The 144,179-nt window shown below is 45.3% G+C and overlaps 1 protein-coding gene across 3 annotated transcripts; it reads right to left on the bottom strand.

Annotated features, from left to right (window-relative positions):
• Positions 1 to 4,340: 4,340 nt before the first annotated feature.
• Col6a4 (collagen, type VI, alpha 4) lies at positions 4,341 to 121,054 on the bottom strand. Of its 3 annotated transcripts, NM_001412226.1 has the most exon segments (38): positions 4,347 to 4,721; positions 9,703 to 9,905; positions 10,889 to 10,985; positions 14,390 to 15,073; positions 18,163 to 18,253; positions 31,378 to 31,871; positions 31,957 to 31,968; positions 34,596 to 34,632; positions 36,036 to 36,071; positions 37,584 to 37,646; positions 39,588 to 39,650; positions 39,749 to 39,784; positions 41,986 to 42,036; positions 44,536 to 44,598; positions 45,633 to 45,695; positions 47,414 to 47,476; positions 50,693 to 50,755; positions 53,359 to 53,394; positions 53,512 to 53,565; positions 61,752 to 61,817; positions 62,280 to 62,342; positions 63,256 to 63,309; positions 66,416 to 66,460; positions 67,674 to 67,700; positions 69,730 to 69,801; positions 75,024 to 75,077; positions 77,979 to 78,071; positions 78,368 to 78,513; positions 81,478 to 81,556; positions 82,536 to 82,870; positions 88,148 to 88,705; positions 89,351 to 89,896; positions 93,238 to 93,942; positions 96,124 to 96,732; positions 98,169 to 98,756; positions 101,117 to 101,719; positions 104,903 to 104,990; positions 120,856 to 120,962. In NM_001412226.1, coding segments are annotated over 37 exon segments (6,984 nt in total). In that variant the 5' UTR covers positions 104,979 to 104,990; positions 120,856 to 120,962; the 3' UTR covers positions 4,347 to 4,665.
• Positions 121,055 to 144,179: the final 23,125 nt, after the last annotated feature.

Genomic DNA, 144,179 nt, shown 5'->3' on the forward strand with positions numbered 1-144,179 from the left:
TCCGTGGTTTAGAGCATTCACTGCTCTTACTGAGGACCTGAGTTAGATTCCAAGCACCCATCTTGTGAATCACGACCACCAGTAACTCCAGGTCCAGGGGACCTGACACCCTCTTCTGACGTCAGCACACACGAGACATGCGTGTGGCGCATGCGCGCGCACACACACACAGACAAAACGCTCGTGTGTATCAATAAGTCTAAAAACAGGCATTAAAGAATTCGGAGTCTATAAAATGGTCTTTCTAGGGCAAGAGATGTAGAAAGGAAGCCAATGTTAGGGGGTCTGGGGGACAACCCCTGATAGTCTTTGAAAACAGCTAAAATGGCTGAACTAAGTCAACTTGGAGGAGGAAAGCTAGTTGACTGAAGTCATGATCTTGAGGCTTCAGTCTGTGGTCCCTCAGCTCATTGCTTTGAGCCTGCAGCCAGGAGAGACAGTAGGATCGGAACTCGAAGCAGAGGAAGCTACCCACCTCATGGCATCTAGGGAGCAAACAGAATGAGACACAAAGACCTTTCAAGGGTATACCCCCAGGCTGGAGAGATGGTTCAGTGGTTAAGGGCACTGACTGTTCTGCCAGAGGTCCTGAGTTCAAATCCCAACAACCACGTGGTGGCTCACAACCATCTGTAATGGGACCTGATGCCCTCTTCTGGTGTGTCTGAAGACAGCTGCAGTGTATTTATATATAATAAATAATAAATCCTTTTTTTTTTTAAAAGGGACTTAACTTCCTTTCCCAGGGTCCTACCTCTTAAAGGTTCCACCACATTTCCCAAGAGCCACTGGTCCTCAGTCCATGGTCGAAGCCTGGAAACACTGGTTCTGACAGCAGGGAAAAAATCAGCAGCAGAGCAAAGTTAACTCAGCAAAGCCAACCGTGTCTTCCTCTGTACTCCCCGTCTTAGCGGGATGAGCTCTCTTACTAGCACTGGAGCTCCCTGGATGGCCTAACAGACCAGCCAGCAGGTACCCTGGATGCTCCTGACTCCGTCTCCCAGTGCTGGTGTTACAGGAACGTCCCATCGTGCCAGACTTTTTAGTGGGATCTGAAATCAGATGTTGATTCTTGTATAAAAACCCTTTGCTCACTGGGCCATCTCCCCAACCCCTAACTACTTTTCAAACAAATGAAATTAAGACATTTCCTGTAGAAATAGCAAGAGCTCGGATGGATGGAACATGACATTTGCAGGAAGTTACAGAGTTCTACGTGGTTCTGCTGAAGGGAAGGGTGGGAGGCACCCGTCAGGCTCAGAGGGGGGAACAGGCTCAGGCTTTGCATGCTGCGCAAACAGTGGTTGAGCCCTGCTGTATTCAGAGAGGTAGGGAAATCTGGAAATGGGAAGAAAAAGAACATTCCGAGTAGAGAGACTGACCAGCATCATGTCCCTCCCAGATACACCTTCAAGAAGGACCCATCGCCTGAGCTGCTGGGGGGCTCTGGGCAGAAAACCATCAGCAGGGTCTCTTTGAGGCTGCTATAGACACAGAGGGCCTGGACTGTAGGCATGATTCCCCAGCTGCCCACGTCCAGTGGTTGTGGAGGCAGGAAATACTGACCCAGCCAGCCCAGCCCACCCTGGGCAACCCTTTTTGCTCCAGATCTCTTTTGGGGTGGAGATAGCCGCCGTGGGGGTCGGCCTTCATGGCAGTTCAATCTCCGTCCATATTGTTCCAACTTCCCTGTAGGCCAGGACTACATAGGCAAGGTACAAAGCCACACCTGTGATCCTCCCCGCTCCACTCCTCTCGCGGGTGACAGTAGGAACAGGCGGAGGACAGTGGCAACAAGAACCCTAGCCTGCCCATGCAAGGGCTTCAAATCCGATGTTATCTTGTGTTTCCGTCAAACCAGTTCCCTTCCTGAGATGGTTTCCTCCACCATGAAATACAGACATTCACTAACACCTGAGGCGTAGTGGTGGGAGTGTGGAACTAGACAAGAGAATGCAGAAGGCCTGCGCGCTCAAACCACGTATACGGAATGGGGTGACTGTCACTGAGCCTCCGCAGCCCCGGAGACGCTAAATGGAAGCGCTGTGCTGCCACCTAGGAAACGCAAGGAGAACTGCAGCTAGACCAGCTGTCCCAAGGACGGGAACCGAGGCCGCTTGAAAAATCTTTGCCTGCGTGTCCTCAGTTCCTGGACTCAAGAAGGGCTGAACAGAGCAGGAGTCCGAGGTATAAATGTACCACGACTCAAATGCCACCCTCTGGACGGAGAGACATGCCCCTCTCTGCTCAGGCAGCTGGGACTGCGTCTAAAGAGAGACATTAACACCTGCACAGTCAGCAGCTCTGCTAATGAGCTGGAACAGCTGCTGTTTCATTCCTTCCATTAAAGACGCCGGATCCCAAATCAGAAACACACAGTGTGCTACCGCCGAAAACAGAGAAAGATGGGGCCTCCAGGTGTTGGGTAAAGCTAGGCGATGCGCAAATGGGTGGGAGAAAAGATTATAGGTCTACTGTCACAACGCTTTATGTGTCTTTGTCGCAGCGAACAGTTATCCCTCCTTGGTAAGGAAAAAGTAATCCCGCTGTAAAAGTAGAATATAGTTTTGTTTCTTTGCCCACACTGTGCAGAGCTGGTTCCCAGGGCTGGGGGAGATGGTTTAGTAGTTAAGAGCACTGGCTGCTCTTCCAGAGGACTTCAATTTCCAGCACCCACACCCACTTCCCAACCGTCTCCAGTCCCAACTCCAGTCACAGGGATCCTGATGCCCTCTTAAGCCTCTGCAGGCACCGGCCACACATGGTACACAGGCATAGGAACAGGCAACACAGCCACACAAGCGGAAAATATATAAGCAAAATGTAAGGTGGTTTTTTTTTTTTTAAGCGGATTCCCATCCCCTCCTAAATGTTCACCAGTGTCACCAGTGGGGGAACAAAACTGAATCTAAAAACCCCAGTTTCTGGTGCTGGAGAGATGGCTTGGGCAAGTGAAGGCCCTTGTAGCTCTTGTAGCCATGTTTGAAGCCCTGAATTGAAGCATGAATCTCGGCTCACAGGACAACTCCAGTTCCAGGGGATTTAATAGCCTCTTCTAACCTCCATGGGTACCAGACATGCACATGATACAGACATATATGCAGGCAACACATATAAAATAAATCTTTAAGGCAACTAAAATTTAAAACAAAAGTTTCTGGGTTAGGAACTTGCCAGAGAGCAAAGCCTGGGCTGGGTGGGTGGGTGTCATGAAACCATCAGCTGTTTGTTCTCCCCAAATTCATATGACAATTAATCTCAGATCTGACTGCATTTGCATATAGAGCCTTTTAACTAGATATACAGAAGGGTGGGGCCCTAATAAAATATGACACGCTGAGAAGATGCCAGAGGGTCTCTTTGCCACCTTCAATCCCTCCCTCCCTCCATGAGCATGTGGAAGGAAAGGCCCAATGAGGCTATACAAGGACACAAGAAAGTAGCCATCTGCCAGCCAGAAGAAATCCCTCACCAAGGAAACCGAGCAGGCTGGAGCACCGAGCTTGGAGTTCTGGGCAGAGCTTTGAGAAGTAGACTTCTGTTCCTTAGGGTACCCAATCTGTGATGTTTCCTTAGGGAGACCCAAGATGAATAATACATGATGTCACGAAGAACCAAGCCAGACGTCCTCAGTTTCCCAGAGTTCCCTTCCTTCCCAGTGCCTGGTAGAAACTAGGGATGAGCTCAGAATCCAGGAGGGGAGTTTTCTCTCTTCCTCCCTTCTTTCCTCCCTCCCTCCCTTCTTCCTTCCCTCCCTCCCCTCCTCACTCTGTCTGTCTGTCTGTCTGTCTGTATCTTTGTGTCTGCTGAATATCTGTATGTGACAAATCATCTGTCTGACTATATGTTTGTCTATCTAGATTATTCCCGCTTCTCTTCAGGTGTGTAGGTGTGTGTATCTGTCTGTCTGTCTGTGTATGTGTCTGTGTGTCTCTGCATATGTGTCTCTCTGTGCATGTGTTAAATCACTAACACAATTAATTTCTTTTTAAAAAAACTCAAATATTTGAGTATAGACATTGGAATCCTAAAGAATACGAAAGACTGAGCTGAAGAGCGCCCCAGAATGGAGAGGAAAGGCAGGCACAGCTACAGCCCAGCTGGGGAGGACTGGCTGTTGATACCGTCCTCTAGAGTTCCGAGTCAGTCTTGTTACAGTGTAGATCCTGGCAAGTCGGCCATGCTTCAGGGGAGGACCACACATATGGGCAGCACAAACTGGACTTGGGCTTTTTTAAAGATGGCACAAAGTTGGATTGGCGGGAGAGAGGGAGTGGACCTTGAAGAAGCTCGTGTGGGTGAGTATGACCAAAACACTTTGTACAAAGGTCCCCAAGAGCTCATTGTTAAATGAGAGAAAAACAGAATTTAATCCTTCTCAGTTACAAATGATCTAGCCTAAGCCTACACAGGCAGGAAACAGTGGAGGGAGTTACAATGTCCAGGGTTACAGAGCAGGCTTTGTCATCCATGAGCTGGGTAGCCTACCTCAGCAAGGCTAATGCCAGTCCCACTGTCTAACTGTTAAGGGAAGGGGAGAGCACCAGTTACAAGGCGTGGCCTACACCATGTCTCACGTTCTTCTCTGGTTTCAAACTGGTTGGCATTGCCCCCAGAGTCCCCAAACCAGTGGAGTTGGTGAGCCCACTCTTCATGGCTGCAGTACTACTTCGGGACATAAGTCAGGCACTCGTCTCCCTCAGGATACACAGAACAAGGACCTGCAAGCAAACAGAGGCAAGAGAGCTGGGCTCAGGCACGATGGGTCTGATCGTCTCAAACACTGAAGTCCCCTGCCTTACCACCAACTGGCTGTATGACCATGGGTAAGATAATGACCCTGTCTGATCCTCAACTTCCTCAACCATAAAGACAATACTTGTAAGCCTAATATCACAAACGTGGTACAATTAGTCATGTGTTACATTTACAATGTGCATACAGACATAATTATCATTTTAGATATGTATGGAATAAAGATACATTATATACAACATAGGCATGTGTGAATGAAGTTTTATGATACCAAGATCCCTCACGTGTTTCTTCCCCTTTTATAAAACACCTCAGTCCTTTACTTGACCACCGAGCCTCCTGATAACAAACACAAATCCAGCTTAATCACCATTTGTAGTATCCTGACATTTTTACTCAAAAACTTAAGGTAGCCACTTAAAAAAAAAAGGAAAGAACATGGTATGGTATGCCTTGAAAGATGGTTTTAATTAATGGCGTTGGGAGTCAGCTGATCAGAGCAGGGCAAGACTTGGGAAATTCCCAGATTGTCAGTCAGGGGCAGGTTTCCCAGATGTGTCACCCGCTCCTTCCGCATGGAGACACTTCAGATCATCTGTCTGACTGTATGTGTGTCTATCTAGATTATTATGTGCTTTCCCTGGGCCAACCCTGAAGCACAGAGTGCTGACCGGCATTCCCTCAGTAGTTCATGACGCATGGGCTGTGGCAGGAGCTTCCGACCAGCCACTCAGTACAACCAACACCCGCTGGCTTTCTGAGGTGCGCAGTACCCATGGTAACGGGAACACGCTTGATCCTAGGGGAACTGCTACTAGGATTGTGCTGAGCCTGGGGCAGGCACAGCTGGATGTGTCACTGTGTGGTTCTCTCCTAGGGGTGGGGTATCAGGGAAAAGGGCAAATGGCCAAAGCCTTGTGGGAGTCAACAGAGAAACACTGCAAAGTGAACGGCCAGTTGTTCCGTCTCGACCTGACCTAGAGACTCTGGGCTCAGCAACCAGAAGTCCTCACCTCTGCCAAAGCCGATCTACTTGGAACACACAAACCGAGGACTTGTCACACGAGCTTGAGCCCTCGTCCTTAGAAGCCCTACTTTGCCTGGTCGGGAAGAAGCTGCTTCTCCTGGTTGACATATGTGGAATGGTGTCGTGCAGCTGAACTTTCTGCAGTGACACAAACATCTGAATCGATGGGAAATCTGTCCTGATCGACACCCACCTTTGTGACTGCTGAGCCTCTGAAGTGAGTCTGGGCCGGCCAAGGAACCGAAACTTTAATTGTACTGATTTTTAAAATCCCTCAACTCAGACAGCCAAGGTGATAACCGATGCCTACCCTATTAGTCAGAACTATGGATGGGTGCTTAGCACTTGCAGCTAATCAGCCTAAGCTATTGCCTGAAGCCTAACACCTGGTACTCCTTACAGCCTTGAGCTTTCTTTATTGTATGACATGACGTCAGAAAATAGTAAGCTTTTACTCCTGCGATTATCGAGAACCCCTGACCTTGTACCAAGCACTGTTTCCCCACGGAATACTAGTTTGCCTTCCTGGCGGATGCTGCCACAGTAGCCAGGATTTCACTCAAGCCTGTGGAATCCAGGCCTGAAGGGGAACAGGGTGTGTGGGAAGGAGAGTGCTGGTGGGTGTAAAGAGCGGCTACAATGAGATTACAATTTCACTGAATTTGAGGCTTGTCCTATTGCCCGGGATAGATGTTTTACAATATATAACCCTACTTGGAAGGGGGAAAAAAAAACCTCTCAGTGCTTGGGAGATAATGCCAAAATTGAAATTGTGACAAGATCATCCTGGCTTGTGTGAAACGAGATAGCACTTGTCTAAAATCCTTCACAAGCAGGTGCGAGAGCAGGGTGCAGGCTTCGTGGCAGAACCCAGCTACAGTGTAAGGATACAAAGGAGGCCATGAGAATTTCATAAGGGCACAGAAAGGACGCTGAGGAGGGATAAGTTTGAGCCCAATACAGCAGATACAGTAGACAGAGACAGACAGGTGAGAGTGAGTTAGGCCACAGAGACTAGAAACAAGTAGCAGGACTCAAGAGCTAACTGTGACTCATAAACACACAGGAACAGGGCAGCCACCAAGGTTCTGGGTCTGGGTCAGCCTTAAGGGCCTGTGTTCCTCACAAAGGAAGGACACGTTATAAGAACTGACACGGCCCGATCTGCATTCTCACAGGGGTGCAGAATGGAACTGTACAAAGGAAGAGTCAAGAAAAAAATGTACCAGAGAACAAAGAAAGAGTAATAGAAAGATGGGCAGGGGTTGACTCTCTGGGCCTGGCTCAAGAATGGTTGCCTACCCCAATGCAGACTGCTGACCACAAAGCCAAGGGAAGAGGGACTCTGAAAAGGAAGGAGACAGTCATCAATGGCAGAGTCCCCAAGGCAATGGGCTCTGAAAGGGCAGTTTTGTCTTTCTCGGCAATTCAGAACACGATGGAGATGGCCAGCTCTTTTCTCCAATGGGAGAACATGGGGTGGGTGGGGCAAGAGAAAGGAAGCTGAAGGCTTGGCTGTTCACCTTTATTTCTTTTGAAAAATGCAAAAGGAGCAACAATGGGAAGGAAAACTGGAGGAAGGGGCTTTGAGGTTGTGATGAGAGTTAAGGATGCCCTTGGAGTGCAGGGGGAGAGAGAGTGGGACACAGCCGAGTAGCAGAGTGGCTGAGGAGTACTGGAGACCTACAGGCATCAGGTTTATGGGTAGGCCTGGATTAGAGAGCCAGGCAGCCGTCCTCTATCTTTTTGACCTTGGTGTTGTGATAAACGGTGCCTCAGAGCAGATGTTGTCATTGTTGACTGTACCGGAGAGTCACCTGTAAGTTCCCTACCCATAGACTTCTCAGAGGATAATGTCCCAAGATTCCCAGGTAATAAGCAGCAGTTGAATGCTGAGTCCTAGATAAGATGTTTACGCCACCTCCTCTATGGCTAAGAGAACGTCACTGAAGAAGGAGTGGAGAGAACGCAAGAGCTAGAAGACAAGAGAGAAGGGATCTGCCATCTTCTAGATTCAACATGGCTGCTGCAATCAGGAACTGCGGCTGCCTAAACTGAACCTGAGCAAGACTCACCCTGTCAACAGTAGGTCATAAAAGGAGAAGGGGCTCAGGAGGTCCTGCCCCTCCATGCTGAACTACCAGCAGCTGGAAGAGTCATTGTGTCCGGTTGCACACCCACAGCTCAGCCCGCCAGGTTCCAATGGACAGCTCCGAACCCATAGTTCACACAGATGGCCGTGGCTAAACGGTGGTGGGTCACAGCACGTGAAGAGGGGCTTTGTGGGATGGAGAGGACAGTTGATGGGAATAGAAGAGAAGGTGACAGAGAGTGGGGGCTGAGAGTAAACAGAATGCATTGTATACGTGTGCGAAACTGTCGAGGAACAGGCCTAGTTAGTAAGAAAGATTAGCAGCCGATTCTGACGTATATCCAGGACTAAAGCCATTACCTCAGGAAGGTTAGCTGAAGACACTCTGTCCTGAAGACACAGTCAGCAGGTGAGCTCTCCTGACGCTCGTTTTAACCTATGGAGGGGAAGTCACTGCTGCGAGCACCTACTCTTGGGCTGCCTAGTTCTGTTGTTCCTCTTGGACGTGCGTTGCTTTGGAATCTAACAGGTAACTAACCACTCATGGCATCCGCATCCTCACAGCTAAAAGTTCTGCGTGCATAGCAGGCGCTGAACACAAACTATCAAGCTTTATCCTCAGAACAACCCTAAGAAAAAAAGCACTCATCTAATTCAGAGCAGTGAGCCACGGGAAAGTTACATCGTTCCTAGCCAGCAGTCCTAAGTGTGTGAGCCATCTAGGTGTGTACAGCAAGTCTTCTTTTATCTAAATAGGAGTAGAGCCCCACGCACTAGAAATGCTTTCCACTTCCTCCTACGACTTTTGAAAATGTCCAGGTTGGGGTCTGCGGAAACAGCTCGGTGGTTAAGAGCACTGGTTGCCTTTCTAGGGGACCTGGGTTCAATTCCTATCGCCCACAGGGTGGGACACTATTGTCCCTGACCCCAGCTCCTGAGGATCTAATGCCCTCCTCTGGCCTCCAAGGGCACTGCACTTGTAGTGCACACATACATGCAGGCACTCTCTCACAGGAACAGAAAATAAAAATAAATAACCCTTCAGGAACCGTTACAGTCAAGTCCCTCACTAATATGTTTACTGTTCAGCTGATTCCACTGACCACACATAAGACATAACACTTCTCCATGTTGTGATCTAAAACCAACCTACCTCTGTTTTATAATGTTCCTTAAATGAGACGTGCCTCAGAGGTTAAGAGCACTGACTGCTCTTCCGGAGGTCTTGAGTTCAATTCCCAGCAGCCACCTGGTGGCTCACGACCATCTGTAATGGGGATCTGATGCCCTCTTCCAGCCTGCAGGCATACATGCAGGCAGGACACTGTATTCACGATAGATAGATAGATAGATAGATAGATAGATAGATAGATAGATAGATAGACAGACAGACAGACAGACAGATCTTTTTTAAAATGCTCCTTAAATGTGGTGAGGCTGCACCACAGTGAACATTCCTAGACCAAGAAGTCTACCAGGGAGGTCAGGTCAAGGTCAAGAGTGAATTCACCACATCTGGAGGAGGCAATCATTTGGCCGGCCAGTGGGTTGTTTGTTTGTAGCGGGCCCTTGAGTCTTTGCAATCTATCCACACTTCCTGGAGAGATGGTGACATAATAAGGCCCAAAATGGATACTAGGGAAGGATTCTAGGGAAGGCAAGTCAACCTCTTTTGGATGTCGTAAAGTACTTTCCACAGCTTAGTGAATAAATTTATAAACAAGACGTGCTAAAAAGTGCATGTTCACAAGGTACACAGAATTTTTTGTTTAAAGGTAAAGATTCTCAAAAGTGAATCCAACTTAGAGAACAAGGTTTGGTATCTCACCATGGGCAGCGCCCGAACGTCTTCCTTTCGCTGGTGTTTCTTCAGCATCTGCCCTGTCCCTTCCGAGGCTTCCCAGCGTTTCTTGCTGAGCTACGGACAGTGTCCTGATCTTCCTCTTCCCCCTCAGAAAGGAGTCTTGTGGCTTGGGTGCTCCTGAGTCATACCCAGTGGCAGCAGACGTGCCAAACCGGGGCTTGGACAGCCTGTAGGAAAGCAATCCTCGTCACACCTCGAGGCCAGGGATGTAGTTCAGCGGCCGGACACCTGCCTAAGTTCAGTCTCCAACATCACCAGAGACTCCCACAAGCCTTGAACTCTGAGCAAACTGAGCCGTTCCACCCTTGGTGGATATGGCTGCTGTGGCTCTGGGCTGAGGATTCACACCACTCTGGCTGGACCGGGTGGGCGGCAGCACTGGGCGCTTAGCATCATCAGCTCTTCCTCTGAAACTTGAGCTTGGAGGACAGTTGCTATGGTGGGAAGGGAGTTTTCATTTTGTGCTTTAATGCACTGTGTGTTCTTTTAATTTTTTTTATATCGGTCCAATATTGCTTTTTTATTGTCCTAATTTTATGCAGACGAATGCTTGCCTTGCATGTATTAGTGTGCACCATGTGCATGCCTTGTGCCCATGGAGGCCAGAGAGGGTGTTGCACCCCCTGGAACTGCAGTTACGGCTGTTTGAAAGCTGCACATGGATGCTGAGGACAAGTGTAGATGATGGCTCCTAACTGCCAGCCATCTCGCCAAGCCTAGTCTTGCTTCAAACACTAAAGAACAACAGACCTGCGCAGTAGTGGTTCACCCCATGACTCCCAGGACTCAGAAGGCAGAAGCAGGCAGATCGCTGTGAGTTCAAGGCCAGCCTGATCTACAGAGTGAACTCCAGGACAGCCAGGGCTACACAGAGAGACCCTGTCTTGAAACTGTTCCCCCAACCCCTCAGCTTTACCACTACCACCAAATAGTTAGAAAAGAGATCTGGGCCTGGGACCACGCCTGTAATCCCAGTGCTCAGGAAGCAAGAGAACCGTACGGTCAAAGCTGCCTGAGCCACACACGGAGACCCTTTCTCAAAAAAAAAAATTATAAACAAAATACTAAGCACCATGGAAGTTGTCAAACCCAGGTGCTTCCCAAATGGTCTGGGATTTCATACAGGGAGTCTACCCCACCCAGAGCTCACCTCTTGGCAGAAGTGAAGAATTGTAGCAAGGTGTCCCCACGGTTTGGGCCTCCACACTCTTCATTGAGCTCTGGGGGTGGATACTGGTTTATTCCACCTGAAAGTAAAGCATTTTTAAAAAATCAAATTAAACATAAAATCATGAAGAATGTAAAAATCATCAAAATGAAAACAGTGTCTGAGGTGTGCCCAGCACACACCGGACATCTAATCACCACCACTGGGAGCCCTGCAGTGCTTGGGGACCTTCAGGAAACAAGAGATGCCAAGACTATGGAAGCCGGGGGGTGGGGGGGATCAGTGCCGCAAAGCAATGTCTCCTGGACAGGGTAGAACCACTAAACTCACGAACTCACGGCAAGCGTGGTTGCTGGCCAGAAACCTGCGTGAGATAAGTCAGTCCACCCTAGCACCAAGGGGAAGGAGGCTCGCTAACCACACACCTATCTAAGGAGATATTGGCAGTTGGTACTGACCGAGACAAAACCAGCTTTAAGGGCATGGCCATTGTTAGTCAACCATGCTCCAGCGGATGCCCCGGTCTCTCTTGCACACATGTGCGAGTATGTGCGTGTGTGTTTGTGTGTGTGTGTTAAAAAAATAAAAAACAGCACAAAATAAAATGAGATACCACTAAAATCACCACCAAAAACACTGCATCAAACTCGAAAGTCATAAAATTAAAATTAAAGCAAACTCTAAGCTAAAATAAAATAAAATAAATGCGAAAAAAGGCAAATTGAACAGTAAGGATAGAAAAAAAAAAGTCCATGGTGTAAAATCAAAGACTCATAAAAGGCACTCGAACAAAGCATAAAACAAATGCAAAAATAAATGCAAATAAAGCAATAAAAAATCGAATCAAAAGCAAGCAAAGCAAAAGCATAAAGTGCAGTCTGTTAGATAAATAATATCCCAACATAAAAGAATACAACAAAATATAAAGCACAAATCTAATCAAAACCTCAAAAATCACATTAAACAGATGAGAGAAGCGATTGTTTTCGGCTTGCTTCTCCCTCAAAGAATCACTGAGCTACAAGCCGTTACTTTCTGCAAAGACCAGGCATCTGAGGCTCAGGGAAAGTAAGCCTATGGCTTCTCCTGTCACACAGCTCTCAAGTCACAAAGCTAGGACTAGAACTAGCTCACTGATGAAGCGTCTGTCGCAAGAGAAGGAACAAACGCCATGCCTTCTAAGATTTCCATCAGCATCCCTTCATCGCCTGAGCCATGAAGGAGCAGAGGTCCCTCGAGACCCACAGTGGGACGTCATACCCACTGAGGAACTCGCCTTCCAGCATGGAGGGGATGAGGGCATCGCCCAGACCTCACAGCATACCCTGAGCATGTTTTATTTTTAATTGCTCACTGCGATACAGACACCTGGAGTTGGCCAGGATAAAACCCCCCACTCCCGGGCTAAGTCACCACTATTATGTTGGGGGTACACTTTGGTCCTAGACACTCATGAATTAGGTTCATCTGGGAGTGATGGGAAGTGAGGCTGCTGGGGCAGGGATGTAGGGGAGAATTCCAGCCTGGGTGCACTGACACAGCTCCCACTCTTTAATCTTCGCCATTGGATTAACTGACTCAGCCTGAAGAGGGAGACCCCCAAGCTCTTGACCTGTCACCCTTGCTTCCTGGAAAGCCTCTGAGGACTTCTGGCCTCACGCTGCCAGTTCAACCTGTGCTTTAAAATAATAAGACAAAAACACTCACTGCTTGCTTCCTCTAATGTGCAGGGCTTAGGTCTTAAATGGTGAGTGTGTGTGTGTGTGTGTGTGTGTGTGTGTGTGTGTGTGTGTGTGTGTGTGTTCACATGCACTCACATGCACGTGCATTGGTGAGAACAGTATGACAGCACGTATGTATAAAAATGCCATAATTAGACCATGCTTTGAATGCTGAGTTAATAAGAAAACAGAAGAAAAATAAAGATCTCTACCCTTGTTATTTAAAATGTGCTTATGAATCTGAGACTCTGACACATATCTGCAATCCCAGTACTTGGGAGGGTGGAGCAGGAGGATTACAGCCAGTTCAAGGCCATCTTGAACTGTAAAGAAAGACTCTTGTCTCTAAAATCAAATAAAACCCGTGGTCCGTGGGCCAACAGCGTCATTCTGAAGCTGTTGAGAAATTGAGATCCTCAAACCAGACCTCAGAACTAGATCCAAACCTGACCAGGATGCCCAGAGAGAGCATGTGAGTTAAAATCTGAGAAGCATGGCTATCTATGGCTGGAAAAGAGCGGTTGGTGTGGTGGCAGCATCCACGCATGGGCACAGAGTCCCTCCATGAACATCTGGCCTTATGATCGGGGAACAGACATCCCAATATTCTCATTTTGATAACTGAAAAAATTTGAGAAACTGCATGGAAGCCTGGGGCCTCCAAGCCACTGAGTAGGGAGAACATGACAAGGGACTTGCAGCAGATTGCTGGAAACTGTATCTTGAAACACAGCCATATACAGGTAACAGCTGCTGAGGGAGGGACAGTCAGTTTTCCTTTGTGGTGTGCCCCATGGTAGGTTGCCCATGTTCCTAAAGCAAACGGCCCTGAACCCATGGCCAATTGACAGCACTGAATGAACTCAGTGGAAAAGAGGAGCGGGGGGGTGGGGGGTGGAGAAAAATGAGGAGGAAGGGGAGGAGGAGGAAGAGGAGGAAGGAGGAAATGATGAAGTTGGGAGGAGGATGTGGGAGAAGGTTCAGGAAGAGTTGAAACAGTAAGAGTGTTATGATCTAAATAGATTATTTTCCTGTATGAAATTACCAATGAATATAAAAGCTTTCAACTCTCAAGTAAAATAACATTGAAAAATAAAAGCTGTTTTAAAAAGCAAGCATCTAAGCAAAGAAGTGCAGGCCGACAGGAACCAGATGTAGATCTCCTGAGAGACACAGCCAGAATACAGCACATACATAGGCGAACGCCAGCAGCAAACCACTGAACTGAGAACGGGACCCCCGTTGAAGGAATCAGAAAGGACTGGAAGAGCTTGAAAGGGCTCGAGACCCCATATGAACAACAATGCCAAGCAACCAGAGCTTCCAGGGACTAAGTCACTACCCAATGACTATACATGGACTGACCCTGGGCTCCAACTGCATAGGTAGCAATGAATAGCCTAGTAAGGGCACCAGTGGAAGGGGAAGCCCTTGGTCCTGCTAAGACTGAACCCCCAGTGAACGTGATTGTTGGGGGGAGGGTGGTAATGGCGGGGAGGATGGGGAGAGGAACACCCATAGAGAAGGGGACGGGGAGGGGTTAGGGGGATGTTTGCCTGGAAACCAGGAAAGGTAATAAATGAACAAATGAATAACAAATGAAATGTAAATAAGAAATACCCAATTTAATAAAGATGGAGGGAAAAAAAAGCAAGCATCTGTAAGTTTCTGCCGCCAACACCACCTAGAATAACCCAGTCCCTACCCACCCCCCACACCTACACCCCCACCCACATCCATACCTACCCTCTTTGCCACTCACTTTTTAGAAGGTTCAGGAAGGCCTCCGTGAATCTGCTGGCATAGGCTACCTCTGCCTCTGAGACACCCTCCAGGCGTAACAGGTGCTGCTCTGAGGGTGCACTGGCCACATTGGCCAGCTCAGTCAGCTCCTGGGCTCCTACTCCTGGGCCCACAGCCAACACAAATAGTGTGATGCCCTTGCACTTGGCCTCCAGGGACAGAGCCCTTAGCGTCTCTCTGTCCCAGATGCTTGTCTCACTGGCCACAATGGCAAAGAGGACCTGTGACCTTCGAGGCAATATGGCTGCCAGAAGCACTTTTTCCAGCGTCCACTCCAGGGCGTGGCCCAGGGCAGGGGCTCCCTGTAGCAAACCACTTGCAGCCTCCTGAATCTGCCTTTGCATCTGTGTCCGGTGGCCGTGGGAGGTCAGGTGAAAGTACTCAAGCACAGGGTCTTGACCCACACCAGGCCAAAAGCCTGGGGTGGTGTGTGTCAACAGGGCCACGCGTGCCCCGTGCCAGGATGTGCCAGGCTGTGCAGCCACCTCCAGGTCCTTGAGCACTGAATCCACTAGCCTCAAAGCCCCAAGGTATATGTCCCTGCTGACACCCTGGGAGCTGTCCACCAGGAAGACCAAGTCCATGTCCAACTCCTGAGGCCTGGGAGATTCCACCCGGCACCCGGGGGCTGGTCGGCACTTGTCTAGCAAGGAAATAAGGAGGGGCGGGGGGAAAGTCAAGAGTTAAACCAGGCAACCTTTCTTTCCATGCAGAAAGCACTTCTTGCCTCATGGTGGACACCTGTCTTCAATGCTGCCCGGGAAGAAATGGGTTGAGACAGCAATCTGACAGTTTAAAAACAGGTGTCCATTTTTCAGAAGACAGTATTGAAGCTGACTGCACATTCTCAAATACTGCAGGGACGTCAAGACTATTGATATTGCAAACGCATATTGGGGTCTTCCAATGTGTCCGACCACCACTGTAGCTACCCCGGGATACATGGTGCCTGCTGGGCCAGGTTGGAGATGCCCGCTAGGTCTTCTGGATTCCTAGTTTCTCGTTTATTAGTATTGTTTCCTCTCCCTAAAAAAGAACTAGCGATGAGCTTTCAAGTAAGTTTACATGGACGTGCATACACTTGGGCAATCCTACCAGGGTTTCAGGAACCCATCCATGAGACAACCCTTCCATTTGAGAAAGCACACATTGACTGCTAGAGCTAACAGCAACTTAGCAACCAGGTAAGACTGGCATTTTGTGCTTATATTTTTATAAAAGCAATGTTGGTGGTTTTAAAGTGACTTCCTGGTCAGGAGGTCAGAGATCTCAAGCTGGTTTGGCCTTACAGGCATATGGAATCGCACCCCCCCCTCCATTTCCTTTTTTTTTTTTTTTTTTTTAATGTGGATTCTGGTTTGGTAAGGCTGAGACAGAGCTCGGAGTTTTGACATGGATGTACACTCAGCCTTTCTGCCAATATTTTAGGAACCCACCCACGAGATAAACCCTTTCATTAAGAACTGGTGGTCAGCTGGTGTTAAGTTGGAGCCACAGTCCTCCAAGAGATCTCTAGAGTATGCAGGGGCAGAGAGGGTGACAGCATTATTTTTATAACCTCTACCGAAATGAAAACTTACATTTCCTCCGGTTACACATAAAGGCAAAGAATCACGTATGATAGTTGGGGCACAGGTCAGTATTAAATGTATTCATCCTTGTAGTGAAGTTATCAGACGTCGACTAGAGCTTGTTGACACACCGATTTTAAGCTCATGATGTGTTGACTAACAAGTGTACTGCATAGATAGGATATTAAGCTTTAAAAAATAGGACGTTCTATCATTTTTGAGCAAAGTAAAAGGTCGCTATGCTAAGTGAACAAACATAACACCGGGAGAGAAAGCCACGCCACCCACATGACATCACCATTGTAAAGCACAATGTCCTGTGAGCAACAGGATCCTCGTTAAAGTGCTTTCAAGAGACCCTCAGACTGGGCCTGCTGACAGACTGACAACCCCTCATAAAGGGAAGGATAAGGAGGAGGGGCAGATCCTCCTCTGAGATCCCAGCCACTCCTTCCTGCTCCTCCCAGATTCTGTCTTAACCACATGTGGCCTCCTGGTCTCTGGGAGTACTAATGTATACAGAAGGTAGACGGCCAACTGATGGGGGAGGGACTACATCTGTGTCAGTGCCCCGTGCCGGGATGTGCCAGGCTGTGCCACCACCTCCAGGTTCTTGAGCACTGAACCCACTAGCCGCAAAGCCCCAAGGTATATGTCCCTGCTGACACTTTTTGATGAGACTTTTCAAAGGTGTGACAACTTTGGGGATACTCATACCCCTGGAAGCAACCCCTCTTCACCTACCCAACCTGGATGTTAATGGAAACACACAGTGGTGTGTCAATGGTGTCCTCTCTGGGGAAACAGGCATATGGGTTTCATCTTCCCAGAGAAACGGGTCAGGAGACACTCACTTCTGGTGTGAGATCTAAAATGAACCTGGCTGCGTGGTTCTATCCAGGTTCATCTCTTACTCAGCACGTGACCTTGAGCGAATGAACTTGTCTCTTCCAACCTCCATGCATCAGACATATGGGAGATAACAACACCCACCTCGTCAAGTGGCTTCCAGGCCAGCGGCAGGAGAAATGGCTCAGCGGTTAGGAGCCCACACCACCCTCGCGCCCGAGTCCTATTCCCAGTGCTCACAGGCAGCGGCTCACAACCACCTGCAACGCTAGCTCCAGGGAAAATCTGACACCACTGACCTCTAGGACACACATTCGCTTAATTTAAAAATATTAAAAATGCACTTGGCTTTGATGTTTACATTTTTTTTAAAAATTCGGGGGTTGGGGATTTAGCTCAGTGGTAGAGTGCTTGCCTAGGAAGCACAAGGCCCTGGGTTCGGTCCCCAGCTCCGAAAAAAAGAACCAAAAAAAAAAAAAAATGAGTTCATATGTGTAGTGCTCAGAACAAGCCTAATGCACAGTAAGGTCTCAAGGAACACTCATGAGGTTCTACAGAAGAGGAACTGGGGTTCAAGGAGAGACCATTGTGCCCCAGGAGACGGTGTGTGTGACTGTAGCTTCTTAGCCACAGCATGGTCCACACATAGCCGTTCCTGAACCTGCCTTCTCTCTCCCGCCAGTGACTGACCATCTCCTTGTGGGAGTTCAACCACTCTGGCCTGGGTTCTCAGTTAGCAAGGCTGGTTCACCTCAGTGGGCATGCATGAGGATGCCTCCCAGGTAAGCACGCATGCGTTTCTGCAGAGAGTGCTGGCTGACACAAGCTGGTGAGCAGCTGTGGAGCTAGAGGGCGGATCTCACGACCAACTGGAAGTAGATCCCTAATCTAGGATCCAGGACTCTACTCAGTGGGTTCAGTGACCACCCATCATACAAAGTAACACTAAAGGATGACGCTCACACTCACACATATACGGGAACTCTGAAGCACTGAACAGAATGTATCAGAGTATGCCAAAGGGGACAGGGAAGGGGGGCACTGTGGGGCACAACAATCACTTGACTCATGAGGAGTCACGTATCCTCTCTAGTCTGTGGTCACTCAGGAATGTAGTGTTTGTGTCTCTCAGAATAATGCCGACTTCCTAAGAAAAACTGAAAATCTGCATTTAATAAGAATTCCCAGATTCTAACACACTGTGCTTGCCAAGCTAATGAGTGTCCGAAGGGCAGGTCTAGCCTGTGGCTGGCAATTTACTCATCCAGTCTCAAGCCCTCGGTTGGATTAGAAGCGCTGTCCTAGCTCTTACCGTAGCAGAGAGTACAGCTGACCAGGCGTTCCACATCCTGCTGGTGCTCCGTCTCCCAGGTAAACAAGTGAAAGGTGTTGAGTCCATCCACCTAGTTCAAACATACGCACACAAATTCATGACCAGATGGCTCAAATTCCAAGTCAGTGTCTTTGTGGCTTTTAAGGAAATACCCAGTTACATAAATAAATATGTAGACATAGTTTGACATTGTGCAACACAATGTAGGGTCCTAGCTCTAAAGGGACACATACTGTGTACAAGGAGGAAGTTCTGTAATGTTCAGAGGGAAAGAGATAGACGCCGTAAAGGAAATACCTGTAGAATATTCCTGGTAATTGGGACTGGGGCATAATAACTAGCAGGTAAGAAGGAAGAGTCCGTCGGTGAATGGGGAGATCTGTTTATCTCTTTCATATACCTCTCTGATCATGATTAGTATAATAACTAACAACAAGGATTAAAGACAAAATATGAATAATAACAGCAAATACAACAAGGTCCCTAGAACACCTTCGAGGTGTCTTCTTCTTAAGAGGCACAACCAGACTACATTTCCCAGCCTCCTTTGCAATGAGTTCCTACCAATGACTGTGGCTTGGTTAATGGAATGTAGGTAAAAATGATTCACGTCACTCCAGGGCATGCATTGTATTCCCTTGCTCCCTCTCCTACCTTCGCCAGCCAGATTTAAAGGATGGAGAAGAAAGGGGCTTGATCCCCTAAAGTATAATGGGGCCACTGCTAGAAAAAGCCAGGGTCCTGAAGTGGCTATATACAGAAGAACATGCCCTGCCCCACCATCTTATGTAAGGACTACATTCACATCACAGCATTCAGGCTGGGTTCCACAGTTAGCCAGGCCTGACTAACACTGGTTCTGAGACTTCTACCTCATGATGAAAGCTAGAAATGCTCTCCAGTCCTTCCTCTCAAACACTGAGGTGGGGTCTGCAAATCTGCAGGGGTCTAAACTTATTCAGGTTCATCTTTTTACCCTCTCCCTATCAAAGCACAAAAGGTGGAGCCCCACTGAGGGTCTGCTCCTCCCCCTTCATGCTCCTGGCCAGAACAAGCCAACTCTTAGCACTCCTCTAGGTAGTGAGGTGGCCAGACCATGAAGATGTCCTGAGAGCTCTCAGGAAGACAGACCATCAAGGGTTACTCTGGAAAAGAACTTTCTGTGCCATAGACTCTTTACAGAGTTCATCGCTCTCTCTGTCACTGCCTTTCAAAGCCAACTCACTTGAAGGAAACATCTTAATGAGGAAAGAAATATGAAGAATTGACATCTGTTTATAGTAATGTAACACACAGACCAAAAACAAAAGGATGAAAATCTGAGAAAGGCAAAATCGCATCCTCTCTCATTCTTCACAGGGCAAGAACATCAAGTTGTAAGGAAGCTGACCAGTAGCTACTATCTAAAAGTCCTCCCCACAAGCCATATAGAGGACAGAAATGTGACAGGGCCATGCCTTCACTTGTGGAAAGACAGACAGAAGATCTGCAAGAATGAAAGGATTCTGATAGACGGATATGTTTTAGGAACTCAGGAAGAGGAGTGTCATTTCAAGGGAAGGTGTTGATGTAAGCAATGACATTTGTCACTTTTCAGAGCATAAGGAGGGCAATTTAACAGGCAAAGCAGTAGTGGTAGCCTTCTAGTGTGAGGGATAGCTTGTACCAAGACTCAGAGCTGGACAATGGCTTCCTAGCTGAACTCTACTCACTGGTCCATTTCTTGTGCACTACAGAATACCCACCTCCAATGTGCAGATGTTCCACATATCTGAGCCGTGGGGCTCCATGACACATGGGAGACACTAACACAGTCTTCTTGAGAACAGAGTTGCTAACACTCATCAATCAAATCTCTTCCAAATGGCCAACAGATCTAAGCACGGACTAGCCAAATGTACCCAATTTATCACTCCAGATTAAACCGTTGCAAACAGGAATGTGGCATGTTGTCGTCTTACTGGAAGTCACGGGAGGAGATTTTGAAGCTTTTGGGACCAGGATCCAGGGTAGCGGGCCAGGAGAAATGAGAAGCCGGGAGAACCCTAAGAGCATTACCGAAGCCTTGTAGGGATATGTTAAATTGGTATACAACTACTTTTAAATCACAGAAAGTATGGCTGAAGCTATATATAAAAGACAACCTTTAAATGAAGTTTTAAAGTAATGAAATACTTCAGACAAATGTAGACATTCACCCTACATCTGTACAAATCCATGCTCCTCCATTTTAGAGGTGGCTCCAGGGGAAAGTTCTAGGCCAAGCGTTTAGATCGTAGAGAATCTGGGTTATAATCTTTGATCTGCCCTTTATGGCAATGCAGCCGCAGAGAGATATCTGCCTTCAGTCTCCTTGGGGACAGTTTTAGGATAGAAGTAGGTACATCTGGGTTCTATGCCAGAACAGCCTGGTCCTAAGTTACTGTCATCTGTGTCCACATCTGTTCAGGACAATACATGAGGCCTTATGCTGTGAGCATCTCAGAGGCCAAATTCAATCAAAATTTGACTTAGATATACAAGCTTCACTTTTTAACTTTTCTTGGGAACAATAATTTCAGGATCCAACTTGACGCCTGCACTCTCCTTGCAAAATAATTGTGGTAACAAAGAACAAAATGCATCGGGAGTCCACAGGGAAGCTATGACTTGCCGCAGATACATCTGTATGGGGTTTTATTAATAACTTTCCAAAGCCATGGAACTCAAGCAGAAGCAGAGAGAGAATGTGTGATGGTCACCAGTGTGAAGAGAGAACACTAAGCCCATTGCTTCCTGCTGAGAATGTATCCACATCAAAGCAGGGGGACTGGAGGACCTCAAAGGCAAGCTGAAATCAACCATCACTAGAATCTGCACCTTTGAAGTCCTTACAACCCTAAACATCCAGTCATGTTTGCCCCAGTGGGGAGGCACAGTCAACAGAGCCAACAGCAGCCCCAGGAATGCAAGTCCCCCTTAGGGTTATGGTTAAAGTGGGATTCCTGACTCTGCCACAGAAAAGGATTTCAGGACAAGTTAGAATGATTAAGTATTTAGAGAGAATACAGGAAAGTGATAGAAATAGTCCCAAGGCCCCGGGTGTGGGGTTCCTGAGAGAGGGAACTGCTTTGGTATCTTTACCCTTAGAGAACTGTGTCCACTCCTCCAAGGATGTAATCTACAACAAGAATTAAAGGTTAAGCCATTGACCCTTTCTCAGACTTCTGGCTAAGACTGAGTGTAAACATTAAGCAAATCTTAAAATTTTAAATGAGATTTAAAGTCTGTTTAAGTTGGTGTACTTAGTTTTCTTACCTTGGAGAGTTTCCTAATGTGGGCTGGGAGACAGCTCAGTCACAGAGTGGTTTCTCTGTAAGCATGAGAGCAGAGTCTAATTCCCCAGAACCCACAGGGAAAAAGAAAAGAGCATAGTTGGCCCAGACTTATGATCCCAGCATTTGGAGGCAAGGACAAACTGATCCCTGGGGCTCAACAGCCAGCTAGGCTAGCTTACTAGGCAAATTCCAAGCTTATAAGATACCCTGCCTCACAAGAAAAGGTGAGTGACACCTAAGGATTGGCCAAGGTTATCCTCATACAGGCGAACCTGCATGTACACAACAGACACACACACACACACACACACACACACACACACAGGATTTCCTTCTGTGAATAAAATTATAAGGTGGTTTAATGTGGTGAAATGTACTGTTTAATATTTAAGAATAAGGGGCTAGGGGCTCCAGACCCCATATGAACAACAATGCCAACCAACCAGAGCTTCCAGGGACTAAGCCACTACCCAAAGACTATACATGGACTGACCCTGGACTCCGACCTCATAGGTAGCAATGAATAGCCTAGTAAGAGCACCAGTGGAAGGGGAAGCCCTTGGTCCTGCCAAGACTGAACCCCCAGTGAACGTGATTGTTGGGGGGAGGGCGGTAATGGGGGGGAGGAAGGGGAGGGGAACACCCATAGAGAAGGGGACGGGGAGGGGTTAGAGGGATGTTGGCCCGGAAACTGGGAAGGGGAATAACAATCGAAATGTAAATAAGAAATACTCAAGTTAATAAAGATGGGGAAAAAAAAGAATAAGGGGCTAGGAAGATGGCTCAATAGGTAAGAGTGCTTACCATGCAAGCATGAGAACCTGAGTTCAAATCCCCAAGAATCATGGGGAAAAAAAAAAAACAGAGTAGCCACACGACACACTCCTGTTCCCCCAGTGTCTCGATGAGCCAAAGGTAAGAGGATCTCTCAGGCTGGCTGCTTGTCAGCTACCTCCAGGTTCCAAGAGAGACCCTGTCTCAAAGGAATAAAGAAGAGAGTGACAGAGAAGGACACTCAATGTCTTCTTCTGACTGTGAGTGCTCTCACCCACATGGGCATAGGTAGTGAGAATTTTGGTTTCCTTAAAAACATAGAAATATTATAAGACCAGGTTCTAATTTTAATCCCAGGTATGGGATATTGGGTTGCTTCAGACTATCCACAGCAGCTGACTATGATTTGCCTCATGCTCTAGCAGGGGCATGACTTTACCAGCTGCACAGCTTCTGTGATTGTGTAATGTTTGAAATTCTGGGACCTCTTCAGAGGGAGATATAAATGCTAGGGCCCTGAGAGGTGTGGGTTGGTGGTTGGTTGCTGTTGGTTGTGGCTTATTAAGTAGTCATGTACAAAGAAGAAACAACAAGAAGAAATTAGAGCTCCTAATGTTGAAGTTCAAACTTGCCACAAGGAACTTGGCACCCCTAATGAGCAGGAAGTAGTTTAAGGATACTGATGCCCAATTCCTCTCTTTTTTTCTGTCCTATCTAGTGTTAGAGAGTTGAAAAGGTAGAAGAAAGAAGAAACCACAAAGTAGCCAAAGAAGTCTGGCTACAGGAATATACTACACAAACACACACACACACACACACACACAGAGAGAGAGAGAGAGAGAGAGAGAGAGAGAGAGAGAGAGAGAGAGAGAGAGAGAGATTTAGGGATAAGAGATAAATGCTGATAGAGTGAACTCAAATTTACAAACATCCTGACCCCAAATAGGCATAGTTTGCTCATTCATTGTAATGTTCTCATTTGAAATGTCTTGTTTTGGGGCTGGGGATTTAGCTCAGCGGTTAGAGCGCTTACCTAGGAAGCGCAAGGCCCTGGGTTCGGTCCCCAGCTCCGAAAAAAAGAACCAAAAAAAAAAAAAAAAAAAAAAAAAGAAATGTCTTGTTTTAAAGAAACAGAAATGATTTCTGTAGACACTTGCGGTTTGACCAGTTGTGTGGAAGTTTCCTGACGCTTACTCTGCGGGAAAGGCAAACTAGATCCCAGGCTGAGGGGCTCCCTTCCGTTTCACGTCACCTCTGATGTTTCCTATCTTTCCATCCCAACTTAGTGGTTAAGACAGGCAGAGACTACACATACCCATGGGTTTGCACAGACATTCTTTGCTGGCAGAACGTCTCAAGAACAACACTCAAACCTCATCCGCATCCTACCCACCCCATACTAAAGACCTTCCCATGAACCCTCGTCTTGGAGACTCCCAGGCTTTAACTTAAGGCTTCAGCTGTTGTGCTCAGCTGCCAGAGGCCAAAAGCGAATGTTCATTCCTGGGACTGAGATGGGGGAGGCTCTTGGCCTGAAAAAACAAAAACAGACTGGGAGGGTAGAAGCAAGTCCTAGGGAGGGAGGTTTACCTTGGAAAGGGTTGGAGCTGACTAGACTCTAAGGAGTTTACAAACTATCTGGCACTGAGCTGGGGTAAGGGCTCGGAAAAGAGGAAGAAACGGTGGGAGTGAGAACGTTAAGAGGCCAGAGGAAGAGAGAAAGGACACAGCCACCATCTACCCTGTGGCTGGCCTGAGGAGCTTGGATAGAGCTTTGGCTCCTCTAAACTATCATAGTGCCACCGAAGGCAACCAAGCAACCCACTCTCGCTGTACTCCCTAGAAACACTAGGAGTCAAAACTCGGATAAGATGTGATGGTTTGTATGTTGGGCCCAGGGAGTGGCACTATTTGGAGACGTGGCCTTGTTGGAGAAAGAGTGTTCTATGAATGTGGACTTGACCCTCTTCTCTTAGCAGTCTTTAAATGAAAATGTAGACATCTCTGCTCCTCCTGAACCATGTCTGCCTGGATGCTGCCATGTTCCTGCCTTGTTAATAATGGACTGAACCTCTGAGCCTGTAAGCCAGCCCTATTAAATGCTGTCCTTTATAAGAGTTGCTTTAGTCACAGTGTCTGTTCACAGCAGTAAAATCCTAACTAAGACAAGAAGTTGGTACTAGGGACTCAGGTGTTGCTGTAATAGGCCTGACCACACTTTTGTTTGGAAAAAAATGTGAATTTGAGGACTTTGGATTTGGAAAGAAGTGGAGTGCTTTAAGCGGAGCATAATGGGCCATCCTAGTAGGAATATGGAAGATTTCGTTGTGAGAGTGCTTTGAACTGTGGAAGCCTAGCTCTTAAGGCTTCAAAGGAGAAGAATTTTAATATGTGGCCACATTTTGGTGAAGAAAGTGGCTGCTTTTTGCCCTTTTGTGAAGAGTCTTCCTGAGGCTAAGATGAGGAGACTCAGATTAATTGCACTGACAAAGGAAGTCCCAGAAATGCCCATCATAGACTTTGTTCTCTGGTCAGGTCTCAGGAAGAGCATTTTAAACAAGCATAGAAAGCTGAGAGAGGAAAAATATAAACATACGGTTCGAGTATTAAAGGAGCACCAGGAAGTGGAATGGAGCTGAATCCTGTGTTCAAGGAGATAAACAGATTAAGGAAGTGGTGACTTTGTGGCAAGATCCCAACCGGCTAAGCTTATTATTTATGTGTTTGCCATTGAACAGGAAATAGTTATATTAGGCATTATTATTACTGAGTTATGGTTTTTACTTGAACTCTTCATCTGGAATAAACTACAATCCAGAAATGAAAGACAAGGCCTCTTGATCTGGATCTTGAGACATAGTGGCCATGAAAAGCTTAGGCTCTGGTAAAATGGTACACTCCTTTAATTCCAGGAGACAGAAGCAAGTAGATCTCTGAGTTCAAGGCCCGCCTGGTACACAGAAAGTTCTAAGTAAAACTTAAATCCAGTTGTAGTGGACCACATCTTTAATCCTAGCACTAAGGAGACAGGTCTGCAGATCTCTGAGTTCAAAGTCAATCTAAAGAGCAAGTTCTAGGACAGCCAAGCTTAGGCAGTGAAGGAGTTGGAAAACAGAAAGCTGGTGTTAGTGTTATAGAACAAGGGAGCCAGCCATGTTTCAGCTCAAGCAAGCAACAGAACTTGGTCATAAGGCTCTGGCTTTAGAGTCAAAAACAGAAGGGACTACTGGGACAATTGATGCTGGTTATCTGGAGCTAAGAAATTAGTGATGATATAATAGCATAAGTGAGGTGAAATCTGGGAAGTATTTTCTGAGAACACAAAGAAGCTGTGTTCCAGAGATAGCCCAGGTTTAACCACCTGCTGCAGCTGTACTTGGTAATGTGTAAGAGTCACCCAGATGGTACTGGTTTTAAAGGTGTGAAGAGGTCATGGAGAGCAGCTGAGGCTTGGCACTGTGAGAGGCCAGAGGCCATCAGTAAAGGTGCAGCCTCAGTTGCAGTTGATATCTCAGGACTGAAGGGGCCACGCAAAGGAGTTGAGGCTTGGCACCATGAAAAGAGCCTACGAGAGGCTATTGGTGAAGTCTAGTTGCTGTGGAAAACCCCAGTATACTGGAAATGCCAGTGTCATGGGATGATCAACAAGAATAGCAACAGCAGTGGAGTGGAGTCAGCCAGAGCCTAGAGTGCTACAGAGGGCAGGGCTGAAGATGTGACACAAATCTTTTAGAAGAGCCCAGATCATGTGTGGATCCCAGACATTGTGCAAGAAGCTATAAAGTTGAAGTTGCTTTGGAAACCCCAAGATGTTCAAGATGCCAGAGCCGTGGGATAGTTGCTGAGGAAAGCTACTAACAGGGAATGAAACCAGCCCAAGAGAAAGAACTTTGTTGCAGTCAACAAAGATGGGAAGGAGCTGGAGATCTGAAGACCTCTTTGACATCAGACATGGAGATGCAGAGTTTGGAGTTTGCCCAGCTGGTTTCCTAACTTGCTTTGGGGATTACAGTTAAGTGATTGATTGGATGGATATCAGAAGAGACTTTGAACTTTGGACTTTTAACATGGTTGGGACTGCTACAGACATTGAGGACTTTTGAAGTTGGACTAAATGTATTTTGCATTATGCTATGTTTGAACAGCTTATGGGGGCCAAGGAGTGCAATGTGATGGTTTGTATGTCTACTCCAGGGAATGGCACTATTAGGAGGTGTGGCCTTGTTGGAGTAGGTATGGCTTTGTTGGAGGAAGTGTGTCCTATGGGTGTGGGCTTGACCCTCTTCCTAGCTGCCTGGAAACCAGTCTTCTCCTAGCAGCCTTCAGATGAAGATGTAGAACTCTCAGCTCCTCCTGCACCAATCCTGCTGGGATGCTACCATGTTCCTGCCTTGATGATAATGGACTGAACCTCTGAACCTGTAAGCCAGCCCCAATTAAACGTAGTCCTCATAAGAGTTGCCTTGGTCATGGTGTCTCTTCACAGCAGTAAAACCCTAAGACACTACAGTGAGAAAGAGGGACTTGGGAACATGCCATCTCAGGATGCAAATTCCTGGACTATGTGGCTTAGAAGAAGGCATTTCTTCCTCTTGCCTTCGTTCGTTTCATCTGAGCAATGTAGGTTATCATTTGTAACTGGTAGGACAGTCGTGAGGGTTAGACGGCCCTTGTGATGGTTAGATATCAACCTTACATAAACTGTAATCACCTCAGAAGACGGTCTTAATACAGAATCATCTGCGCCGAGTTGGTCTGCAGGTATGTCCGTGGGGGAGCATCTTAACTAAGTTAATGGATATGGGAAGATTCAGCCTACTGTGGGCATGAGTGCCACCATTCCCTAGACAGGGAGTCCTCTATAAGAGTAAAGAATTTAAAAATGGTACCTAGAACTAGGGACATAGCTCAAGGCCACGCAAGCTTGGGGGTTTTTGATCCCCAGCTCCCATGTGAAAGGCTGGGCATGATGGTATGGGGTGAGTTTGTAATCCCAGAGCTAGAAAGAACAAGACAGATGGATCCCTCTGCCTCCCTAACCAGCCAGCTTAGCCCAAGAGAAGAGCTTCAGTTCCCAGTGTGAGACCACGTGGGCAAAACCAAGGTGGACAACTCTGGATGAACTACATCCATGGTTGACTGCTGGCCTCCACATACACAAAACGAATGTCTTTATATGACTTTCACAAATTCTAAAATTACATCAAAATTGAAGTCTCTCTCTCTCTCTCTACCTCTCTATCTCTCTCTACCTCTCTCACACATACACACACACACACACACACACACACACACACACACACACACACACACACACGACACAGTTTCTTCATCTTCTACAGCTGATGATGTATGAAGGGAGAGGACTTCTGTGACTGCGGACCTTCCAGTCTTTGGATTTGCTAAGGAGTAAAACTAGGACCCCTAATATTACTCTAGAGATAAAATACCCTAAAAGAGAGAAAGGACTGAGAACCTGGAAGGTCTCTGTTTAGTGTTTTTAACTTTTGACTTCAAAGCCTTGGGGCTCTCGAGAGCTCCAGACCTTGAACACTCACTTAACTGCTGTGTCTCGGTGTCACTGTCTGAAGAACAGGCTCATCATACTGCCTATCTCATTGGGTTCTGAGGATTAAGTGAATCAATAAAGGCTTGGAACGGTGGCTGGATCAATAAACATGAGCTATCTTCCTAGGCGACATTTCAAGGGAATCTGTGCAAGGCTTTTCAGAGAGAAAAATGAAATCCAGAGCCTTGCACTTTCTCTCTAACGCTCAGCTTCTTTGCTCTAAGAAGATAATCAGATGAAGACTTGCGTTTTGAGGCGTTAAGACCTCGATGACAATGGGATCGGGCACGGGGGTGGGTTCAGGCGCAATAACGCCATTTCATTTAGGACTGAAACAACTCCATGGATAAGGAGAAGAACTTTCCAATAGGCATGACACTCTCTAAGTGTGTTTAATGAACTAAGAAGTTAGCGTGCCTGTTTGTGTAATCCTTTCACCTTGAGCTACCATCATTCGCCCAGAGGTTGTATTGGGGATTGTTCTGAAAATTACAATAACTCAGAGGTGAAAGACAAAAAAGTCTTACACGCGTCAGCCAGCCTTTGGGCAACGCATTCAGAAGACGAATCACAAGATAAACCCCACTGCCATCAGTAGATTGCCCTCAAGTGAAGAATAAAGAGCGAGGGAGGGCTGCGGTGTACCCACTGGAGAAGAACAAGGGCTGAGGGGCCTTGAAGACGCCGTTGTCACTTTGACGATGTCTCTCCTTGCCAGTGTCACCAGCAGCAAGGTCATCTGTCACATCTGAACTGACAAGCACCGTTTAGCATCTTTTCTAAACCATTAAATTTTCACAATGCCGAGCTGTCTCCCTGCACGCAGCCTGGGGCAAGAGCATGTCCACGGGATGGAGAGGAGGGAGGCTAAAGAGACAGCATGGAGTGTCGAGTGTCTTCAAGCTGGCAACTTCACCCCACAGAGCATTTCCTGCTTTCACCCTGAAGCACGCCCACCGTGAAGAGGTGAGCAGGCCATGACTAAGGATGAACCTACCAACCAGAAGCAAACACTAGCTGTCCAGCAGCCTGTCAGAGAGCAGCACAGGGCTGCATTCAGGGGGAGGTGACTGCACACGGTGTCGCTTTCGAAATGTCAGGGGCTGAGGAATACATGTGTTGATAGTTATACCTGGATAGGAGCTTACTTAACACGGTAGCACAGTGCATACGTCTAAGAATCAACACATAAGCTTGTGATGGCTTGCAAACTGCCAGGAAGGATGGGCAGCCATCTCAGGTTGAGAAACAAAGAGAAAATGAAGAGATGGATGGAGTTCTTTCTTGTTCTTGCTGCATCCTTCTGGCCTGGGATATCTGGACAAGGCAGGCCGCTGGGGGAAGATCTCAGTAATTTTCAGAATGCTTTGATAAAGGCAGAGAATAAAGCTAACGATTTGAGCTACAGATGCCCCTCTCCATGCCTTTTGCGGTTCAGGTAGTTTGTTGTTTTAGTTTAGTTTGGTTTGGTTGTTTGGAGACAGTGTCTTCCATAGCCCAGGTTGGTCTTGAACTTGCTACGTAGCCAACAGTGACTATAAATTTCTGACCCCCCTGCCTCTACCTCCCAAGTGTTAGGATTACATACATGCGCGACTTTCCTCGGTTTATGCGGGGCTAGGATCAAATCCAGGACTTTACACATGCTAGGCAACTGCCCCAGTAACTGAGCTATGTCCTCGGACCCCAGTGTTGCATTTCGGAGCCAAGAAAAGTGAGACCCGGACCGTTCAACTGTTAGGAGAGCGCCTATAAGCACCTCGGCACCTATGAAAGTGAAAAAGCCATTGCATCTCTACCTCAAGTCATTAGCTCTATACTCTGCCTTTATCAAAGCATTCTGAAAGTCACTGAGAACTTCCCCCAGCGGCCTGCCCTGTCCAGACATCCCAGGCCAGAGGATGCAGCAAGAACAAGAAAGAACTCCGTATCTTCATTTTCTCTTTGTTCCTCCACCTGAGATGGCTGCCCATCCTTCCTGGCAGTTAGCAAGCCGTCACAAGCTTATGCGTTGATTCTTAGACACGCGCACTGCGTGTCAACCAAATTTCTCACCTAGCCGTTCTGCTGCACAACTCTATCTCAAGAGAAAATGAAGTGGTCTGGTGCAGCTGAATCCATTAGTTATGAAGGAGAGCCAGGTGACATATCCACTTCTCCAGGTCAGAAATGGTCAAGTGTCGGCAATGTCACGTGGCTAAACACACGGTGGAAGAAAATCAACCTTCAGTTTGATGAACTGTCCCAGAAATTCTGTGAGCAGGTATCGCATAGGTTTTAGTTAGAAAACTTTAGAGACTAGACATCGGGACAACTCCTACTTTCTACGCACATTGAAACACCACACTGACATAAGGGGCAACGTACCCATGCACACAATGCGGATGAGCAAGACTGGACATGTTGGCTGGAAGAAGTCAGATACGAAAGACTAGCTAAGGGGTGATTCCATTTATATCAAGACTCAGAATATGCAAGAGTTAACTGCTTGTGATCAAAGTCAGTGGGGTAGTTACCATGGGCTGTATGGCTTGGTAAGGAACAAGGAAAGAATTTACAAACACCAAAGGTGCTCTGAATCTTAAATCACATCCTGGTCATAGAGGAGTCAAATGGGTAAGAATCCATCTGGGCTTGCTCTGTCAGCAAAGTGTTTGCCGTGTAAGCACAAAGACCTGAGTTCTGATCCTCAGTAACTAGGTAAAAATCCAGATAATGGCACAAGCCTAAAATCCCAGCACTGCAGATATGGAGTCAGGAGAATAGTGGGGTTGGTTAGCCAGCCAGCCTAGCCTACTGAGCAAACTCCGGGACAGTGAGAGACCCTGTCTCACTGTCTCAAATCACAAGGTAATTAGCTTCTGAGGAATGACAGCCAAGGTCGAGCTCTGGCTTTTACATGTATGCCTATGTAGATACACGTGTGTGTGTGTCTGTCTGTGTGTGTGTGTGTGTGTGTGTGTGTGTGTGTGACACAATCCATTCATGTGTGTGCTTTAAAAGCAAAGCATTTTTCCATGTTGTTAAAAGGGCACATAAGGTTTTGTACAGGTAAGAGGAAGGAGGAGGAGGAGGAAGGATGCCAAAGTGGATAATCTCTGGTGTTAGTTTAGCATACTGTAATGCACAAGCTTAATGGCAGATTGTAGTCTGCTGCTAACTACAAAAATATCCTTACCTTCTCTAAGCCTTGATTTTCTTGCAGTGGAGAGCACCAAGGCCTAACTAATAGAGCTTTGAGGGCATTACATGCAACAACATCTGTGAGGCCCTTAACACAGTTCATGTGCTTCCTAAGAGCCTGTTAGGTCTCTAGTAGCTCTGTCAAGAGTGTCCATACTGAGACTCCCTCATCTCTCCCATATTCAGAAATTTCTGGAGAATTCTTCCCCTGAACCACTCTTACTATTCATGTGATCCCTGGTAGAGGAGTAAAAACCAGACTAACTCCAGGACCTCTTCCCATCAGCCCTTGCACCCCTTCCCATGAGGCCTTGCACCTCTTCCCATCAGCCCTCCCCACATCTCACATACCAGCAGGGCATCTGGGAGGTTGTGGTCCTCTGTGAAGGTCACTACTGCTGTGACAATGTTCGCTGCATGGAGCTCCAGCATGGCTGTGTTGACAGAGGTTGCGTCATAATTTCCACCCACCTGGAAGAACACGGCTACTTTCCTCACCAAAAACCCTGAGCGTACACGTTTGAATACATGTCTAGCCACAAACTTCATGGTGGCCCCAAGGTTTCGGAACCCAGATGACCTTTCCAGGGGGATTTTCCTGACAGCCTGTAGAAGGGTAGCTTTTCCCCGATGGTCTGACAAGCGCACTAGATAATCTGTCCTCATGTTGTAGGAAACAATGGCCACTCGAGCACCAGTGGGACAGTTGCTCTCACTCATTTCCAGCTTCATCAACAGAGATAATAAAATGTTTCTCATCCTCTCAAAGTCTGACTGGGAGACGTCGTTGGACATGTCCAAGGCAAAGACCACTTCCGTCGGGAATGCTGGGCATCTGGAAATACCTTGACACGGGGATATACAGACTTGAGATGTCTGGGGCAGCGGCTAGGCGGGTGAGGGCTTATGAAAACAGTGTGCGATATTTACCTATCGAACAAGCTGGAAGGGAAAAGACACTGTTAGTGTCTGTATATGGGCAATTTATATTTCAATATAAAATACACTTTTTTGGTTTGACAGCTTTCTCTGTGTCATTGAAGCTGACCTTGAGTGTAAAACCCTCTTGCCTCAGTCTCCCAAATATTTGGAGTTTCAAACCATATCCACTTTGAAAAATCCTCTCTTGAGAAATCCAAATGACCTTCTAGATACTCCTCTCTGGTATGGGAAAAACCCCAACTATTTGCCCATTTTCCCCCCATTATAATAGGACTGCAATTTCTGACTGGGTATGTGGCCGTCTGAAACAAAGGTCACGCTTCCACTGGGCTAGCTGGCTTACTGCATTCTGGATAACACAGACTAAGAAAAATGGTAAGACTTTGCAAAAGCATCTTTATATCCTAATGAAACCCATTATTTAGTAGCCTAAAAGGGAGAGGCAAGAGCACCCTTTGCCCTTTGCCCTTTGCCCTTTGCCCTTTGTCCCTTGCCCTCTGTCCCTCTCTCCCTTCCTTTCCAGGCTGGATGAAATGTAGATTCAATGACTGAAGCTTGATTAACTTCTCGCAGCATGAGATAATTTGGGAAATACAGCAACTAACACATGCACACACACACACACACACACACACACACACACACACACACACACAATGACACATAAGAAACTACAAGGAGACTTCATCCTGGAACCCTGGAATGCATACTCCAGGACTCTGCCACATCCCAGAATTTGACCCCAGCTTTGACCTGAGAGACACATTTCCCCATTGTCATTGAGGACTTTGGTTGCATTCAACTAAAATTAAATCCAACTAAAGCACCAAGCTATTCTGAAGCTGCATCTTACGTGTGTCTCATACATATTCATAAAATATAAATAATATATAATTATATGTATATCTTATGTGAAGTATGTGTGCGTATACATATATATGTGCATAACACATGCTCATTAAAAGTTAAGATTATCCTTAGTTCACCATCTATGTATCCAAACATAAAAATACTTTTATTTTGTAATACTTGGAGCTTAAAGTATATTTGACTCTGGATCTTGTTACCCTGGGTAGGACTGTTTTTATCGGTAAACGCCAAGTGCTGTCATATATTCTACTATGTAGCTGCCCTACGGTCTCTTCAGCCAGTGTCCCTCAGTGTGAGCACACACGTACAAGTATCTGTGCCTGTCTGTCCAACCACAGTCTGCCCGTCACAGTCTGCCCGTCACGTGACCATTCCAGTTGCTCTTTGGGCATTATTTTATAGTCCCACAAGTCACAGTCATACTCTCCTCAAATCAGTGGTAAGGATTATTTTGACTTTTCAAAAGTATTTCCAATTTGAAGCCTCGACCTGGTGGGGCAAGCCTGCATTCCTAGCTCTCGCGAGGTTGATGCAGGAGGATGGCAAGTCTGAAGCCACTGCAGTATACATAAAGAGTTTCAGACCAGATAGCTTAATTAGCAAGACCCTATCTCTAAAGACCAGAACTATATAAATAAATATGCACATATATGTATATTGTATGTATGTATGTATATGTAACAGGCTTTATATATTTCCAGTTTGAGGACCATAAAGAGCATATCATACTTTTAATTCATCTTCCATTTCTACTGAGGGTGAATATTCTCACAGGTGCATTGTTAATTTGTAATTTTTTTCTTCTCTGACTCTTTATGTCTCTTGCCTATTTTCAATTCAAAGGGTTTTTTTTAAACATTTAGATTTAGCTCTCTAAAAATTACTCCATGCTTATATATAAAAATGATTAGGCAGCAGCAACTTTAACCTTCACATGGCATAGCAAGGGCACTGAGCCCTTCCCCTGACTCTGCTGCTTCTATCTCCAATATTTTTTTTCTCGCTTTTCTATTTGCTTCTGACCCTGTGGTGCTCCTCGATGTAAGGGGTTTGACTTTCTACATGGTCAATTCCTCCTTGCTACTCAAGCTGATAGCATTACTCTATGTGACCCCTGTCAAAATGGATCCTGGACTCTCCTTCAACAGCAGCTGGATGGGGGTGGACAGAAGCCAGAAGGTTGAGCAAGAAGGCGAGTGGTTGTGGAGAAAGCCCAAACTTCTACACAAGAGCTTTCAACTCAGTGTTCTTTTGCTATCGCCAGCGAGGAGAGGTGTGTGCTCTCTGTGGGGGCGAGCGCCCACAATGTTTTTTAAAGAGAGCACGAAGTGTCAACCAGTTATGTGACAAAGCCAGACCTAAGACCTCATGGTTCAGAGTTCCATTTCTGCAATGGAAATGACAACCAAATAGGACAGGCTTCTTTTCAAAAGGTCATTGTGAATATTGTTGATTGAAATAAAAAGATCAGGGCTTCCCATGCTCTGTTTCACGCGGGTGCACGGGTATGTGTGTATGGTTACATTTGGGGGGTCCAACCTTGTTCACTATTGAGATGGTGTGCCTTTCAAACTATTTCATTTCATTTCACTTCAGAGCCCACCAAGGAAGAGATCTTAAAGGGAGATCGGGCACATTCTATAAGATCTTTTTACGATGGACAAATCACTTCCCAAGGCTCAGTCAAATCCTCAGGTGACTTAGGTCCTTAGTCCTTGATCCACACACACCCCACCGCCAGCTCCCAAACAACTTACGGCAGTTTCCTCGCACGAAATCAACAATTTCACAGGGCTGTAGAGAGATGGGGAGAGGCAGGGAGAGGAAATAAGCATTTAATGCAGAGCAGATGTCATTGTCCTGACTTGTAATGACGTGTACTAGCTGAAGCATTTAAATATGTAACAGAAAACCACAAACCTGTCAGAGCTGATCATACCACCTAACAATATTATTTCCAGATCCAGCCACTACTTTAAAACACTTAAAGGATGGGATACTGAGATAGGTAGGTAGGGCACACCATTTTACTTTGTAGTCTGCCTCGTAAATCAAGGGGATCAACTCTGATGCTGAAGGTTGAAATCTAGGAATCTCAGGAGAGAATACTGGGGACTGCTGTCAATTTATGCATTTTTATAGAAGTGTTTGCTAGACTTCTTTAGAATGACGACCAAGACAAATACCTCCATAGCCCGATCCCTGGAATTCTACCTCTTTAGTTTGTTTGTTTGTTTGTTTGTTTGTTTGTTTTTATCCCTTATAGGGATAATTTCTTGTGCGCTGTGTGGAAGCATCTTTTGCCAATAAACATCTAATGGCCAATAAACCGAGTCAGGATTCAAAGGTGGGACATCTGGCAAGAGCAGGGAATTCTGGGAAATAGTCAGGTAGGAGGATTCCCTACCAGAACTTAGAGGAAGCTGGACGCATGAAACCAAGGAGACATAGAATAGTATAAATGGTCTAATATAATTTACGAGCTAGTCAGGGAACAAGCCTTAGGCCTAGATATTTTATTAATAAGTAATGAACCCCAGAGTCACTTTTGGGGAACTAGGGAGCAGGTGGGAAAGTTAGAAACCCGTCCCTCCTTTGTTCTCCCCTCGACTTCAGACCCTGCCACTTCCTGTTCTTTGGTTGTTTCCACTTCCTGCAACCCCACCTAACAGTCTGTGCACTTGGGAGAAAAGTACTCCTTGTCATTGCCGATATTATTTCTGGAGTATCCCATAAGACATGAAAACCTGTGCTACTCGGTGAATTGGCATTATTAAAAATACATAGCTTGGGGTTGGGGATTTAGCTCAGTGGTAGAGCGCTTGCCTAGCAAGCGCAAGGCCCTGGGTTCGGTCCCCAGCTCCGAAAGAAAAGAAAAAAAAAAAAAGCAACTGTAAGTCAGCCCCAATTTAAAAAAAAATACATAGCTTTATAACCAGTGTTTTTAGCTTTACAAAAGAGCATTCTTCAGAAAGGAGGTAGGTCCCCAATATTTTCTTTTGTGTCACTTAATGGTTAAAATATTATTCTAATTTTATAGTGGCACTTCTGGGGAAACCTCCATAAACTTAAAGTGTTAACAAAATTTATAAAAGGAAAAATTAAGAAGCTTTAAGATTAACAAATCTAGCTCTGTAGATATAGAAAGATTTATGTTCTAAAATGAGTGAATTTTCAAATTAGGAGTCTTTACCTACCGTCCTATCTGCCAAGCCTTTTGGGCCCTTGATGCCCTGGATAGAATAGAAACATAGTTAGAACTGCAGAATTCTGGTTCCCAACACTTTTTTCTCTATAAGCAACTGGAGATGCTAAGTGCTCACCATGGCACATACGCTGCCCTCCTCTCCTGGTCCCTGAGTTCTGCTCAGCCCAGTAAGGAGGACAAAGTAACTGACTGGAACAGCCCAAACCTCAGAGTCCAGGGAGTCCAGGAGGATGGGACATAGACTCTTGGAAGACCAGGTAATTTTGAAACCATTCAAGAGCCCAGGTCCTAGCAGAAGCTATTCTAAAGTACGTCCCAGTATCTCCCCTGTTCCTGCTCTTCCAGGCCTCTCATCCCCACCCCATCTCTGCCCTCATAGTGAAGGAACCTCCCAGAAGTCTTCCGATTACCACTGTCTGGCTCCAGCCCCTCTGGGAGCCTCGACAGTTACTGTCTTTGTTTAAACTCTACAGGGTGGTGACTTGTAGCCTTGGGCAGGTCACTGTCCTGAAACCCACTGAGTCTGTGCTCCCTCACCAGATGACCATGAACTACCTCTGTGATGTCTGATTGGTTTTTTTTTTTTTTTTTTTACTTAGTTGATTCTCTCCAGTAAAAACCCTGAACTCCAGTGAGGGATATTCTGATGTCCCCTTCTGGCTGATGAATACGTTATGCCTCACAGAATGACAGACACACACTGGTTAGTTTTTATCAACTTAATGCAAACCCTTTGCATATCTCAGAAGGATGAATCTCAATTGAGGAATCACCTCAGCTTGGCCTATGAACGTGTCAGTGAGGCATTTTCTTCATTGCCAACAGACAAAGGAGGTCCCAGCCAAGTGTGGGTAGTATCACCCTTAAACAGATGGGTCTAGAATGTTACCATCCCAGGTGAGGGGAGCAAGCCAGTAAGCAGCATCCCTCTATGGTCTCTGCCTCAGTCCTGGCCATCAAGTTCCTTCTTGTCTTGAGTCCCTCCTCTGACTCCCCTCAATGACAGATTGTAACCTATAATCCAAATAAACCAATCCCTCCCCAACTTGCAGTGGGGGGATGTGGTTTCTCACAGGGAAGCAAACTATCCCACCCTGTCTCTAAAGCAGAGCATAGGGCAAAGCTTCCGAGACTTTCTATGTCTCATTGTATTCGAAAAAGCCCTCTGTCTTGTAGCAGCATCAGCTCAGTTAAGATAGCATGGATGGAATATTCAATGAGGATTTCCATCCGGCTTTACGTGTTGGTCATCGTGTTTGCATTGATAAGCTCATTCTCTGGTAAGTTTTATGTATTAATCTATGCGTTCAGGAAGACCCATAAACCTCTAGTCACTCCAAGATCACCTCTGGATTCAGAGAAAAACGACACCTAGAATACTGTGTAGGTTTGACATTAGTTTGCTAAGCTGTTTGCCAGGTCCCTTGAACCTGCTGAATGTCCCAGATGTTTGTTTCTTCTTCAGTGAGGCTTCTTATCAAGTTCTTACTCATCTTGGCACAAGGTTGGAAACAAGAAAGGAAAAGGTTCCCATTACCATTTTTCCTGGTGGGCCTTGGTCACCTGGAGTTCCAGCAAACCCAGGAAATCCAGAACTGCCCTACAATGAAGAAACCAAAGGAATAAGCTTCCCTGTTGGCTATGAGAACTGGTCTTCCCAAAACATCAAACTGTTTCATGCCTAAGGCCAATGAGTCTGCCCCTGTGAACTATGTATCCATGGAGAGGGGGTGAGGCTTTATGGGAACCAGATAACTCCCTTCTAGCCCACCTATCTATCTAACCCCAGCTTGTCCATGGGTTACACACACACACACACACACACACACACACACACACACTTCCACACAAAGCCATAAAAGACCACTTAACCCTCAAGGTTAAGTCTCAAGGGCATGTGATTAACAGAAAGCACAAGGTCTACACAGAGGGGCTGTGTAAAATTCCCATAGCACCTTTGGGCCTCAGTGTCTCAAGGATGGTTTTGGGTGGCCAGGGACTCACTGCTCGTGTTCTAGGTATTTGAAGTAAAACAGCACCAATCATCTGGGTTGGATCGATGCCTGTCTTTTTTATTTGAAAGTACAAGGAGACGTTAACTGATCAGAGTGACCGCAAGCAGCATGGAGCTGAGCAAGCACGAACCTGACTGTCTGCAGGACCTGCCAGCAGATAAAAAATTACAATTACAGAGTCAAGGAACACTCATGCTTTCTAACCCTCCTTCTCCTTCGCTCTGAACACCAGTTCATGTCCTGTCCCCAGAAGACTTTCCTTTAAACATTTTTAAATTATGTTTATTCGTGCGTACGTGCATGCGTGCGTGTGTTTGTCCATGTGTTCTAGAGAGAATGTCATGGTGCACATGTGGCGATCAGATGACAACTTATAGGAGTTGTTTCTCTCCTTTTCCCATCTGGGTCTGGGCTCGGTGGCAAGTGCCTTTATCTACGGGGCTAGTTAGTTCTTGTCAACTTAACACATGCTCTAGTCAGTGGGAAGAGGGAACCTTAGCCGAGAAGATGTCCCTATTAGGTTATCCCAGAAGCAAGTCTGTGGGGCATATTCCTGATTAATGATGGATGTGCTCATACCATCCCCGGGCAGGTGGTCCAGGGTTCTATAAGATAGCAAGCTGAGCAAGCTAGGAAGGGCAGGCCAGTAACAGCGTTCTTCCTTGGCTTCTGCTTCTGTTCCTGCCCTGACGTCCCTTAATGACGGCTGGAAGTATAAGCAGAACAAACCCTTTCCTCCCCTTTGCTTTTGGTCATGGTGTTTATCACAGTCACAGAGACTGGAGCACCGCCTGAACCATCTACCAGCCCAAAGCTCACTTTCTAATGATGTCCATCAGCTAAACACTAACCAGATCCTAGTCTTCAGAGTTACTCTTTTCAAAATGAGTTGACATTGACTGTGGCTCTTTGAGATCCAATCTTTATGGCAGGGCACAGTGGCACACTTAGAAAGTGCTGGAAGAAAGATCAGGGATCCAAGGCAGACCTTCCTTAACATAACAAGTTCAAGGCCAGCATGGGCTATCTGAGACTGTCTCAAAAACAAAAAAGAATTTAAAAAAAAAAATCATAATCTACAGAACCCGAAGGAACGAGTTCTTAACACGAGACTCAATCAAGCACACTAGATTCAAAGTCCACCAAGACAGGAGTTATGTTCTTGAGAATCTAGTTCCAAAGAATCTTGGGGAAGACTCAGACAAACCACACTTGCTTCTAAGGACTGTCTGTGACAATGTCCTTCCAAATTTTCCCTAGAGTCACCGAGACAGAGATGCCTTCAAATCGTCTTGAGTGGCTGGTAGTGCAAAGCTGAAACTCTAACCTGTGAGCTCCGTTGTTACCATTTGCTAAGCTGCATTTCAACCCTGAATGTAAATGAGAAGGGGTGGGTTGGGAGGATGCTGCGTGTGTGTGTGTGTGTGTGTGTGTGTGTGTGTGTGTGTGTGTGTGTACTGACTGGTCAAGGATAGTCTAGCCCTGTCAGCCTCTGTGATGACTGCAGATGACCCTTCGGTTCTTACCCTCTTCCCTCGGATTCCCTTGGCCCCCTTCTCTCCTCCACGGCCTGGATTACCATCTTCTCCCTTAAAGGCAAAAGCAGGGTTGTGAATGTGAAGAAAGAATTGCACACAGGTGACACACTTGCCTACCAGTTGCCAGGCCCACGGAGATCTCTTCTTACTTGCAAGCCAGGATAGCCAGGGAATCCAGGTTCACCCTAGGGTCAGAGACAATAAGATAATGTTCAGTGCCAGGTGATTAAGTCTTACCTCGACATTCCTCCGGGAAAGAAGAAACTGTTGTCAAGAGGCTGCATTTTAATTCCAGAGATCAACAATTTATAGTTTTTACAATCTTCAGCATCTCTGATGCAGAGTCTAATGAAACTTCCTTCTTGGGCATTTTTATTTCTCAGGGTAGAGCCCCCGAGATCTGCGCCAACAGAAAGCAAGGTAGGGGCATCAACCTGAGTGTTAGGAAGCAGCATCGACTTGTCAGAGCCATAGACATGCTTCAAAATGATCATGCATCCCACAGGCATTTATTTAGCTCTTGCTGTTTGCCAAGTGGTCCTGTAATCACTGGAGACTCAGCAGTACACAAAACCAAGACCCCCACCCCAGAATTTGCATTCCTGAAGAAGCAAGTGACCATAGAAGTAGACAGCATCTCAGAGATGGACCAAGAATCCAGAGAGAGGACCAGGAAATGAAAAAATGAGCTGGTGAGATGGTCCTGTGAGGGAAAGACGCTCACCACCAAGCTTGCCGACCCAAGTTCAATCCCTGAACCAAAGGTGGTAAAGAGAGAAAAGTAACCTAGCAAGCAGTCCTCCCTCCTATGCACACACATGGCACAGTGCTTGTGTGCACACACGAATAAATAAAGGTTATAGTGAGAGACCAAATCTTTTAGGTTCAAACTCCATTTTAGAAAACTTGAACTCAGATGAACTAACAGGCCAGTACCTAGCATTAGTTTCCAAATTACCCCACACCAAACCTGAGCCTAGCCAGTTTCTAGGCTAATCCCAACAGACCAGCGTTTCTAGGTTAGTTTCTCCCAACAATCCAGGGTTTTCAAGTTAATTGCCAACCAGCTCTGCCCCCTGCCTAACAACCACCAATGCAGAGGGAAGCAGAAGTTATGTTTATGGTTTTACCCCCCAGCACCAGCCAATTATACTGGAGATCACAGTAGCCACCTCATTAGATGCTTGCCAATCTAAAAACACCCCACCTCTGACTTGCTGCTTTCTATAAAACTTCACCACATAGATATTCGGGGCTCCACTCCACCAAAACCATCCTACCTATTGGCAGTGGGCTAAGGGCCCGAGATAAAGGCCCTGCTGTGATTTGCCTTGCATCCTGTCTATTGGGGGAGGCAGGGTGTTCACTAACACTTCCCTGGCACTACAACAGTGTGTGTTGAGAAGTGGCACAAGTCCCACCCCAGCTGAGGAATTATTAAGTTGCTGGCCACTAGAAGGAAAACAAGTTTTCTTTAGGAATACAGCTCTCTCTATATTGAACATGTTTCTATAACATTCAGTGCCAGGCGATTACGTTTTTCCTCAACATCCCTCTGGGAAAGAAGGTCACTAAGAGACCACATTTCAATACCAGGGGTCCTCAATTCCTAAATAGTTTTTACAATTACCACCACCACCACCTAGAAATTACAATTTCAGTAGAGGTCCCGTGCTCCAGTAGATGCTCCCACACACCTATGGGCCAGGATAAACAGACTTAGTAAGTTTTAAAGACTTGAAAGGAAAAGGAGACAGAGGTTGGAAGGAGATCTTCGAAGAGCTGGAGTGGGGAAATGGGAGGAGGGAATGAAACCAGAATATGAGATTCTTAAAGAAAAAGTTAAAATATTATGTATTTTTAAAAGAAATAAAGGATTACATCGCCCCTCAATATCTTCGGAAGGTTGGTTCCGGTTTCCTCCGGAGGTACTGAAATCTGAGCACAATCAACACCCTGATGTAATACGGTGCCACCCAGTACACACATGTGACATGTGCACACCCTCTGTTAGACTTCAGTCTCCAGGTGACACAATACCTACAACTACAGGTGCTATGGAACAGGCATCATCGTCTTGTGTTATTTAGGGGGATAACAAGAATTCATACATGTTCTATACACATGCAGATTTTCCCAGATGTCTTAACCTGCAGCTGGTTGGATCCATCACTGGGAGCTTGTAAGTGTAGAGCATGCATGTGAAGGGGTAAAGGCAGGAAAGTGAAGGATGAGACCAGCCCTTTACTTCTCAGGGAGAGAATTCTATCATGTTATGTGCGACATGTCATAAAAATCATCCCTGGCATACCTCTTCAAAAGTCACTATAGTCTAGTAGAACTCAAAGCGTGACCTGAGATTGGAATGCTCTTTGCAGGAACTCACCTTCTTGCCTTTTCTTCCAGGATGACCGTAGCCGTCTAGACCAAAGCGACCCTAAGAAAATAACACAAGATGAATTAACTCCAGATCCACCCAGACCAACTCATGGCTGATGACTGGATAAGCAAATGAAGTAAGAAAAGGAGTGGAGAGGGTGAAGACTTGGTGAAGCCTTCACAGGATAAACAGGACATCGGAGGGAATGGGGCTGCTGGGAAGAGTACTAAGAATGGGCACAGATGTGCTCACCATCTGGTGAATGTTGTTCATATTGTTTCTGGTTTTCAGAAAGCTGAAACAGGAGGGCTGAGAGTCTGAGCTAGCTTGGGTTCAGTGAGGTCAGTGAGACAGTGAGACCCTGTCTGAACACACACGTGCATACACAGACATGCATGTGCACACACGTGCATGCACCGGTACACTACAAGAGGTTCAAACACCTGTACATCCAAATCATAAATGCGTCACAAGGAGTGAATTCAGAACCTTGTAGTGGCTTGGGGAGTTGCGAGGGTGGTGACCAGAAACTGTTTCTAGATCAAATAGATGTCAGAAAGTGAGAATGACAAGTTGAAGGGCTAAAGACTGCCCCTGTGGCCTGGTTAGGAAACATTTAACATACAAAAGAAAGTGAAGTCAGGGAAGTGATGGGGAGGGGGAGCTGAATCCTGAGGGGAGGAAGGTGCCATTCACTAGCTGTCACTCTTGTCCTCTCCCTCCTGAAGACTCACAGAGCATCCATGCCTGCAGCTCCAGGGACAGACCAAGGCCTGGATCTGGAAACTTGTGAGAGTGCTGGGATTAAAGATGTGTACTACCATATCTGTCTCTACCTGAGTTCTAGAGACTCAAATTTAGGTCCTCGGGATTGTCCAGTCCTGAAATGCCACCTCTAAGAAGAATGTTCTTCCCAACTTTCAGGGGTGGGGGTGATAGGGAGGGTGAGAGAGAGAGAGAGAGAGAGAGAGAGAGAGAGAGAGAGAGAGAGAGAGAGGATAGATGGATAAATGATTGATAGATAAACAGACAGATACATACATAGATGATTGATTGATAGATACATAGATAGAGACAGATAGATAAATACATAGGTGATTGATAGACAGACAGATAGATAGGTGAGGGTGTTAAGGGGCATAAGCTCTATGCTATTTCAACCACAGAGAGCTGAATGAAATTGAACAAAATCTTAGTTTCACCATTTTACTATCTACCTTTTTGGAGGATGGGCACAGGGCACTGTATGCCTCGCAGTCTGTTTCACAGCCACCAAATTCTGCTCTCTCTCTCCTTGTACATTTTTATTTAAGCTTCCTGAGTCTGCTTCAGGTTTCTCTCCTTCCCAACAAATGCAATTTCTGTGCAGAATTAGGGGAGCACCTTTATAAGTCCTTCCTAACTGTTGGTGGAAGAGATCTCCAGAAGACAGCTCTGCTCTTATGAAAAGTGAAGTGCATAGAAAAATAGTCATATAAAATAATGAATGTCCCCCTGCATTCAGATCAGTGAATAAGGAAAAACGAAGACTGCTGCCTTCAAACGTTTCATCTGTAGGAAGAAATCATTCACAATTATTAGTCTCCAACATTATTCCTATACTCTGGATAATTAAACTCATACTCTGAAAAGCTAATGATTCTAGTTAAGTATTCTGATTTGGTATCTACAAAAATGGGTCTGTGTGCTGGGAGAGATGGCTCAGTCAGTAAAGTACCTGCCAAACAGCTGTGAGGACCTGGGTTTAAATCACTAGAACTCACTCATGTGAAGCCAGATGTGGTAGCACAATCTTCAGTCTCAGTGTTTCCAGAGGGAAGTGAAGCTCATGGCGCTCTGGGCTGCCTCACACAGATACAAAAAACAAGGAGATCCTGCCTCAAACAAGGCTGGGGGCTTGGAGGCTAAGAGCAGTGGCTGCTCCTGCAGAGAGGATCTGGATTCAATCCACAGTATTCACATGGAGGCTTACAGTCATCTAAACTCCAGGTCTGGGGGACCCCAACACTCTCTTCTGGTCCCCACAGGCACGAGGCAAACATGTGGTATATAGAAATACATACAGACAAAACACCTACACATATAAAATATATCTTACTATAAATGTCAAAAATTAGGACCACCACCCAAAGTTCACACACACACAAAGCACATGTACACACACACACATACAGAGAGAGAGAGAGAGAGAGAGAGAGAGGAGAGAGAGAGAGACTCACAAAGTTTTGTTTTGTTTTTAGTTTATCTGAGCATCTCATTGGTCCCAAAAGACTCGGATTCTTGAGAAACTTCCTCATCAAACAGAAGAGCCCCACAGACACTTCCCTCTCAATGAGGAAGCGAAAGAAATCCAACACATTTTTGGATTCTTTACTTATGTGGAACTTATGAAACTTTGGCTAAATCCTCAACAGCTCAAGCCATCTTGTCACACTACTAAGCCCAAGTATAAATCATATTATGTTTTACGTGCAACAAGAACACAACACCCTCCAAAAAAGAAAATGATAAGGTATTCATTCAATCAGGAATTCAAAACAGAGAAATGAGACTTACAGGCTGTCCTCTTGACCCTTGCTGACCCCGTGGACCTCTTTCTCCTGTGTGACCGAGTTCTCCCTTTTAATAGAGGGGAAAGATGAAATTAATTTTCTCCCAGGAGTTTCTGAATCTTTGTGCCATTCCCTTAGAGACTGTTTGGTTAGCCTTTTCGAAACCTGTTGCCCTCACCAGCCTTGTTAAGGCTTGTTCTAGAAATGGGGTAAAAATGCACAATGGAATTAGATACAGATGCAAAAAGAAATTAAATCACAATATTGCAGGGAAAATGGATGTAACCATAACTCATTATGTTACCAAATAATTAAGGGGGGGGAGCCACACGTACAAATACTAAATGTTGCTCTCAGACGCAGAAACTAGACTTAAAATTATGTGTATTTATATGTGTGTGCATTAAATAAATCTAATTATAGAAACACTAGCAGTCTTTGTACTGCTGAGTACACATTTACAGTGAACCCATGTTTGTTCTCTGTCAGTACACCTTTGCCTCCTGATATGTGAGCCACTTCTCCTGATATGTGAGCCACTTCTCCATAGAAGTTTTTATAATTTCCTTCTTTGTATGCATCTATCTAGCTATAAGCCAAAAGCTGGTCCATAACTTCATCAACAATATCAGGAACATGCTGGAAATGATCACATGGCAGGCAAATATTTGCCTAAGAAAGGCCAAAGGTCATAACCAAGAGTGACATACATAGAGTAACTGAGAGTAACATAACCAAGAGTAACACAGGTAGAGTAACCAAGAGTAACACACATAGAGTAACCAAAAGTAGCACAGGTAGAGTAACTAAGAGTAACACACATAGAGTAACCAAGAGTAACACAGGTAGAGTAACCAAGAGTAACACACATAGAATAACCAAGAGTAACACAGGTAGAGTAACCAAGAGTAACACACAAGTAACCAAGACTAAGACACCTAAGTATCCAAGAGTAACACGTGTAGAGTAACCAAGAATAACACAGAGTATCCAAGAGTAACATGCATAGAATAACCAGGAATAACACTCATAGAGTAACCAAGAGTAACACATGTAGAGTAACCAAGAGTAACATAACCAAGAGTGTTCCCTTTCACTCACCTTGAGTCCTCTGGGACCATCTGTTCCTCTTGAGCCATTTGGCCCTGGAGGCCCAGGATTCCCCTGCAATGATATCACAACCAAAATCATGACTCTCTTACTACAGATATGTAGTCATTTGACTAGTGATTTTTGTTTTGCTTTTTACATTATAATAGAAGAAAAAGCATAAGCATTCGGTAAAACCCATACTTCAAATTTTGAAATTTTGACCTTTTCATAGGCTAATCATACTTGTTACAGTATTGTCTTGTGAGAATAGGTACCAGCAATGATTCATCACTATGCAGCTACAGGGGTCAACAACTGATTTCCTACAGTGCTAAGGTATTTGCTAAGGTACAAGGTTGGTAGGTCAATCTGTTAAGTGAGTTTTTACTCCATGACATTCCCAGCTACTGATGGCTTCACTGGAATATCATCCCACTATTAGTCAAGATCAAAACAGTCTGGAATTATCAATGTGCTCATATCACCTAAAGATCCAAGTCAGAAGCCAGTCTGACCACTTTCTGGGTGGCAAGTCATTTATTTAATCTCCTGGAGCCTCTGTGATCTTATCTACAGGAACAGAACATTTTCTAGTATCTTCATGCAGAACAAGGGAATTGGCATAAAGATGGAAGGTGAGCTTTTAATGCTCCAGCCGGTTCATTTTATCTTCCAGCATGCAAAATGCAAAGCAGACACTGTTAAACTCTAGGCTGGAGGAGACTTGGAGGAAGAACAAAGTCTACTATGCAAGAATCAAATCTACTGAACCCTGAGAAAGAGGTGAAGGGACTTATCTATACACTCTCTGAGAGAAAGGGGTGAGGAGGGGAGGGTTATCTAGATAATCTCTGGGAAAGGTCCTGGTCAAAGGATCATGAAGACTAAAGCCTGGGCTCTTACCTGCTCTAAACTGGAAACATGTTCAAATGAGACTCACACTATCACAATAAGAATTTTTTTTAAGTAAGAGGTTAGCCAGGCTCTGTGGCATGCACATTTAATCGCAGCACTCAGGAGGCAGAGGCAGACAGATCTCTGTGGGCTCCAAGCCAGCTAGGATGATATAGTGAGATCCTGTCTCAGTAAACAAACAAACAAACAAATGTGCTTTAAAGTCTTTCAAAACAGCAAGCTAGCTTTTGTTACCCAGGGAAAAACTTAAGCTATAGTTCCGTCCTCAAAGCTACCGCTTTGAGTCTCTGGACAGAGACCACAGACCTGACTCAAGTCCTGTTGCTCTAGTGTCTTACGCTGTGGCAAATGCTCCTGACCTTAGGAAGCCGCCCTGACGCTATGGCTCAGTCTCTCTGACCTTTCCACTGACCACGGACATTAGATGGACAGTTGAACAGGCCCTGGGAAATTCAATTGAGACAGTTTGAAAATGCCCAAGTCAGAGGGCATTTGACTACTTACTATTTGACAAAACAGTCACTGGGTCTCCCTGAGCCTCTGTGCCCTTATCCACACAGTCAAGCATGCCCGTGTATCCTCATGAGGACTGGGCAATTTAAACTTTGCCTCCTCTGTGGCGCTCCCATTGTTCTTGCACTACGAGTAAACAGGAGCTGTGGCACATGTCTGTGAGGTTTGAAACCAGAATTTACTGCTCACTGTGTTTCCAGAATGAAGGGGGCTCATGGCTGATAGCAAGGCCAACTTGGTCAAACTAGATATCCTGGAAATCTAAGGTAGTCACAGACCCCAGAACAAGTGATTCGCCCTGTGATTCCTCGAGGCAAGAATCGGCCATTTCTATACTGTAGTCATTTGTCTTACAAACCTACCTGGGCACCCGCATCCCCTTTTTGACCGAATGATCCTGGAGGTCCTTGCCTTCCTCTGGGTCCCTGTTCCAAAAGAGACGTTGAAAGTCAATCGATTTTTATACATCCCTTTCATAGCCCATGTAAGTGTAAGGTCACCTGGACAAAGGTGCCCACACCCAGCACTGTGCCACCCACCCAACTGAATGAAGTGGTGTCTACACTCTGAAGCGCTCGTGTATATTCATTCCACCCTCAACCGTCTACAATGGAGGACACAGGTCCTCAACATCTATGTTCCACGCAACCTTTCCAGAAGGATCTGCTGAGCCCTGAAGTTCAAAAGAGCTGATTTCATAGCTTCAGTCACCCAACTGATTTGAAGTCAACCGAGTAGGCTGAGAGTAGCAGCTATGGTGTCCCTCTCACTAGAAAGGAACTTTTTTCTATAGCCAGATCTCATTTAAATGTTCCAATCTCTGTTGCTGTGGGATAGGAGACCCTTATTTTTCCCTCTGGTCTATTTTGCTTGACTGATTTTGACACTTTAATTTTTCTCTGGTTTTTCTGAGGGACGCTTTCCTAATAGAAGAAACATTGATCTTGGTTTCTACCCTCCCTGGTGAGGTATTGACAGTCTTTTTTTTTTTTTTAATAGACCATCACCCCACAACCCAGTGGGGAGGTGAGAACGGAGGACAGTTTTTCTATTGATTATCTCCCCTGTGGTTCTTGGCACGATGTTCATGCCTTTTAAAAAGCAAAATCTGGTGACTATAGAGGACAGAGCAGGGACAGGGCAGTAGTGCGGGTCTGAATTTAAAATAGACTAGCGATCAAAGAGAAAATGGGAAAAACAATATTGTTTCCTCGTTATCTCCGCCTGAAGCTGTTTTTTTTTTCCCATCATAAAGAAAACACTCTAATTACACTTTGATTACTCTTTTTTTCTCTCAAGGGCCAACTGACACTCACTGGATTTTTAATGGTGGGGAGAGGGCTTGATGTGAGTAAAGTTTCCTGTCAGTTTATAGTTGTCCCATTGCTGGGAGCTTGGAAACACTTTGCTTTATAAGAGGAAGAGTTTGAAGGACCGTACGATGGTAGGTTCAGTCTCTCCTTTGAGGATTCCAAAAGAGCTATTTTGAAATTTAAGTTTCCACTTGTCACTTGGGAGTTTACAAAGCCTCACTGGACTGAACCCATAGAGGTTAGACCCCTGTCTTGCTTGTCTAGGCACTGAGGTATATTAAGAGGGAGCCCCGTGCATAACAGAGACCAGCAAGCAGTTTGCTGATAAAACACAATTTTAATGAATTAAATTCTACTTAGGGACAACTGGAATCACAGCTCCAGAGGCACTCATTAAGAGCACTGACTTTTAAGTTTGAATTGTGGTTCTGTCACTCACTAGCCGTGTGACTTTGGACAATTTGCTTACCCTCTTCATCCTCCTCTCCATTTTGCCCCGTGAAATGGACTAATAAGCCCACTTAACACCCCAACTGTGGATTAAATGAATTAATGCTAACACATAGGCTAGTAGCCAGGAGTCTGATCAATACTGGTATTGTGGTTTGGCCTTCCCAAAAGAGGGGCTATGCAATTTGCTTTCATAAAGACCCAGGAAGCTTCCTTTATGACATTCTGATTCAGATTTCTGCCACACAGAGAAAAGGTTTCAAGCAAATACCCTTAGATTAAAACCCAGTTCTCCAAAACACTAATGGCTTATACTCTAAGATCAAGAATCGACAAATGGGACCTCATAAAACTGCAAAACTTTTGTAAAGCAAAAGACACTGTCATCAGGACAAAACGGCAACCAACAGATTGGGAAAAGATCTTTACCAATTCCACATCTGATAGAAGGCTAATATCCAAAATATACAAAGAACTCAAGAAGTTAGACTCCAGAGAATCAAATAACCCTATTAAAAAATGGGGTACAGAGCTAAACAAAACATTCTCAGCTGAGGATTATCGAATAGCCAAAAAGCACCTAAAGAAATGTTCAACATTCTTAGTCATCAGGGAAATGCAAATCAAAACAACCCTGAGATTCCACCTCACACCAGTCAGAATGGCTAAGATCAAAAACTCAGGGTGACAGGAGATGCTGGCGAGGATGTGGAGAAAGAGGAACATTCCTCCACTGTTGGTGGGATTGCAAACTGGTAAAACCACTCTGGAAATCAGTCTGGAGGTTCCTCAGAAAATTGGACATTATACTACCTGAGGACCCAGCCATACCTCTCTTGGACATATACCCAAAAGATGCTCCAACATACAACAAAGACACATGCTGCACTATGTTCATAGCAGCCTTATTTATAATAGCCAGAAGCTAGAAAGAACCCAGATGCCCTTCAAGAGAGGAATGGATTCAAAAAATGTGGTACATCTACACAATGGAGTACTACTCAGCTGTCAAAAACAATGACTTCATGAAATGCATAGGCAAATTGAATGAACTAGAAAATATCACCTGAGTGAGGTTACTCAATCACAGAAAAACACACTTGGTATGCACTCATTGATAAGTGGATATTAGCCAAAAAGCTCAAATTACCCAAGATGCAATCTACAGTCCACAGGAAGCTCAAGAAGAAAATGACCAAAATGCAGATGTTCCCACTCCTTCTTAAAAGGGGGAAAACTATCCATAGGAGGGGATATGGAAGCAAAGTTTAGAGCAGCGACTCAAGGAATGACCATTCAGAGCCTGACACACATGTGGCCCATATATATATATACAGCCACCAAAACTAGATAAGATTGATGAAGCTAAAAATTGCGTGTGGAAAGGGACTGGATATAGATCTCTCCTGAGAGACACACCCAGAGCATGTCCAAGACAGAGGTCAATGCTAGCAGCAAACCACCAAACTGAGAATAGGACCCCTTTTGGGGGAATTAGAGGAAGTACTGAAAAAGTTGAAGGAGCTTGCATAAAAACAACAATGCCAACCAACCAGAGCTCCCAGGGAATAAACCACTACCCAAAGACTATACATGGACTGACCCAGGGCTCCAACTGTATATGTAGCAGAGAACAGCCTTGTTAGGGCACCAGTGGAAGGAAAAGTCCTTGGTCTTGCCAAGGTTGGACCCCCAGTGCAGGAGAATATGGGAGAGGGCAATAAGGGGGATCTATAGGGGGAATACCCGTATGGGGGAGGGCGAGGGAAGGGAATGGGGGCTTATGGACAGGAAACTTGGAAGGGGAATAACCTTTGAAATGTAAATAAAGAAATAAATAATAAAAATTTTAATTAAAAAAACAGCTCTCGATACAACCTGTGGGCCTGGATACCCAGGTTCTCCTTGGTAGCCCAGCTCACCAGCCTCTCCAAGCACACCCTGCAGAAATGAAAACAGATAAACAAACAAACAAACAAAAAACCTGTGGTGAGCTCCCAGACCCAGCAGAGGTTCCTGCCCTGACTTCCCTCAGTGTTGGACTGTGCTATGTGAAACCGTAAGCCAAAATAAAGCTTCTCCTCCTTGTGTTAATTTGGTTGTGGCATTTATCATAGCAACAGACACTCTAAGACATCTCTCTAGTGTCAAGGACCTTTATCCTTCACAGGAAAACAGAACGGTGGTCACGTGTGGCAGTCATTTGATGTGGTCCTGCTCTGATGGCCAAGCTGTTCTTGAATTCCTGGATGGGTGACCCTTACACCTCACACTGCCCCCTGCTGTCTTATTCTCCTTTCTACATGTTATACTGTAGCATTATGTGCATTGGTTTTCATATGAATAGAATTATGTGCATTTCCATGTGTTATACTTTGTGTGCAGATGCATAGGACTCACATACTAGGGAGAATACCCAGGGTTTTTCTTTCTGAGACTATGTGACCTCACTCAATAGTATACATTCTAAGTCCCCCACTCCACCCCATTTTTCTACAAATTTTGTGATTTTATTTTTCTTTAGAGCTGAACTGCCTTCTGTTTATGCACCAATTTTTTTAATCAATTCATCTACGGTGGAGGAACTATTGATTGGAAACTTGAATAGGAGCACAAGCAAGCCATTTTAAGGGCTCATAATGATTATAATCTATGAAGAGGGAACATGTCCAATTTCACCCTATAGCTCGCACAAGTTCACTCCTGCTCCAGGATGAAAGGGCTCTACTGCAAAATCTGTCTCCACGGAACAGTACAGAAGCCAAAAGGGTGAAAGCTTGTCTTTTGGTAACGAGATGGAGGAATGAGGAGAAATGAGTGAAAGAAAAGAAAAGTAATCCTCACATGACCTACTATACTGGGGGCCTAACACTTCTATTAGGGAGCTGTGTAGTTAACAGGCTCAGAGAACATAGAGCAAATAGGAAAATGGGAGATTCTATCACAGAAAATGAAATTAGAAAGCTGTGGATGCTCAGTTAATTTAGCCAAGAGTGAACAAAATAAATGCATGACCAGGATGTGGCAGGGAGCAGAAGGATAGACCCAGTCGGTAGATGGGTAAGAAAGCAAAATCTTCATCTCTACTGTAAAGAGTCAATAGCACACTGAACACTGAACTAAGCTGGTCGCCCACCTCTAAAATACGTGAGCAGAACACTGCAGAGCTGAGTTCCAGAGGAGCCTACCAGAATTAAGCTGAATTTATACAGAATCTTCAAAGAGCATCCTAGTTGTTGATGCAGACATTAGATTTGAATCAGTCAGCTGTGGCATCTCCAGCAATTTCCTGCCCTTTACCAAGCTGGCCTGCTGGGCCGGAGACGTAAGGCAAAGCTATACCCAGGCCCCGTTTTATTTTTTCATTTTGAAACAGTGTCACACTATGTTGCCCAGGCTGGCCTTGAACTCATTCTGTAAAAGCTCAGATAAGCTTTAAAGTTATCATCCCTGCCAGGATGAGAAGACTGTAACATTCGTTACATTGGCAAACTAACGTGCACTGTTTGAACTCTTAGAGAAGCCCATGCTCCCATTTCAGACCTCAGCATGTTTGTCTGAAGGTGTCCTCTAAGGCCCCCTTGTCTGAGGATGGGCTGTGCACTCCCAACTCTGTGGGGAGGGAAGAGAAGAGCAACACACCCCAAGAGTAAAACATTGTATCTTAGAGAGGTTACCATTGTTTATCCCATGATACAAAACTGTCTGCAGGAGAGAACTGGGGAGTCCAAGGCTCAGCGATGGGAAGCTCATCCATGAAGAGGGAAGCTTGTTGAGGAACTCTAGGTTACCTCCTCAGCTTCCCCTGTCAGTGTCTGCCAGATACTGTGAAGGCTAGACATGACAACACCATCCCTATATGTTGCTATTTGTTTAGTGGACACCTCTCCTGAGGGGACACTCAGCTCTACCTGGAGATCTAGCTGGGTCCTGAAGGGGGCTTCCCCAGTTGATTTCTATTGGCTGTTCTGAGCAGCCAATCTGATGGTGGTCTGCCATCTGTGCGTCTTCTGCTGTTTATTCTTTGCTTTGCCCTGCTATGTACTTAGAAGGTGTTCATTTCAAACCACAAGCATGGCTATTGTAGACCATTCTCCTGACTATGTGGAACAGGATTATGGGAAGATTTCCATAAGATATAGACAAGCGTGTAGTGCACCATCTGGGAGCCAGATAGCAGCTTAGTAAAACAAGATTCCTCCCGGGATAGTCCCCAGCCCACTCTGAAAGCAGATGGGCTTCCTCGGGAGACGCCATGGACTCAGCCTTTTCGCCTTCATCTCCACAGCGTGCACTTCCCCACACACAAATAGGAAGCCCTGGCCTTCACTCGGAAATGTCATTTTATTTTATTTATTTTAAACCCAAATGAAATATAGTGGGGCATGGGAGTATCCTGAACATTCCTTTCTTCCACAGTAACTTCCCATCCAACCCCCATGCCCTCTTGACAGCCAGTCAGCAACCCTCCTTGACCTTTCATAGTGAGAACTAGGAAGGTAGCCTTACTCATGGAACGAAGAGAACTCTCCGGAAATACTGACCTTCAACCCTGGCAAGCCACGTCTTCCAAGTGACCCCTAAGAGCACAAAAGAAGGTAAGATCTCAGAAAACAAGTCAAGCCTGCGGCACCAAGCCCCCTCCTTGTGCAAGGCCAGCTCCCTCTTCAGCAAAAGGGAAGTAGTGTTACACCTACCCAAGGTCCCACACTGCCAGTTTCCCCCAGAAGTCCGTGGAAACCAGAACTTCCCTGGAATAAAAGAAAGATCTGTTTAAATACCACAAATTCCTGGTTTTATTCCCTCGGTTTGAGCTGTCCGATGCCAAAGCTGCTGGCAGTATGTGATGATTCAACTTATCTAAAATTCAATGAAATGAATGGTCAACCTGGCTACATCCCAAGGGTTCAACAAGCGGGTAGGGCTGGTGGCTGTAATATTGGGATGTGCAGAGATAGAATGTCTATAAGCACTGCTCGAGCACCAGTCTCCAGCTCAGTGGGTTAAGTGAGTACTGTGTGAGCATGAGGAACTGAGTTTGGACCCCCAGAGCCCACATAAAAGCAGAGCACAAGAGGTGTGTGCCTGTAATCCCAGCACTGGTGGGTAAAAGACAGGAGCTCACTGGCTGGATGGTTTAGCCGAAACTGTGAGTAGTGAGAAACCATCTCAAAAAAATCAGGTAGCAAGAACAATTGAGGAAGACACCCAACTTGGACTTCCGACCTACACACACACACACACACACACACACACACACACACACACACACGCATGAGCATGCACATGTGTACATACAGACATATGCGCACAGTTATGAGCATGCACACATGTACACACACATGCACATACTCAGTAGCATGCATGCAGACACAAATACACACTCATGCACACATGCACATACTCTCACATATACACACATGCACGCATGCATAAAGAAGTAAATGGCATCAATTTTCATGTTTCTAAACAGCAATAGATTATTGTTCCCTGCTGAGTGTCCCTTTGGTAATAGCACATCAAAGCTCATCATGATGTGACAGCAGTCAAATATGTTCTTCAACAAGCCATGCCTAGTGTCTAAACATACTGTCATTTTCCTCCATATAGGTGCCACGCAGGGTCCTGAGTGGCAGGTAGAGGAGAAGGTAGGAAGTTGTGTCTCTCTGAGCATGGAGGGACCAACACAAAGTGTATATATAGGTGGTGACAGGAAGAAAGATACCACAGCCACCATGAGAAGGCACTCTGTAGTCACCTCTGTGGTGTCAGAAGCTGGGAAGTGGGCAGAAATTCAGAGAAATGGAAGCCATAGAATGCCCTGAAGTGGAAATTTTAGTTGTTTGGAAAGTTAGTTATGTCAAATGATGTTTTGGCTGGGGCACACAGGTGAAAGGATGTCTTGCTAAAGCAAACACATGAAAGACTGTTTTCCTGAAGCAGACATGAGTGAAAGGATATTTTGATATAACAAGCACGTGAAAGGACTCTTGATGAAGGAAAACAAATATGACCCCACAGACAGTCGGAGATGAGCACTAAGCATTGGTTCGGTTTGCTCCGCCTCCTTACTCTCACTAATGACACACATGTACTGATCTGCCTTACATAGCGTTGTTGAGCCCAACTCGTGATAATGCCGCCATTGAGAGAAATTCGCCCAGGAACTGCTCCTGAGGTTCCTGCAGCAGCTTGCAGCTTCAGTGGCTTCGCCTTAGGCCATTTGGAGAGCCTGGTGGTTTCTTCAGGATTGCTGGTTCGTGTTTGGTGTCTGCCTGCCCAGAGAACTGCTCTGCAGCTGCTCAGTCCTATTTGGTGTTTGCTATGGGACTGAACTGCTGAGAAAGAGGATCAAGCTCGCCCCCAAAGAACTATTGCTGAACGGTCCACTTCTCCCACATCCTAATAACTTTTCTCTTCTACTACCTCTGCTGGGTGGTGGGCTAGAGGAGAGGTTGAACCCTCACTAAAAGTAGGTTGCAAAAGCCATATGCTTACAATCCCCAGCCAGAACACCATGGATAATCACTCAGTGAAGTCGCCTGCTACCTCAGAGGGGAGAAGGAGGGAAGCAAGTGTAACACTGAAGCAAAAACCGCATCTTGTTACTCTGTTACTTAGGAAGGAGTAAATTCTCAAACAATTTAGCCCACAATGCTAGTGGATTGAAAGTCAATCGTGGTACAAACATTTACCAAAATATGATGCCATGATTTTAAAATACTTATCAAAACACCAAGAAAGTGTGAAAAATTCAAGACCGAGCTGCACATGAGGGGCAGATATGTATTAGTAGAACCCCTATTGATGGTTTTGTTTAGATTCTGCGGTGGGTTCAAGAAAGCTTATATCTATGATAATTCTCTCTCTCTCTCTCTCTCTCTCTCTCTCTCTCTCTCTCTCTCTCTCTCTCTCTCTCTCTCTCTGGTTCTATTGTAGCTCAAGCTGACTTTAAACTCACTATGTAGCTAAGGGTGGCCTTGAACTCTACATCTTCCTGCCAACCACACACTGGATTGCTGGCATGTGCTGTCACACCTGGGTTTTGTTTTTATCTTTGGAGACAAAGACTTATGCAAGCCCAAACGAACATGGATCTCACAATCCCCCTGCCTCAGTCTCCCATGTGTTAAGATTACAGGTGTGAGCCACCATACCCAGATCATTATATCTCCTCAAGATAATGTTGTTATTATTAATATGAGGTGGCTTTGCACTCACGACCTCGCTGCAAATATGCTTACCCACACAAGATCAAGCCAGCAAAACCAGTCAACATTCCACTGGCTAGTCTCAGGGGGTTTCAAAAAAAATAAAAGAATGAAAAGTGGGAAGGGAACATGATGGGAAGGTTTTGGAGAGTTGGGAGTGGACATGATCAAGTCAAGATACAATACATACAAGTATAAAACAGTCAAAGGGGTTCTGTTGTTGTTTTTTATTTGTTTGTTTTTGTTTTATAAAATAGAAAGCAGTATATAGTATGGTTAAAGTATGCTTAATTGTATGAAAGAATAATTTCATTCCAAATAAGGAAAAATGACTGTCCCTCAGTTTTGAAAGGAAAAAAATATTATACTAGATGTCAGAACACAGTCGGAGAATGGAGCTGTGTGAGGAGAATTCTGAATGTTCTGAGATAGCTCTAAGAAAATGAGGCGATTCTTGTGACCTCTGCTACTGCTAAACACCGATTTGTTCTTGGAATACATTTTTGCCATCCCTCCAGGTATAGTAAATAGAGGTGGGTTTGCCTCAGAATACCAATTATGTTACCACTGTTACTTGGACACTCTTTCCAGGTAAGACCTGCCCTTGTGGACATATACAGCTTGAACTTTGCTCATATGACTCTGCTTAACTCTCAGAGTATAAATTGTCTGATGCTCTAAATAAAGTTGGCTATTGCCTGAGACTTTTGTCTACCTCATTTTTAGGCTCCACTCTCCCAGGTCCCACCGCCTTTATAGTGGTGACAATCAGGGACAGAGGACATGGATAGATGGGTAAAACACTTGTGAGCCAAGCATGAGGACCTGAAGTCAGGAGTCCAGAACCCACATAAAGGCAGAACCTCAGTGTGTGGAGAGAGAGACAAATGGATCTCCAGAGATCAGCCAGCTTAGCTGAGTCGGTGAGCTCTAGGGCCACAGAAGAGATTCTGTCCCAAAACCTAAGGTGGACTGCTGGCCAAATAGCTCAGCAGCTAAGGGCACTGACAACCTGAGTTCAGTTCTCAGAACACACATGGTGAATGGAAAGAACCAACTCCCACAAGTTGTTCACTGATTTCCACATGTGTACCATGGCACATGCATGTGCTCTTTCTCTGTCTCGCTATCTCTATCTCTTTGTCTCTTTGTCTCTCTGTCTGTCTCTGTCTCTCTGTCTGTCTCTGTCTCTCTCTGTCTCTGTTTCTGTCTCTGTCTCTGTCTCTCTCTCTCTCTCACACACACACACACACACACACACACATGTGCATACACACATGAACGCATGCCATATGCTACACACAAAAATATTTTTAACAAGCCCCTGGGATCTTCCTGACTTCCTCTAGGGTGTAATTGCTATCATATATTAGAAAAGTGGATATAGATGTGGGAGAAGGCTATAGATAAAGCCTCTCATAATAGATCTGTATATAATAAAGATCCTTTCCTAGAACATTTATTGTCTTCTCACCTCCACGACAGACAGCATTTTGCCGCCAGCAATAGTGACGTAATTACTGGGACAGATGCTGGGGCCACTGGGTAAAAGACTGTTGGAAAACAGAAAACTTACAGTCCTGAAGAAGTGTCATTCCTCAGATTACTTATTCATTAGAAAGAAGAGAAAATATAGTCATACTAAAGAGAGCTGGTGAGCAAGGTTCAGTAAAGTGCTCAAATCTAATATCACAAAAACAAGCCAAACTCCCAAATAGAATTACTAAATCATCTGTTTAAATAAAAAAGTGATTAGTCCATCTCTACCTATGGAGAAAGAATCAGGCAAGTGCTATGGGGTGGGGGGCAATGTTCAGCAAAAGAATTGGTCAGAAATGTCAATGTCATATAAACAAACGAACAATGGAGGACCCGCTCTAACTAAGAAAAAATAAAGAGACGAGATGCTCTGACAACAGCAACAACCAAGAGTCATAAAGAACATTTCAGGAGTGACAGAGTGGCCGTTCTAATATCGCCTTCGTGTCTGTCTTGCACCAATGAACACATCTTATTGGCAAGCTGATATTGCAGAATTCAGGGGTCAGTGCTATACCACTACCGATGGCCATTCTCCCCAGCGGTCTGCACAGGACATTCACTATGAAAGCCTGCCATCAATGTGCTCTCCCTAAAATGGACATGTTGAAATGTAATGCCCAGTGTGCAGGGATCAGGCATACAGCCTCTGCGAAGCGATCTGGGTCATAAGGAGGGAACTGGTGTGATGTGCCCCAGCCCTCTCTCTATGAGGTGGCAGCCAGGAAGGCAATGCATGAAGCCAGAACTAGGCCCTCATCACACACCAAGTCTTCCAAGACTCCGGAGCTGTGAAAACTAATTGTTGGGTCATACAACCTGTCAACTGTATTCTGTTACAGTAGCCCAGACTAAGACATGGGAAAAGCAGGAAAATGTGAGCATGGACTGGGTGTTAGAAACTAATATTATTTATATGTGGCACAAGCAACAGAAACGACTCAGCAGGTTGTACGTGTGTATTTGTGCAGACACATACGTATACATGTATTGTAACAACTAAATACCCTTGAAAGTGGGAGGAGGGTTGGAGGGTTGTGAGGGAGGATAGCTGGGAGAGGCTAGAGGGAAGGAAGGGATGGAGGAAGTGATGTAATTCTATTCCAACTTTTCAAAAATTTTTTAAAAGCAATATTATATAAATAAATATAGATATAAAATTTATATAAATAAATGCTGTTTCTTTAGTGTGATATAGAGTGGTTTCCTTTTTTCTTAAACTATGCCTGTTGGGTATGTCTGGTAATGCGTTATAATACCCTTAATTAATCTTCAGATGGCTCAAGAATACACATGCTCACACACATGCTCACACACATGCTCACACACATGCTCACACGCATGCTCACACATATGCTCACACAAGAGTACACACTCACACACATGGATAGAAAGCAGATATGGTGATGGTCACACTTTGTTCCTACAACTATATTTTTTTTCCTGTAGATCTAGAATTTTTCTAAACAAAAGGCGCTGTGAATTCTTCACGGGCCATGTCAGGAACTCAAAATGCAAAGGGAAAGAAAGCAACACATACATTCTGCATTATAGAAAGGGATTTTTCTCCCCATACAAATTTGGTCTCAGGTTGAATGCGCTCCTGTAAACCTCGGTTTTTTCCACTTACTACTACAGCAGGGATGTTTTCCATGTGGAGAAACAGTGGTCTGGCTGATGACCTTGCTTACCGGTAGAGTACTTGCCTGACATCAAGAGGTCCCAGTTTTAATTCCCAGCAGAAAGAAAAGGGTGTGGGGGAGAGGAAAGAAGGGAAGAAGGAAGGGGATGGAAAATGTGTAGAAAATCAAACATGGCGGCTCGTGCCTGTAATTCCAGAACTTAGAAGGCCAGGGCAAGAAGGGTAGGTGATGAGTTGGAGGCTAGCCTGGGCTACATAGTAAAACTGTATCAAAGCATCAACAGAAATAAATAGTTCTCCTTGATATGTTTCACTGCCCCACACTACTGCACCATGGGACAGTAAACGCGTCTAAGAGCCATCTTTGATTATTGGATGCTGACCCCTTTGGCCTTTACTGTTTTTGAGATGGGATCTTACACACACAGCCTGTGTGGCCTAGAACTCACCATGGAGCCGAGGATGGGCTTCAGCTTCCAGTCCTCCTGCCCATTGCCTCCAAAGGGCTGGGCTTACAGACGTGTACACCATGCCCAGTTTGTACACACTGGGGTTGTGCACTGCTAGCCAGGCACTCTAGCAGCTGAGTTGCATCCCCAGTCTAATTTTCAATTATTTCTAAAATATCTGCAATGATAATAATTGGAGCTAAGACTTTCTATTGTCCCATGATCAGCTTTAAGGAAGATACTCAGTGTCAACCCCCTGGTCTCCATATGCATGGGAATTTCTGTCTCTCTGTCTCTCTCTGTCTCTGTGAATGCATGTGTGTCTGTCTTTCTGTCTCTCTCCCTCTCTTCCTCTACCCCCTCCCTCTCCCTCTCTCTCCCTCCCCCCTTCTCCCTCCCTCTTTCCCCCTCCCCCTCCCTCCTCCCTCCCTCTCCCTCTCTCTCTCCCTCTTCCCCCCTCTCTGAGATTGCTTTTACACTCCTGACCTGCACAATCGGTTCTCCACTCCTTCCCACACTAGGTATGTAATACAATTTCTCTGCTTTGTTGAAAAAACTATTTCATGGAAGAATTTTCCAGACTTAACTGTGACACTGATCCCAAGGCCTCTCAGAAATAATAGCAAGGAAAGACTGCCCCTTAGAGGCCTGCCTTCTAATCGCAGGCAGACTCTAATCTCAGCAAGCATGGTTTATGTAAAAGAGTAATTTACTATCATCTAAGTCTATTCAAAGGATAGTCATTAGCACCCTTCTTTGAGCCCAGCACAGGAGGAGAAACCACAAGAAACACAAAATTCAATCAGACTTGGCATAATCTGACACAGTTACAATTTCTGTTCCACATACAAGAACGGAGTCAAGGTTAACAGGTTAAAGTCAAGGTTGGAGACCTTTGGAAGCTGTGGCCCTGAGGCTCTCACTACAGCTGTGGTACAAGTGGTGGCTGCCACACTGAACAGTGTGTTCAGAAGCCTGGATTCCTTCCTAGCAGCGGGCCATGAGCACTCTATGGCTATTCTAAGTTCATGACATTTCTTACTGTGACAACCAATGACTCACAGAAACCAGATAGTTAATCTACCCATCTTCCAGATAAGGATCCTGAGGCCTAGGAGTTAAGGGCTGATTGTTCTATGTGTGCTTAGCTCAATCCCGGGGAGCAGCCATTCACAGGGCCCTCTGATCTCAACTCACTGAGGGACACGACTCATTGTTGTTTGTACAATCCAGCCATAACTAATGACAGGGTGAAACAGGTTTCCCACACAGCAACATAAAAATGACCTCATCCCAAGCTGAATTCCTCTCAGGACCTGGACACACATAACATGGATTCTAGCTAGCCAGAATCTAAGGAGGAGAACCGAGGCCCTGTGGTTTTGTCAAAGACACCAAAACAGGAATTCGAAGTAAATCAAGGTTCCCCTCCAGTTACAGATATTTGCTCTGAGACCCCGTGACCAGCCATTGGGAAGGAGGAGATATGAGGACTGGGACTGTCACTTTCTCAGGCACCTTTCAGAATCGTGCATGCCCGAGACATAAAAATCTAAAACTGGCTTCTAAGACATTAGCATCTGTCAAGCTGACAAGTCTCTTTTCCCTCTCTGATGTCTTCCACTGTGATGGCTCCAGTCTTCAGAACTAGACAGACATCTCATCTTTACAACTGCCTACCACCCAGTTTGCACCAGTCAGCTCAGCCTACGAGGGAAAGCAAGCCAGCTGCATAGTGACTTTCAAATCAACACAGAGTCTCAGGAGCGGGGAAACTCATGACAGAGAAGAGTCTAGACCTCCCTGAGTTGAGGCTCTCATTTTAGGAAAGAACCTAAAGACTGAAGAGGCTTAAGGTCGCTTTTAAAACATTACTAGCATGGAGTCGGGGAGGGGACACTTCTGTAGGGAAAAGAGATGGTGAAGACAAGAACTCAAGGACTAGGAAGTAAGGGGAGGTTGGCAGTCAGGCCTCCTGTCTCCATGGAAGATGGGAGACCTGTGGCTTTGCCCATTTCTTATGGGATTCAGCCAAAATGTCCGAGCGTTCTGAAAGAGCATGTAGTCATCCCTGCATGAAACTACAACCATCTTACCTGACGTCCACGCCTTCCCTTTTCTCCCTTGGGGCCTTGAATGAAATTATCAATTCCAGGATCCCCCTGAGAAAACAAAAGTGACCTTCCTCAAATGGACAGTAAAAAGAAAAAAAAAAAAAGAAGGAAAAGGGAAAAGGTATGGACCAAAGGAAGAACAGTTTTGAGGGAAAGGAGGACGGGTTGGAGAGCCGGTTTAGAGGAGGAATAACCGCGTAGCATGTGCAAGGTTCTAGGTTCTATCTGGAGCACCAGATGAGAAGGGGGGGCAGGGCAGGGAGGAGGGAGATCAAGGAGGACCCTTACCGTTGTCCAGACCTTTTTACTCAATAATCCCAGAGGCCCAACCCAATTAAAATCCCAACTCTTCCCAGACCCAGATCTTCTGTGAGAAAAGACCCTCTAGCTCGCTTCAATGCAGTAAAGACAGACTGGACAGGTGCCTCATTCACCAGATCATTCTTAGCCTCTGCACGGCGCTTATGATGGAGGAATTAAAGCAGAAGAAAACCCACAGCCATCACTCACAGGATCTCCCCTCAGCCCAGGCTCCCCACGAGATCCAGCTGGTCCAGGCAGACCTGTCAAGCCCTTAAATTACAAAGAAAAAAATGAAAAATGAATCACATCATAAAATCACTCGATACCTAAAAGGAAATTATAAAAGGGGAGATGGGGGACACAGGTTTTAAGGGCAGTCCTTGAAGCTTAAAATATTTAAAGTCAAAATGGTATGGTTGAAAGGTAGACATTAAGTTATTGTTTCTGCAAATCCTCCCTCTGCCAGGCCCTGCAGGAATATCAGCACACTTGACTCTCACATGTCAGGAACTAATTCTTCTGCACACAGTAGGAACTTAGGAACTAATTCTTCTGCACACAGTAGGAACTTAGGAACTAATTCTTCTGCACACAGTAGGACCCAGGCCTCCCCACTGTCTCGGCCCTTGGTCTTTTAACCTCTCCCTGATGCCCCATAAAGGATCACATGGGGGTGGGGGATAGGAACAGGTCAAGGCAGGGAGAGGGGGACAACTTTCTCTACCATGCATTTTGGTAGGGTCAGCAGAGTCCACGGGTGGAGAGAAGAGGCATGATTGTTGATACATACCACAGTACTTAAGAGGGTAAGGCATGATCTTATAGGGCCACTTTAGAGGTTAAATAAGAAATTTAAATGTTCAATAAAGAGTTGGGTGTGGGGGAGGGAGGTTAAAGGGCCTGGTGGGAGACTATGTCATCAGTGACAGGGACCCATGATAAGCTTATGAGCCACAGAATGACCTGCTCACAGTGCAAAGCACAAGGGTTAAGTCCTACATTCATGCAACTCAGTTCACAATCCACACTTCAGGTCCCCAGCTTTCAAAGGATCATCTAACATGACTGCCTTTCACACCCAGTCTCAAACAAAACCACTAGATGATTCTTTCCCACCACATAAACTGCTGGTGTCTGATTATGCAGCAGAAAGATGACAGAGAAAAACACCCTCATATTTTACCTGACTGCCTCTGCTTCCTTTCTCTCCAGATGACCCCGCGGCCCCGCGATCGCCCTAGGAAAAGAAAAAAAAATAGACAAGGCATGTTTATGATATCAGTCACTCTAGAAGCTGTCTCCGTGTCGCTCTACAGTCTAGTCAAGAGTGGGGAGGTGCATTAGCACCTCTGACAAGAGGGCACATCAGGGGCACTGAGTAACTCTCACACCAACAACCTCAATTACCAGATTAGGTACGTTAGTAAAAGCGAGTAAAGTTGGAAATAGTAAATTAGAAACCAAAGCTAGAAAACGTAAACATCATTTTCTTCATGGTCTTAGGCAACCCCTGAGAAAAAGCTGTCCAACCCCTAAAGGGATTGCAACCAAGAAACAGGAAACAGGAAACAGGAAACAGATGCTATGCTTTGAGTCTCGCATGTCTCCCCTCTCTAAGTCGAAGTTTAAGTGCTGCTTCTTATCCCAGTGTGCTGGTGCTGGGAGACGCTGTGGACCTTTAAGGGGCGGGGCCTGGTAGGAGGTCCTCAGGCCACTAGACTGAGCCCTGGAAGGGAACCCTGGGACCCCAGTCCTTTCTTCTTTTTCTCCTTCTTCCCAACCATGAAGTGAGCAGATCTCTCCACCACACGCTCCCCACCATTGTCTTCTGTGACTCCCCTATCGAAGGCTGAAGAGAAATGGGTCTAGCCAAGCATGAACTTGAATTTTAAAATCATGAATGAAAGAAAATAAGCCTTTTCTCTCTATATGCAAATCACCTTGGGTGTTTCATTATTCCATGGGAAGCTGACGAATACAACACAAAAGCTAAAAACTTCAACAGGGTAATTTTCTACGGATTTTCTAAGATCCGTAGAAGGCATAAATAGACCCAAAGCTTCACAAGTCCCAAGCAGAATAAATAAAATGAAACCTACACCCGGAGACATCTCATTGAAACTGTCAAAACTAACAGCAATGGGGATTTTTTTTTTAACTCAACCTGATATATATTTTTGAAATGCTACTGCTGAGAAATAATTATTTTGACAGCTTCTTAGCAGTAATAATGAAAAATCTCAGGCAAAAGAAGACAGAAACTAAGAAGGCCCTTCTCAAAGTGCTGAGAAGGGACAACTCTCAAAACAGAATTGTTTACTGCTGAGCTATCATTTCTGAAGTAGAAAACATAAAATAAGGAGATCACAGAGAAACAAAAGCCAAGGGGTTTACAACTAGCGGAAAGTCTGCCAGTTGTTTCTTGTTTTGTTTGTTTCTATTTGTTTTTTAGGATAGCGCCTATTAAAAGGAAGGTATCCGTGATGCTTAATAAATGTGGGAGTAAAGCTAAGAGAAGGAAGGCCAGCCGTATAAAACAGTATGAACAACAAAACTGGGGCTGGCAAGATGGCTCAGGGGTGAAGTCCTCTTCCACAGGGCCCAGGTTTGGTCCCCAGGACCCACATGATCCTTTAACTCTAGTTACCGGGAATGCAACGCCTACTTCTGGCCTCCACGGGCACCTTCACACACCGGTATATGTTCAGGCATACACGCAAATACGAATCTTTTCTTTAATGTCTAATTGCTGGAACTTAACAAAATATAAGATGGGAATGAACTTCGGGGCCATGACTGGCAGCCTGGGAAGGGGCGGACTGTAAGGATCTTTGTATTGGGTGGATGACATCAGCTCAGTTAAACCCTACCAAGCTTGCACATTAAAAAGCACCAGTCAGGAAACGCTGTCCTCATTGTAACAGCATTGGCGCCAGACTAAGATGAGAGCAGATGAGAGAACTATTTGTGGTGGAGAAAGAGAAGGGGGGGTAAGAGAGGGGGTGAGTAAGAATAAAGGATACTGGCAAATATATACAAAGATGCATAATTCTACATACTAACTTGATTTCTTTAAAGAAGATTTATTTATTTTATATATATGAGTACACTGTAGCTGTCTTCAGACACACCAGAAGAGGGCATTAGATTCCATTACAGATGGTTGTGAGCCACCATGTGGTTGCTGGGAATTGAACTCAGGACCTCTGGAAGAGCAGTCAGGGCTCTTAACTGCTGAGCCATCTCTCCAGCCCCCTAACTTGAAATTTTTTTAAATGAATACTGTGAACTCTGTGAACTAAAGGATTCTTTTCTCACTCCAAGCCTCAGGGAACACTGTGAAAGAGGGGGTGGATAGAATATGAGAGGCAGAAGACAATGAGGAGCGCTGTAAAAAGCTGTCTTCCAGACCCAACAAGGCTGTTGTACCATGAACTCACGGCTACATGCACAAGACTGTTCTCAAACATCCCATCATGCATTGGAGAGACCACACCCTCCCACGAGAAGCCATATGGTTAATGTTGTGAGGTGAGAATCCCAGTCCTTATTGTAGCCACTGGAAAGCTGCCCTTGCTTGAATGAATAACCCCTACCCATGCTTATGCAGCCAACCCTGACTAAAAATAGTGGGCCACAAACAAAATGACATGAAAATAAGAAGGGGACTCAGGAAGAATCAGGGTTCAGTAGGGTGGTGGACATAAGAGAAGCTAATGGGGGTGTATGATCAAAGTACATTGTGTGTGTGTGTGTGTGTGTGTGTGTGTGTGTGTGTGTGTGTGTGTGTCTGCGCACGCGTGTGCGCTCCTGTGTATATGAAAAGTTCTTCAGTCTGGTCTGCCAATAAAAATAATTAAAGTTTTCCATTTTTTAAATAATCACTCTTGTGAAGTTTTATAATTAATTTTAAAGTATTGACATGAAATGTTTCTCAGAAAGGAGAGGGAAAGGTTTAATGAATTGAAAATGGTTGGTGAAAAGATCAGGAGCCAGACATGGTTAATCTCAGCACTCACGAGGCAGAGGTAGGCGGAGCTCTGAGCTCATGGACAGTTTGATCTACATAGCGAATTCCAGGACAGCCAGGACTACACAGTGAGACCCTGTCCTGATAGATTAGACAGACAGACAGACAGACAGACAGACAGACAGACAGACAGACAGACAGACAGACAAAAGGCAGGATGGTTTAGCAGGATTGTTGCCAATCCTGACTATCTGAATTCAATCCCCAGGACGGAAAAGATGAACAGACAGACGAATTCCTACAACCTGACCTCTAGCATGTATGCAGTGGCACACACACAGAAAATATAAACCAGTGTAGCGCCATTAGTTACCTGTTCTCCATCTAAGCCCTCAACACCTTCATCACCAGGGTTGCCCTGTGAAAAGGAAGGACAGAAGTTAGAAACAGGAAGTACCTGGCGGAGGTATGTTAATTTCCTTCCTAGTGTTTCTCTTTCAGCTGACAGAAGAGGACAGAGTTACTGAAACAATGTTAACACCATGTCCTATTATTGAAAAGTAACAATTTGGTCTTCTAAAACAGGAAGACATGTTAAAAAAAAAAAAGGTGGGGGGTGGTAAAAAAAAAAGGTAAGAAAGACTCTGGCAACTCTCGGCACTGCAGATGAGCAAGCCTTTTGCCAAACTGGATGAACTATTTCGAATGGATGTCACAATCTTATAGCTGGTCTGGGCCAAATCTGTAATCCCAGCTCTCAGGAATCTGAAGCAAGAGGATCAAGAGGTCAGCGAGCCTGGGCTACATAGTGAGACCCTGTCTTAGAACACACACACACACACACACACACACACACACACACACACACACACCACATCATCACCATCATCATCATCATCATCTCTTAAAGATAAACAATCAGAATTTTGTAAGTGAAATAAAAACTGTTTCGAACCTGGGAAAGAGTGGGCTCATCCCTGTTGTCCGCCCAAGTAAATCAAGCTTAAAGGAATCCTTTTTTAGACCCAAGTAAATTCAACCAGCACACAGTACCAAGCACATCAAGATCTTGAATTGGAATTGATGTGACGCGGTTTGCCAGAGGCTAAGGAAGTGATAGAAGGTTTCTGAACCCCTGAGTAAGATCAGCCCCACAGTCCTTGTCTGTCATATCCTATTGTAAACGCTCCACCACAGTAATGGAGAGGAACGGAGAGGGTGTGCAGTGTGTATTTCTGGAGCAAATAAATGAACAAATACATACTTTGATTCTGAATCAGGATTCAAAGTTCTTCGTTGACTGTGAGGACCACACTGCATCATTCCTCCTCCACATGTTGCATCCTGACCCCACTCCCCACCACACTTGGACGCAAGGCCAACTCTTTTTAGAGCATCATGTGATTCAAATGGCAGTTCAGTTACTATACAGCTCTCCAGGCTTAAAAATAATATATGTCACAATCTTTGAGCTTAAATATCTCTCTTCCAAATATCACACATCACCCAAGCTCTGCTTCCCTGCCTTAGAATCAGGTATTTCACTCAAGCCAGAGAACAGGGGATGGACTCGGTACTGTGTTTCCCAATGGAGCTGCCACCCAGGGCAAGGAAAGGGAAGATGGTCCTACCTTCTCTCCTGAAAATCCTCTTGCTCCCTAAAATTATGAAGAAAAAAATAATTAAGACCCAAAAGAGTGAAGTTACCACGGAAAAAAATTCAAAAACAAAAGACCTGCATGCTGCACTTACAACGGTCAAACTCACAATAGCCAAGCTAGGACGTCAACCTAGGTACCTATCAATGGAGGAACGGGCTTTGGTTTTTTTGTTATGTGTTTTGGTTTGGTTTGGTTTTCCTGTGATATAGATACACAATGAAATGTTATTTAACCATTTTAAAAGAAAGACGAAATATTCTATCACTTGGAACTGTAAGGCATTGTTAAATAAAATAAGCTAGACACAAAAAGACTAGGGGTTGGGGATTTAGCTCAGTGGTAGAGCGCTTGCCTAGCAAGCGCAAGGCCCTGGGTTCAGTCCCCAGCTCCGAAAAAAAAAAAAAAAAAGACTAGTAGTAGTACATCTATAGAAATTCTTAGGGGTTGGGGATTTGGCTCAGTGGTAGAGCACTTGCCTAGCAAGCGCAAGGCCCTGGGTTCGGTCCCCAGCTCCGAAAAAAAAAACAAAAAGAAATTCTTAAAAATAAAAATAAAAAATCAACCCAAATGTAGAATACTGATCACTGGAGGTAGGGAAGAGCAGAAAGCAGGGGGAGGGGCTTGGACTCAACTGGCTTTCCCTATATGCAGCTACTGAAATAAGACTTTATTCACAGATAAACTCCATGCATGTTAATCAAAACTAAGATAAAAAGAACTGAGGGCTGAGGATACAACTCAGTGGCAAAATGCTTGCTTAGTTCACGTGAGATCATGTGAGGTACAGTTCCAGATATGAGGGGGAGGGCTTCATGAGCTTTGTAAACCCTTGACTCATTTATAAAGTCAGGTCTCCTCACTTGAAGAAAATATACTGATTAGACAGAAATGAAGATCTCTCTCTGTTTGTCTGTCTCTGTCTGTCTCTGTCTGTGTGTGTGTGTCATCTCTCTGTCTCTCTGTCTGTCTGTCTCTCTCTCTCTCTCTCTCTCTCTCTCTCACTCTCTCTCTCTCTGCAGTGAATGTACTGGGAGATGCAGGGGAATGTTTTTGTGCACTGTGTATTCAAATGTTGATCTCAGCACCTGGAGATCTGGGTACAGTCAGGCTTTGGTGTATTGCCTTGTTCTGAAGCACCATCTCCTGACTCGGGATTTTGTAAGATATTGTTCTCCACCATCTTCTGATTGGTTAAAATGAAGGCCTGGACAGCCTATAGTTGGGCAGGAGAGGAAAAGGCAAGACTACTGTCCCCTGAGAGAGGGAGAAGGTCTCAAGTGGAATCCAGAGAGGCGCCATCTGGACACAAATGAAGAAGCAGGGTGAGACCAAGATGGCAGGTAATGGGTCACATGGCTGGGACATGGCTGGGACGTGGCTGGGAAGTAGGCCAAGCCAGCAGCAGTGTATTTCTTCTGAGCTTACTGAAGATGATCCTCCAATCCTGGAAGCTTCAGAACCATTTAATGCAACCATTTAAAAAAGAGGCATGCTGCTCATCTCTGCCTTAGCTGCTGAAATTCGCGATTCTCAAGCCTACCTTCCAACCATTAGCACCCTCAACTCTTGTCTTGATGGGATTTTTTTCCCTAGGACCAGCGCCTGCTCTCCCCAAATGTAGGTCAGGCTAAAGCTCTTGAGAATTAATTCCTCTTAGGACCAGCCCCCACTCTTTCCTGGTGGGATATGGAGTAGAGCCCAGCTCCCTCATGTCTGAGTGCATAAGGTTCGAGTTCAAGTTCAACACTGACCACCAGAGCTCCTGGGCACAGACTCGCTGCACCCACAGGCAAAATCTGATAGCTGTCTTTTTGGGTCCCTTTCCCCTGTATCTAACATCACTACTTCATTCTTGGGGTCTCCTGGGATCACCTCCCTGCAAACTCTTTGTAGGTTTTACTTCCAGGTAACCTTCAGTCTTGGGAGCTAAAATGGCATAGGTGTGATGAGAAATTATGATGTTTCCCCAACTCAAGGGATAAGAACAGGAAAGGCAAAGAAGCTCCAAGTTCAAGGTCACACTTACCTTAGGTCCTCTCACACCCGGACAACCTTCCTCACCTCGAAGTCCAGGAAGACCACGGGGGCCTCTTGGTCCCTGTGAAGAAAGACACGGGAAGATATTCGAGCAACTAACTCCATGCCCACTATGGTGGTTTGAGTACCCTTGGCTCATCATGGAGAGGGGACTATTAGAAGGCGTGGCCTTGTTGCAATGGGTGTGGGCTTTGACGGGTCCTAGTGCGCAGGCTCCACTCAGCGCAGAAAAAAAGCCTCTTCCTGGCTGCCTTCAGATCAAGATGTAGAACTCTCGGCTCCTTCTCCATCACCAAGTCTTCCTGATGACGCTATGCTTCCTTCCCATCGTGATGAGAATGGACTGAACCCTTGAAACTGTAAGCCAGCCCCAATTAAATGTTTTGTGTATAAGAGTTGCCTTGGTCCTGGTGTCTCTTCACAGCGTTGAGATCCTAAGACACCCACCAAAGCAATTCAAACCAGCAGTGATGCCCATCAAAGGGACCAGAACATAGTTTTATGCCTTCAGACACCTGACCAGATGTGACTGACCGACAAGGTCCTCAGATCATAAATTCATCAACTGGCCAAGCTGAAGCCCCAAATAAGAAGCAAAACGATATGCTTATCCCTACAAAACTTCAGAATTCAAACCTCAGATCTGTCTTAATAGTCCCTTCAGGCAGCTCAAACCGTGGTCTCACAGAGAACGAATTGTTTAACATTTTGTTGTCAGTGACACCCTTTCTGTCCCTAAGGTCCCTGTTTGTCACCTCACCTAAGCAGCTTATTTTGTTGAGATCACCTAGGCGTCCCCTTATCCTCACAGTGTTTGGGGAAATCTACTTTGCATATATCTTACTTAGGTTTGTTTGTGAGTAAGTGAGTAAGTGAGTGAGTGAGTGAGTGAGTGAGTGAGTGAGTGGGTGAGTGACAGAGTCTTGCTATGTAGCCCAGGCTAACACTGAACTTGTGATCCTCCTGCTCCCAAGTACTGAGATTATAAATGCATGACACCAAGACTGGTAAATGTTTTCTAATTTTTTTGAAGTTTATTATTATTGGGGTGTGTGTGTGTGGGGGGTGTGTGTGTGTGTGTACATATGCATGTATGTGCACAGGTGTAAGGTACTACAGCGAATGTGTGTAAGTCACAGGACACCTTGCAGGAGTTGGTTCTCTTTCCACTGTTGATTCTGGGGGTGAAACTCGGGTTGTGGGGGCTTACCCAGTGAGGCATCTCACTAGCCAACTTCCTTTTTTAATACATCAGAATCACCTGCTATGTTTTGAGTTTTACGTCAGTCTAGCATCTCAGCAGAGATGCCAGTCGCATGAAAGAAGATGCCACTCCTGAGGTGGCTCCTCCAACCTCAGTGTCTGGAGCCCCAAAAGGACTCAGCAGCCCAGCTGATACCCCAAACATGGAGAGACACCTGGCCTTTGAGCCCTTTTGGATTTTCTCACCCATGAGGTCAGTGAACATAACAAATCATTTTTCCTTTAATCCTGTACATGTTTCTGTGTCCATGTGTGTTCTGTGTGGGTGATGCACATCTGTCCCAAGGCCTGGTATGTAAGGAAGAAGACTATGTAAGGAAAAAGACAACTTTGCCTTCTGCCTCGTTTAACATGGAGTTTCTTGATCTTAGCTGCATATGAACCCCTGGGACCTCAGGTGTGCACACTACAATATCTAGCTTTGTATGAGTTCTGGGTTCCAGACTTAGGTTATCATGCCTGCACAGCAAGCACTTTACCCACTGGGCCATCTCCTCGGCCTCAGAACATTAGCTCACACCACTGAGTGGGAGAGCACATCTGAGAGAGGTATGGTAACTGGAAGAATAAACTGTCTGTTCCTAGACATGTTCAACTCGAACATACAAATGTATGTTCACACCTCTGACAGCATTCCACCCACAAAGTTATCTCTGGCATTGAGCAGGAAAACTGGAGTATTTTTAGAAAAACAATATTCAGAGCTGTTCAGAGGACAACACACAGTGAAGTCATCTTCTTGTGTAAGAAACTGCACTAAACACAAAAGAAAGTTGGAGAGATGACTCAGTGGGCAGAAAGACCCTGATGAGCAAACCTGATCTGAGTGCCAGTTTTTTGTTTCTTTCTGTTTGTTTGTTTGTTTGTTTTCTGTTTTTTCTTTTGGTTTTATTTTGGTTTTTGTTTTTCCATCTTCAGTTGTCTCTGATGCAGCTTATATGAAGATAATTGTTCTGTTAACAGAATACCACTGTGCAATTTCAAGAAAAAAATATTTGCAGTTGTTTTGTTGACATTCTGAATGCTTCTAAGTAAATACAATTTTTTTTATTAAAAAAAAAAGCCCAATGCTGTGGTGGGAATCTATGATCCCAGTACTCATGTAGTGAGACAAGAGGCAGAGACAGAATGTCTGGAGTCGTCCAAACCACTTGGCCTAGGTCTGCAATGCATAAGCAAAAGAGATCCTGCCTCAACAGCATGGACAAAGAACACATTCCTGAAAGTGACCTCCATGCAACACATGCACGAGAGCATGCACAAACACACACACGCACACGCACACACACACTGGCTAACACTGTTCTATCAACTACAATAGTCCCAGACACAGTGATAACCAAGTTCTTAAAAGATGTCTGCTCCAAAGAGAAATGTGCTGCACATGAAAATAGCAGATGTGGAAGACAAAGTATATTTAAAAGATACATTGTAGATTCATATGTTATATCTTATGAACTGTGGTGACGTTCAGGTATATTGAATGAACGAAATGCATTATCAAAACAGGCTCCATCTGTTGGATCTTCCTTAAAGTGCTACAATAAAACTTAAAACTCTAAATGCCCCTTATATTTCTAACTCTGTCACTGAAGTCGATAAAGCCATCTTGGCTATTATGATATTAGAAAAACTGAGAACAAACCTATTCCTACCCAACCAAGACTTGAGCAGTCATGGTCTGAGATCCAAGAGCCCTGAATGAGCTGGATGGACTTTGCGCATATCTAATGTGGGCCCAGTGCACTGGTCCACCCCACACCTATAAAAAATAACATTTAAAGGATATTTTAAATGTCTTCAAATATCAGGAGGTATATTTTTGCTAGTTCTAAATGAAATAGCGAAAACTCACTTCAGTGAGGCTGCACTTAATGAAGAAGGGGTGGGGATGGGCTGAGTGATTCTCCCAAAACTGCAGGGTAGATTGGTTTACACAAGTCTTGGCAGCTACGTGTTGCCTTTAATTTCTGCTTATCAGACAGTGTAGATGTTTAAAATAACAGGCAGAGGGGCAGGATGGATGGTTCGGCGGTTAGGATCACTGACTGTTCTTCCAGAGGACCTAGGTTCTGTTCCCAACGCCCACGTGGCAGCTACGACTGCCTGTAACTCCAGTACCAGAGGATCTGACAGTCTTTTCTGGCTTCTGTGGATACCAGGGACAGATGTAGTGTACAGATACATCTGCAGGCAAAATACTTTTACACAAATAAAAATTTTAAAAAACAGGTGAAGAAAGAAAATGTCTACATTTGTATGTACAAAGGGTATTTTTCCCAATTACACTCCAGTGTTATTTTCTCCCCCCCTCCTTCTTCCTCCCTCCTTCCCCTCACCCTTGGAGGAAACATCTTTATTTTAACTTATTTACTTTATACTACATCCCAATAACAGTGTCCCCTCCCTCCTTTCCTCCCAGTCCTTCCCTCGCTTGTTCCCCACATCCTCCTGTCCTGCCTTTCTCCTCATAGATACCAATACCTTGGCATATCAAGAAGAACTAAGCAACCCAGTTAAGGAAAAGACAGGCAACAGAGTCATAGAAAGCCCCTGGTCCAGCTGTTAGTCCCGCATGAAGACTAAGCTGCACATCTGTCACATGAGTGCCAAGAACATAGGTCCATCCCATGATCGCTCTATTTGGCAGTGCAGACTCTGTGAGCAGCTGTGGGCCTCCATTGTCATCTTCTATTTTAACTCTCATTTTTCCCCAGAGTGAGGTGGAAGGAAAAGCTCCACAGGAAGCAGTCCCAGGCAAGCCAAGAGGCAGAAGTGGCTACGCAAGCCCAGCGGCCTCCTAAAAGCCGTGTGTGTGTGTGTGTGTGTGTGTGTGTGTGTGTGTGTGTGTGTGTGTGTGTGAAACAGTGTGCTTTCCGCGCTGACACTTTTTGTTTTGTCAAATACGTTCAGATTTCATACAGTGAGGTATTGTGCATATTAACACTTAGTGGGGTTTTTGTCATTAAGAAATAAGTAAATAAAAAAAACTCTCAGTTTTAACTTGGAGTAGGTATCAGGAAAATAAAACCCAAAGCTGGGAAAAACTGAGGGATAGAGTAACTTGCCTATGAACAAGGTCCTAGGTTCAATCCCCAACACCACACACACACACACACACACACACGATATGTATATATATGTGTATATATATGTATATATATATATATATGATCCTCAGTTATTGTTAAGAACATAAAGACTGAAGGATGAGGAACTAGAGAGTCACAGACAAGAAGCTATAAACTCAATTTTGAGTGAGTATGTTCTGGGCTCTAATAGACAGCATGCCGGCCATAGTTAGCACACAGTACTAGCTGCTCAAAATTCTCTGAGGAGGCTGCTCCGAGGCTGCTCCGAAATGTTCGCACGGCACACCAGGAAAAGTGCTGACTGTCACGTGGCCAGCCTGCCAGTGGCCTCGACTGTATGTTGATCTCACAGCACACACCTATATGAAAACATCCAGCTTACACACCTCAGGGAACGCAGTTCTGTCTGTCAATTAAATCTCAAAGTAGGAGAGTGTCTTGAGACCAGAAAGCCTGACAACCAGGGCTGTGCCTGCAAATCCCGGGGCGAAGTTCTTTAAACCCATGGAATTCATGTGTCTTCCTGGTGCTGTTGCTGTTATGGGATGAAGATGGCCCACCACGTTCCGCCCCCCTGCCTTATGGTTCTCTCTCTAACATCCATTCTTGCCCACTGATAAACAAATGGTACATCTTTCTCTTGAAGCACATCTGGGGTTGGGGTGAGATAACCGGGGTTTTGTGCCAACCTTAGGTGGTTCACCGTAATTCCAGAACCTTTGATGCCACTCAAGAAAGAACTGACTGGCTGGGTTATATATTAAGGATGGACTTGGTCTCCCTTCAGCTCATCTTGCTGCTCAAGTCATAATCACGGAGGCTTGATAACAGTGACAAATCTCCTTGGTGGTTTAGCCAATGGTTAACAAGTAAGAGAGGGGACAAGAGAGGAAGAGAGGCTGAGAATAGGGAAAGATTCAGTACTCACATGGTCTCCGTCTTCACCAGGATGGCCGGGGAGCCCGTCCAAACCCCTCTCTCCCTGAGAAAACAGGAAACTGAAATAGGTAACTCGGACTCTAGACTCTTCATCATTTCTCAAGTCTATGCAAAATAATTGCTACTATTGTCTCCCTACGTCCACGTGTTATTAAAAAAAAATCTAGGAGCTACTGGAGGAAGTGCATGGAAATGGAGACCCTTGGCCTGTAGCACAGGGAGAATGGGAATACTTGTGTCTACTCATCAGATTACTGCCGTGCGCACACAATTATTTTTAAGCCGTTCTATGATGAAATCAAACTGAGACCAGTTCCTAGTTTAAATTTTACAGGAGAAAAAAGCCTCATTCCTAAACGGGTCTTTGACCTTACTTTTAAAACAATCTGCAGGGTCTGGAGAGACGGCTCACAGTTCCGGCAACCACATGGTGGTTCACAACCATCTATAATGGGATCTGATGCCCTCTTCTGTCTGGCATGCAGGTAGAGAACTCATATACATAAAATAAATAAATCTCAATAATAAAAAAAAAAACAAAACAATCTGCCAAGCTCAGGCTTTGGATTACTCGTGAGAGAGGGTTTATTTCTGACTCAACTGTTTAGTCTTTTTTTTTTTTCAGTTTTAAGCTTAAAACCTGTATCATCCTAAGGAATGTCGGCTTGCCATTTAAAAGGTAGGTTTGTTTATTTGGCCTAAAATTCACCAATGAAATCAGTGAGGCGTGTTTTATTTGTCAATACAACCAAGCGCTCGGTTCCAACCAAGAAGGAAAGTCAGCCTTTTCTAACCTTCCAGATGCTAGCATTGGAGACTTGGTGACTCAGTTGGTCTGATGTTAAAGAACGTGAAAGAGAACCTAACTTCAGTCTTCACAGGACTCAGGATGCAGCTCAGTTGGCAGGGCGCTTGCCTGACATGAATGAAACCCTGGGTTCAAGGCCCAGCACGGCACAGACCAAGCATGGTGATGCTGCCGCTAACCCTGGTACTTGGGAACTGAAGCCGAGAGAATCAAAACATCAAGGTCATATTCAGCTACTTAAGAAGGTCAAGACCTTAGCTCAAAAACAAAACAAAAATCAGTGTGTGTTCTGCACTGCTTCACATTGATCAGACTGCCCTACAAACCCGTTAAGAACTCATCCCGGCGGTTGAAGAGACGGCTCCCAGGTTAAGGGAGCAGACTGCCTTCGGTGACGATTCAAATTCCGTTCCCAACACCCACAACGGATGGGATGAGACCGTGTCTTGCAGCCTCTGCAGGCACCAGCTCTTGTCTGCACACACCCATACATAGGCTCCACACCTATACATAGACTCAGGGGCGTACATACAACTAATAAAAACGTTAAACCTTTAAAATTAAAAAAACAACCCTCCTTCCAGCCAGGGATAGTGGCGCACACCTGTGATTATCTTCAGCTCAAGGACACCTTAGCTGCCTGGAGAAGAGGGAACCTGGAGCCTGGCCAGCCCTGAATACCTGAGGAACATGTCCATGAGCTATTCTTCCTTCTGTGTGCTAGGGACTAACTTTCCTGACAGTCGGGTCAGAATTAACACAGATGAAAGTCAACCGCTGCCTGACAAAGTCAAATGCTGTGAAAAGAATGTTAGAAGAGGGAAAAGGAATTGACTGTGAAGGAAAGAAGGAAAGGGAGGGAAAGGAAGGGGAAGGAAGGGAAGGGAAGAGAAGGGAAGGGAAAGGGAAGGGAAGGGAAAGGGAAGGGAAGGGAAGGGAAGGGAAGGGAAGGGAAGGGAAGGGAAGGGAAGGGAAGGGAAGGGAAGGGAAGGGAAGGGAAGGAAAGGAAAGGAAAGGAAAGGAAAGGAAAGGAAAGGAAAGGAAAGGAAAGGAAAGGAAAGGAAAGGATGGGATGCTGGACAGATTAAATCATTGCAAAGAGGGTTAAGGTAGAGCACTTGCCTAGCAAGCGCAAGGCCTTGGGTTCAGTCCCCAGCTCCGGGAAAAAAAAAAAAACAAACTTTGCAAAGTGGAGACTCCTATGCCGAGGTGGGCTCTGTGACTGTATTTGTCAAATAAGCCTGAGGAGGGGCATGGCCCAGCAGGTGAAACAGTTGCCCTCAAGCTCGAGGCCCTGACCTTGAGTTTCAGCATCTGGGTTGCTGGGTGTACCAGCACATGCCTGCAATCTCTGCACGGGGTGGGGAGGTGGGGTGGCAGGGTGTAGCAGGGGGAGCGGGCAGGGGTGAAAAAGGAGATCTCCACAGCTCGCTGGCCAGTCAGCTGACCTAGCCAAATGGGAAAACACTGGGTTCAGAAAAAGACTTTCTCAACGGTTAAAAGTGAGTAAACTGATAACCTGGGCTGGACATAGTGCACATCTTTAAGCCCAGCACTTGGAAAAGAGAGGCAGGCAGATCTATGTGAGTTCAAGGCCAGCCTGGTACACAGAACAAGCTCTAGGCCAGACTACATAGTGAAACCCTTTCTCAAAAAAGAAAAGGAAGGAAGGAAAGGAAAAAGAAAAAGAAAAATGAAATAAAAAACAAAGTAAGAACATATGACCTGAATTTGGTCCCTAGACCCACATGGCAGAGAGACATGATTCAAAGATTGTCCTCCAACCTCCACATGAACACTGGAGCCTGCACGTGTGCACTTACACATGTGCACAAGTAAATAAATGTAGTAACAAATTAAATTTAGAAAATTAAGACAGAACTTCTTATGGCAGAAAGAACAGATGATGGTGAAGTAACACAGGAGTCCAGCTTCCAAACATCTTTTCGTACTGTACAGTTTGAGGAGAGCGTTGTCCACTCTCAGAACTTCAGGGTCACGTAAAATAACAAGGCCCTCAATGGTTTGCTAGGACTGTGGGACTAGAAAGAAGGCTGTAAGGACAGAAGAGTGGGTGTGCATTGGGTACTGAGTGTCACCTCTCTCCCTTCCCCATCCTCATCCAGGAATTCTTACCTCCTTCCCGAGACTCCCAGGGTCACCTCTGACCCCATCATCTCCATAACATTTGGCACACATGTAACAGCATGCCTTCTCCACAATTGTGTCCTGAAACACAGAACCTGTGTCACATATGGTGTTTCCTTCTGGGTCACATTACACACTAGACAGGCAACGTTCTCCCCCGACCCCCATCCCATCCTCTACAAGTTTTCAAAATCGTCGTCATCGTCGTCGTCATCGTCATCATCGTCATCATCATCATCGTCGTCATCGTCATCGTCATCATCGTTGTCATCGTCATCGTCATCATCGTTGTCATCGTCATCGTCATCATCGTCATCATCATCGTCGTCGTCGTCATCAGGACCAAGTGAAGAGCAAAACTTTGGAAGGGGACTCACAAGTTGCTTCAGTAAGACACTTGGGAGGGATGGCAGGCTGGAGCTCAGAGGCTGCCTGTACGCAAACCCTCTGCCAAACTCCAGCTCCTGCAGCTCTTCTAACTTGTGTACGCCTCCCAGGCCGATGACCAGGAGTCCGGAGAGCCCTTCAAAAAGTCAACAGTGAAGTTTACTACCCACCTTTAGAACCCATCTGTCTCTGTCTCTGCTCCAGTTGGTCACCCATGGTCCCACCACTGCCACATCCTCAGTCTGTCTCATCTCAAGCTGCATTTTTTGTTAAAATCAAAACAAGTTCCCAGACCAGGTAGGGTGGCTTACATGTGCAGCCCCACAACATGCGAGCTGAGGCAAGCAGATCAGGAGTTCGAGGCCTGCTTGGGCTGCAGGAACAGTTTGAGCTGCTGAGACTCAACAGTTTGAGCTATACAGTGAGACACTCACAGGAGAAGGATGAGGAAGGGAGAGGCAGGGAGGGGAAAGAAGAAAATACAATTAGCCTTCTTTTTCACCACTGTTGGTGTTGTTTGGTTTGATTCAGTTGGTTTGTTTCATAGAGATTCTACTTATGTAGCCCTGGCTGGCCCAATGTTTTTTCAAAATAGCCCAGGCTAACTTCAAACTATCAATGGTCATTCTGCCTTTCCTTCAAATGCCATTTTTTTGTTTGAGGTTTATTTATTTTTATTTTGTATGTATGAGTATCTGCCTGAATATATATGTACATGCACCACATATAGAACTCACGGAAGCCAGAGAAGGTGTCAGGACTCCCAGGACTGGGGTTACAGATGGTTGTAAGCTGTCATGTGAGTGCCTGAAATTGAATCTGAGCCCCCTAGAAGAACAGCCAGTGCTCTTTACCACGGAGCCAGCTCTCCAGGCCCTGCAGTGCCTTTCTTGCACAGTTACATCCTTCTAAACCCACCCCTGAAGGTGACTGGAAGTTTGCTTTTGGAAAATATGTCAAGGGTGACTGGTGAAATGGAAACCAAGTCACTTGTTGCCAAGTCTAACAACCTGAGTTCAATCCCCAGACCCACATGGTGAAAGAGAGCACTGATCCCCACATGGGGTCCTCTGACCTTTACACGTGTGCCATGTGTGTGTTTCCATGTACATACATGCACATACGTGAATGAAAATGAGGACACGACTGCTCCAGGGTATGACTGAAGAGAAGGAATTAACTGTGGATATGAAGGAGAGAACAGCCAGAGGCATCCGGGAGGGTCCAGAATGAACCAGACCATGAGGGGAGAGAGAGAAGGAGAGAGAAGGAGAGAGAGGAGAGGGCAAGACAGGAGCCAAGGACCAAGAGAGCACCAGAGGAACCAAGAACAGAACCAAGAAAGGGGAGGCCCAAACAGGCCGAGAATGGGTGGATTGTATAGGATTGTATAGGATTATATAAGATAGAATAAGAATTAGAAGCTGGAGAAGGGAAGCCCAGTGCTGGGCAGGAGAGGGTTAGGGTAGGGTTGGTGTGAGAATTGTTGGGAGAAGGCACAGGTACTGAGTGAGATTTGCCCCAAGCTTCTTGGGGACCTGACAGTGTGCACACACATGAATACATGCAAGTAAACAAAAGTTAAAATGAATAAATAATGTCTAGGGGTGTGGATGTAGCATGATGATAGGACACCTGCATAATATACACATGATCTCCTCAATAGATATAGATAGATAGATAGATAGATAGATAGATAGATAGATAGATAGATAGATAGATAGATAGATAGATTTGCAAAGGATTGTATAGGGCTGTATGTGTGTGTGTGTGTGTGTGTGTGTGAGAGAGAGAGAGAGAGAGAGAGAGATACATATGTGTGTGTGTGTGTGTGTGTGTGTGTGTGTGTGTGTGTGTGTGTGTGTGTGTGTATCCCTGGTAAAGAAAAAAGGGAAGGACAATTCTGGTAATCATATGATTGCTTATAAATTTTCTGATCCCCTTCTTGAGGTTGCATGGTAAGATTACAGTTCTAAGTTTTAGATTTTGTTTTAATTTTATATGCATGAGTACTTTGCCTACATATATGTCTGTATACCAAACACATGCCAGGTGCCCTCAGAGGTCAGAAGAGGGATTTCTAGGATCCCCTAGAACTGGAGTTACAGGCAGTCGTGAGCCACCATGTGGGTGCAGGGAGCCACGCCCAGATCCTCTGGGAAAGCAACAGTGCTCTTGACCACTCTTCCCAGACCTAGGACTTCACTTCTTGAGGAAAATTATAAGCTTCAGTGAGTCCGGATTCCTTACCTTGAAAGATGTGTTAAGTTCAAAGTGGTAGTGTTGCTCCAGCAAATAAGATGTGAACAGAAGTGACACATGTCACTCCCAGGAACAACTCTTAGGGACAGTGCACAATTCTGCCATTTCCCCAGACACACTGGTTAAAAAGTACCCAAGAGCCTGAGCAGTGAGCAGGGAGTGCATACTCTGACCACCTCGAGCCATGAGATTTGAGGGCTGTGTGCATTTGGACAGAACTTACCTATTAATGAAATAGACACTAAAAGAGCAGCAGAGTCTGCTCACACAAGACCGGATGGACAGAAGTGTTTAAGAAATCCCACCAGGACTCTCTTGCTCTTGCTCTAACTCTTTGCTCTCATGCCCTCTTCCTCTTCGTCCCTTCTCTTCCCACTCCCCTCCCCGCTTCCCTACACGTGCCCATAGCCGGCCTCCTTTGTTCCTCCCCTTTTCTACTCTTCTTCTCTCATTAAACCTCTCCACGTGGAAAAAAAAAAAAAGAAATCCCACCAGGAATTGCTGTGTTTGTTGAATGTCATGACAAGTATTACTGTGGATATTTTGATCAGTAAACGTCATCATATACACAGTTAGCTTTTTGCTATGAGCAAGCCACTGACAATCCTATACATACCACACTTATGCCTTAAATATACATTCTTGGTAATTGCTAGGAGTGGAAGATGCCTCCACATCCCCAACTCACACAAAGGACACTGGGCCTCATATCAGCCCTCTGGAACCGTGCTCCACCCACTAGGGCAGTTGGTGTCCTGGAGTCTATCCCCACCTGAGGCATAAGGGGTCTCAGCCTAGGTAGGAGGGGCCAGTCCATTCAGGGCATGGACCTACTTACCTCCACTGCGAAGGAGCTCCGAGGTTCTCCTCAGCCTCTCTAGGTCTTCATCAAGTCCGTCTGTAAACACTAAAAGGACCTGCGGGAGCAGAGGTGAGGTAGTGAGAAAGTAAGAGAGTGAAGCAAAGAGAGCAGGAAGAATGGAGGAAACAAAAGAAAGAAGAAAAGAGAATGAAGAAGCATATGCTATAAATTGCACAATTCTTTTTTATTTTTTACTTTATTTATATGAATATATATTATAAATATATTTTTATTGTTATTTATTTTATATTTTAATTTATATATAATTTCATATAAGTTATATATTTATATATAAACATATATAAGTATATATTATACATATATATATGTATATATATTGGTTTTTCACCAGAGGGGAGTGGGTTTTGAAACAGTCTAAACTATTCACCTAAAGCTACTTTACAAAAGTTGTCTCCTCCATCTCTTATCCATTCAAAACTACCGAAGTGCCATTAACCAGAGGAAAGAAGGCAGGTAGGGGACATCGTGAATGGAGAAAAAAAAACTGAGTGTAAGTCTGATTTATACTATTTAGGGGGCAGTGGGAAGACAGAGGAGGCTTCATGGGTGGGCTTGGGCTTGTTCAAGGTAATGATTAGAGAAATAAAAGTTTAGCTCTGAATAGCTGTGAGTGAACATAAGAAACTAGGGAGTCGTACAGCATCTTCTAAATGTCTTAAGAATGAATAGTGCAAGTAGGTCGTGGTGGTGGCCCACCCCTTTAATTCCAGCACTGGTAAGGCAGAGGCAAGTGGAGCTCTGTGAGTTCAAGGTCAGCCTGGGCTACATAAAGAGACCCTGACTCAAACAAACAAGCAAAAGAAGGAATTAAGCCATAGAAGGATTTGGATAATTAACCAGGAGGCAGCTGGAAGACAGGGCTTTACTCTTTGGTCCCTCTTTGTTTAGCACAGAGGCTTGATAAAGACATCCCCAATGAATGGAAATCAGCTCTTGTCAGTACTGTTGGCTTCAGTTACAAAAGCTTTTTTATCCTACCCTGTCCCATAGCCTGGGTCCTAGGCATGTAGTACCTTTACGTTAGCAGAAGACGAGTGGATGGCAGTCTCTCCCAGGGACTTCAGAAAGTCTACATTCAGTCGGTTGTTCGCAGAACCCTGTTGCACCAAGAACTTCTGGACCGTCTCATCGTTGTATTTCTCAAAGCCCGAGTCAAAGACAGGCCGACTGCTGGATCCTGGAACCACGTAGCGGAACCTCGGCTCCATCTGGCCAGGAGCCTCGCAGCTGATGTTAGAGAGCAAGGCCAGCTGTTGCAGCAGCCCGGGCAGAAACCTTCCAAGTTCCTGCTGAGCTCGCCCTGAAGAAGTTGAGGTATCAACTCCTACAGACAGATCCATGCTGCAGCCTTTGAAAATGGAAAAGCAAGATCAGTTGCCTACACCTGCAGAAGATGGTACCCAGGAAAGAATGCCCTACAGATAACTCCCAGAAGTCCAAACTTCAATAATGGTGGGTTAAGTTTGGGGAGTTATTTGTTACATAGTAGAAGCTAACTGATACAAAGTACACAGTACCATGCCTTTGTCCTTAGAGATCCTACTTCCTCTGCCTCAAGCCTCTTTCCCATGCAGCTGATTGACATATCCAAATCCTCACCCTCCTCCCAAGTGTTCCATTTTTAGCTGCACCTCCTCCTATCAAGCACTTAACATCCTGTGCATCTATTGAGGCTTTACTTAGTCTCCTCTTCTACTAAACAGGGGTTCCTTGAGAGTGGGAACCATGGCATCTACTCTCCCATGACCTAATCCATCACTGATGTCTGACAGGTATGGGGGCCTATAAATAAGTCTTGAGCCACCTTCGGCCCTGGGAATTTTCTTCCTCGTCTACCTGCCCATACATCAGCCATGTTTGGGTGTGGGGGACACTAATAGAAAAGGTCAGAACTGAATGGTATCCTCTGTTTTCTGTTTCTTCTGCCTGAAAAACTGTAAGGCCCTCTGGAGAAACTAAATCTAGAATCCGAAGTCCCACTGGTATTTCAGGCTATAATTAGTGTATAATAAGCCCATTTATGAAATTCCACCGAGAAAGCAAAATTGATGCTCACAGATAGCATCTAGTGTAGAATGTAGATGGATGAGTAACTCAGCAACCACAAAAGAGCTAGTACTATTAATTATTAATTATTCCAATGGGGCAGTACATAGTTAAAACTACTTCAGACAAGCTAGATTATAGGGTCATTTCTTCCTCAAATCTTCATACATGAGGCTAGCAGGATGGCGAAGCAGGTAAAGATGCTTGCTGTCAATCAAGCCAGAGGACCTGAGTTTCAGGCCCTCATGATGGAAGGAGAACAAACTGCTGTGAGTTATCCTCTGACTATACACACACACAAACACACACACACACACACACACACACTTACACACCCATACACCACACATACACACACACCACACATACACACACACCACACATACACACACCATACACAACATACACACACACTCGCATACATACAACATATACTCACACTCACCACACCACACACACACACAACCATACACACACATACACATACACTCACATACATACAACATACACACTCACACTCACCACACCACACACACACACTCACACATACAACCATACACACACATACACACACCACACACACACAACATACACACACACACGCACACTCACAAATACAACACATATGTACACACACATTCACACATATTCACACACATACTCACAATTCATACACACACCACATACACCACACACACTCACACACTCACACATACATACGCAACATACACATACACACACCACACACAACATACACACACACATACAACATACACACACACCACACCACACCACACACACTCACATACACACATACAACATACATACACAGTCACACACATACTCACAACACACATATACACACCACACACACACTCACACATACACACACATACACACAGACACATACATACAACATACACACTCACACTCACCACACCCCATACACACATTCATACACACTCACACACACACATACTCATACACTCACACACATTCACACACATACAACACACATACACCACACACACATTCACACATACACACACTCACACACACACACACTCATACACTCACATACATACTCACAACATATGTACACCACATACATTCACACATACATGCACACTCACACACACACACACACACACTCACTCACACACTCACACTAAATGTTATTATTTAATCTTCATTCATTGGAATACCTGACTCAATTAGAAAAATTAAAACTACAGATTAGGGGATTTAATTTGGGGAGGAATAAGTATATAGTTGGCCCTTCACCTATAAAATATTTCCCCAGAATCTGAGATCCAGGGCTGGGTGTGAGAGCATCCTCCAGTAGCCTTGGTCTGACGCTAACACAGTGAAGAGTGTCCTTCAAGTTCACAAAATGGCAGTTTCACAGATATAAATGCCATTTCTATGTTAGACCCAATTTTACACAAGAGAGCTTTTCCTTTGTCAGTATGGTTATTATTGTGTTTCTGATTTACATCCCCCTAGAACTTTCTCAGCCGGCTTCATTCCATAATTAACAAAGGCCGTTTTCTTTCTTGTTAATGGAGAGGGTTGGATCTTGGCAGGCAATCTCCATGGTCTTTTTCAGCTTTGTGACTCTAGATTTCTGTAATTAATTAGTTCCTGGCTGTTATTAAAGGGCCTGGTCCAATCTCATCAAAAAGTTAGAAGAAAACCTGGAAGGAGAAAGAATTCCAATCCAACTGAAAAAAAAAACACGGAAAGAAAAGGTGGGTGTTGTTCACCTGCAAAGAAAGAAAATACAGGACTTCCATACCTGAAGAATCTGAAATACAGTGTATGAGGCATCCCAGTATCCTTGCTTTTGTGTTCTGCTTTGCACTTTTGGGGTCTGTGTGGTTTGGTTTGGCCTGGTTTGTTCTGTTTGAGGCAAGCGTGCTCTACCCCCGAAATGCCCCTTAGCCTCCATCTTCGCAGTAACTGCCCCCATGTTTCTTGTAAATGACTTCCAAGTTCACTGGGCTACTGCAGTGATCATCTCGAAGCAGCATAAGCAAAAACACTAGTTTACTACTTCACAAAAAAAAAAAAAAAAAACAGATTCTTCAAGCTTTAATAGGATACATGGAGGGTTAGCTCCACCCACAGTTGCCAGGCAACAGCAAGATAGGCCTGGCTTACTATAAGGGAGCTGTCTGCCCCCTCCTCTCTCTCTTACTGTCCTAACCTCTCTGACTCTCTTCTCTTCCTGACTCCTTTCTCCCTCTCTCTCCTCCTCTCTCTCTTACTGTCCTAACCTCTCTGACTCTCTTCTCTTCCTGACTCCTTTCTCCCTCTCTCTCCTCCTCTCTCTCTTACTGTCCTAACCTCTCTGACTCTCTTCTCTTCCTGACTCCTTTCTCCCTCTCTCTCCTCCTCTCTCTCTTACTGTCCTAACCTCTCTGACTCTCTTCTCTTCCTGACTCCTTTCTCCCTCTCTCTCCTCCTCTCTCTCTTACTGTCCTAACCTCTCTGACTCTCTTCTCTTCCTGACTCCTTTCTCCCTCTCTCTCCTCCTCTCTCTCCTACTGTCCTAACCTCTCTGACTCTCTTCTCTTCCTGACTCCTTTCTCCCTCTCTCTCCTCCTCTCTCTCCTACTGTCCTAACCTCTCTGACTCTCTTCTCTTCCTGACTCCTTTCTCCCTCTCTCCCCTCTCCCGCTAAATTGAACTAAATGGGTCTCACACATGCATGCACACTTGCACACACATATACACATGCATACACACATGCTCACCCACACACATGTGCATTCAGGGATATTCGTTGGGAAGGAGAGTGGGTTCATCAGGAGTGGAGGGAGTGCAAGGGATGGTGGCATAAAAATGGGATGGTGGCATAAAAATGATTGATATGCATTAGATACATGGATAAAATCTTCAAAGAGTAATTAGTCAATTAATGTTTAAAATGAAGACCCCTATCCTGACTTCACAGTCTTCATTTTAACACTGTCCCAGATGATTCCAACATGTTTAAGTTTTTAAGACTTTGTCATGCTATATTATACTGCATCAAAAGGTACAACAGTGGCCCAGCAAGGTGGTACACACACCTTCAATCCCAGCACTCAAGAGGCAGAGGCAGGTGGATCTCTGGAGATCAAGGCCACCCTGGTCTACATAGCAAGTTCAGGGCCAGCCAGGGATGCATAAAGAAGCCCTGTCTCAAAAGATTAATAAAATAAAAGGCACCACACAGACTGTAGAACCATCTGCCTTGAGGATGAAGGTCACAGGTAGAGCATGTGCTTAGCATTCCCAAAGCATGGGGCATGGGGAAGGTAATCTGTGGACCTGGGTTCAATTCCCACCTCTCACAGTAGTCTGTAACTCCAGTCCTAGTGGGAATCCAATGCCCTCTTCTGACCTCCACAAGCACTGCATACTTGTGGTCCACAGACATACATGCAAGCAAAACATACTCCCAAAATAAAAATAAACATTTGAAAAAATGAAAAGTTAGCTATTCTGGGGATTTGAGATGGAATATAATGGCAGAACAGTTTACCTGGAATGCTGAAGCCCCTGGATTGAGTCCTCAAAGCTGCAGTGTAGGGGATATGAGTGTGAGTGTGTGCATGTGTGTGTGTGTGTGTGTTTGTATGTGCATGCGATGTGTGTGCATGTGTCTATGTGTGTCTGTGTGTGCTTGTGTATGTGTATCTGTGTGTGTGCATGTGTCTATGTGTGTCTGTGTGTGCTTGTGTGTGTGTATCTGTGTGTGTGCATGTGTCTATGTGTGTATGTTAGTGTATGTGTGTGCGTGTCTGTGTATGTATCTGTGTGTGTCTGTGTGTGCATGTGTCTGTGTATATGTGTATCTTTTTGTCTCTCTGTGTGTATTTGTATGTGTCTGTGTGTCTCTGTATGTGTATTTGTGTACGTGTGTCTGTGAGTGTATCTGTGTGTGTATCCATGTCTGTGTGTGTCCATGTGTATGTGTCTGTGTGTATATCTGCACCTACGCGTATTAGCTGCTGTGATGACGGAAGTGTTTGCAATGGCCTCATTTACTGTAGAGTCATCCATGGAGGTTGTTTTTCTATCTCTGTCACCTCCTGAAAGTCAAGTCTTAGGGAAAGAAGAGAAGAACAGGTCCAGGCTGTCAAGATGAGGTCAGACTGTCTTTGAACCTTGCCATCTCGGCAGGAGTTTTATTTAAAAAAAAAAAAAAAAAAGACAGTGTGCTCTGCTCCATGAGAGCCTGTCTCAGTGAGGTGGCTCTCTGCTTGTTCCCTGTCAATAGTCACAAACCTTCAGGAAGCTGTGTGCACACATTCCTATCTGGATTTGTCCATGCAACAAGGGGAGAGTGGTAAGAAATTGCAGTGACAGTTCTAAGAATGTTCAGGTCCCAGGTGACCGTGGCAGGGACAGCACGGGAATAATTAAGAGTTCCCAGGGAAACCTGAGCCAAGAGCTCCAAGCTGACAGATACCTTCCCATCCACCTCCTGCCTAGCTAGAAGGATCAGAGTTCTACATTATTAAGAGAGCAAACAAGGTCCCTGACATCTCAGATAGCTTACAGGCCGAATAACTTCTCTGTCACTCACCTTGGGTAGTACAGACCTCATAAAGAATTTCCTTTTCCAGGTTCTGCAGGGACTCAAAATTTTCTTCGTGGTATACTTTGTCCTGGTCATTAGTAATCGCCAAGAGCTGGGCTCTTTGAATTTTTCCCACCCCAATAGCAAAAATAATTATGTTTCTGTCCCTGAGGGCTTTGGCTGGGGAAACTATATCATCATGGGAGTCCCCGTCGGTGATCACAATCAAATACTGATGAACTCCGGGTCTCCCTCCTTGTGAAATGTCAAAAAAGGGCAGAGTGAAATTCAAGGCTTTCCCAGTCTCGGTACCACTATTTATCTGTGTAACATTCGAGATGGCTCTACACATCTCGTCCTTTGAGGAGTAATTGTTTTTAAGCGTGAATTCTTCCCGGGGAGTGGAGCTGAACTGCAGAAGGCCAATCTGAATTTTATCAGCCCCGATATTAGACTGATTCACCATCCTCTTCACGAAGTCCTTTATCTTTTCAAAGTCTTCAGAAGAGATGGATTCTGAGCCATCAATCAAGAAGATGATGTCAGCTTTCTGGCTCCTACAATCTGGGGGTAGGAGCAACACAAGAGAACATTTGATCAAACCTGGAGCCAGCGGATTACAAGTCCCCAGCGACCACCAACGGTAGTATATACACAGCACAAAAAGAATCTTAAAGGGAATGAGGAATAGTTGATAAGCTTTCTGCAAGTCAGCACAAACTAGTCTCAAAATAAGACACAGCTGTGGGATAGAGAATAAAATTTGACCAGCTTGGTTTAGGCAGGTCACTGTCACTCTGTGCTCAAAAGTCACTCACCAGCCAGTGAATTACATAAGAGAATAAAGACCATTCAAGTAATTAAAGATGCACTAAATAGATTTTTTTAAAAAAAATCATACTCTATCAGTGGTAGAGGTCATGGCAAGGTACCCATGCTCCCGTAAGTAACCTCTCACCCGTGTTCACATAGCAACTTTCATGAAATTCCCTGGGTTGCAAACAGGGGGAGAGTGGAAAAAAAGAAAAGGGGGTAGAAAAAACACAAAAATAGAAGGAGCAGTTAGAAAGAAAAGAGGGATCAGCAAAAAGAAGAAGGGGTAACAAGAGAGACTGATGGGGTGAGTATGGTCAAAATATATACATACACAGAATATAGTGAAACCCAATTACATGCATAATTAATATACAATCACGTCTTAATTCTTACTCTCGAAGGAGCAGATATCCCGAACGACTTCCTGGTGGATGCTTTTCAAGAAGTGAAAATCATCTGTGAAAAATACCCTGTTGTTCGCTATTTCCTCGAGCTCGGTGGTATTAGCATCTCTTACTCCAATGGCATAGATATTGATTCCAGTGTCCCTCAGTCCCTGCGCAGCATCAGCCACTGGGTCTGAAGACTGACCATCAGTGATGACGATGAGGTATTGGGCAACATTGGTTCTGGCAGTGTTTCTGAAGACCAGGGCCATTTTGCTTAAGGCCTCACCGGTGGTGGTACCACCTCCTCCCTGCTGGATGTTGCCAATGGCTGTCCCCAGCTTCTCCATGCTGGTGTATTGGGTGAGTAAAAACTGGCTTATAATTTTGTCTGAGTACTGAACGACTCCAAATCGTACCCCGTCGGGTCCAATGTGAAACATCTTGATCACGTCCTTCATGAACTCCTTCATCTCGGTGAAGTCCTTTGGACTGATGCTGCCAGACCCATCAATAAGGAAGTAAATATCTGCCTTCTCCACATGCGTGCAAACTGGCCAATGAGAAGAAGCCACAACCCATTAAAACAGAATGTCAGGAGGGGGGCATGTAGCCAACGCCACTGATCCTGACTACACTCTATTCCCTCAGCACCCATAAACCCCTGAGCCTGGAGCATCATACGCCTTGTCCTGGGCAGAACACAATGCCAGAGGGAGACCAGTCACGGCCACTAGCTAAAAGTGGGCAGAGTTGGTTAAATGCTCCAACTCTTAGCACGGTTTGGTGGTATGTCCTTTTAATCCCAGCACTCAGGAGGCAGAGGTATGTAGTTCAAGGTTAGCCTGGTATACATAGTAAGTTCAGGACCAGCCAGAACTATACACTGAGACCCTCTCTCAAAAAACAAACATATATGCATATCTAAATATATACATACATAGATAGATGATACATATATAAATATATACATAGATAGATAGATACATAGATACATACCCCAGCTCCCTCACTCTTGGGTAGGACAACTCTTAAGTGAGTTCCCCATATCTTCCCTGAAGCTCCAGCAGAACCAAGCCTGAATTTTCCTGCAGCCAAACCTTAGGTTACTTCTCATTCCCAACTCAGTCTATTCTCTTATACTCCCAAGTGTCTAATCCCCTCCAATGTGAGAACCAGGATCCAGGAAGGGATGAAGGTGGCAGAGTCAGAAACCCAGGAAACACTCCAGCATCAAGGTACATATCTACTGCACTGTACAGCAGCAAGAGTTTTTATACAGCCTTTGGAGCAATGGAGTATCAACAGTAACTCCAGAGTAGCCAGCTATCCCACTGTCATTATGGGAAGGTCAGCTGCCAGCACCTGAAGGGACTTCTGTAAAGAAGAATGAAGCAGCCACCTCCCTGCTCCAGGTCTATTCTGAGGTTTCACTAGTTTGCTAGGATCCTCTATTTTGTGTCACAAAGTATCCCAGCAGACATGGGCACTCAGACTATTGGGACTGTATTGAAGTCTTCGATACCATCCTCCTGGCCCTACCCAGGGACCACAGCACCCGCACCCTCCCAGCATCTGCTGAGGTCTGCCATGCAGACAAGCCATGATGTCCCAATGCTCCTCACCTCTAAGCCACCTCTTCAGACCTCAGGTTAAAACCTTTGGAATATATTAACTTGATGGACCACTAGGCTCTGGTAACCAAAAGCCTAAGTATGTCATCGGGTAGCATCTGCAACCCAAGGCAGAGATTTCCCCACATTGCTTCATCCCACCTACCTAAGGTTTCCACCATCGTATCTGGAAAAAGTGCTGTGACTTAGGACTCGCTTTGCTCTTCAGATTCTTACAATGTTGGAACACGGAGCTTGGGATGGCTTAAATCTGTGTTCCTGTGTGAGGTGGTTGGTTAGAGTAAGACCGGCCCCCATAGGCTCATATGTTTGAATGCCTGGTTGCCAGCCGAAGGACTATTGGAAAGGATTAGGAGGTGTGGTCTTACTGGAGTAGGCGTGGCACTGGGGTGAGCTTTAAGGTTCCAAAAAGCACACCCAATGTGTTCATCTGTCTGTCTGCCTATCTGTGTGTCTCTGTCTCTGTCTCTCTGTCTCTCTCTGTCAGTCTCTGTCTCTCTATCTCTCTCTGCCTCTCTCTCTGTCTCTCTGTCTCTCTCTGTCTTTGTCTCTCTGTCTCTGCCTCTCTGTCTCTCTCCTCTCTCTCTGTCTCTCTCTCTCTCTCTCTCTCTCTCTCTCTCTCTCTCTCTCTCTCTCTCTCTCTCTCTGCCAGCTGCATGTTGATCAGGATGGGAAAGCTCTCAATTATTGATCCAGCACCATGCATGGCTGTGTGTGACCATGCTCCCTGCCATGATGATCATGGGCTAAACCTTTGAAACTATAAGCCAGACCCCACACCAAACGCTTTTTTTAGTTTTATAAGAGTTGCCTTAGTCATGGTGCCTCCTCACAGCAATAGAACAATAACTAAGACATGGTGTCGTTCTTACTCATATTTGGCTCCAGAACAGAGTATCTCACCGCTAAAGTGAAAGTTGTATTTTTGTGTTGGCATGTGGTCTACAGGAGGAAGTCCGCCCCATGGGAGGTGACAGGCAGATCACTGTCTAGACACTGAGGGAAGGACCACTGTGCAGGAAGGAATATCTGCATGAAGTTCACACAGTAGCAGACAAACATGATAAGCCAGGCTCTTCCTCAGGTTCTAAGGAGCCCAGGGCCCTGGACACCTAGAGTCATACACTCTTGCTAATCTTGTCAAACTGAGATAGCTCTCAGGAAAAGGACAAGGGAGGACATTCCTCAGGCTTCTCCTGAGCACCAAGTGTTTAAAAGGCTCACACACATGTGCAAGCATGTGTGTGCACGTATGTGTGCATGCATGTGTGCCTGTGTGTTTGTGTGATATGTCTACATTAATCCATAACTGGTAGGTATTCTGATCAATATGATTATCCAGGAAGAATTCTGGTAAAATCACTGAAGCCTCTATTAATGTCTAAGATTCCTCCAAACTCTAGACTTTGGGATGATTTTTCTGACTCCAGACACCTTCTTAGCCTACTGCACAGCCTGGGACAGAAGTCAGCTCTCAGATTCCTCTAACCATTTACCAATTAGCTCTTTTCCTCCTCTTCTGCCTAATAGGAGATAAGCAGGGAATGAACCAGGAAATGAAAGCCTTCTTTAACAAATTTCTCATTACTAGAACAGAAAGGGGGACCAAAACACACAGATCAGTGGGAAAAGATGGAGACCCGTTTGCATAATTCATATTTCTAAACCCCGGGACAAGAAATCAAGAAAATGTAAAACTCATTTAGTACTTTTTAAAAATAGAACTGTAGTGATCCCCCCGCACCAAGATATAATCACACAGGCTTGAATTTTAAGTCAATTATCTGCCTTTCAGTGATTTGAATTTAGATCTATTCCTCTAAGTGGAGTCTAAGAAATGCCAGTAGGGCAGAGAAAAAGAGAGAAGCGACACAAAGGCCCTCATAACAGCCAAAGGGATCTAAATTTTACACATTTAAGCCAGGTGTGGTGATGGGAGGACTCCAGTCCCAGCACTTGAGAGGTAGAGGCAGGGGGATTTTATCAGGTGGTAGTAAATTGGAGGCAGGCCAGTCTGTTTTATGAGAGATCCTCTCAAAAAAAAAAAACAAAAACAAAAACAAAAACAAACAAAAAAAAAAAGCTCTTTACTAGAAACTTAACTTCCTCTGTAGTGTTTACAATCAGGACAAAGTTAAGATTTTCAAAGTCGAGGTTTCTGATGTTTTTTTTTTTTAACGAGTTGGCCCCGATTCTTTCCACGGCAGGGAAGAGGCAGGAAGGAGATACACACACCCCAAACGCAGACAATCCCGCATACCTTTTTGCATGCTCTGTGGAGTACAACCTGTCAGAGGAGGCATTTTGCCCCCAGGAGGCATTTCGGCCCCAGGAGGCATTTCGGCCCCAGGAGGCATGCTGCCCACAGGAGGCATTTTGCCCAAAGTCTCAGGACAGAGCTTCTTATTAAGTATTTTTCTCACAACATCGAGCTGCAGAAAGGACTCTAGGTGAATGGTGTGCTTCCCAGGAGGGTATGTGGCAATCTTCTCCAGGTCCTTACTCTCAGAGGCAGACTGGATGCCCACTGCATAGATGGTGACCCCGGTCCTGCGGAGGTGGGAAGCCGGTGTAGACACATTGTCTAGAGATGGACTTTCCATAATGATCACAGCTATCTGCTGTACACCCCAAATGGACCGGCTGCCCTTCTCCGGAAGAAAAACTTCTTTCCTCAGGAAATCCAAAGCAGCCCCTGCCTTCGTCCTTCCTCGTCTTGCTCTGAAGGTTAACTGGTCCAAACTGGTTAAGACCTGGGCAGCATTTTGAAATGTATTCAGAGAAAACTTCAGCTGTGGTTTCTCACTGTAAAAGACCAAGCTGACCCTCACGATATCAGGGTGGATGTTGAGAGAGTGGACAGTGGTCTTCAATAACTTGATGACTTGCTGAAAATTGGGTTGCCCGGCACTGGTAAATTCCTCAACGAGGAACACTAGGTCAGTTGGAATGGGAGCCAGACATTCTGAAAACCGAAAGACACAGAGGGTCTCAGCCTGAGAGTAGAGGAATAAGGAAACACTCGTATATAAAGCTTGGACGTCTGTCATAATAATGTGTCTAAGGTTTTAAGTTACAATATACTAACTTCTAATTGTGTGCTTTAGAATTTAGAGAAAGTCTTTTTTTTACATTGTAATCAAAATGCATCAAGAGGTACATGTATATCCCAAAAAATCTCACCAAAAAAAAAAGAAAGAAAGAAAGAGAGAAGGAAGGAAGGAAGGAAGGAAGGAAGGAAGGAAGGAAGGAAGGAAGGAAGAAAGAAAGAAAGGGAAAACCACTCAAGACCACCTTCCATTTTGTCTAACAACCTTAGAAGCTCGGGATATTGGCTGGCTTTTTCCTTCATTTTTCTACCTTCAAGAAGACTATGAGTCAAAATCCTCTCTATGGAGAGATGGCTCAGGGGTTAAGAACACTGACTGCTCTTCCAGAGGTCCTGAGTTCAATTCCCAGCAACCACATGGTGGCTCACAACCATCTGTAAAGGGATCTGATGCCCTCTTCTGGTGTGCCTGAAGATAGCTATAGTGTATTCATATGCAATTAAATAAATAAATCTTTAAAAAAAATCCTCTCTATGGGTCTGAAACACACTTTGTTTAATCACTTTTGCCCCCTTCATGAAGGTCTGCAAATTGTGCAAAAATCTTTCCCTGAACATCAGGTTAACTAGACAGACAGTGAGACATACCTATACTATAATCCCAGCCCTTGGAAGGCCAAGGCAGAGAATAACAAGTTCAAGGTCATCTTGGTCTATCTAGTGAGACTTCGTTGAGAGAGAGAGAGAGAGAGAGATTGACTAATTGACTGAGAGGCTGAAGACGTGGCTCAGTGCTTAAGAGTATTTCCTGCTCTTGAACTGAGCTCCGCTCAGTTCCAGGCATCTCCATGACAGCTCACAGCCACCTGGAACTCCAGATCCAGGGATTATCTGATGCTCTCTTCTGGCCTCTAGGGACTCCTTCATGTATGTGGTACGCACAAACTCACACAGGTACATACACATATGAATAAAAATAATAAACAAGAGGGAGGAGGGATGGCCCAGCAGTTGAAAGAATTCGCTACTCTTCCAAAGAATCTAAGTCCCAGAGCCCATGGGTGGCCCTCAGCTTTTTGCAACTCCATCCAATCCAACGCCCTCTGTTGGCCTCCACAAGCTCCAGGCACACACATGGTACACAGACACATATGCAGGCAAAACACCCATTCACGTAAACTAAAATGAAAGGTTGATGGTCTGTCTAAAAAACATATTGCTAGCATGGGTTATTATTCAGAAATATCCGCTCCGTGTTCCTCATGCCCGTGGAAAAAATATACTTTCTTCCTCCACAGATGATGACGGTCACGTGACTTGCTCTCACTAATAGCATGCCCGTAGGTGCTGGAGAGATATGAAAAGCACTTATACAGTTGGATTTTTCTCTGTGTCTCTGCAATTGCCACAGGAAGAATTTGCTCAGAGTAGCTGGATCACGTCAGAAGCAGAACCAACCCCAGCTGAGCCTCAGACCTGCTAATAGGCCCAGGTAAGACCAACAGATAGCACCACTGGACTTTACAGCTAACCGAGACATGTGAGGAGAAATCATTTCCAACCAGACTATTAGCAGCGTATTAGTGGTGACTGCGGGTACCTCAAGATATCTAACAGGCATTCCCGAGTCCTCTTTCTCCTCCCTGTCTACAGGGACGAGTCCCTCATACTGAGGGATTCAGAATGCTTCCCAACTATTTCCACCACCTCCTCCTCCTCCTCCTCCTCCTCCCCCTCCTCCTCCTCCTCTTCCTCCTCCTCCTCCTCCTCTTCCTCCTCCTCCTCCACTTCTTCCTCTACCTTTAGAAAAATAAAATAAATAACATGACTTCATGGAGAGAGGCTGACATCAAACACAGTAACTAACGAAGCTGACTTTGAACTTCAGATCCTCCTGTCTCTCTACACCTAGAGTGCTGAGGTTACAAGCATGCTTGGTTGTACCAGTTTATGTGTGGTACCAGGCACCACACCCAAGCCTTCATGCATGCTAGGCAAGCATTCTATCGATTGAACTACACCCCCAGACCCCTATGTTTTCTTCATGCCTTGTGACTTCCTGGTGACTCACATAGCCAAGGACTGAGGTTTACTTACCTTCTACAACTTCCTTCACAAACTTGACCAAAACCTGTGGAGGCTGTGAACTCCCCTGGATCGACATAATCACATCCTGTATTAGCTGACTGACTCCATCTTCTCCCTGCAGGTCAGACACCAGCACTACAGGCCCTATCCCCTCCATTTCTGCCTTGTCAAAGTCCTGCAAGCCCACGGACATGATGACCACGCCTCTGTTCCTCAGGATCTGTGCAGGCTCTCGGACCTCGTCCTCAGATTTGCCTGAGGTAACGACTACCACATACTGAGGGACACCCTGTAAGAACCGGCTTCCTGCTGCCTCCTGGAAGAAAGTCCGATGAAGAAACCGAAGGCCTTGACCTGTCTTCCTGGAGCCACCTTGGAGCACCAAGTGCTCATAGATGTGCGCGACCATCTCATTCTGGGTCTTGTGGGTATTGAACAAAAACTCAGTGTGACCTTGGTCGCTATACTGAGCCAGCCCAATCCGGTAGTTGTCCTTGCCAACCTCCAGCATGTCAATAATTCTAGCGATGAAATGCCGCATCCACCGGAAACTGGCCTGGGATGTCCCCTGGGATGAGTCAATAAGAAAGACCACGTCTGCGTAGGTCTCGGTAGGCTCTAAAGAAAAGGAAGGAGGTGGGAGGAGAAGACAGGAAAAGGTGAATCAACTTGAGTTCTTGTAAAGAAATGGAGTACAAGCATGGTTTGGTATGGGCTACAAGAGAGACGGGCAGTGTATTTATACAATAGTGTGCACCCAGGACTTGCCCCTCCTCTGCATAGAACTCCAACACAGGCATATTCTCTCTCTCTCTCTCTCTCTCTCTCTCTCTCTCTCTCTCTCTCTCTCCCTCCCTCCCTCCCTCCCTCCCTCCCTCCCTCTTCCTCTACACTTCCTCCTTCTCTACCTCCCTCTTCTCTTCCTCCTCCTCTTCTGGCCTGTTTCTTTACTACCTGCTTCTTTTTTTTTTTTTTAAATCTTCCCTCCAATGGAGAAGGCAAGAAACAAGCCCCTACTGCGTGGCTTCTGTGAGTCACGGCTCTTTATACACTTCGTCTCATCTGATCCTTATACGTGATTCTGCTACAACCATATCATCTCCATCATGCAGGTGAAGACACTGAGGTGAAGTGAAGCTACTTCAAGGTTCACATAACGACCAAAATGACCTGCTTTGTGGTGCGGCGGAGGGGAAGGGTTTTATTGGATATAAGAGAGAGAATATCTAGAGGCATCTGGAAGAATCCAGAGCAGAGGGAGAAAGAAGTAGACCGGACACGTCTGACAAGGCCAGGGCTATGGAAACAAGAGAGTGGGAGAGAATAGTGGAGATGGTGAGACCATGGAGCTGGGGGATAGATAGACAATAGAGTGCAAGACTAGCCACAGCAGAGTAGTAGGAATAGTTGATTCTAAGAAGGATGAGCACTGGGGAATGGAAGCCCATGAGCCAGAGAGAGTGTAGGGGAGAGGAGGGGTGACAAGGGCTGGGATACATGGACTTTGAAATGTGTAACAGGTGCTTGTGATACAGAGGGAGTCTGAAGGCCAGCATAAGCTCTGATACACTAATAGGCGCCACAAGTAGCCAGCCGTCTGTCCCTTCTGCCAGAGGTAAAGGAAATGACTCATTTTGGCAGATGGAGACCAGTTTCACAAGGTCCTGGAGAATGCTGGCTTTTATCTAACTGCCAGTGATCTTCCTACAGTCCCGGTTGAGCTCATTCTGGATATATGGAGGTGCCTTTTTGAGTCTGGGGAATTAGAGTTTCTTTTGGATCTGAGAGTAAATTGCATATGCAAGATTTTAAAAGTATGACTTGTGCACTCCAAAGCCCCGGCTGTTTCTTCTAAACAACACAACAACAAGTCTTCTCCCTTCTTTTCTACCTACGAGCTTCTCTACTCATCCTTCAAGGCCAACTCAGACTTCCTCTGCTCTAGGAAACATCCCCAGATGCTCCCATGATGGTAGACCTTCCTTCCCCTTCGGAAGGCCATTGCTACATTGTGGTTCAGTGGTAGAGTCAGTGGTAGATTGAACAGGGCTTACTTTTCATCTCTCTCTCCACTGTGGAACACACAGCCTGACTGAGGCTTCCTGAGAGCTCCTGCAAGATGTTGAAGTTTTCTGTGGTGAAGAGAAACTCCTCAAATGGCTCGCTGGCTATCTTTTGCAACTCTTGGACATCTTGAATATTGATCCCTACCACATACACAAAGACCCCGTCTCTTTTCAGCTGGTCAGCCGCATCCTGAACCTCATCATTGGACTCCCCATCTGTCACCAGAATAACTATCTGAGGAACCCCATCCTTGGCACGGCTGCCACTCATCTCGGTCAAGTAGTTGGCCCTGATGAACTCTAGGGCACTTCCGGTATTTGTACTCCCCATGTTATAGGGCAGATTCCGGATCTGTTCCAGGACCACGCTCTTTAGAGAGGACTGCTTCAGCTGAAAGGCTGGATAGATGTTGTCACTGTACTGGACCAGCCCCACTTGCACCTGATCACTTCTGACGTCAAGCCCCGAGACAATGGAGTGGAGGAAATTTTTTACTTTCTGGAAGTTCTGGAGTCCAATGCTAGTTGAGCTGTCTACTAAAAACACAATATCAGCCAGGAATGCTTCTGTGCAGGCTGCAAGAGAGGAGTAAACAGAAGGGAGTCTCAGAGGCTTCGTTCTAAATACCTAGAGGTGGTAAAGCACAATGCTGAGCCGGAGGAAGGGAGAAAGATGGTGTGCAGGAGTGTGTCCTCTCCTCCCCTCCCCTCTTCATCTTCAAAGGCTTCAGGCCCACCCTCCTGCTGCTGCTGCTGCTGCCAGCCTTAAAATCCCCCCAGACTCACATCAAGAAGGTAAGTCTTCTGCAATTTTAACAGCATACTGAAAGAGTTATGGTCTTATGTCCTGTCTCCCCTCTTGGGATGAACATCTCCTCTCCAGGCACATGCTGGCCCTGACAGGTCAAAGAGCTAGGACATGTCCCATTCTCTACAGTAAGTCTCATTGCCGGTCTAGCACTTAGCGGCCCTGTGATCTGTCACTCTTTGAGACTTTTCTTCTCCTGCCACCGAAATACCTCCCAACTCCTGGGTGGTTTGAAAACCATCTACTATATCAGACATCGCAACTCTGCCTGGGTCCTACTGACTCCTTCTGACCATTTCCAAGCATTGATCTTTGGAGGACTCCCCCCACACACACCCCTACTATCTTTTTCTCAATTTTACAAAAGCCATATTCTTGCTGGGTCTAGATTCAGGGTCAAGACAACCCCGAGACATAAAATCTGCTCTTAAGTTCCCACAAAACTTGTGCTGTTGAGTTCCCACAAAGGGTCAGGACAACACCGGCTTTGAGGACCTTTTGGCAGAGTTCACGCCATTCCTCCCTTCCTCTGCATCTCTAGCACAGCCTTATGGGAAATCACATTAAATTATGTCCTTCCAGCTTTTGCCATGGGCTCTGCTTCTGGAAACATTCTAACACACCTGCCCTAGACAAGAGGTCTAGCAGTTCTGGGAAACAACTCCTTAGCTGTACCACATACTTAAGAGTGCCAAAACCTCAGTTTCCGTATCTGAGAAACGCAAAAGTAGTCATACTAACCATCCTGCTTATTTAGAAATCGGAGACCACTGAACATCCTAATGAGAGATGTAAGTAAGGCTTGAAATAGAGCCATGGTTCTTAACCTGGGGGTCGCAACCCCTTCAAGGAGTCAAGCAACCCTCTCACTGGGGTCTAATAAGACCACTGAAAAACAGGGATATTTATACTACGACTTATAACAGTAGCAAAATTACAGTTATGTAGAAATGAAAATAATTTTGTGGTTGGGGGGGATCACCACAACATGAGGAAGTGTATTAAAAGGTTGTGGCCGGGGTTGGGGATTTAGCTCAGTGGTAGAGCGCTTGCCTAGCAACCATAAGGCCCTGGGTTGGGTCCCCAGCTCCGAAAAAAAGAAAAAAAAAAAAAAAAAGGTTGTGGCCTTAGGATGGTTAAGAACTACTGCTGTGCTCTACAAGCGGGTGGTAATTATGACTACATACATATGACATCTTTGTTAACCTTGAGGTGCTATTTTTAAAGTATATGATCTCTGTTCAATGCCACACATTGTCGGGCTTTAGCACACCTTCCGAGTCATATGCTTTTAAAAGGAAATATCAGAATAATGAGACAATGGGGAGGGGGCTGTCCTCTTGTGGAGTTCGACCGGGACCACACACAGTCATCTCTTTCTCAACTTGAAGTTTTATGCCTTAGGAAGTCTAAAATGAATCCGTCAAGAGAATTTTGAAAAACAAATAATTTCCAATAAGGCTGAGTAACCAACTTATGAACTATTTTCATCCATTTGGGTCCTATCAAGGGCAGAAGGAAGTGGAAGACAGGCATATGCTCTCACAGGCGCCAACAGGCAAAACACGTGGGTAACCCTAGTTGGGGAGCCATTGTGCCAAGCTTTGTAACTATGCAATCTTGTTTAATGCTTCTGACTCTCTGATCCAGGGGTTATCGTCCTAGGGAGAAATTTCAGATTCTGAGAGGTTAAATGGCTTGTCCAAGATGGCACCAGAAGTGAGAGACAGGATCTAAGCTGGGGTCTTTCTTCTCTCTAAAATGTGTCCTCTTAACCAGCATACTGACCATGAGGCAAGCAAAAGCCCTGGGGGCCTCCTGGTCCACTCACCTCCTGCCCCTTGGCCATGCGAGATGGGCAGGAAAACCCATGAATAATTATGCTATTCTAGGAACAGATAATCCTTCCTTCAAAACTGGGTTTACACTGGTTCCGTGTATGGCACCGCCACAGGCCCCCGGGATGTGAGAGTCGTGGCCAATGGTTGGGGAAACAGATACATCTTGATGCGTGAATTTGTAACCTCTGAGTTGAATTTACACACGTATAAACAAGAGCATAGTAAAGGGGTATGAGAAAGACAAAGTTTGGAGTTCTTTAATGTCCAGATGAGAAAGAAGAAGTTACCTGGAGATCCCTGCTCAGTATGTTGCACTACCTTTGCTAGTGTAGTGCAAAGCTCTGGCCGCAGCTTCTGGGCGAGGCCAGGCAAGCCAGAGAAGTTAGGAACAAAAAAGGTGAAGTTATCCTTGGGACTACTCGCAATCTCCCTGAGTTCGGCCTGAGCTGCGTCTTTGACTCCAATGGCGTATAGCAAGATTCCCTCTCTCTTGAGAGCTTCGGCAGGTTCACGAAAGTGGTCCTCAGCTACACCAGTGCTCATCACCAGGGCCACCTGAGGCACCCCTTGGCTTGCCCGGCTCCCGGCTCCTTCCCGGAAGTGATGCTCTAGGATGAACTGCAGGGACTGGCCCATCCTGTTGCCTCCGGGCTTAAACTGAAGTCCACGGATGTGCTTCAACACATCACCTTTGCGGGGATAGGCCGAAAGCAGGAACTCAGTGGTGGGTGTATCACCGTACAGGGCCAGACTCACACGGATGTTATCTCCGCCGACTTGTAAACTGTTTGCCAATATATACAAGAAGTTCCGCACACTCTGGGCATGCTGGGGGTCGATGTTGGTGTGGACCAGAAACACGATGTCTCCCACAGAGGCCTCCCTGCAGACTTCAAAAGAGAGTTGCCATGAGTTCAAAAGTACACGTTGACAACTATCAGCTGAGAGCCAGTTTCATCCATCGCAGGGCCCTCCTCCCCACAGGGGTGCTGGCGCAGCTGTCCTTTGCCCCCGATGCCTACGGTCTATCCTCGCTCACCCGCCACCTTCCCCTCCTCTCCTCACATGTGTAACCCCTTTAATTGGGTCCCACACCAGGTTCTCCAAACCTCCTGCCCACTTAATAAGAAACCCCAGCTTTTCGCCAGTAGTGGGCGCTGTTAGAAAACACGCAGACCTCCTTAATGTGGAGGTCTGACCCACCCAGAGGGCTTGACCCACATATCCCTCTAGCTGCCACAGTGACTGCAGTTAACTGCTCACATCTATGCCTGTAATAAGAAGAAAGGGAGAGGGAGAGAGAAGATAGCATTTACAAGGAAGGAGCTCTGCTATTGTTGGCAGCAGCAGCGGATTGTGTGTGCCACAGCATGTGTGTGGAGGTCAGAGGACAACTTCATAGAGTCACTTCTCCTCTTTCACCTTCACGTGCGTTCACCAGACTTGCCCCATTGGATGGTCAATGCCTTTACCCACTGAGCCATCTTGCTGGCCCAAGGATGGGACTCTTGAACAATCATGAAAACAAATGAAGAAATTAAAATTTTAGAACTAGACACTATTGTAACCAGTGCACTAGTGTAGCCACTAGTCCCATGTGATCAATTGAGCTCTAGGAAATTATTGTAGCCAGTACGCTAAATGGTGTAGCCACTAGTCACATGGGACCACTGAGAGCCAGGAACACAGCTACTGTGAAGGAAAAATGGGACTCTGACTTTTACCGCCTTTGTATACGTACATGATCAAATGGTCACAATAGACTATGAATAGACATCTCAAATAGTCACAGACAGCTAGTAGCCACTGTATAAGATATCTCATTCACTCAGAGGTGGCACCGCTCACTGTGGGATGGGCCCACCCACATCAGCCATCAATCGAGAAAATATACAATGAGCTTAGCTGATCTGGAGGTGACATTTCTCAACTGAGATTACCTCCTCTAAAATGACTGTAACCTGTGTCAAGCTGACATAAAACTGACCAGCAAAGCATCCCGCTGGCAATCCTCCAAAGAGCTACAGAGCCCGGCTTATCCAACATCCAAGCCATAAAAGTTAAATTATAAGCCCATACTGTAGAAAGTAAACACCCAAGGCAAGCAAAAACAGAGAACAGCTGTGGGGAACTCGGTAAAATCCAAGCACATCAAATCCCTGTGTCTCGAGTCCTGGGACAGACCTTGTAAAAGTTTGCCTGACTTTGGCCATAAAGCCAAGTGGAGTCAGGTTGTAGAAAGGACAGACAGGTAACATACCTTGGCCCTTCAGAACTGTTGCTCTTGGGTTCTCCCATCGGGAAGAGTTCAGTGACAAGTGCAGGAATGCCTAATCGGTTTCTGCCCTTGTGATGGCTAATCTTGGTTGTCAATCTGACGACATCTGGAATCAACTAAAACCAAGAAGCTGGGCATGCCCATGAGGGATTTTCTTGATTGAATAATTTGAGGTGGGAAGACCCACCCTAAATCTGGGCCACACCTTCTGATGGCAGCCCATGTAGAAGGATGTGGAAGAAGGAAGCTTTTGCCCTTTTTTTTGCCTGCTTGCTCTCACTCTCAATGGCAAGTTCATCTATCCTGCTGCTGCAACTCCAGCACCAGATCGGGGCTGCCGAGATATCCAGTTCGATGGTCTGAAAAAGCCCCATGTTCATGGGCTTGCCATCAGGAGACAGCATGGCTGGACTGCTGGGACCACAGCCTGCAAGCCACTCTCACGCATCCCGTTTTAATAGGTACACACTCACTCTACCACTGTTTTTCTAAAGAACACTGACCAATACACACCTCGTACAGGAGCAGACACAGTCATGAAGTTTCCCCTAGTCTTTCTACTTGAAGAAACCGCCTCTGGCTGGAGCCTAATTTTCCCAGCCAGTATTGGTTCTACCAGAAGAAGCCACCCTACATTTTCCTCATCCTGTCTCCACAGGTCTTTTTCAGCTTTAGAAGGTATTTGAAACATGACAAGGCTTGCTGTCACAGCTCAGTTCACCGGAAGGGGAGACAGAGCCAAGGGGAAAATGGAGAGAGCTTGGGAGTCTTCCACCAACTGACAGTGTGTGCGACGGCATTTGAGTATCCCAACACCTCAGTGGTGTCTCGGTGAGGCACTCAGTCGATGCTCCCTCGACAAGACGTTCATTTTGAAAACTCCACACAACCTATTAAAATGGCTGCCAAAAGGGCTGGGGGGATGCTGCTGAATCTTCTCTTCCCGATGGGAGAAACCAAGAACAACAGTTCTGAAGGGCCAAGGTATGTTACCTGTCTGTCCTTTCTACAGTCAGACTCCACTTGGCTTTATGGCCAAAGTCAGTAAAGCATTTGCAACCGTAAGGTCCTGAGTTCATATCCTCAGCACCTGGGTAGAAACGGGGTGCAGCAGTACACACCTAGAAACCCAGCCCGAGGGAGGCCGAGTTGATCCCCTGAGCCCACTGGCCAGACGGTCTACCGGAATCAAGCTCTGGTTTCGGTGACAGCTCCAGACTCAAACAATAATGTGGAATATGTGTTCGCATGCACATAGGTAGGTGTGCACAAGCACCCCCAAAGCACACATGAACGCACCTATATGCACACTGCGTGAACATTCCCACATGCACAGAAAGACTACGAGAAATCACAGAAGTGTCGCTAGCGTTGGGCAGAAGTACCCACCTCGTGATGACAGTCACCTCAGAACAGCTCTGTCCTGGAGACAAAGCAGAGCATGAAACTCTTCCAAAGCCCTGTACCACAGGCTTCTTGGAGCCTGGCAGTACAGTATGAAGCATGGTGCTCGTGAGGCGTCTACTTGTCTTACCATTTGGGGTTAAGTATTTTTTATATAAAATCAAGTACCTGCCCCTCACTTAGTGCTTCCGGGTCCCAAGGAAATTCTCCTTCAAGGAGTATATTCCCATCATCATCATCATCACCACCACCACCACCATCATCCTCCTCCTCCTCCTCCTCCTCGTCATCATCATCATCATCCTCTCATAGTATTTCCTCCTAAGATGGCCACTAGTACCAGGTCCCTAGCAAGCAAGCATTTGGACTTTTAAAGATTTTCATGTATTACCAGTCCTTTGTGACTTGATGAAGCCCAAACCAGCTGCAAAGGAGATGATCAACCACAATGTCTTCCAAGTCCCCATGTTGATGTGACCCTAGAGAGAGACAAGAAAAGAAAGAGACCTTGTAGTTTAAAAGCATGTCTTCATTTAAAATGAGTGTATCACGTTGTATGGAAATTAGATCTCAGTACTACTGAAAAAAAAAAAGATTTGGAAGACAGGATCTCACGTAGCCGGGTATGAGCATGTAGCCTGTAACCCCAACCTCTCCACAGAGGAGGGGAGGAAGAAAGAATGACGCTGGGGGCTCATGGCCCAGCCAGTCTAGCCAAAATGACAAGAGTCAGGTCTTTGAGAGACCTTGTCTCAAAAGATAAAAATAAAAAGTTGAAGGGCCAGCAAGAGAGCCCAGCTTCAGAGCTACTTGCTCTGAAGGCTGACAACCTGAGTTCAATCCTTGAAACCCACATTACAGAGGGAGAAAACCAACACTCGCAAGTTGTCCTCTGACAGCCACGGTTGTACCGTAGCACACGAGTGCACGCAACAAACAAACACATACACACTAAATAAGTAAGCTAATGTGGAAATGCGACTGAGGAAGATACCGTCACATCAACCTCTGTCCTCTATGCATGTGTATGAGGGCAAGTACACACGCACACACGCATGCACGCACGCATGCATGTAAGATGATGTTGATGGTGGTGGTGATGATAATGATGGTGATGATGGTAGTGGTGATGATGACGATGATGATGAGAAACCTCGCCACATTGCTTCAACTGTGCAAGAAAAATGCACCATTCGTCCGATCAGGAAGAATTCTGTAAACACTGAAGGGTACACCTCAGACTTGCTGTTGATAGCTGAGCAGATGTGTTTTGTGGACGGGGGAAGCCTATGGGCCTGGAGGGGTGCAGAACTCCCACTTTGCACACTGAATTCATTTGCTGGAGCATAAACATTTCTGGGTGACTTTACTTGTATTTTTATACAAGAGTTAGATGACCCGATAAACATCTGCAGCACCCAGACATCGTCTAATATCTTAGAGGACATCTGCCTGATTAAATCAGCTTAGCCGGAACATATTTTATATTCCCTGGAGAAACACAAAATAACCTCTTTCCCCTGAGTGTGGACCTATGTCCAATGGCAGTCATAAAAGCTATCAAGTTTCGAGCCTATTCTTTTTTGACCACACAGAATGTGAGGCTCCAAGCAGAAAAGGTGACATCTCACCTTAGGCTCTTAGCCATCAGTCCCACAACCATAGAACTCTGGAAGGTAAGTGTTTGAGTTTCAACTGCAAATCCACTAAATAGTTCATCTTGGGCAAACTGTATCACTTCTCTGTGCCTTAGTTTCCCCAATAGCACCTACTCATAGAGTTGTAATCAAGATTGAGTGCATCCGTCCTTGTAAAAACAAAACACGTTATCCATGAAAATGGCAAGGAAAGATGAGCCTGAATAAATTCATGTGTCACCCTCACGTTTGTAATAACATATGACATTTCATCCCTAACACCCAGGAAGTCAGAGCAAAGGAGCAGAGATATGGGCCAGCATGGGCTAACAGCAAACCCTCGTCTCAAAATAAGGAAATATTTAGCCACCCAAGAATTGTTAAGGCAGAAAAGTGATCATGAGTGAAGTCCAGGACACCCTGGGCTATTGAATGAGATCCTGTGGAAGGGAAGAAGGGAGAAAGGAAGGGAAGGGAGGGAGGGAGAGGGGGAGAGGGGGAGGGAAGGAGGGAGAGAGGAAGGAGAGAAAAGTTGTACTTCAATATTTTTAATTCTGGAGCTAATAAAGTTATATATAAAATAAAGCCTTCCAAAAAGGCATCAACATTTTCATATCCTGTTATGTCCTCCTTATTACAATTAATGCAATTAAACATAACAAAGATAAGCATTCTTAGATAATTGTAAATAAAATCCAGTTGGAAAGCCAACATTTATAAGCATCTGACAGCTGTGCATGTGTGTTGAGCATTTCACCTATACATTAATGCCTTTATTTATATTATATATACTATTTCAGGAAGCTGTTCAAGTCTTTGTTTGCATTTAAACATGCAGTGTCTATCATGGAAACAGGATATAAAACCAGTAAATGGGGCACCAATGGAAGGAGAGGACCTTGGTCCTGCCAAGGCTGGACCCTCCAGTGTAGGGAAATGTCAGGGCGGGGAGGTGGGAAGAGGGGGTGGTTGAGTAGGGGAAACACCCTTATAGAAGAAGGGGAGAGGGAGGGGATGGGGGCTCATGAATGGGAAACCAGAAAGGGAATAACATTTGAAAAGTAAATAAAAAAAATCCAATTTAAAAAAAAAAACAGGGGGCTGGGGATTTAGCTCAGTGGTAGAGCGCTTACCTAGGAAGCGCAAGGCCCTGGGTTCGATCCCCAGCTCCGAAAAAAAGAACCAAAAAAAAAAAAAAAAAAAAAACAGTAAATGAAGTGTGGTTGGTTTGGGAAAGCAAAAGAAATTAGAGTCCAATAACAACCAAGGTACTGCAGTGGAGACAGACCAGTCTCAAAGTGTGTTAAACAGTTGGACTCACATGAATTCACTGAAGTTCTGGTGACCTGGCCAAGACTGAGTCCCTCGGGAGCTGGAGAGATGACTCGGCATCCGAGAGATGGCTGCTGTTTCAGAGGACCCAGGTTCAATTCCCAGAATCCACATAGCAGCTCACAATCCTGTGTGACTCCAGTTCCCGGGGATCTGACAGCCTCTTCTGGTCCCCATGCTATCACACATAACATAGTGCACAGACATGCATGCAGGCCAAGCACCCATGGCACAGGAAAATAAGGAGTCTGAGTATGCCATTTGGGCTGGTAATGTACCCCCACAAATGCCACAGACTAACAAAACCCCAGTGTCATGCTTGAGAAATCTCCTCTACGTTGTTGGTCAGGGTATCCAAGGGGTTTCTAAAGCTATTAATATAGTCGTTTGCTGTTGACTGCAGTTGCTTCCCCAAGGGTAAATGTAGGTCTTATTACTAAAGCTACCACACGCTCTGAACACAGGACCCTGAACACAGGACGGAATCCTACCTGAAGGCCTGCGGTCTAGCTCCCGTAATACCAGAAGTTTCTGTGCAAGCTGCCAAGGGAGAGAAACAATAATAGTCCTGCACAATCGTGACGCCTATCAACCACGACAACGACATGGCTGGATATCCCTAAAGATACCATAGTGGCACTCATCTTACATTGGCAGTAACCAACAACCATCTAATTGGATGTAAGACCCACTTCACAGGAAGAAAACCATGTCTGAATCTAGAAGCCTACCCAACCAGCCGGGACCAGTGAGGTCATGGGTCTTAGACTCAGATGCCACTTTTCTAGACCAGCATAACTCCTAACTGCACCCTGAGACGTATCCTTATAGCCTCAGATAAATATGGCTTTCACCCCACATCAAAGAAGCTCCTCTTCACAGCAAATGTAGACAGACCATCACAGCGGCCATTACGGAAACCACATAATACAACGCCCAGCTGATCGTGGGATGCCAGCTACACATCTACGCTACAATTTCTGCTCCTAAGGTTCAGAGAGCATCGCAGAAGGAAGGGAAGGCGCATAAGACCCAGAGAAGGCTGGAGAGATGGCTCAGTGGTTAAGAACACTGACTGCTCTTTCGGAGGTCCTAAGTTCAATTCCCAGCAACCACATAAAGAAAATGAGTAAGTAAATATTTAAAAAGAATCAGAGAAATGCTGGTTCGCATCTGCACCTGGGAGCAGACCCTGTGCTATTTACTGCCCTATTCACTCCCAATCACACCCAGAGACAGCTTGACCCACCCCCCACCAAAGAGTTCTGACACACCCAGGCTTACAGGAAATGCAGGAACAACAAGTGGAGACTGAAGGAAAGGCCATCCAGAGACTGCCCCACTTAGGGATCCATCCCATCTGCAGACACCAAACCCAGACACTATTGCTGATGCCAAGAAGTGCTTGCTGACAGGAGCTTGGTGTAGCTGTCCCCTGAGAGGCTCTGCCAGAGCCTGACAAATACAGATGCAGATGTCACAGCCAACTATCATCAGGCTGAACATGGAGACCCCAATGGAAGAGTTAGGGGAAGGACTGAGGAGCTGAAGGGATTTGCAACCCCTTAGAAAGACCAACAATATCAACCAACCAGATCCCCAGAGCTCCCAGGGACTAAACCACCAACCGAAGAGTACACATGGAGGGACCCGTGACTATAGATGCATATGTAGCTGGGGATGGCCAGTATCAATGGGAGAGGAGGCTCTTAGTCCTATGGAGGCTCAATGCCCCAGCATAGGGGATGCTAGGGTGCTGAGGCAGGAGTAAGTGGTTGGTCCGGGAGCACCCTCACAGAGACAGGGGGCAAAGGGGATGGGAAAAGGGGTTTGTGGAGAGGAAACCAGGAAGGGGGACATTTGAAATGTAAATAAATAAAATAACCAATGAAAGAGAGATCCAGAGAAACAAGAAGCCTGCTGTAAGACTGTGTCTCCTAGAAATGACAGGGAAGCACCCATTACCTCAGTAATATGGCCACCTAAACAAGACTTGAACAAAGAACTGCAGGGAACTAGTGACTGTTCAAAGTAGAATTAGTTTCTGATTGGCTATTGAACACAAGGCGATCCCCCATTGGCTATCCAATACAAAGTGATCGACCCTGGAATCATATACACAAGCAACACTAAGCATACTTAGGAAGTCGTATTTATATACTTATGCGTGCATTTACGTGTGTGACAGTAATAAAGAGAAAGAGGCCATTAATTTGGAAGGGAGTAAGGGTGAACTTACAAGGGGTCAGAAGGAGGAAGGAGAAGAGGGAATATCATGTGATTACATTTTAATTAAAATTTTAACAAAAGTCCCTCAATATTTCACCGAGGGTGGGGAGAGGCTTATGAGGCCCCACCGCTCCCTGAAGGACTATTGGTGGTTAGTGGTTGCTGAGGAAGGGGGGGGTGTCATTTTCTTCGGTGGTGTAGCCACTGAAAAGCAGCCAGCAAAGAGCCTCCCACTTGTGCTCATGCAAGCGACCTTAATCAAACTCAGTGGGCCACACACCCCGTGAAACTAGGAGGGGCTTCTTAGGAAGAACGGTGGAAGGGGTGGGGTATGAGAAAGTGTAAGGGTAAAAATGACTGGCGTTCACTATATACATGTATGAAACTATCAAATAAATAAAACTTAGAAAGTTAAAGCAACATACTTGTTGCTGCTGCTGCTGCTGCTGTTGTTGTTGTTGTTGTTGTTGTTTTATGCTTGTTTTTTACCGTGCAGGGGGCTGAACCCCTTAGGTCAGTATTCTACCCTTGAGCTACACACCAACCTGGCAGCAACCACTCACTCTGTAGACCAGGGTGGCCTCCAACCCAGATCTGCTGCCTCTGCCTCTCAAGTGCTGAGATTAAACATAGGCACCACCACGTCCTGCTGGCAGCGACCCATCTTGAGAAAGGGGAAATTAAACCAACCGGATGAATAAAGCCAAACAAAATAAATTAAGTTACACAAAAGAAGATACTTCTTTATTGATGTATAAGCAAGTAACCAGCTCCCCTATCCACTGAGCTTCATCCTCAACCCAACAATCTACTTTTTAAGAATTAGTCAATCAAAAAATTACTTTGTTGGGCTCAGTGGTTAAGAGCACGCGCTGCTCTTGCAGAGAACCTGAGTTCAGTTCCTAGCACCCACACATCAGGGAACTCCACCTCTAGGGGATCCTATGCCTTTAGCAGTTTCCTGTACTCACGTGTACATACCTACACACACACACACACACACACACACACACACGCACACACGCACGCACGCACGCGCGCACATAATTAAATTTTTTTAATCGTTTTTCAACCACCACTAGAACAAATGATTCCACTGGACACATCAAAGGATGCTAAAACCATTGGACAAAGTTTTGTTGAAACACAAGGTGATAACTGTGGAGGTTTAAATGAGATGTCCCCACAAATCTTGGGCATTTGAATAGTTGGTCCCAGTTGGTGTCTGTATGGGAAGACTGATGGAGGAAGAGTGCCACTGGGTACAGGCTCTGAGGTGTCAAGAGACACCCGCCATTCCCAGTGTGCTCTCTCTGCCTATTCATGAATGTGCACGCTGAGCTCTCAGCTGTTCCTGCCACCATGCCTTTGCTCTGCCACCATGGACTCCAAGCCTCTAAAACCATAAGCCCAATTAAACACTTTCTTTTATAAGCTGCCTTGGTCATGGTGTTTTTTATCACAGTCATAGAAAACTAACAAGACAATATTGCAATCTCAAAGTATCTCTTTTTAAAAAGTTACAAAGGACAAAAGGAATAACCTTTTTAACGGAGAAGCCCAGCAGGCAGGCAATCAAATGGTAACAATTAACTTCAACTAAGCAGAATGAGGCAACATTGCCTCGTCCTAGAACTCACCTCTCCTTATACTTCACTCCTCCAAAGAATCTCATAGTGGGGAGATAATTACATAAACCACAACCTAAAGGCAATCTGAAAACTAATGACCTGTGTTCCTCAAAGATATTGATATGCTGAAAGACTGAAAATGTTCAATAGTCAAAGTGTGTGCATGTGTGTATGCATATGTGATTGCGTGTGCTCAGTGTGTACATATGCATGTGTGTGCATGTGAGAGAGAGAGAGAGAAAGAAGCTATAGTAGTTGGAATTCAGCTTCAAAATACTTGGACAACTATACAATGGAAATGTACACAATTAATTTAGCATCTTTTCCCATTTTCTTTCTATCTGGTTTGTATCCTCTGATAATGGCTCCTGCTCTCCTCACGCTCATGAGGTTAGCGTAAGCACTGGATCTGGAACTTTATTACCATGTGGACTAGCAGTGGTATACATCCGGACTGTGATCTCTGGAAAGCAAACAATTGGAAGCTGGGAGGAAGTTCATGTGCACACATCACATCAGAACCCAAATGGTATGTTTGGCCTTAAGAATGAACCTGAAGTTCACCCTACAATGATCACATAAACACTAACATTCACTTCCTGTGCCCATTCTCAAAGCTTGGCTTAGACATAAATACAACTTTGTTGTAAAATATTTGAGGAAAGCCGTGTCAAACATTTTGATGGCAATTAATGACTCCTTAGACTCCAAAAATCAACAAGAGGTAGCGTGTTCCACCAGCAAGCAGAGGGGAGAGGCCAGCACAGCTCTCTGTGGAGCAATGAGTACTCACTGATTCCCACTATGTGCCAACCACCCATGGTAATCCACAAACTACCACACAACTGGCGAAGAATTTAAACTCTTGGAATGGGATGGAACCTTGGCTGCAGGACCACATGCAACTGGCCTCGGTCTTCTCCCCATGCTGCCTTATCTAAGTCTTTGTGATGCCTGATTCAGACACCAGTTAGGCCATTCACTGAAGGTTGTATCATCATGATGGCCAACTAGAGGTGTCTCAGGCTCACCTCCACACGTAAAAATGACCATAACTTCAAATAAATACCTCCATTTTGATCCGAGTGACTAAGGTGTCATGCTGGGGTACAGCAGAAGTTCCACAACACAGAAATTCAAGACAGTCACTTAGAGGTGGCAGGGAGCACCTCGATTCTACACCCTGTTTTTCTAGTCAAAATCAACTTAAATGAGGACATACCCCATCCTATGGGAAAAAATAAGGAAGCCTACATGGCCCTAATCACTGCCCAGGCATCTGCAGTCTTTGTCACTGGAGAACACTACAGTCCACATGGGCCTTCGGCAGCTTGGGAAACAGCCTAGAGGTCACATAGCTATAACCACTCCAGTGAAGGTGCCTACATTGTATTCTGTCATCCGTCTGGGGCCCAAGCTGCTACTTACTGTCTGTTACCTTGAAGTTGATGCTACTGCTGGAACGTGGCCTGGCCCGTCACCAAATCTTTGTCATCACTGAGTCATGCTCACACACATGGTAATGTGTTGTCCCCACGCCAACATAACTATTACTCCGTGTTCCCTGAGGACAAGTTGCCGTCTCCTTCCCAACCATTTGGCCCAGGCCTGTAAGACGGACCTAACAGTACATACCTATTACCCCAGCACTTGGAGATAAAAGGCAAGGAGTTCAAGGCCAACCTGGGTTATATAACAAATTTGAGGCCAGCCTGTGCTACCTGAGATCAGAAAGGGGTGAAAGGGAAAAGGGAAAAAAAACCTAGGTGTAAAAGAGCAGTCATGTTTTCCCAGTGCCAGACCACCATAGTGCCCTGCTGCTGCTGCTGCTGCTGCTGCTGCTGCTGCTGCTGCTGCTGCTGCTGCTGCTGCTGCTGCTGCTGCCGCCACTACCGATGATGATGGTGGTGGTGGTGGTAGTGGTGGTGGTGATGATGATGGCGGTTGTAGTGGTGATAGTGATGATGATGGTGGTGGTGGTGGTAGTGGTGGTGGTGATGATGATGGCGGTTGTAGTGGTGATAGTGATGATGATGGTGGTGGTGGTGGTGTTGGTGGTGGTGGTGGTGATGGTGGTGGTGGTGGTGGTGATGATGATGGCGGTTGTAGTGGTGATAGTGATGATGATGGTGGTGATGGTGATGATGATGGTGGTGGTGGTGGTGATACTGGTGATGGTGGTGGTGGTGATAGTTGTGGTGGTGGTGATGATGATGGTGGTGATGATGATGATGACGACGACAATGATGATGCACACAGGCAAGAGAGCAGTGGAAATTCTAGGACCCAAGTTTTCTCCAGAAATGAAGGAAAGGTAAGTAAAAACTACCCTGAGCTAGCTGCAGCTTTTCATTCACGAGTCTGTCTTGCCGTATTCCCGTTTCACGGATCCCTGAACATCTCTGGAATGCTCTACACCTCAGGTTTGTCAGCCATCAAATTGGAGTGTAGTTCTTTGCCAGGACCACATGTCAGGGTCAGTGTGAGGACACTGGACCCTTGGAAGGGGACAGATTTGTCAAAAGCTGTGACATTAGACATGCCTATCACCTTCAAGTGACAATCTACAAAATAAAATGCCCCCAAACCGAGTCCTTTCTCACTGGTGGAACAAAACACCAGTATTTTTTACTCAAAGAGGATCACTTTCTTTATATCAAAGGACTGGCCACATCTTCCACTCGGTAAATCCAGGAAACAGCAGTGTTATGATGGACGGGAGATTTCAGATTCTCACAGACTTTCTATGGCAGTAGATGTAGGGAGAGCCTACCTACATCAAACTGATTCAGGTGTCAGGTGTGACACCATGCAGGAGACACCGTGGTCACCGGAGGGAAACAAGCAACTTAGCCCTAGCTGTCTGTGTCTTTTGCAATGACTTCTCTTTTTTATCTCAAGAATCTTGGCTTAGTGTAGCAAAGGATGCCTTGTTGGGCACCAATGGGAGGAGAAGTCCTTGGTCCTGCCAAGGCTGGACTCCCCTCCCCAGTGTAGGGGAATGTCAGGGTGGGGTGGATGGGTAAGGGAACACCCTCATAGAAGAAGGGGGAGGGGATAGGGGGCTTATGGATGGGAAACCAGGAAAGGGGATAACATTTGAAATGTAAGTAAAAAAAATCCATTAAAAATACATCTCAGGGGCTGGAGAGATGGCTCAGCGGTTAAGAGCACTGACTGCTCTTCCAGAGGTCCTGAGTTCAATTCCCAGCAACCACATGGTGGCTCACAACCATCTGTAATTAGATCTGATGCCCTCTTCTGGTGTGTCTGAAGACAGCTACAGTGTACTCATAATAAATAAATAAATCTTTAAAAAAAAAAAAAAAAGAAAAAATACATCTCAGCTTAGAGGAACTCGGTGACATTGAACTACTTTTGCATCATTTTTGATATCTTAAATAGCTTTCTAAAAATGGAATTGGAAAAACATTCAAAAGCACAACCTATCTGCCACTGAAAAAGAAGGAGAGATTTCATTTTCTGTCACAAGACTCACTGGGGGGAGAGGGTACCAACTCCGGGGAGGTGGTAATTACAAATGACACATTCACCAAGTGTGGGTTCAGGCATCCATAAAACACTGTGTACTCCTTCCCTCTCCTTAGAACACTCGGGTCTCCTTAACACACACTGGTGAACATGCACACACCTGACGGGCTCCTTCCTGTGAGCGTCCCAGAACCCAGCTCACCGGCTGCTTCCTCATCCACGCCTGGGGGTCACTCGCTCCCTATTGCACTTTGACTCCGAACCTTGTGCTTATTTCAGTGAAAAACTGAAAATTTTCAGGGTTTTTTTTTTCTTTCGATGTTTATAATACTCAATATTCACAATGGTTCGCTCCTGGACTTGTTTCCTTTTTTTTTTTTTTCTTTTTTTTTTTTTTCTTTTCTCCTTAACTACCTTCGTGACAACTAAAGTCTCTTTCTTGTATGGACCCAAAACCCTGGCCTTACTCACACACTCCTGCACACAGAGCAAATCCAGTTGACTCTGCCTTTAACGAGAGCTATCTGGAAATGGCCTAGCCATCACTGTTCCCATTGCAAACACCGTATCGTGAGACAACCTCATCTCCCGTGCCTGATGACTGCAACAATTTTCATGGGTCCCTGTTCGGCCCTTACCCCGAAATCTGTTCTCAACACTTTCGAGAGAGTACTGTGAAATGAAGCCACTTCTCCTCAAAACCTTCCCAAGGCTCCCTGGTCTACTGAGGAAAGGACGGGTTCGTGATCTGACCCTGAATTTTCTGATTTGTCTCACTGTGGTTTTTAATTAACATGGCGGGGGACAGGGCTCTGTGGTGAGAGCAAGTGCATGTGTGTGCACATGGGGGCCAGAGATCAAGAACCAGTGTCTCTCACTAGAACCTAGGGCTTGCCAATTAGGCTAAACTAAGCCACTAAGGCCCTGGATCCACCTGTCTCTCTCTGCCTCCCAGCACTGACATTATAAGCATACACTTCCATGCCCAATTTTTACTTGGGTTGTAGGAACTGAACTCGTGTCTTCATATTGTCCAGCAAGTGCTTCACCTACTGAGCCTTCATCCCATCCCTCACCTTCACTTTTTATACTCCTCACTTTCATGTGCTGTCCTTCAAATCAGTCAGATACTCTGAGGTGGTTACAGGCTCTGCATGTCCTATTTCCTCCCCTTGGAATATTTTCAGCATGTCCCCATGGCCAAGGCCCTCACCTCATGAACGTCTGTGCTCAAATGTCACCTTCAAGCCACTCTGTGTATAATTGCTACCCTGCCCTCCTTCCATGCCACACTCTGCCTTTGTCACAACCCCATCACTGTCTAATGTACTCTATGAGGCTCACTGTGGTCCTTTGTCATGACCCATCACTGTCTAACGTGTTCTATGAGGCTCACTGTGGTCCTTTGTCATGACCCATCACTGTCTAACATGTTCTATGAGGCTCACTGTGGTCCTTTGTCATGACCCATCACTGTCTAACGTGTTCTATGAGGCTCACTGTGGTCCTTTGTCATGACCCATCACTGTCTAACGTGTTCTATGAGGCTCACTGTGGTCCTTTGTCATGACCCATCACTGTCTAACGTGTTCTATGAGGCTCACTGTGGTCCTTTGTCATGACCCATCACTGTCTAACGTGTTCTATGAGGCTCACTGTGGTCTTTGTCATGACCCATCACTGTCTAACGTGTTCTATGAGGCTCACTGTGGTCCTTTGTCATGACCCATCACTGTCTAACGTGTTCTATGAGGCTCACTGTGGTCCTTTGTCATGACCCATCACTGTCTAACGTGTTCTATGACGCTCACTGTGGTCCTCAACTGTTTTCACATCCCCATCTCTCTCCACAGCATAGTGGAATCCTTCCCTTCCCATGCTATACTTCCAAATATGGCTGCATAAATGCATTGGCTTACCCGGAGAGGCTCGCTCTTGTTAAAATAGATTATTCCAAATCAACAATCGAACGGTATTTTGGGGACGTTTGGTGTGAGCTGCTCATCATCATTGAGTCCTCTTTGGCACTTTAGCTACAATTTTAAATAAGTCATTTGTATTAAAAACACAATCACACCATTGGTGGTGGTGGCTTTAATCCCAGCACTCAGGAGGCAGAAGCAGGTGGTTTTCTAAAATTTTTGAGACCAGCCTGGTCTACAGAGCGAATTCCAGGATAGCCAGGACTACACACACACACACACACACACACACACACACACACACACACTCTCACACACACCCTGTCTCAAAAATGTGGTGTGTGTGTGTGTGTGTGTGTGTGTGTGTGTGTGTGTGTGTGTGTGTCACAGCAGTCATGAACACAGAGGTAGGTGGATCTATGTAAGTTGAAGACCAGTCTGGCAAGTTTCAGGACACAGAGAGAGACTCCAGATATATATATATCCAAAACCAACAGCACATAACCAAATATTTAGCAGAACTTTGCAACTAACAGTGCAGAGTGTGGGCCTGGTTTGGTTTTGTTGTTTTGTTTTTTGTTTGTTTGTTTTGTTTTTCAAACCTGCATAGTATTTTAAGGGTGCTTACTTTAAGAGTCCAGTAAACAGTGAAGAGGAGTCAGTCTACCATTGCAACCTATGACCAAGGAGGACCAGGACTATGATGATGATGAGGAACCTCAAAACTCAGTAAGGTAATGAGCTGTTCCTCACACACAAGGCACAGGACGAACTAGGGATTAGGGCGAGACAGAAGAGTCAAGGCCAAAGCAGCCACAGACAACAGTCATTCCTTCATTTCCTCCTAACGAGGACATGCTGTGTTCGCTGCTGTGGTGGTGTGGACAGGGCTCCGCTCCTCTCGGCTAATGGCGAACTAAACATATCAAAAGTTCTTTCCTGGAAGCCCATTTCTGAAATTGGAAACTGCCTGACAGCAGTCCCTGAGAGCAAACTGCAAAGGCCACTGGGCTTCAGGGGTCAGAGACCAAAACAAACAAATAAATGACCATTCTGCATTTTGTAGCCCCTGGTTTTTTAGCATCTGAAAATAAATACAAAAATAAAGGAAGTTAAGAAGGAAGGAAGGAAAGGAGGGAGGAAAGAAGACAGGAAGGAGGGAAGGAAGGAGAAAGGGAGGAGAGAGAGGAAAAAAGGGAAGGAGGGGATAGGAAAGAAGGGAGGGAGGGAAGGAGGGAGGGAGGGAGGGGGATAGTATCTTGTTCTAATGCCAGGTTTTGATGCTTTCATCCCACTAAGTCAATGCTAACAGTCTCCACCATCTTGATGTTTATTCAGTGAACATAAACTGAATGACCCAGCTTGATGGCTCTGGTCACCAACCCCTGGTGACCCAAGTCCAATTCTCAGAACCCACAGGGTGGAAGGAAAGGCTCCACTCAACTCCTGTAAATTGTCCTCTGACCTCCATGCACGCACATGACACAAACGATACAAGAATAAATGTCAAGAAATATGTAAAGGGACTTCCCAAAAGCCATCTAAAAACCATACATAAAATCAAATTCTTATCAACTTTACATCTCCTTACAGTTCTTTATAAAAAGAATCAATCATCTTCTTCAACTCTGGCAAATGCTAGTATGTCTAGAACTAAGTGATTAGAATGAAGATCCCTACCATTTCGTTTTACATTTGTTAAAATAATAATAAGATGAACCAGACCTTATGGCACAGGCCTGTAACCCTGGCCATGTAGGATTGCTGGTGCAGGAGGATTGCAAGTTCAAGGCCAACCTGAGCAACTTATTGAGAACCTGCCTCACAGTAAAAGCTCACAGTATGGATGCAGCTTACTTGGCACAAGTCTGTCTCCAGTACAAGAAAGTTAAAATGGTGATAAACTATAAAATCTAGATTATGAATAGTCTCTGTACGCAAACTTTACTGTGCCTTGAAAATTTTATAAAAAAAGTGAAATTGTTTAACTTCCTTGTTCAAATTATGCATGGTAGCCAAGCACAAAGTTAAATGGTGGGGCTGGAGAGATGGCTCAGCAGTTAAGAGCACTGACTGCTCTTCCAGGGGTCCTGAGTTCAATTCCCAGCAACCACATGGTGGCTCACAACCATGTGTAATCAGATCCGAGCCTCTCTGGTGTGTCTGATGACAGCAACAGTGTACTCATATACATACATACATACATACATACATACATACATACATACAGAATTCTTTTTTTAAAAAAAAGAAAGTTAAAACGGTAGTCAGAATATATAACTTCTTAAGAGAGGGTAGCTGACAGAGCAATCAAAACCTATTATATACATGTAAGAAACTGTCACATGGGGCTGGTGAGACATTTCAGGGGTTAAAAGCATTGGCTGCTCTTCCAGAGGACCTGGGTTCAGTTCCCCGCACCTGTGTGACAGTGACTCACAACCACCGTCCAACCTCCTCAGGCACCAGGCACATAAACATGGTGCACAGACATACATGCAGAAAAACACTCATACACATAAAATAACAGTAAACCTTTTTTTAACATGTAGGTTTTAAGGGGGTGGCTGGAGAGACGATGCTGCAGTTAAGAAAATTAGCTGCTCTTCCAGAGGCCCTAGGCTCAATACCGAGCACCCACATGGCAGTGCGCACTGTCTAAAACTTCAGTTCCAGGGCGTCTGGTGGCCTCTTCTGCCCTCTGCAAGCAACAGGCATGCAAGTGATACACAGATATAAGGGCAGACAAAATGCTTATATGCATAAGATAAAAATACATTTAAAAAAAGAAACTGTCTCATAACAAAACTTACACACACACACACACACACACACACACACACACACACACACACACACACACACGAATCCTGACAAGCCAAACATAAGAAAATCACTCCAGTATCTCATTCGGAGCTGCCACCATTTTCCCCCAGCATGCTCTGCAAAGAACCATGGTCTTTCCCCTGAGTTTTATATTTTGACTCCACCTGTCAAAACCATATAAGTTATGTCCGTGCTTTCTTCTCCCCTTAGTTTTAACACCTAGCACCAATCTGCAATTTTTAAATCCCCAAAAGCTTGCATAATCCACAGAACGCACATGAGACCCATAGCTAAGATGGGTTCCCCTTTCCACATAGGAGGTAAATTCTGGATGCGCCCTATACCTACTTCATTTCTTCTTGCTCGATAAAAGTTCAAAGACTCGAAGGTTCCTTCTCACCACAGCTTTGCCCTTGAGTTACTTTCTCTCTTTCTCCAGCAAGTATTATTTCAGATTCTTCTTCTGTGCCTTTATCCTTGCCTCTCCCTCTCTCTGCCTCTTTGCTATCTGAGGTTACTCTCGTCTGTCCCCACATGCCCTTCTCTCTGCCTACGAAGGAAAGCAATACTTTTGTAGGCCAAGCATGGGCAGCAATGGTACCTGGCCTATACGCCCAGGACTTTGGAGGTTAAAGCAGAAGGAGCAGAAGGCGTTCAAGGCTGGCCTCTGTTACATAGCAAGTGTGAGACTGTCCTAGGCTGCACTGAGACTCTTTATCAAAAGGAAAAAAATCAAAATAAACAAACAATACAAAGAAAGCCAAAAGGAGGAGAGGAAGAGGAGAGAACATTTGTTAAAAAATAAATAAATAAATAAAAACAATTATAGCTACATCAACAATTGACCAGATGTCTGCTGAAATCTAGATCCAGAACAGCATCCAGTTAAAACTTCAGAATAGCTGCTTTCTTTTTTTTTTTTTTTTTTTTTTTTTGAGCTGGGGACTGAACCCAGGGCTTTGCGCTTCCTAGGTAAGCGCTCTACCACTGAGCTAAATCCCCAGCCCCAGAATAGCTGCTTTCAATAACTGTTCAATATTACAGTGGAGTTACAAGCAGTTACATTCAGTGTGTCAGGTAAAACATGAAATCGTGACAAAATTTGAAGATAAAATCATTACAGTCGTATTTGAAAACAGGACATCTGTGGATCTCACAAGCTACTGATTAGAGTTTTGTCTTGTGTAATTTATAATAAATATTTGGGGGGAGGCATAAAACAAAACGAAGTGATCCTCAACAAACCTACCCCCAGGAGAAAGGGCTGGCTCTTACCTGGAAAACCCTGGATGCTGGCTTCTTCAGTTTCTCCTTGTCCTCATCACTCCTCGGAGTTTGTTTGAGCCTAGAAATCCCCTAGAACACAGGAAGCCCGAAGGAGCAATGGTGTTCCCAGTGTTTAGTACTCTCCAGAGAGTGTGGAGAGCGGCTGTTTGTGCTGTGCTGCAGGCCCTGTACTCATGCATGCTTTACTGCCACTCACCAAAAATGGTCATTGGCCCTGTAAACACCGGCCTTGAAGATGAATACACAAAATACCAGGAAGAACGATCTCAAAAAAAATAAATAAATAACAATGAGGAACATAACGCAAATGAAACTGACTCTTTTTTTTTTCTCTTCTAATTAAACTCTGAAGAGAAAAAAAACTCTCAGCACAAGTATTCCTAATGTAATGGTTTTTACTTTCTAAGAAGTCTCTAAATTTTTTGTTTTCTGAAAGCATTCATTTTTGTGTCATCCACATACCTAATACCCTAGAGCAAAGAACCCTATGCATACTTGATCTCTACACAACGATATAATGGATGGATAAAGAAAAAGAATAGTAAATTGGACAAGGACAGACAGTGCCTGCATTTCTAATGCTGGCCTAGGGACTATCAGCATTCATCTTGAATGCGCTAAAAAGAAAACACATGGCAGTCAGATTAAGGGGCATAGTGAATCAAAAGAAATAAATTAGTGTGCACATGTATGTGTGCATGGGTTAGACTAGATTGTTCTAGTTTGAGTTTTGCTGCTGTGATAAAAAGCAACTTGGGGAGGAAAGGGTTAATTTCATCTTAGTGTTTATGCTTCACCAGGAAGGGAAGTCAGGGCAGGAACCGAGGAACCTGGAAGCAAGAGCTGAATTAGAGTCCATGGAGGAATACTACCTGCAAGCTTGCTAAGTTTGCTGTCTTATACAACCCAGAACCACCTGCCTAGGGATGCCACCACCCACAGTGGGCCTGGCTCTCCCATAACAATCTTCCATCAAGAAAATGCCCAACAGACTTGCCTATAGGCCAATCTGATGAAGGCATTTTCTCAGAGGAGGTTCCCTCCTCCCAGGTGGTACATTGCCAAAAATTAACCTGGCTTCAAGGAGAAAGATTTATTTCTTTCTCACATAGGTAGTGTCTTAGTTTGAATTTTTTTTTTATTAACTTGAGTATTTCTTATATACATTTCGAGTGTTATTCCCTTTCCCGGTTTCCGGGCAAACATCCCCCCTCCCCCTGCCCTCCTTTATGGGTGTTTCCCTCCCCATCCTCCCCCCATTGCCGCCCTCCCCCCAACAATCTAGTTCACTGGGGGTTCAGTCTTAGCAGGACCCAGGGCTTCCCCTTCCACTGGTGCTCTTACTAGGATATTCACTGCTACCTATGAGGTCAGAGTCCAGGGTCAGTCCATGTATAGTCTTTAGGTAGTGGCTTAGTCCCTGGAAGCTCTGGTTGCTTGGCATTGTTGTACATATGGGGTCTCGAGCCCCTTCAAGCTCTTCCAGTTCTTTCTCTGATTCCTTCAACGGGGGTCCTATTCTCAGTTCAGTGGTTTGCTGCTGGCACTCGCCTCTGTGTTTGCTGTATTCTGGCTGTGTCTCTCAGGAGCGATCTACATCTGGCTCCTGTCGGCCTGCACTTCTTTGCTTCATCCATCTTGTCTAATGGGATGGCTGTATATGTATGGGCCACATGTGGGGCAGGCTCTGAATGGGTGTTCCTTCTGTGTCTGTTTTAATCTTTGCCTCTCTCTTCCCTGCCAAGGGTATTCTTGTTCCCCTTTTAAAGAAGGAGTGAAGCATTCACATTTTGATCATCCGTCTTGAGTTTCGTTTGTTCTAGGCATCTAGGGTAATTCAAGCATTTGGGCTAATAGCCACCTATCAATGAGTGCATACCATGTGTGTTTTTCTGTGATTGGGTTTCCTCACTCAGGATGATATTTTCCAGTTCCAACCATTTGCCCACGAATTTCATAAAGTCATTGTTTTTGATAGCTGAGTAATATTCCATTGTGTAGATGTACCACATTTTCTGTATCCATTCCTCTGTTGAAGGGCATCTGGTTCTTTCCAGCTTCTGGCTATTATAAATAAGGCTGCGATGAACATAGTGGAGCACGTGTCTTTTTTATATGTTGGGGCATCTTTTGGGTATATGCCCAAGAGAGGTATAGCTGGATCCTCAGGCAGTTCAATGTCCAATTTTCTGAGGAACCTCCAGACTGATTTCCAGAATGGTTGTACCAGTCTGCAACCCCACCAACAATGGAGGAGTGTTCCTCTTTCTCCGCATCCTCGCCAGCATCTGCTGTCACCTGAGTTTTTGATCTTAGCCATTCTCACTGGTGTGAGGTGAAATCTCAGGGTTGTTTTGATTTGCATTTCCCTTATGACTAAAGATGTTGAACATTTCTTTAGGTGTTTCTCAGCCATTCGGCATTCCTCAGCTGTGAATTCTTTGTTTAGCTCTGAACCCCATTTTTTAATAGGGTTATTTGTCTCCCTGCGGTCTAACTTCTTGAGTTCTTTGTATATTTTGGATATAAGGCCTCTATCTGTTGTAGGATTGGTAAAGATCTTTTCCCAATCTGTCGGTTGCCATTTTGTCCTAACCACAGTGTCCTTTGCCTTACAGAAGCTTTGCAGTTTTATGAGATCCCATTTGTCGATTCTTGATCTTAGAGCATAAGCCATTGGTGTTTTGTTCAGGAAATTTTTTCCAGTGCCCATGTGTTCCAGATGCTTCCCTAGTTTTTCTTCTATTAGTTTGAGTGTATCTGGTTTGATGTGGAGGTCCTTGATCCACTTGGACTTAAGCTTTGTACAGGGTGATAAGCATGGATCGATCTGCATTCTTCTACATGTTGACCTCCAGTTGAACCAGCACCATTTGCTGAAAATGCTATCTTTTTTCCATTGGATGGTTTTGGCTCCTTTGTCAAAAATCAAGTGACCATAGGTGTGTGGGTTCATTTCTGGGTCTTCAATTCTATTCCATTGGTCCATCTGTCTGTCTCTGTACCAATACCATGCAGTTTTTATCACTATTGCTCTGTAATACTGCTTGAGTTCAGGGATAGTGATTCCCCCTGAAGTCCTTTTATTGTTGAGGATAGCTTTAGCTATCCTGGGTTTTTTGTTATTCCAGATGAATTTGCAAATTGTTCTGTCTAACTCTTTGAAGAATTGGATTGGTATTTTGATGGGGATTGCATTGAATCCGTAGATTGCTTTTGGTAAAATGGCCATTTTTACTATATTAATCCTGCCAATCCATGAGCATGGGAGATCTTTCCATCTTCTGAGGTCTTCTTCAATTTCTTTCTTCAGTGTCTTGAAGTTCTTATTGTACAGATCTTTTACTTGCTTGGTTAAAGTCACACCGAGGTACTTTATATTATTTGGGTCTATTATGAAGGGTGTCGTTTCCCTAATTTCTTTCTCGGCTTGTTTCTCTTTTGTATAGAGGAAGACTACTGATTTATTTGAGTTAATTTTATACTATGAAGAGACACCATAACCAAGGTAACTTTAATAAAGGACAGCATTTCATTGGGAATGGCTTACAGTTTCAGAAGTTCAGTCCATTATCATCACGGCAGGAAGCATGGCAGCATCCAGACAGACATGGGGCTGGAGGAGCTGAGAGTTCTACATCTGAAGGCAGCTGGGAAGAGACTCAGTTCTGCAGGCAGCAAGGAGGATGCTACCATTCCACATGGGGCAGAGCCTGAGCATAGGACGAAACCTCAAAACCCACCCCTACAGTGACACACTTCCTTTAATAAGGTACACCTCCTCCAATAAGGCCACACTTCCTAACAGTGCCATTTCCCATGGGTCAAGCATATTCAGAGGTAGGTATCACAGTCAGCATGTGGCTGGCATAGACCGGTCAATTCAAGACTGAGGCTAATGCCGACTGCTGTACCTGGTACCTGAGATTCTTACATGCATCTTCCAGACAGCCAATGAGAAGGATGAAAGGGCTAAGCCCAGAGACTTCCCCTAGACAGGAAGAGCAGAAGTTCTATGGCTTCTACTCATGTTCCGTTAATCAAAGAATGGACGCTTATATCCAGCTACCAAGGAAGATGTGAGATCTACTCTCCAGCTACACAGCCATGTTCTCAGTGAAATTCTGTTATCCTGTAAGAGCTGTGGGAGGATACAAAGGGGGCAAGGGAATTGGATGTCATCACCACTACAGTTTGGACGTGTCATTATTACCATTATCTTGGGACCTGAGGGCACATGCTTAGCATGAAGTAGTATTTAGTTTCTGGCATAACTATTTGAGAAAATGGGGTCAAATGACGTTTCCTGAAATAAACTGTCACTAGAAAGACAGCCTGTCATTAAGGGAGTTGAATTCTCATTCCTCAATTTTTTTTTCAGACTTGGTAAATTTGACAGAAAACCTAAAGAGCCTCCTACACAAAGAATTAGCCCCCAAATGATGGAGTGGTTCACCCTTCATCAGCTATTCCTTAAGCACCCGTGACATGGGAATAAGAGGAGCAGAATTCTGTTCTGATTGGGAATGGAGTCCTTAGCATGTGGGTGAGAAGCAGCCGTCGCTCACTAAGTGTTCCTGATTCCTGAGAGAAATAACTACAGTGTTTAAAATCCCGCCAGTACAGTCAAGTTCAAATACTTAAGGTCAAATACCTAATGTGTATGCTACCTGCAGACCAGTGAGGCCCCCAGCCTTGGTCCACGAAGCTTCTTCTCAGCAAATGTGATAAATCCGGAGACTTGTGGTCAAGGTGCTGAGAGTGAGTGACTGAGCGTCCATCTGTATTACCTGTCCTGGGCTCAGGGAGCATCCTGGAAGGCAAAAATAACATAAGAACCAGGTGATGTAGAGGAGAGCCAGGAAGGTTCTCTTATGAGCATGACGTGGCATTGCACTCAAGACTGGGCCTTTCAACACTCAGTCCTGGATCCGGAGATGCTCATGGTGCCCCACCCTCCTCGTCCCCGGAATTATACAGAACGACCCTCAGAGGCCGCACATTGAGGCGCAATTGCTACTGCTCATTGGTTGCTTCCACAAGAGTAACGCCTAGTCTCTCCGAGCTACCCTATAAGTAGGCTTAGAAAACTCTTTGCACATTGGGGAAAGTCCTGAAGCGGCGGTGTGGAAGCTCGAGGCAGGAAGCTATGCGCATGCGTGCACACCTGTTTCCCTGGAACTCGTTCTGGTTGACAGTTCTGGAGGCCAGTGAATTCAGGGACCGTCTGAGATCAGGATCTGGATCATGGGTCGTCAGCATTGGCACACTTGCTGTTTTCAAAACGAATGTTACCTCAGAGCCTCCCCCTTCCACTCACACGGTTTAATCTCACCGTTAGAGCCCACAGCTTCACCTTTTGCTGCTGAAAAACAAAGTTATGCCAATACCCGCCATTGGCCTCTTGGGGGCGTAATGTGTTTGTTCCCTGCTTCGGGTTTCCATCAGAAACAGATTATAAACCGTTCAAGGAGAAAAAAATATCTCATTTACAACAGCTGGAACACAGTAGGCACTCAATAAATATTCCCTGAACAAATAGGTGAACAGATATTCACCTCAGGAACATACTTAAACTCCAAAAGTCCTTCTTCATAGTCTTGTAGCTGTCGGGACATTTTCACCCCAAGTCACTTCCTGATGTCACGCTATAGAAGTCAGGCTGCTGTTCCCAGAAGCCCCTGGCACCCCCATATATCCAATTTCTAACGAAGAGGTTGTACTCTGTGAAGCTTTTTTTTTTTTATAGTTAACAAAAGGACATGAAAAAACTTGTTTTCAAAAAAAAGATGGTGTCAGAAACTCAACCGTTAAAAATCCCATTGAGAATGAAACACCTCCTTCCTTCTCAGCTCATCGAAGTCATTTTAACACAGCCTGGATTTCCACCCCAGGTGCACAGCACCAGATAAGGATTGGCACCCAGCTTTCTCACGAGTCTTCGCCTTGCGGTTTCCAAGGAAACAAAGATCCGAAGTTCTCATCTCAGCCTAAGCCCGATGTCAATCTCTGTACACACATCCCAGCATGCCTGGAGCTAGCGAATACTGCTTTGCTGCAATTTCATCCAACCCTCCCCAGTGCTATGACAAACCGTGTCTCACTCTACTGGCCAGGGACGCCAAGGCCTCTCTGCTCTCTGGTGGGGGATCCCTCTGGCTCCTCAAATTAATCTAATTTTGTTGGACATCAGCATGGCCTTCATCTAGTGAACTTCTTCTTGTTTTATTGCTATTTTATTTAGTTCTTTTGGTTTTGAGATAGGCTTGAGTGGTAGGTACTGCCATGCTTAGCTTGACTGTCTCACCTCTAGCCAATTTGTGTACAGCACAGATTACTGGATCTAGCCTGCTAGTAGTTGCCATGAAAATCACATAGGGACAGACAGATACACACACATACACACACACACACACACATATGACCTTAGCTGGCCAATAACAATCTTGCCTTGGTCACCATCACTACCATCACACACACACATACATACACACACACACACACACGTACACACATACATATTCACACAAATACATACACACACACACATACACACACAGGTAGACATACACACACATGTACACACATACATAGTCACACATATTCATACATACATACACAGGTACACACACATACACATACATATTCACACATATATGCATACATACGCACAGGTACACCCACACACATACACACACATGTACACACATACATATTCAAATATATACATACATATACATACATACACACAGGTACACACATGTACACACATACATATTCACACATATTCACATACACACATACACATACACAAGCACACTGACACATATACACACACAGGCACACTCAGATGCATGTGCGCGCACACACACACACACACATACACCTATTGTTATGAAGTTTTAGAGTTGCATGCTGATGTTTCCTGTTACCATGGTTTTAGTTTGGTCTCTGACTCTAAAACACAGGGGAGGAAGAAAGAGGAATAGAAATTGGAATTCTGCCCTTCCTGTATTCTTGATTCCATTCCGTCTTATGTTGTTTTGTTTGGTCTTTGTTTATGAGAGTGAGCATATGACCTTATCTGCTTAAATGAATTTGGGTCACTCACAGTCAACGATCGCCATCTGATTTCTGCACAGATGCAATGAAACCTTTTCTGCAGGGCTTCAAGTCACGATCCCCAGCGTGTCATCCAGGTCATCCCTGAAAATGCAGTTGTGCTGCTCCTCATTAAGGCACAAACCTCTTAAAACAACATGGCTTCATCTTGTCCTTTACTGCCAGGAATCCTAAAGTCAGACACAGCACCTAAGGGGGCAAATACATTTATAGACACAGAATTTAGCCCTGGAATTGATGTATAGATTATGTAGTCAAAACCTTTTAGAGGAAAAAGAAAAAAATAGTGGTTTGGTTTGCCTGAGTCCCATCCCTGGAGCCCTTAACAGATGAGTTCTTGAGTAACTGAGGTCCACTTGCTTTGACCCCTTCCATTCAGTCTGTCCTTTAATCTGCAAACTGCCTTCGGTGAGAATGCCTCCATTGCCCTTCCCTGATGGGGGAATGGGGATGATGCAGAAAGGAAGGAGGAAAATTAAGAGAGATGACGGGGCATTACCAAGGCAGCAATGCTACTGAAATCATTTCAGAACCTGGGTGTCACATCAGCAAGGGCCAACCACTTCAGAAAAGATAAGAGCATTCATTCAGGCTACCAAGAATTCCTAAGATTTAGTTATAATCCCCATACCCTGAAATATAAGGGTCTATGTTTAAAACGATTTAGACAACAGTGGTCACAAATGTATAGGTTCAGTCAGAACTGTGGTGGTTACACACCTTAAACCCAGCAGTCCAGAGGCAGAGGCAGAGGCCGAGCTCTATGAGTTCAAGGCCAGCTTGCCAGCTTGAGACTCTATCTCAAAGAACAAATCAGAACGAGACCTTACCTCAAAATAAATAAAAATTTTTAAAAGGCTAGACTATTATTCAGTGACAGATTGCTTGTATGTCGTGTGGGAAGCCCCTCCCCCCGGCAAAGAAGAAAAAGTGGAAAGATTACTCTTCAAAACTGGTGGTGTGGTTCAGTTGGTAGAGTATCTGCCAAGCATACTCAAAGCCCTGGCTTTGGTTCCCAGCACCACGCACAACTGAGCTTGACAGTCCATGCCTGCAATCCCAGCTTCCATGAGGCTTTTGGAAACAAGAGGATCAGAAGCACAGGACCATCCCTAGATACATAGCAAATGCAAAGGTGGTCTAACAATCACGATCTCCTGTAACAAGGAGACTGGAGACTGTCAGTCAGTGGTCTTTCTGAAGTTACCATTAAGTAAAATGTTTACTATCAAAAAAACTACCCATGGGGCTGGCAAGATGGCTCAGTGGTTAGGAGCACTGGCTGCTTTCCCAGAAGTCCAGGGTTCAAGTCCCAGAACCCACATGGCAGTTCACAAACATTCATGACTCCAGTTCCAGAGAACCTGACAGCCTCACACAAACATACAAGCTGACAAAACACCAGTGCACATAAAATAAGAATAAATAAACCATTATTTTAAAACTACCCATGATCCTGCTCTTTTTTTCTATGCCATGTGCATGATGTCTTTAAAAGTCTTTAAAATACTTACCCAAATATAATATACGTGGATCTTAGTTCTTATCTATGCCATAGGACAGTGCTTCTCAACCTGTGGGTCGAGACCCCTTTGGGGTGCATCAAATGGCCTTTCACAGGGGTCACCTGAGACCATCCAAAAACACAGATATTTGCATTATGATTCATAATAGTAGCAAAATTACAGTTATAAAGAGGAAACAAAATAATTTTATGGTTGGGGCCACCCCACCATAAGGAACTGTATTAAAGGGTCATAGCATTAGGAAGTTTGAGAACAACTGCTCTAAGAGAAGCAAATTGCTGTAATCTGAGGGGTCAAGTAGCATTTCGTCGTAAGTGCACATGGCAGATATGGTCTCAAACAGTATTTCAGCCCCCTCTATCTCCAACTAGTACTGAGAATTTGCAAATTAACTCAGTGGCCACTGGAAATCAATTTTCCTTCATAAAATCAGTGAGGCTGCAGATCTGTGGATTTGATGCCACCAGAGATATTTCCCATCCTTATACCAAGAGAATGTAAGAAGTTGCTCAGGGTACACACAGCCAATTAGTAGTCATCGCGCTTCAAGCTGACTGCCTGAGGCTCGCCCAGAGTTCCTTGGGTCTGCCGGAGATTTCGTTGTCCAAGTCTCTGATGGCTCCTCGTTTGCATGGCCTCCCCACTCTACAAAGTGATCAGAGCTATAACATTGTCATGTCGTCCTCTGTTCCTGAAAGATCAAAGGAAGGATTCCTTCAAGTCTGTAGCATGGAGAGCCAATAGGAGTTGCTTGCCGGAGCATGGGCAACAACAGCCTGACTGCCAGAGCCCTCCCAGCAGATGTTAACTGCTTACACATTCCAGGGAGGGGCATGCTGAGCCTCACTGCCTCCGTGACAATGTCAGCGGACCTGGTCGTTGCGGAGGGGTTTCAGCTGAGGGGTCACAGCTGCTCTGATTTACGATGTCAATGATCACATTCAGCCTGGAGGGAACAGCCATCCAACTAAATCCATTCCTCCCACTCAGACATTGTTTTCTATCCCTCTGTTCTGTCAAGGCTCCCTGAGCCTCTGAGAGGGTGAAAAGATGGATGGTCATTTTCTCCCATTTCAGGCTGAGCATTGGACTGCTTTGACACAGTAATGGTCACTTATTCCCGGCAGCTTGATTCTAGCTATGCGTCTCTTCAGTGGCCACCACCCGCTTCAGAAAGTGTCTCTGACCATGGCTGACATCGGCGATCATCTACAGCGTAAGTATAAATGCTTGGAAGGCAATTTGACAGGCACACTATATCCACTTAACACAGGGACACCAGCAGCTCCCACACTGGGACCTCAAACTGCTTCCAGTGACTCAGCCTGTGCTTCAAGTAGTCCTCACATTCACTTCCTTCCCTTCCAAAGCAACCAGACTGACCCAACCCCATCCCACAAATCAGTCTCCCAGGCCAAGCTTTAAGAGGCTTTTTCCTTTCTTTTTTAAGTCTTCCTTGGAGGGGGGGCAGTTGGACCTAAAGACATGGCTCAGTAGTTAAGAGTGCTTGCTGCTCTTCCAGAGGACCTAAATTTTGGTTCCCAGCAATCACACAGGACATTAAAACTTCGTACAATTATAGCTCCAGGGAATCTGGCCTTCTTCTGGTTCCCATGAGCATGGTCTGCATTCCTATGTACATACTCCCACCAAACAAACACACACAAACACAAACACACACACACACACACACACACACACACACACGTGTACACACATAGCCAAAAATAAAATATTTTCTTTTTTCAGAGCTGAGGACCGAACCCAGGGCCTTGGGCTTGCTAGGCAAGCGCTCTACCACTGAGCTAAATCCCCAGCCCCTAAATAAAATCTTTTAAGTCATGACCCAGCAAGATGGCACTTGCTACAGAGCCTGCTGACCCAAGTTCAATCCTTAGGACTGGTGTGATGGGGGGAATCAATTCCAGAAGGTTACTCATGGACATGGATTACTCCACACATGTGCTATGGAAGATTTGTGCCCACATACATACATACATGCATACATATATGCATGTGTGCATACATACATGCAATTTAATTTTTTTATTTAAAAATCTTTTCTAACTCAAGCGGTTCAGAGACAGAGTACTCAGTGATTGTTAAATATTTCTCTTCTGGAGTACAGAGCCCACAGCCCCCTTCCTCTTAGCTGAAGCCACTCATTCAGGACTGGGCTCCACTGTACCCCATGGCCTCAGATGTGACGAGAAGTGTAGCTTACTGATGGAGTCATCTCAGTAGACAAGGACTGCAATCAGCCCTGCCTGAAGTATGTAATGTGGAGAGACACTGACCTCTGGGGGCCAGGAAGGCAAACAGTCCTACAACCATCCCTGCTACTCAGCCATGTTCATGCCCAAAGAGACAGAGCTGAAAGCTATACTTTCAAATAGTCCTAGGTTAAGAAAACCCTCCCTACCAACACAGGCACATGCCAAGCCTTACCCAGAGACACTGCAGGCTCTCAATAGTGCCCTTCGTGCCCTTAATAAACCTGAATCTTGAAGTAGGTAGGGAACTTCTGTACTAGGCCATTAAGGCCCCTGTTTGCATATGAATGGTGGATGATGATGATGATGATGATGATGATGATGATGATGGCGACAACAAACGACGACAATTGTTTTCCCTTCCTCTGTATTAAAGGTCATAGAGGGTTTTCTTGTATCAATTCTACCTTAGTTTCCTTTTGTCCACTTTTTCTGCCAACTCCAAGGCCAACATGGTAAGTGTTATCTTTATCTCATTTTCCCATTATATTTCCACCCTGCAAGGTCTTTCTGGGTAGGCAGCCATCTTAGTTAGGGTTTATAGTGTTGTGATTAAACACCGTGACCAGATAGCAAGTTGGGAAGAACAAGGTTTAGTCAGCTCACACTTCCACATCAGATTGTCATCAAAGGAAGTCAGGACAGGAACTCAGGGAGAGTATCTGGAAGCAGGAGCTGATGCAGAGGCCATGGAGGGGTGCTGCTTACTGGCTTGCTCCCCATGGCTTTCTCAGCCTGCTTTCTTATAGAACCCAGGACCACCAGTCCAGAGGTGACCCCACCCACAGTGGGCTGGGCGCCCCCCCCCCATTGATCACCAATTAAGAATATGTGTTACAGTCTTGCCTGCAGCCCAATCTCATGGAAACATTTTCTTAATTGAGGTTCTCTCCTCCTAGATAACTTTAGTCCATACCAAGTTGACATAAAATCCAGTACAGCTCAGCCTCAGTTACATGTCTTTTCCCCATTTCAAAGGCCACAATTTAGCCAGCATGCATTTTTATCCCATATGACTTCCAGGGACTGCAATATGTTCTCTAGTATCTCAGCCCTTTTCAAGGTATCTCTGGACTCATGCAATAGACCCCATTCACAAAAGAACCATGCCATTCCATACTATAGAAGAAGGCAGCCAGCCTCACCCCCAAACTCCTGTAGATACTCTGCCCTCAGGTGGCTCAGCCTTAGTTACATGTTTTATTACATCTAGCAGAGCCATAGGACTGCTGCCGTAGCAAGACAGCACACCAACATATATCACAGGGACAAGGATGGACAAAGGAAACAATCCCTCCCTTGGAAAACCAATGCCTTTAATTGGGGTTACTTAAAGGAGCATGGTCAACTTACAGGGGACCATAGTACATAAGAGTCTCCCCTTTCCTAGCAATGGTTAATGACTTAGATATCCTTACTAAGGGGCAGGGCCTTGTGTGCCTCATTTGCAGAGTGAGCACCACCCTCTTCCATGAAAGAGTGGTGGTTGACGTAACCTGATGAGGGTCCCATGTAGGAGATCATGGATGCTCTGATTCAAGACAACGATGGTCATGTCTAACCCTGAGGAAACAGCCACATAACATCAAGCAACAGGAAAGCAAGAAATTACGTAAGAAGCTTCTGTCTACAGGAGAAATGGCGAGTAAGCCAAGACTTAGCCCTGAGCCTTTTTTCTTCCTTTTGTTGGATCTCATGTAGTTCAGGCTGGCTTCAAGTTCACTGTGCAATGGAGGATGACCTTGAATTCCTGATCCTCCTGCCTCTACCTCCCAAATGCTGGGATTAGAGGCATGAACCATTAGCTCTAGGCTTCTAACAGAATGAACAAGAATGAGGTACAATGGTTTGACCATCTCGGCGGACCCCAGTGGTGCCATGTTTGGCCAGAATGAAGCCTGGCAGCCTAGTCTGATGTGAGACCTTCATCCTATTTCCTCAACCTTGGTCAAACTCCACCTCCTTCATCCTGACTATTCGCTTGACCTTCGCCAAGCTCCACCTCTCAAGCTATTCCTAGCAATGTAATGCTGTCCCTTGACTAGTTTCCATTGCCTTAATTTACCTCTCAAGCCTAAGAACATTCAGGATGCTTCTGGAAAGCAGGATCTTTGGTTACTAATAGACATGATTCTCACATGTGTGATTGATAAGCACATATCAAAGTTTCATCTGACTTATTAGTTCAGGCACGAGCAATTCCATGTGGATCTGAGAAATGGGTTTAAGAATAATCAGTGAACTAAGAGTAAATCAGATACAGTATTGATTAATTTCCTATAAGACAACAAAGCCCTAATCTGCAGGGTTAGCTTCTCAACTGGAACAAAAGAAAAGGTTCCTTTTCGATTCGATTTAGTCTCTAAGTCTTCAGAGCTATAAAACATGTGAGATCTAATCAATTGTGGATGGTAATTCAAAGAAAATGACATTCCCGAGAGTCAGAGTGCCCTGAAGCAGGCTTGTTGGAAAGCACTCTGGCGTGGCATTAAAATGCCAGGCACTTAACCTAATACTCCATCCCCATATTTTACATAATTTTACTTAGCAATTTCCTCTCTTTCTTTCTTTTTTTTTTTTCAAATTTGCTCTCCTAAAACATTATTACAAGGATATTCTGTTTACAGAGGCTGGGGATACAGTTCAGTTGCTAGTTGTGGTTTAACTAAGAATGGCCTCCAGAAGTTCGTGTGTCTGTGTACTTAGTCTCCGGTTGCTGGAACTGTTTGGAAAGGATTAGAAGGTTTGACCTTGTTGGAGGAGGTGTGTCACTGGGAATAGACTTTGAGGTCTCAAAAGCCACACATATTCCCTCTAACTCTCTAGAACCACATGTTCAATTAAACATTTTCGTCTGTAAGTTGCCTTGGTCATGGTGTGTCGTCACAGCAACAGAAAGTACTAATACAGAAGTACTTGGCTAGCATGGATATGATCCCAGCACCCCACAAACTAGGCATGGTGGCATATGCCTGTACCTTGAACACTTTGGAGGTAGAAGCAGAGTTTAAGGTCAGCCTAGACTACATTCTCAAAAAACAAAAACAAAAACAAAAAAAAATGTCTAATACAATCTAAAGGTAGCTGCTCTTCCAGAGAACCTGGGTTTGGTTTCTGGTTCCTGATCATCTGTAACTCCAGTTCTTAGAGATCCCTCTTCTGGCTTCCACATGCACCAGACACATGTATAATACATAGCCATACATGAAGGTAAAACAATCATGTACATTTAAAAAACATATATACATAAAAAGATGGGTGGATGGAGGATGGATGAATGGAGGATAGATGGAGGATGGATGGAGGATGGATGGATGGATGGATGGATGGATGGATGGATGGATGGATGGATGGACAGATGGATAGACATGTGGGCAGATGGATGGGAAGACAGATGGATGGACAGATTGACAGGTCGACAGATTGACAGACAGATGGACAGATTCATGGATAAGTGGAGGATGGATGGACAGATGGACGGATAGGCAGATGGATAGATGGATAAATGGACAGATAGATGGATGGATGGATGGATGAATATACAGATGGACAGATGGATGGAGGATAGATGGATGAATGGAAAGACAGATGCCACATACAAACACTTCATTGCCACTGGGCATAGCCATTAGGCTTGCATGGTGGTCTTCATATATCACCAAACTTTCCTGTCAGATGCCAGTTCATACATGAAGCACAGTTTTAGACTCTACAGACCCAAGGATCTCACATTTGAGTGTTTATCAAATCCTCTGAGGTATTTTGATTCCCAGCCTTAAAATACAGTTCACTGTTTTCATAACAATTATCTCCCAGTGGGTCTAGGTCTTACCATCTCTAATCTCTAAACCAAAATTTGCCCCATTTCTTTTTACCCATTCATGATTCACTTCCTTCCTAGATTGATTTGTGAAGATTTACAGTTGGGTAAAGGATTTACAAACACACTGTTCTTCCTCAACTCCCTCCCTAACAAGAATGACCAAAACTAAGACAACTCCTTCTCCTTCCTAGGAATTATTTTTAAATTCTTCATCTATACAATTGAAGAAGATTCGTAAAATATTCATAAGTAGCAGGGGCTATGACTTGGGGTTGTAAAGGGAGACAGAAGTATCCTGAGTGTACATTCCTAGAGTGGACATAGTCCACACGCTACGTGCCAGTGCCCAGGGACAGGGAATCTGGAAGGCAGGTCTTTGCAACACAGTGCAGCCCAAGGAGCACTTCTCCAGTTTGTGAGGATAGGGGGAGAGAAGCAGCTCTGAATGTGGCCCCTATTATGGAACCAGTCAGCTACACCCCATGTGGGAACAACCTGGGCCCAGGACCCACTCCTTCCTTCAATTCAGCCTGTGCAGATGAGAAGAGAATTCCAGTCATTACCTGCAGTTAAATTCCCTACCAGCCAGATAGAGGGAATCTTAGAAGAAACCATGACACTGAGAGAGAGACAAGTACAGAAAGGTTATTGAAAATGGAAACTCGGGGCTGGGGATTTAGCTCAGTGGTAGAGCGCTTACCTAGGAAGCGCAAGGCCCTGGGTTCGGTCCCCAGCTCCGAAAAAAAGAACCAAAAAAAAAAAAAAAAAAAAAAAAAAAGAAAATGGAAACTCTTCCTGCTTTAGGCTCTGTAATCCTGGGTCAACTGGTCTACCTGGTTTGTTTTTTTTTTTCCCATCTCTACAGTGAAAATAATAGTTCTAATCAATTGCATAAATTCATCATGACCTTGTGTAGGATGATGTCATTATGCAGGTGAAGGCAGGTACAAGATAGATCAAGGCCTGTCATTGGATGAGAAGGAAGGATGGGCAGGAGAAAAGTTTTAGAGAGGAGGAGGAGACTGGAGGAGACAAAAGAAGAGGCAGCCAAGAGAACATGGAGGCGAATGTTAACATTACTCTCTGCACATTTACAGGTTGTTATGAATATTCATAAGGGATGAATGTGTACAGGGCTTTGTATGTTTAGGTGGGCAATTATATCTTATCAATTGGATCAGAGGTTATTGTGTTGTGTGTTCTTTCATGTGGTGATTTAATTGAATTCAAAAGAGTGTGTGGTGGCAGGACACTGGGCCGCCACAGAATTGAGATGTGTGTGTCTGACATGGTGGCAACCTGCCTTGGGAACTAGATGGGTAGAGAGATTGCTGCCAGACTCAGAGAGTAGCCATCAGCAGTGTGATATGGGATGGAGCAAAGCAGATGAGACGCTTTGCTGACTGAGATGAAAATATCAAACAGACGCCATGAGGCCTCACAGTTCCAGCACTAGTGTGGGGTAAAAGAAACCTTTTATTTTAATTTTACCGCAACACCTTGGAGTGAGTTAACATTGATAAGGCTTGATAATAGACTCATTTAACTCCATCTCCTTGACTGGCTTGCCATTCATTATCTCAGACCTAAAAGCACTTGATACCCTCTGGTTTACAAAGGACAAAACTTCTTAGCATCATTAAACTGGTATCCATGTTACTCCATTGGCTCAGGGGATCCTACATGGGGTACAGATTTCACTTCTGTTTTGTCTTCTGTATTTTGGTTTGTTTGCTTGCTTTTGAAGATTTATTTTTATGGAGCTAAAGAGCACTAACTGCTCTTTAAGATGACCTGGGTTCAGTTCCCAGCACCCACATAGTAGCTCACAGCCACCTATGACTTCAGTCCCAGGATGTCTGATGCCCTCTTCTCTGGCCACTGCAGACACCAGCCATACACACAGTACACATACATACATGCAGGCAAGTGCTTACACAAATAGAATTAAAAAATAAATAAATCTGTTTTTAAAAGCTAAATTGAAATTTACTTTCATTGTTTTTTAATTCTTTGTCAGGGTGCGTGCATATGAGTACAAAGCCCTTGGAGGCCAAGGCATGGGATCCTCTGAGACTGGAAAACAAGTGTTTATGAGCTGTCCAAGGTGGCTGGCCATAGAGACTCCTGGCTTTTGCCAACCCCTGACCTATTCTTTTAACTTTGTTCTTTGGCAGAAAGTTGAGTCCCTAACATCTACCTGTCTATATTCAGCCATCTTGATGACCAGCTTACTTAGCAAATGTTCTGTGCAGTTGACTCTCTCTTAACCTCCTACATTGAACAGAACACTACTGCATAGACAAATGGGGTTGTGGATGTCTATAATCCTAGCACTCAAGATCATAAGAAAGGAGATCATTAGTTCAAAGCCACTGGGGTACATAGCAAATTTCAGGACAGCCTGGACTATATGAAGCCCTGTCCCCAAAACAAAACAAACAAACAAACAAACAAAAACACCTTACATCCCAGGATATTAATGAAATGTTGAAGTCCAGGTAACCCTGCCAGCCAGAACTAATCTCAAGGTCCTTTTTCAAAGGAAGTCTTCTTTGCTTTGCTCTTCAGAAGCTGCTTGCTTCTTCTTTTCATTGGTAGATGAGATGGCTCTGACCAGATGAATGGGTCATCTGGTCATGGGACTCAGCAGCTGCAGTATCTCTCTGATCTAACCAGCACAGGCCACTGGCAGAGTTTTCTAGGCAGGCCTTTTCCAAGTCCAAAAGATAAAGGCTAAATTTCGAGCAAATTCCAGCCTCTCACCAGGGCTTCTGAACACAAAAGACGTCCGCCTCTCGGTAAAGCTCATTCAAAAGCTGGAATGGAAGAGCTGGTCACCCCAGGAACAAGAGAAAAGCTCTCTTTATCTGATTTGAGCTTGGACCAGAATTCAGACAGCTGGACACAGTTGCAAGGACGTGGACACACACTGCCATCTTCTGGCCATATTGTAAATAGCAGAGGACGTGTCCTTCCCTCAATAACTACCTCTCCCTTTTCTCCTTTTCCAATTTGGAAGTAAGTAGATGCTAAGATTTTTAAGGAGGAGGTGGGAGTGAGACAAATAGTAAGAGGAGGGGGAGGAGGAGGGAGAGTCATGAAGCAGGAGAGGAGGGGAGAAAGAGAAGGGGGGAAGAGGCAGGAGGAGGAGACCAGAAGGGAGCAGGAGAAGGGGGCAGAAGAGGGCAGGAGGAGGGGGCAGAAGGGAGCAGGAGAAGGGGGCAGAAGGGGGCAAGAGGAGGGGGCAGAAGGGGGAAGGAGGAGTAAGTAGCCATTTCAAAGGACTTGTGTGGGACTAGTGACACTTTGCTAACTGAAATAAACCAGACAGACAATGACACTTAGACAAGGAAGCTAAAGCATTCAGATTCAAAGAAGCAGAGCATAGCGAGATAGTTACCCAGGCTGGAGAATGAGGGGAACCAGGAGGTGATGTCAAAAGGAACAAATCTCAGGCCAGGGAACTATTCTTTTTATCTCAGAGAGTGGGATACATTTCAAAACTGTGGAATGTTCCAAATGTTCTCAGAACAAAGAGTTTACAGTGGTGTTTGATTTAACTAGCTTAATTATTACACATTGTATCTATACATCCTCCTCTTACTTGGGACCCCAACAATTTACACAACTGTAAATTGCCAATTTACGATTTCAAAGGAATCATTAGCTAAGCTTCTATTCCAGAGCGGGAGGAGCAAAGGCAAACCCAGCCCTGTCAGGTAGCAATTAGTGACAGAGAGTGAGAGGATGGGGTTGGAAAGGGAGGCCTCTGATTGACAAGGCTGAATTAGAGGAGGAGCACGGAGTTAAGGAGCAAATAAGTTGGGAGGGGTAGGGGACAGTCTTCGCCTGGCTGGGAATCTCAGGCAGTAGGACTTCTTTCAGAGTGACATTCTGAAGAAACCAGATGAAGCTTCAGAAATCATGTGGCAGCCTTACACCTGCCCACGACTGACCATAAAAGCCACTGAGACAACATCCTCGGATCCCCAAGGAGGAGACATAGACCCTGCCTCTCACTGGGATAGGTGTGGAAGACTTTGCAGACCAAGCTTCCAAAGTAGAGCCTGTATGTTTGTGTCTCTTACGTTTCTAAAGAAGGGGATTGGGAAGAGGGAGAGAAAGAAAAAGAAAAAGAGGCTGAGAGGAAGAAAAGAAAGGAAGGAGGGAGGGAGGGAAAATGGAAGGAAAGAATTGAATCTTAGCTCAGTCTGTCCCTGTCTTTTCCCTTGGCAAAGTTGTTAAACAGTTGAAAGACCTGAGAACAAAGACTATTGCTAATCCAAAAGCTGGGGCTGGTAGGCATAGATAGCAATGGGCTGCCAGCTGCTTGGGAGGCTGAAGAATGGTCACAAACTCAAGGTGTTGGTGAGAAAAATAGCTCTTATCTCGAGGAAGACAGAGACCATTTCTAGAGCCAGACGTGAGACAGTAGCCCAGAACAGATTTAGGTTTCCCCAAACACCATGTCCCAGTGAGATTTCATGAAAAGATTTATTTTATTTAATTTATATGAATACACTGTAGCTGTCAGACCCAGCAGAAGAGGGCATCAGACCCATTACCGATAGTTGTGAGCCAGTATGTGGTTGCTGGGATTGAACTCGGGACCTCTGGAAGAGCAGTCAGTGCTCTTAACCTCTGAGCCATCTCTCCAGCCCTCGGGAAACTTTGATAGCAACAAGATGGAGATCGTAAGATAAACACCACACTGTTCAAGTGCTCAGGCAGGCAGTTACAATGTGGGAGAAACTGCTGCTGACCATAGATGCTGTCTGACAGCGGTCTTAGCCCTATGGTTGGTGAAACTATGTCTGTTCACACATTCCAAAGGATTTATCTAATGGTTACAAAAGATGTTCGGTCACATCTAGAGGAGGGCAATAGACAGGGGCTATGCTAGACTAGCAGAAGTGATGTCTTAACAACCTCTTGTGCCCCATTCTTTGTCTATCACACTATTGAAAGAATGGATCCCAAGAAAGTCGTTTCCCCAGGGATCTCTGGCTGGGAAGAACAATATCTGGGGTCCCCAGAGGAGAAGGATTTACAACTCATCAGATGACCTTGCTGGAGAGATTTTGAGCTGAGGCAGTGATGGACAGGAGGCCACACCTTGGCTACACAACTTAGTTACATATCTTTCTTGCTTTGCATCCAAGCCCTACCCTCATGTCAGGGCCCCAAAGATAGATAGGATGTGGTCACTGAATCTCTGTCCCTCTTCCCCCTTTTCTGCTTTTCTCTACTAATTTGGCTGTTTTGATTGGACTGAGGATGGGTGGCCGAGCCCCTTGCTGGGGTACGGCTCCCTGAGTCTGTTAAGTTCCACTACGGAAGGAAGGGGTTAGTTCCACATCGTACTGTACTCACACTCATGAGGGAGGGCACACACATCCACACGCTTTGCAACTGAAATTCACCCCTGCTTTTTAAACTGAAATATATTTAAAAAAAAAAAAAAAACCTCTCTCTCAGCTAAGTCTTTTCTCATTTCTCAAGCTGCATGAATCACTCACCTGCTCAGACATTCACAAGAGCTCCCCAGACGGCTCAGTGAAATGAATTCAGACTTCTTCCGTGAATAAATGAACACACACTTACAAAAAAGTCATTATCGGAAGGCTGAAGGGGAAAGCCAGGCAAGGAACCAAACAACCCCACGACAAGACAGGTGTAATGTTGGGAGGGAGGCGGCGTGCGCAAGGGAGACACTCTGTTCCCTTACAGAGTAGGCGTAGGTATAGGGTGAAAAGGCAGAGGGAGCAGAGTGGGTAGAAACACTGACAAAGAGGGACCAGGAATAGGGGGAGTAAAAGACTATGGGGGATTAGTGACAATCTTCTGTGGCCATTACTGGGGGTGAAAGTGTGGGAACAGACAGGAATTTAGAAAAATAAGTTACTTTAGTTAATACAAATTATTGTAGTTTTGAGAATTAGAACCATTTAACCAAAACAAAGGAGCTTTACAAAATGGCCCAGGCCCTTGCTAACAACTGTAATGCATCATTGGGTCTCCATTTTGTTTTTCTTCTCTGCCTCACTTAAAACAAATTTATTCTCCCCTCCCATGCTTTATTGAGTGCCTTGTCTCCCGTACTATATTCTCTCGGCGTCCCTGGGCCCTTCTTAAGTCTACCTCTCCTTCTGGGCCCAAATCTAAACGAAGGTCACTTGGTATCGTTGGTCAGACAGCTCATCATTACTGTAACAAAATGCCTGAGGCGAACAGCTTCTAAGAAGGAAAGGTTCACCATTTCAGGGGCTTCCGTCAACGTTGAGTCGGCTCATGGGTTTTGACTTGTGGCAAGCAGTGGTGGGAGTGCGTCAGGAAGCACTGATGCTTACTTTAAGGTGACCAGGAAGCCAAATATCAGGAAGAGGAGAAGCAGAGGATTCCATTGTACAGAACTCAAAGGCATGCCCCAAGGGCCTACGCTTCCTTCCACTAGGCTGTTCTTTTAAGGGTTCCACCATCTCCAACACACAGGCCTTCAGGCACGTCCTTTGCCAAACCACAGTGACCCTCCTAACCCCACTGCCTCTGCGCTGTGAGTGCTGAAGCTACACACAGGGATCTGCCATCCAACCTCGATGGAGAGCTCTAAATACATCGCTGGCGCCCAGTCTGAGTGAGTGCCTGGTTAGGTGCATCTGAGATGAGGCCCAACCGACATGCGTGAATGACTCAGAGGCGGCTGGCCTGGCTTCCGTGATGTGAGAAGAAGCAGAGGAAGCAGACAAGTCACCTCACATTTATTTGCAATAAAGTCACTTCAAAGATTCACGGCCAGCTGTGGGGGCGCACATCTGTAATCCTAGAACTTAGAAGGGCTAAGGCTGGAAGAGGCCAAGACCAAGCCCAGCTGGTTTGTTTTTGAGATAGATTTTTTTTTTCTATGTACCTCAAACTGGCCTTGAACTCACAGAGACCCACCTGCTTTGGCCTCCTGAGCTGGGATAATTAAATTAAATATAATTACATTATTCCTCACTTCCTTTTCCTCCCTCCAACACCTCCCACCGCCCTCTAAAGCCCCTGTAAATTGATGGTCTCTTTTTATTATTGAATATATATGTATGTGTATATGTATATAATGCGTATGTGTGTGTATGTGTGTGTGTGTATGTGTGTGTGTGTGTGTGTGTGTGTGTGTGTGTGTGTGTGTGTGTAAATACAACCTGCTGAGTTCATTTAGTGTTGCTCCTGTGTATGTAGTTTCAGGGCTGACCTGTTAATACTAGATAAGCAGATAGGAGATTCTTCTTCACTAATGTTTTGTTAATGAGATGAGTTTCCTGATGACTTTTCACACATAAGCATCAGTTCACCTTGTTCTTATTTGTCCTTCACTTATTTGTCCTCCACCAATCAGAGGGTGTCGCAGAGCTGGGGACAGATAGGTTACACGGGGCTCCAGTCCAGTCAGGAACGCTGGGAGTCTTACAGCTCTCAGAAGAGGAGCAAGAAATTTGGGTAGCCTGTGAGGGGCAGGCAGCCGGGGTCCCTGGTCTAGCAGGGACAGTGCCAGTGGCAGAGGTGTGAGCTTGGCCAGCCAGGCAAGCCTAAGATCCAGAGGTGAATGCTTCAGGAGACAGAGCCCTTCCCCAAGCGTAACAGCTCAGTAAAGACAGCCACTTGCAAACATCCCTCAGTCCTCAATGAAATAACTTGTGAGCTTTACTCCATGTGGATGGGAGCTGTATAAACACGAGGAGTGGGTGGGATTTAAAGGTAGGTGCTTCCTATCGGCTCAGTTTAAGATGTTACCAATGCTCTATTTGCATGGGGAAGGACTCTGGGTATTACAACATATGACTGCATGGTCCTCGCAGTGGGGTGTCCTGGTTACGTGTTCCAGAGCAGGTACAGAAATGGGTAAGGAGTGGCTGAGCTCCTGCCGATCTCGAGTCTCTGAGATTCCCGGCGTCTGAGCTCACTCAGTCTTACCAGTTCTTCTGTCTGGTGGCGTAGCACACTTGCCCTATGTCTTCTCTCTTTCATTTGTCCCTGGGTTTCCCCCAAATAGTCCCTCCCTCTGCTTCCAAGTCATCTGGATCCCATGACCCTCTCTTGTCCCCTTAGACCTATTTCTCCCCTCTCATGAGGTAGACAGACACGTAGCTACACATCGACAGGCAACACAGAGAGATAAAATACATACATAGACGGGGTTGGGGATTTAGCTCAGTGGTAGAGCGCTTGCCTAGCAAGTGCAAGGCCCTGGGTTCAGTCCCCAGCTCCGAAAAAAAGAAAAAGAAAAAAAAATACATACATAGATACCTATTTGTACACAAATATCCTGGATCCAGCTCTATTTCACTTAACACAGAATCTCCGGTTCTGTTCATTTTCTGGCAAATGTCACAATTCCATCTTTATTTATAGCTAAATAAAATTCTACGGGGTATATAGAGCATAGTCCCTTTATACGTTCCCTAGTGCGCCTCCAGGCTGATTCCTCGTCATGGCTACAAAGGCACCTCGGTGGCGTGCTGCCTTAAACACTTCAAATACATCTTGAGATTGGTATTCTACAGGCAGTTCCACTTCTAGTTGTGG

This window comes from Rattus norvegicus, chromosome 8, assembly GCF_021556685.1.
Source record: "Rattus norvegicus strain SHRSP/BbbUtx chromosome 8, alternate assembly SHRSP_T2T, whole genome shotgun sequence".
NCBI lineage: Eukaryota > Metazoa > Chordata > Mammalia > Rodentia > Muridae > Rattus > Rattus norvegicus.

Bases quoted from the DNA above. Each gene is read 5' to 3' on its own strand.
- Col6a4 (XM_087562328.1), bottom strand. From the start codon at position 104,978: ATGGGGACTTGGAAGACATTGTGGTTGATCATCTCCTTTGCAGCTGGT. The intron at 78,072-78,367 runs GTGAGTCCCCTT...TCTGTGTTTCAG, and splicing joins GTGTCTTACTGAAGCAACTT to GACACAATTGTGGAGAAGGC. The intron at 9,906-10,888 runs GTGAGCTCTGGG...GCTTTCCTACAG, and splicing joins TTCTTCACTTCTGCCAAGAG to GCTGTCCAAGCCCCGGTTTG.